At 43.2% G+C, this 144,179-nt stretch overlaps 3 protein-coding genes and 2 long non-coding RNA genes across 57 annotated transcripts in view; 3 read left to right on the top strand and 2 right to left on the bottom strand.

Annotated features, from left to right (window-relative positions):
* LOC310764218 overlaps positions 1-9,296 on the top strand; it is a 15,969-nt gene extending 6,673 nt beyond the window's left edge. Inside the window, exon 3 of the long non-coding RNA XR_014549078.1 lies at positions 9,228-9,296. This is a non-coding gene — a long non-coding RNA (uncharacterized lncRNA). The remainder of the gene's footprint in view (positions 1-9,227) is intronic.
* IGFN1 (immunoglobulin like and fibronectin type III domain containing 1) overlaps positions 1-44,089 on the bottom strand; it is a 46,406-nt gene extending 2,317 nt beyond the window's left edge. The window contains exons 1-28 of one of the 50 annotated variants that reach the window (XM_083617250.1): positions 43,755-44,089; positions 29,863-29,932; positions 29,050-29,172; positions 28,338-28,477; positions 27,211-27,310; positions 26,102-26,149; positions 25,913-25,958; positions 24,752-24,929; positions 24,030-24,146; positions 21,973-22,144; positions 19,786-20,058; positions 18,021-18,995; positions 17,904-17,975; positions 17,748-17,765; positions 16,551-16,961; positions 15,147-16,490; positions 14,528-14,652; positions 14,099-14,240; positions 12,837-13,133; positions 10,997-11,296; positions 10,617-10,790; positions 9,247-9,375; positions 8,145-8,447; positions 6,729-6,817; positions 5,532-5,727; positions 4,128-4,427; positions 2,349-2,675; positions 1-1,082 (exon numbers count right to left, since the gene is read on the bottom strand). The exon at positions 1-1,082 is cut by the window's left edge and continues 2,317 nt beyond it. In XM_083617250.1, the coding sequence (XP_083473376.1) occupies positions 1,069-1,082; positions 2,349-2,675; positions 4,128-4,427; positions 5,532-5,727; positions 6,729-6,817; positions 8,145-8,447; positions 9,247-9,375; positions 10,617-10,790; positions 10,997-11,296; positions 12,837-13,133; positions 14,099-14,240; positions 14,528-14,652; positions 15,147-16,490; positions 16,551-16,961; positions 17,748-17,765; positions 17,904-17,975; positions 18,021-18,995; positions 19,786-20,058; positions 21,973-22,144; positions 24,030-24,146; positions 24,752-24,929; positions 25,913-25,958; positions 26,102-26,149; positions 27,211-27,310; positions 28,338-28,477; positions 29,050-29,172; positions 29,863-29,881 (6,432 nt within the window). In that variant the 5' untranslated portion in view covers positions 29,882-29,932; positions 43,755-44,089 and the 3' untranslated portion in view covers positions 1-1,068. Of the gene's footprint in view, positions 1,083-2,348; positions 2,676-4,127; positions 4,428-5,531; positions 5,728-6,728; positions 6,818-8,144; positions 8,448-9,246; positions 9,376-10,616; positions 10,791-10,996; positions 11,297-12,836; positions 13,134-14,098; positions 14,241-14,527; positions 14,653-15,146; positions 16,491-16,550; positions 18,996-19,785; positions 20,059-21,972; positions 22,145-24,029; positions 24,147-24,751; positions 24,930-25,912; positions 25,959-26,101; positions 26,150-27,210; positions 27,311-28,337; positions 28,478-29,049; positions 29,173-29,862; positions 29,933-43,754 lie in introns of all 50 variants that reach the window. The other 49 variants (XM_083617253.1, XM_083617255.1, XM_083617236.1 and 46 more) reach the window with 49 other exon arrangements.
* A 6,158-nt stretch (positions 44,090-50,247) lies between these two features.
* On the bottom strand, positions 50,248-68,966 carry LOC310765279 (uncharacterized protein; the record flags this gene model as incomplete). Its single annotated transcript, XM_083620057.1, has 7 exons — positions 50,248-50,642; positions 51,297-51,381; positions 52,346-52,507; positions 54,756-54,815; positions 57,333-57,450; positions 63,061-63,106; positions 68,864-68,966. 7 exons carry the CDS (start codon positions 68,964-68,966, stop codon positions 50,386-50,388), a joined length of 831 nt encoding a protein of 276 aa, XP_083476183.1. The 3' UTR covers positions 50,248-50,385.
* Positions 68,967-83,406: 14,440 nt separating this feature from the next.
* Positions 83,407-93,693, top strand: TMEM9 (transmembrane protein 9). 4 transcript variants are annotated; one of them, XM_083617577.1, is made up of 7 exons: positions 83,652-83,764; positions 84,802-84,956; positions 87,172-87,274; positions 88,191-88,282; positions 89,382-89,490; positions 90,450-90,581; positions 91,296-93,693. In XM_083617577.1, the coding sequence occupies exons 3-7, from the start codon at positions 87,209-87,211 to the stop codon at positions 91,443-91,445; spliced, it is 549 nt and encodes a 182-aa protein (XP_083473703.1). In that variant the 5' UTR covers positions 83,652-83,764; positions 84,802-84,956; positions 87,172-87,208; the 3' UTR covers positions 91,446-93,693. The 4 variants fall into 4 exon arrangements, with proteins under 4 accessions (XP_083473702.1, XP_083473703.1, XP_083473705.1 ...); XM_083617579.1 differs by having other exon boundaries at positions 83,661-83,764; positions 84,807-84,956; XM_083617578.1 differs by having other exon boundaries at positions 83,695-83,768.
* Positions 93,694-106,646: 12,953 nt separating this feature from the next.
* Positions 106,647-137,918, top strand: LOC310764207. Its single transcript, XR_014549065.1, has 3 exons — positions 106,647-106,873; positions 127,738-127,911; positions 135,196-137,918. It is a non-coding gene; the product is annotated as an uncharacterized lncRNA (long non-coding RNA).
* The last annotated feature ends 6,261 nt before the right edge of the window (positions 137,919-144,179 follow it).

Raw genomic sequence — 144,179 nt, 5'->3', positions numbered from 1 at the left:
AACTGTTAACTGAATACTTTTTAAAAAATAATAATAGCAAGCTATTTTTCATAGCGTAAGTGAAAAACACAGAGGGCAGATATCTTTGGCAGAGGGCCTCATTTCATTGAGACATTTTGAAAAAGTATGAGGCTGAAACTCAGGGTTGAGCAAACACAAAAGTATAGTCTTGCTTTGATTCTTGTTGATGAGGCAATTGCTGTAGGCCCAGGAAAAAACCTTATCTTAAAACAAACTTTTCTGTTTCAAGGTTAAACTAATCTTGTTCAAGCATCCATCTTCAATCCTGTGAATACTGAACAGGTGGCATTGTCCCACTTCAATTCTTTGTTAAGCTTTCTAAAATTAGAGTTGGTTAAAACCCAAATGATGCTTGAAATTAGTAAGACATCTCATACATAAAATTTGGTGTTCTTGACAGAAGGATCCCAACTATTTATAAACTCTTTTACTCCCAATACATTCATAAAGCTCATGTTCTAATACAGCCACTGTGGGCACAGCCAAGCTATTTGAAATTCATTTGCCATGGAGCTGGTTCCAAGTATTTTCTCTCACAATATCCTTATCCTACAAATAAACAATCTCAGCTACAGCCCAGTGGATATGAATATAAAATCCATTATTACTTCAGGACTATCTTTCCTTGTCATGACTTTCAGAGGGGTAGCCATGTTAGCCAGATGCAGCAGAAACAAAACAGAAAGTCCTGTGGTACCTTAAAGACCAATAAATTCGTTGTGAGGATGATGACTGTGGTGGCTCACAACAACTTTACTTCCATTAAAGTTATCATATTTCCATTAAAGTCTCAGATAAGTATACTGGGATTCTGCTCTTTGAAGGACCATTGGACAGAATTGCATACATGTTTTCAAAGGGCTTTCCTGTTATGGAAAACTGTAAAGAAAAGAACAGTTGCTGTTTTGACCTCACTTGCCTCACCAGATAGAATCTTCAGGCTGCTTAACAGAACAGTAAATACGTATTTTTGAGTAACGGTGTCTGTCTTACAGGAAAACGTTGTCACACCACAGACTGTGCAAAGCTGGTTCCATGCAGACCATTCTAAAAAGCAGGTTCTTCCACAGGAAAAAAGAGGAGAGAGAAAGAGACATATCACTTGACATTTCTAGATTTTATATGATTAAAAGTGGAAAGTGCACAGAAAGGAAATGCATAGATTAGTTAAAGTCCACTGATTTATTTTTTAAAAAATAGGATGTAGCCTATAAATTGCCTTAACATAAGACATGTACACTGATCATCCTAGGAATTAGGACACATACACAAGCAAATATGTTTGGTATGTATGGGGTTGGGGAGGGGCACAAGTATACGAAGACTATTCCATGTATTATTGACTTGCAGGTGCAGGAGCTTTATCTTGTATTTTGCAGCTGTAAGCAACCAAAAGAACAGTCTGCATTATTGGGGGAAGTCAAAAGGAACTATGAAGGCACAGAATGAAGAAAGAAAACATTGCATTGAATCCAATGAAGTCACTTTCCTTTCCTGAATGCAACCTCACCTTAAATGCTTTGGAGAGTTGGGGTAGCCCCTGAGCAGATTTACGGGGTAATTGGGGCATATGGGGGTGTTGGGTTGGAATAACGACAGACGAGTAGCAAGTGTCATCCGGGAGGCATCCTTTCGAGCAAGTCTCGGGGAGTCCCTTTTATTGAATATTACAGCATTGCTACACATGTGCTTATTGCTGATTGCTCCCCCCTTCATGGGGGAGGAGAGGGAGGGGAAGTGCTGTTGCCTAGGTGGAGGTTGTTCTGCTCACACAATGGCTTCATTGGAATGGTGCCCATTGTGACCTTCATGTCTTGGTTTGAAAAATCTTCCAATTTCCTACTTATGTTCTAGTCTCAGCTGTCATCCCCTCCACGTCTTCTGCTATTATTGGGTGAAATCTAATTTCTGCAGGACTGTGGCACAATTCTCAGAAAGACTCATGATGAGGGAAGGTCACAGGCTCTCATCAAAGGACCTTTTGTCTCATGGGAAGTTTCACTGTGAGGCAATCAACCAAGCAGAGACAGAACAGCAATTGAACAAAACTAATTGCTGAAGCTGGATAGTTTCCTGTTGTTGGGTCAGGATTTGCCAGGGTGCTTTTAAACACCCTGTCCACACCTTAAAAAGTATTGCCACCATAGAATTAATAGCTGAAATCAGGGAAGGGCTCTAGTTTGGACCAATAATATACAGTACCAATATATAAGGTGGCAAAATGCCCTAAGGCCAGACATTAAATGCTTATTTGCTTCATGGAGGTATACCGAGTGACTGGGATATGGGCTAAGAATGCCACACCCCACCCACTCTTTAGTCTTTACCTTTTATGGTGACTTCAGCTTTGCTGACTGCTTGGCCTAGTTCATTGATGGCCACCACCTTGTACTGGCCTCCATCTGATGCTGTGACTCCTAGGATCACAAGAGAGCAGACCCCAAAGTCATTTTTGCTGAAGAAGGTAGGATCCTGAGAGATATTCTTGCCATCTTTATACCACATTACTTGAGGGACTGGATATCCAGTCACAGCACAACTCATGTGACAGTCAAATCCTAGAGTTACCACATGAGGTTTCAATGGGACAAGGAATCTTGGAGGCTGACTTTGGTTGATCCCCTTGTATTTTGGGCTTCTGACTGCAAATTTACCTGTAAGATGCACAAAATGTTGAGTTAAGGGAATGACCATCACACAGTATACTTAACATTCATGTCTCATATGAAACTGGCAATATTGGCTAAAAACGGTGAGGATGCAGTACCGTATTTTTCGCCCTATAGGACGCACTTTTTCCAAAAATGAAGGGGAAATGTGTGTGCGTCCTATGGGGCGAATGCAGGCTTTCGCTGAAGCCTGGAGAGCGAGAGGCGTCGGTGTGCACCGACCCCTCTCACTCTCCAGGCTTCAGGAAGCTATCCACAAGCCTCATGCGTCCGGCGGGAGGTCCCGCCGGGCACACAAGGCTTGCGGGCAGCAGCCTGAAGCACGGGGCGCGCTGCGTAGCACACCCCGTGCTTCGGGCAGATGTCCGCAAGCCTCGCGCACCCGGCAGGAGGTCCTGCCGGGCGCGCAAGGCTTGGGGCGGCAGCCTGCAGCCCGAAGCACGGGGCGAGCTGCGGAGCCCGCCCCATGCTTCGGGCAGATGTCCGCAAGCCTCGCGCGCCCTGCAGGAGGTCCCGCCAGGTGCGCAAGGCTTGGGGCGGCAGCCTGCAGCCAGAAGCACAAGGCAAGCTATGTCCACAAGCCTTGCGCGCCAGGCTCACAAGGCTTGCAGGCAGCAGCCTGTTCTGGGGGTTGGGGTCGGGGGAAGCTCGGGCTTCCCCCGCGCCAGCCCCGCGCCTGGGGGGGAAATAATTTTTTTTCTTTATTCCCCCCCCCAAAAAAAATACTAGGTGCGTCCTATGGGGCGAAAAATACGGTAGTTTCTTTGGCAAAGTTCTGAGGTTCTACCAATAAAAAGTCAACAAGTTTGTTGAAACTTTCTGCATGGTATGCAGAACACAATGACCAGAAACCCTCCCAAATGACCTCAGACACATGGAGATGCCATTATTTGACCATGCCGACAGTTCAGGTCTGCACCTTTCCATTTGGCTTTAGTGTATACTGAGACAGGTCATTGTCCATCTAGTTCCATATTGTCTCCATTGCCATGCAGTAGCTCTCTAGGGCAGGAATAGCCAACTTGGTGCCCTCCAGGTATTGTGATCTACAACTGCCATTATTCCTGGCCAGTGGACATGCTGGATGGGGCTGATGGGACTGAGAGTCTGAAACATCTGGAGTGAAAAATGCTGGCTAATGGGTTCTAGAGTTTCAGGCAAGAGTCTTTACCAGCCCTAATATGTCAGAGATTGAAGCTGAGAGCTTCTGCCTTCAACGCAGGGCTTTTTTTTTCATTGGGAACTCACTGGAACCAATTTCTGGCACCTCTCAGGTGAGTGCCATTGCCATTATAAGAGAACAAGGTGAGTTCTGGCACCTCTTTTTCTAGAAAAAGCTTCAAATGCTTCAAAGCATCATTTTATTTATTTATATGATACAGTGAATACACAGAGAGTGAACCAACAAGTACTGGTTTGCTTTCAAAGCCTGTTTACCCTTTTCCCTGTGAATGATCCAGGGTTGCACTGTTTCAGAGGGCTCGCTGATTCCCATGCAATTCTTTGCCTGAACTCTGAAGTAGTATTCCCGGCCTGGGACAAAATTTGAGACAGTGCACTTGTTGGTGTAAATCAGATCAGACACCAGTTGCCAAGATCCTTTGTAGGAGTCGCGTCTCATGACCATATAATTCAGGGTGCCCTCTCTCTTCTCTGTTGGTGAGGGCTCCCAAATCAGAGTCACCGTGTCAGGGACCTTCTCAATTAGCTGTATAGGACCAGGAGATTCTGGGACATCTGCAAAGTGAAAATAAATAAAATCAGAAGGCAGAGCCAGAATTTTAAGATGGTGCGGTATAATAAGGTACAAGAGTATTGAAAAGAGGAAATTATGTCCATAGAATTTAGTCACTCATGCTGATGGCTGTCCCTGATACAGTTAAGTGAAGAAAATTGTGTATTGTGAACCTCATTTTAAGGCTTGATATCTGCTGCAATTATACTGCTGAAATGAATAAAGTGGACTGAGGTGGGTAACCAAGAGATCATTTTTGTATTGATGGACTGTAAAGTCAATTCAGTTCTGGTGCTCAAAACAAATTCCTGAGCTTAAAATTATTTCCTTAAAGTATTGCATGTCTTTTACACCAGGCTCTAGTTTGGATTCTAGTAAAAAAAACCAAACCCAAAGGAGATCCCACAAGCCTGAAGTCTGTCCAGATCTACCCTAGTTTTTTCCAGGCCAGTTTGCCTATGTAGTCTAGCTGACAAACTACTTTCAGATGACCTAAACTATTGGCTACAACCAGCTACTGTCATCTTGTTGTTGTTGTTAGTTAGTTAGTTAGTTAGTTAGTTAGTTAGTTAATGGTCAGCCTTGTTAAAAGTGAGGCATATAATTACCTCAAAGTTTTCACAATGCTATTGTTAGTCTTAATATGCTGCCCACCTTGAGCTGCAGAGTTAAGGAGGGCTCAGCATTTCATTTAAAAGGAATAAAAGCCAGGCAACACTAGCTTGGAGCTTGCTTGTGGAAGGAAGCCAGCTTTCACCCTCTTTGTCTCCCAGACAGAAATGCCCGTTGACAGTTGGTACAGCCATTTTTGTAAACTGTAAATGGAGGGGCTGACAGACTGTGATGCTTACAGCTGGTGTCTTATTCCATTGCTGACAGTTGCCCATAAAGGACTCCTATGACATGTGATCCATGGTCCTTTTTTGGCATTGCTAAATATGCTAACTTGTGACCTTTCAATGCCCCCATGGGCTGTATCTCCCCTCATGGACAATAGATACCTGTCTAGCTGAAGGATTATAGAGAGTATGGTATTGAACAAATTTTCCAAAAAAGGGAATTCGAATGCAGATTGCGCATTTGGAAACGACTTGCATGGTCCTTACCTAGAACTTGGACTAGGAAGCTGAAAGTCTCTTTATTTCCACGCTCAGTTTGGAGGGTAATGCTATAATGGCCACTGTCAGAAAAGTCAGCTCCTGGGATGATGAGTTGGCTCAGGCCTTCTCTAGTAGCTATTGTGGCTTTTGCGGGCAGAGTAAGACCATCCTTTAGCCAAACCACTTCAAGAGGTGGGGAAGCCTGGTGAACAGAAAAGAGATAGTAAAACTTTTGTAACTGGGCTGTGGAAGAATTCAGTTTTTGCAAATTCTGGTATAAACTATCCAGACACAAACCTCCTGGACTAATGTGCAGGTCAGAACATAGTTGTTTTTCAGATTTTGTGCTAAACTGAATTTTGCAATGCACTTTTTGGCTCAAAAATGTATCAAAATCCATTTGAAATGGATATTTTGAAATAAAATACATCTAGAAATGTGTATTGTGTGAGAAAATGCATTCAAATATACAATTTTAAATATATATTTAAGATGTGAATTTTCATGTAGATTAAAAAAAAACAAATCAATGGGAGAATGGGAGGAAACAGATTTATGAACAAACACATGCAAACATGACATAGATGAGAATCAGCCTGAGCCATTATCCCTATTTTTCAGCTTCTGTTTTGACTTGAAATATTCATTTTGGGCTTATCAGAAGTACGTAAAGGGAAGAAGCGCTGGGGGGGGGGGGGAATGAAAGGTGCCAGAACTGCACTCCGGCTGAAAAACGTAGAAGCACTGAGTAACAAAATACTGTATACATAGGACAGCGATGGACAACTTCTGTATTTCCAGAGACTACTTTATTTGCCATACCGAGGGCTGCACAAACTCATCATTTCATAATGAAGCTACTGTCCATCCAGTAGTAAGAATCTCAAAGCGGTGGACAACACATAGACATAGAATATATTATACAGTGCTATATTACATATTTCTGGCACACAAAATCAAAAAGAAAGATGCAATATTAAACTGTATCTCTTGTTTCTTACAACTTGAACACTACCCCCTTGAATGAATTTGTAAGCTATATATTTATGAAAAGATGAATGTAAAGTCACACACACACACTGGTCCATGTTTGTTTAGCAAAATCTAGAATGCATCTCGTGCTCTTAGGTTTTTGACAAAAAAAAAGAAAGGCATGGGAATGGATTTTGTGAATGCTGCACTTCTCAGAAAGGCTATACTTACTTCAAAGGGAATGCGCACACGAATGGCATCTCCTGCTTTTACAATCATGAAGCTTTTGGTGGTGTCCTTTACCAAGAGTTTGGGAGGAACTAAAATGGGGGGGGAAAGACATAAGTTAAAGACTTCATCTTGGATTGTGAAATATGGCACTTTGCAAAAATATTGAATGGCTAGTAACACCATCCACTGCAAATACTTTCGAGAAGCCCTGCTCGACCTGAGAATTTTGTTTCTATGACAGCAGGATCAGCTTCTACAAGTGATTTAACAACTGATTCTTGAGTTACTTTTAAGGTATGATTTATTGTAGAAGAACTGCAACTAAATAGATGGCACTTTTGCGCCTGCCAATTATTGGAGGGTTGTGTCTTTTCGCCACAGTTTGATTCAGCCATCTGCAATGGACTCCTTAGGCATGAAGCTCAATCCAAGCTTTCTCAGGTAGTCTCCTTCAGTTTCTCTTTTCATGAAATGCAGGAAGAGCTGTAGTTCAGGAGCAGAGCTTCTGCTTTGTATGCAGAAGGTCCCAGGTTCAGTCCCCAGCATCTCCAGATAGTACTGGGAGAGAAACCCGTCCCAAACTGCCAGTCAGTGGATACAATACTGAGCTAGATAGATCCATGGTTTGAGACAGTATAAAGTAGCTTCCTATGTCCCTATGAATTGTCACTCCCCAGTCCTCACCACACCAGGTTGGATGCAATAACATCTTCTGGTACTCAGCTTTCTTTTTTCTTTGGGCTTCGTGTTCATTCTGATAATCTCAGCAGTTTCTCAGCATGTCCCCACCCCTATTACAGCTTTTGGTTTCTGTTTATAGTACAGTGGTACCTCGGTTTTCGAACATAATCCATTCTGGAAGACCATTCGACTCCCAAAACGTTTGAAAACCGAAGCATGCATTTCCATCTAGAAAACTCAATACGGAAGCCGTGTGGCACATTTGGCTTCCGATAATGGTTCAAAAACCAAAGCAGTTACTTCCAGGGTTTTGGCATTCAAAAGGCGAAATGTTCGACTTCCGAGACATTTGAAAACTGAGGTACCACTGTATACCCTCTCAAGTTGCTGCTAGGGTCATTTCCTCAAATACACACGCCCTGAGAGATTACAAACACAAGACAACCAGCAATCACAATAGTGAATAGCACAATTCAATTATGTTTTTCTCTCCCCTCACCCTTTCATTTTTGTTTGTTTCTGAATTCCATTCATCGCCTTTTATTGCTTCCCTGGCCATCCCTCTAGTATTTCACTATGCAACTCTTCCTATGCAAGATCTGCCATCTATTCCCTATGGTTCATTCTCTACTGCTTTTCCCTGTCCCTAGTCTTCTACTCCTTGGGGAAGTCCCACAGATTTTAGTCTCTGTATACCATCAATTACCAAAGCAAAAGCTGGACATTATGACTCACCTGTGGGAGGTACAGCTTGGACACAAGTGTCCAGTTCGACGGGCTCGCCAAAACCACCATCATTGACTGCTCTCACTCGTAGGAAGTACATCTCCCTGGCTTTTAGCCCTCTAACTGTGTATGTAGTCATTGGGATTGGGAGGGAATTGCACTGGGTCCACTTCAGAGTGTCAGTGTGCCGCACCTCTATAATGTAGCCTTTGGCATGACTTTCTTCCTCTGCTTCTGGCTTTGTCCATGACAAAGAGATGCTGCAGTAGTCAGTACTGATCACTTTAAGATCTCTCACTGCACCTGGTGGTTCTGGAAAGGGGATGATTCAAAATTCCAATCAGTTTATTTTGTCCTTGTTGTTCAGTTCTGCCTCCCTTGGTTTATCTTTGCTCCCTTACTTTTTGTAATGTGTTAGTGCAGAAGCATAATGTCATGACAAACCCCAGCCCTCTTTCTGGTAACTCTGGCAATCATTCCCTACCCTGTACCCAGTTCACTGGAAATTCTATACCATGCACTCTGTAACAGACAGTAGAATTTGTGTATCAAATATATATTTATATACCGGCATCAAGAGTGGCTTGTTCTCCCTGCAGCGGTACTGCTTGAGAGTACAGAGAAGGGGCAGGGTGGTGGCAAGATTGAAACAGGTGCACCAGCAGAAATGCTAGATCTTACCTGCATTGTTGCTGTCCTGGCCCCATCATAGGGAGCAACAGTGACATCACTGCCAGGCGACTACCTCACCCTGCTGGCCATGCCTGATTGGAACCCATACAGTTTTTATAAGATAACAAGTAGAAATGTCATTATTTGGCCTGCTGTGTCCACTCTCCATGCATTTACTCATGGCCATTTCCTAGCGATTGTGGAGCTAGTGATTACTGCTGTCATTTGGGCTTTTCTCAAGCAAAGGGGCACATTTTCCATTACTGAGAGGGGTAATTGAAACCCATATCCCAATTTAAACATGAATGATGGCACTCGGCAAATGATTTGTTGAGTGGATGAACACACTGAAACATTTTGTGCAACTTCTCTCTCTCCCCACCCTCCCCGCCTCTGGTTTTCCTGTGCCAGGCCCAGTAGGATAGACTGAATCACTTACTCATGGGATCCCGAGCAAAAGCAGCTTCCGACGGCGCACTAACGTCACCCGCCCCTGCAGCATTAATGGCAGCCACACGGAATTCATACAGCAGACCCTCCTTCAGGTCAGTCACTGTGTACTTCCTGTCTGCGGGATTTAATAACATAATGAGAAATAATTATCCTGCTTTGAGTTTTGTAGTCAACAGTTACAGGAGAAAAATGAAACTGAATGTTATACCTACTCAAAGTGGTCCCACTGAAATTAATGGCCATGACTAACTTCAAGCCATTAATTTCAGCGTGTGAGAAAAACAAAGTTGACTATATCCCAATGAGCGTTGTCATGCACTCTTTTTTTATTTTTTACAGAATGTAGTCCTCTATTAGAAAGAGGACTTCTGTTTAAAGGGCTGTCTGCTCTAAGTCCCACTTAAGATAAAGAAGAGAGGTCATAGAATTGGAAGGAACTACGAGGGTCATCTAGTCCAACCGCCTAGGGATCTTTTCCCCTATGTGGGGCTGGAACCCACAATCCTGAAATAAAGTCGCATTATGTACTGACTGAGCTGTCCTGCACTTAGGGGACAATGAAGCTGCCAACAACAGTCATCTATGGGGGGGGGTTTAACTGCGTGTTGAGAGGGTGGGATTGTTTTTGTTTGTTACTATGGTATGCATTCTTGTGTTTTTATATTGTAAACTGCCCTGTGATCCTCGGATGGAGACATAGAATTTTAAAAAAATAAATAATGATCCCAAATCCATTCAGGAAATCATATAGTGAGCATGGTGATGCCACAATATGGAGTCAGTCAATGTTGGCTCCGTGTTTGCATTACTGAGAGCAAGGATAATAACGAGACCTTAACCCATAGTACATTCTTCTAACTAATTTACCTAATTATTTCCCCTACTATAGAAAAAGAAAATAGGTATAGAGATTGATGAAAACATTTGTGGTTAAGTTCAGAAGGGAATTCTAATCAACAAAACTATCCGGTGAGCAAGGTTACTTAATTTAGTAACGTATTTTAGGCAGGAGGTTAAAAGCCTTCACAAGGCAGCGAAGAAAACATTTAAAATGCAAAACAGTTCATAAAATTAGAATAAAACCAAGCAGCTATTTGAGACACCATAAATTGTCAGCAGAAAAGGGCTTATTATAACCCTGCAAATATATTTTAAAATAGTTTCTACAGCATCATCCTAAAAGCATGAAGACCAGTGCCTTATTTTCCATAACACATATACTCATTTTTACTTATTCATCGCTTTTATAAGTCATCATTATACTTTACCAGATCTAAATTGGCAACCTAAGAATACATCTCAATATTCCAGTTCCTATTGTAATGCCCTTAGCCACTTTGCTCTATGACTGCTTACCTGTAATGGGCACATCAGTGACAGGTGTCCAGCTGTTGCTGCCCTTCTTGCACTTCTCAATACTGTAGCCCAAGATGCGGGAGTTGCCGGTCTTATGTGGTGCTGCCCATGAGAGTGTGACAGCACCCTTGCTGGTACTGACAATTTTGGGAGGAGCAGGAGGACCAGGAAATGCTGGGGGGACATGCAGTTGCTCATTATTTAAACATTTATACTGCCTGTTAAGACAAGAATAATTTCTATCATAATTTCTAATTCAGCTAACAAGTACCACTAGCAGATGTCCATGCAATTTAGTTACACATCATTGGGGATCTGATGGGATGTTGAATGTTGGCATGGCAAGCTGACAAACAGACATGCAGAAGGGTCCCTGTTACCTTTGGTAGCAGCCATCACTTCATCAGACTCCAGTGCCTCACTGGTACCTTCGGCATTCACCGCTCTCACTTTGAAGTAATAACTTTTGTCGTGTTCCACTTTGTTGGTGGTGAAGACAGTGCTGCTTCCATCGGTCTTCCCCAAGGTCACCCAGGTCTTTCTGCCAACCTGCTGCCTCTCGATAATATAATTCTGGATTGGTTTGCCACCATCGTCTTTGGGGGGCTTCCACTGGATAGTTATACTGTTTGTGGAGCAGTCCACAACTTCAACGGGTCCCATTGGTGGTTGAGGCTTATCTGCATGGAGGAGCAAAACAGAGCTTATGGAAAAAGGTCTTTTGTGTCTGCTTGGTATTGGAATGGTTGCCATATCTTTTGAGTTAAGCGGACAAGATCAATGCAAGGATTCACGTTTTGTGGATAGAAGTTTTAGGTTGAAGACAAGAGAGCTCACAATGACTTCTAGTTCTTGTGATGGCTATACAGTGGTACCTCGGGTTAAGTACTTAATTCATTCCGGAGGTCCGTACTTAACCTGAAACTGTTCTTAACCTGATCCACCACTTTAGCTAATGGGGCCTCCCGCTGCTGCCGTGCCGCAGGAGCATGATTTCTGTTCTCATTGTGAAGCAAAGTTCTTAACCTGAAGCACTATTTCTGGGTTAGCGGAGTCTGTAACCTGAAGCGAGGTACCACTGTATCTTACTTCCGGGATGATAGGTAGCATGCTTCTGAATACCAGTTCCTGGGGAACAAAAGTAGGAGAGGGTTATTGCCCTCATGTCCTGCTTGTGAGCTTCCCAGAGGCACCTGACACTAGTTGGCCACTGTGGGAAGTGGGGTAACAAATCTGATCCAGCAAGGCACTTCTTATGCAGTGCTGGAAAAATGATCAGTCAGCACTTTTTCTTATACTATTTATCAGTAGCATACTAATGTTAATATATCGTTCTTGTCCCTGTCCACACACCACTGCTGCTACTGCTTCGGGTTTCACATGGGAAATGGAGTGCTCTGCAGCCAAGGTGCTTGAATGGGAGGATGCTGGGCTGCTTCCATCTCAACGATCCTGCAGTAGGCACTGTGATTTCCAACAGGAGGAGGCAGCAGTAATGATCAAGCAAGAGAGCAAGCAGGGAGGGGCAAAAATGTTCTATTTTCTGATATGCTAGAGACAGGCATTATAATCAAAAAGCACTTTCTGTGCTATGAACAACCTCTCTCTCTCTCTCTCTCTCTCTCTCTCTCTCTCTCTCTCTCTCTCTGTGTGTGTGTGTGTGTCTGCCTGTCTGTCTGTCTTCAACCTTAATCCAAATTGGTGCATGCCCTGCGCTGCAACTACCTGCTTATAGACACAATGTACCAATAAATAGGGATGTGGGTGGCGCTGTGGTCTAAACCACAGAGCCTAGGGCTTGCCGATCAGAAGGTCAGCGGTTCGAATCCCCGGAACGGGGTGAGCTCCCGTTGCTCGGTCCCAGGTCCTGCCCACCTAGCAGTTCAAAAGCACGTCAAGTGCAAGTAGATAAATAGGTACTGGGAAGGTAAATGGCGTTTCCGTGCACTGCTCTGGTTCGCCAGAAGTGGCTTAGTCATGCTAGCCACATGACCCGGAAGCTGTACGCTGGCTCCCTCAGCCAGTAAAGCGAGATGAGCGCCGCAACTCCAGAGTCGTCCACAAATGGACCTAATGGTCAGGGGTCCCTTTACATTTACCTTTACCAATAAATATGCTCTCTATGCTTCAGCTTCCAAATGTGTGACACCACATGCAGGCCTTAAAGGCCCCCATAAAGTTGTCTTATGCCTTATCGCTAAAATACTTGGGGTCTCTCACCTATAACTACCAGCTTGAGAGTAGCTTCAGTGCTTCCACTCTCATTCTTCAGTTTCACTTTATAATCACCACAGTCCTTCCGATTAGCACTGGATATGGAGAGCCGGGTGAAGTTGTCTGAATAGTCAGTGCTGATCCTGGCATCATCCAGAAGTTCCCCTTCATCCTTTAGCCAAGTTGATCTGACTGGCTTCCGGCCTTCAAATGGGATCTTCACTATGGCATTCTTTCCTGCCTTTACTACTATAGGTTCCTTCTTCAGTTTTTCCAGAAGAGCAGAATCAACATTTGGAGGGTCTGCACATAGAAATAAGAGGTACATGAATTAGCCCTAATATATGGATGCTCTACGCTTATTATTCTTTTAAATAACCCATGAGCCCACAGGAAATAGTGACGCCTAATATTTTGCCAATGGTTGCCAGAACCTCAGAATTCACAGAATTCTTAAACTCTTTCAAAGTGCACCTCACTGAAAACCCACTGACAACGAAAGTCCTTTGTCACTAATCCCAGTATTTGATGTTGTTTACTGCTGATAGTGTGCTTAGTACAAGTGATGCAGTCTTCACTCAGAGGACATACAAACAAACTGTAATAGATCCCAGGGATGGGGAACAGGGTCAGAAGCTAAGTGGTAGCTAAGGTAGCAGGAAGCACTGCAACTGTAATGTAGGGAGTAAAGAAACAGAGGAATAGCAAGCAACGAGCCTAGTATGATTATTATTTTTAAGTGTTTAAAATGTAAATTCTCGGAAGGTATCTAAGTGAGTCAAGATTACAGAGCTGCTGCAAGCGCTGTACAACAATGTGGAAGAAGGTACAGAGGTCAATGAGGGAAAGAGAAATAAAAAAGGAAGGGAAAGTAAACATTTGGACAGCAGGTGGCATGGGAAGAGGTGCCATAGAAATGATGGCAAAGTCATGGGAGAAAACTTTAAGGGCAAGAACTAGATGTGATAGAGAGCCACTGTAGGGAAGTAAGGAGGAACGGTAATTCATAATCAAAGCAACTGGGGAGGAAGATCAGTTTGGCAGAGGCATTCTGAAATGACCAAGGTTCTCATGATGAAATGTCTCCCAGGTGATCCCTACTCTCTGCTTTTGAGAGAATGAGATCTGGTTTATGTGGATTATTAATTCAGTGACTTCATCATGCTTTCCAGCACTATGTGTCCCACAAAATCATATAATACTAAGAGCATAATTCAACCAGTAGCAATTTTAGCACCATTTTCTCTACTAGGCTGGACTAGACTTGCCTTCAACAAAAATAGATGCCTCTGTTCGGACTCCTCCAGCTTCGAATTTGTATTTTCCAGCATGGCTATCTTGTACTTCATCTATTAATAGCTTGTGGACTGGGCCCTCCTTCTCAATGGAGATTCCATCCTGGCCTGTTATCTTGCGGGGAGGTAGACAGAAGGTAAAGAAATATTCTCTCTCGGAAATCACATGGAACATTGCAGCAAACAGATAGAGAGTGTCATAAAGTCAGCTATTTTCTCTAAACTGGTTTTAGACATGTCCCATCTTAGGTTGATAACAACAAGAGGCAAAGTTAGGCATTGTGTTCCTCCTGTTTGTTGTCTGCATTATGGAAGCTTTATTTCAAGATAAAACATTAAAGTGAAAAAGATGAGTATAAGACTAAAAAGACAATCTTGAGATGTTTACTGCTTTCAAGTTACCTTGAACCCATCTTTAAACCAAGTTCCCTCAAGCTGGTCATTGTTGAGGCTGCAAGTTAACACAGCTGGTTTTCCTTTTGGTGCATGGAGGTCAAATAAACCTTGGTTGAAACGAGGATGTGATTCTGTGCAAACAAAAGAGATAGAAGGGACTATTTTTAGAAAACATCTTTGAAAACATGAGAGATGTTATAAATTCAAATAAATGAAACAGGGACACAATAAATTACAGTAAGCCCGCAACTTACATGAGGGTTCGGTTACCAGGAACTGAACGCAAATGCAAAAACACGTAAATTCTCAGATGACCTGCCCCTCACTCTCAGACCACCTTTGCTTGCTCTCTGTGCCCTATCTCATTATCTGGTTCTCTGACTCCAACTCTCTAAATACACTCAAACACTCTCCCAGGGTGAGTACAAAGGCTGATGGGATTGCCAACTATTGTTTCCTGCTCCCCTGCTTTTTTCTGACATTTTTTAAAAAGCGTATTTGAATTGCCCCCCAATTTTTTCCAATTTACATATATATTTTTGATCACCTGCATACGGTTGTGGTCACGTAAAAAAAAAAGTGAGCATAAGTTGTGGGCTTACTGTGTTCATAAATATATAAATACCTCTCACATCCTCTTCAAGAAGACTTCCTCCTCTCCCTTTCCTGTCCCTGGTTCTTGAAATATCAGATGAAGTAAGTTGACTGGCATCTAAGTCAGACAGCTGTCTTCTTCTGTCACCAGCATGGGTTCCAGCGTCAGAAAGGCCAGAAGACTGTCCATAGCCTAGGAACTCTTCACCAGGAATGCCTGACATGTTCTCATACAGGGATCCATCAACACCTCTAACTCCTGGACCAACACCAAATCCACCTAGCCTCCCATCTCTACCATCCAACCATCCTTCACCACTAAGACCACCAGCACCAGTTCCACTAACCCTGCCATCCTTACCTATACCCCCTTCACCATAACCCTCACCTGATACACCATACTTGTTGCCAGCTCCTCCAGTTCGATCCATCATGCTCCCCATGCCTCCTAATCCAGTGCCAGCACCACCAGCCTCAGTTCCATGTAAAGTACCTGCCTGACCATAAAGGTCACCGGTGCTCCCTACACCTCTTAACCCAACACCACCAACCCCAGGAAGCACACCATCCTTACCATGATGACCTCTCATACCTTCTGCACCAGAAACACCAGTACTGTCAAGCAGACTGTCTGTGCCACCAGCACCACCAAGTCCACCAATGCCTGGTCGACTTGGCATTCCATCCTTACCATAGAGCCCACCAATGCCGCCAGCACCACCAGGTCCGCCAGCACCAGCTCCACCTAACATACCATCCTTGCCATAAAGTCCACCTACTCCACCAGCACCACCAACTCCACCAGCACCACCAGCACCACCAGGTCCGCCAGCACCAGCTCCAGCTCCAGCTCCAGCTAACATACCATCCTTACCATAAAGTCCACCTACTCCCCCAGCACTGCCAGCTCCCCCAGCACCAGCTCCACTTAGCACCCCATCCTTGCCGTAGAGTCCACCTACTCCACCAGCACCACCAGCTCCACCTAACACACCATCCTGACCATAAAGTCCACCTACTCCACCAGCACCGCCAGTTCCCCCAGCACCGGCTCCACCTAGCATCCCATCCTTGCCATAGAGTCCACCTACTCCACCAGCACCGCCAGCTCCACCAGCACCACCAGGTCCGCCAGCAGCAGTTCCAGATAACATACCATCCTTGCCATAAAGTCCACCTACTCCCCCAGCACCACCAGGTCCACCAGCACCAGCTCCACCTAAAACACCATCCTTATCATAAAGTGCACCTACTCCACCAGTACCACCAGGTCCGCCAGCACCAGCACCAGCACCAGCTCCACCTAACACACCATCCTGACCATATAGTCCCCCTACTCCACCAGTACCACCAGGTCCGCCAGCACCAGCACCAGCTCCACCGAAAACACCATCCTTACCATAAAGTCCCCCTACTCCACCAGCACCAGCTCCACCTAACACACCATCCTTACCATAAAGTCCCCCTACTCCACCAGCACCGCCAGCTCCACCAGCACCAGCTCCACCTAATACACCATCCTTGCCATAAAGTCCCCCTACTCCACCAGCACTGCCAGGTCCACCAGCACCACCTAACATACCATCCTGGCCATAAAGTCCCCCAAATCCACCAGGACCACCAGCTCCACCAGCCCCAGCTCCACCTAGCATCCCATCCTTGCCATGAAGTCCACCAGTACCACCAGGTCCGCCAATACCGGCTCCACCTAGCATCCCATCCTTGCCATAAAGTCCCCCTACTCCACCAGCACCACCAGGTCCACCAGCACCAGCTCCATCTAGCATTCCATCCTTGCCATAAAGTCCACCTACTCCACCAGTACCACCAGGTCCACCAGCACCAGCTCCACCTAGCATTCCATCCTTCCCATAAAGTCCCCCTACTCCACCAGCACCACCAGGTCCGCCAGCACCAGCTCCACCTAGCATTCCATCCTTCCCATAAAGTCCTCCTACTCCACCAGCACCACCAGGTCCACCAGCACCAGGTCCAGCTAACATACCATCCTGGCCATAAAGTCCACCTACTCCACCAGCACCACCTACTCCACCTACTCCACCAATCCCACCAGGTCCGCCAGCTCCAGCTCCACCTAGCATCCCATCCTTGCCGTAGAGTCCACCTACTCCACCAGCACCACCAGGTCCGTCAGGTCCAGTTCTGCCTAGCATACCATCCTTACCATAAGGTCCTCCTACACCACCAGCACCACCCATTCCACCAGCACCACCACTGCCTAAGAAACCATCCTTCCCATACAGTCCACCTACTCCACCAGCACCACCAAGTTGACCAGCTCCAATTGGCAGACCGTCTTTGCCACAAAGTCCACCTACTCCACCAGCACCATCAAGTCCACCAGCTCCACCTAGAAAACCATCTTTGCCGTAAAGTCCACCCACTCCACCAGCACCCTCAGTGCCAGCTCCACCTAACATACCATCCTTACCATAAGTTCCCCCTACTCCACCAGCACCACCAGGTCCACCAGCACCAGCTCCACCTAGCATCCCATCCTTCCCATAAAGTCCTCCTACTCCACCAGCACCGGCGGCTCCACCAGCACCAGCTCCACCTAACATACCATCCTTGCCATAAAGTCCCCCAAATCCACCAGCACCACCAGCACCACCAGCACCAGCTCCACCTAGCATCCCATCCTTACCATAAAGGCCACCTACTCCACCAGCACTGCCAGGTCCACCAGCACCACCTAACATACCATCCTGGCCATAAAGTCCCCCAAATCCACCAGGACCACCAGCTCCACCAGCCCCACCTCCACCTAGCATCCCATCCTTGCCATAAAGTCCCCCTACTCCACCAGCACCACCAGCTCCACCAGCACCAGCACCACCTAACATACCATCCTTACCATAAAGTCCACCTATACCAGCACCACCAGCTCCCCCAGCTCCAGCTCCACCTAGCATCCCATCCTTGCCATAGAGTCCACCTACTCCACCAGCACCAGCTCCACCTAGCATCCCATCCTTGCCGTAGAGTCCACCTGCTCCACCAGCACCACCACCTCCACCTAATACACCATCCTTCCCATAAAGTCCACCTACTCCCCCAGCACCGCCAGCTCCCCCAGCACCAGCTCCACCTAGCATCCCATCCTTGCCGTAGAGTCCACCTACTCCACCAGCACCACCACCTCCCCCTAGCATCCCATCCTTGCCATAAAGTCCCCCTACTCCACCAGCACCACCACCTCCACCAAGCATGCCATCCTTACCATAAAGTCCACCTACTCCCCCAGCACCGCCAGCTCCCCCAGCACCAGCTCCACCCAGCATCCCATCCTTGCCGTAGAGTCCACCTACTCCACCAGCACCAGCTACACCTACCATACCATCCTTGCCATAGAGTCCACCTACTCCACCAGCACCACCAAACCCAGCTCCTGGCCCACTTGCTCCATTAAGTGTGGAACCACCTGAAGTTTGCAGTCCACCTGCACCTCCAGATCCAGTTCCTGTGCCACCTAACATAGCATCTTTACCATGCAGTGAACCCATGCCACCCAAACCACCCATTCCTCCACCAACACCATTTCCAGTATGTCCCATATGTTCACTACTACCACCAGCAAATCTAGAGAACTCATGCCCTTCTCCCATGTCTGTCCCCACCCCAGCAAACTGTCCCATCTTCCCATCTCTGTTGGCTCCTCCTCTTCCCAAAGACCCATCTTTTCCTAAGGAACCATAAGATTCTCCTTCGCCAGCTTGGCCATTCTTATACTGGCCATCCTGCTCATCACGGCCTTGTCCTTGACGAAGTTTCTTTGCGCGGTCTTCATCTAGCTGTTTCTTCCGCCATCCAGTTATATCATCACTATCTCCTTCAGTCTGTTTTCTCTTTCCTTTAGCTGCATTGTAAACATATTGCTAGTCAGCTTAAACTAGTTCACAGCCATGTACAAGAAATAAATGAGAAAACAAGGGGGAAACTAATGTAGTGCACAATAATTTTGTTTTAATCAGAACCATATTAAGGAAATAGATATGATGCCACCGATGGTGTGTGTGCCATTTTATTCTCCATCATGATCAATATTATACATGAATTTTGTTAGTTAGTTTGTTTTAAGTGAAGGAAATCGCCTCTTATTTCCAAATAGTTACTGGCATTAACAAAAACAACCAAAATGGCATCATAGGCCACAAATCAAAGTCATGCCCACTAGATTGACTCATATCTTTAACAATGGTATGGACAAGTGAATAAAGGTTAGGGACTATCAATGAATATTGGCTATGGCAACTAAAATGGGTCCTTTATATCTCTTTCTGCTAGTGTTGGAGACAGTGCGCTGGTATAGATGAACTGTTGGCGTTTTTACAATTTAACAAAGTTTTCTACAGAACTCCTTTCCTTTAAAACAATGACATTTCTAATACATGTTAAACATGCTAGACAGGAAAGCACAAGCACAATTAAAGGATTGCTATTTAAAGTTACTGGTGTAAGAAATAATGACAATAGGCCCTAAGGTTTCTTCCAATATCTATCCCATTTAGATCAGCCTGCACTCCATAGTTGGGCGCTTAACAATCAGTCCTTGGATGTAGAACCCTGAAGTGCTGCTGTGAGGGAATGGGGTACCCCACTTCACAATAGATTATAGTGTGAGAAATCGAGATTAGATCACCACTCACATTCAACCTCAAGCCAGGCACTTGAAGAGCGGTCTCCAATATCAATGGTGTAAGTCCCCTTGTCAGAGGCCTGGGTGTTTTTGATGATTAGGCGATGAGTTAGGCCATCTTCTGAGACCGAAATTTCATACTTGTCATTGGACTCTAGAATACGGTCTCTGTGCAGCCACGTAGCGTTGGAGCAGGGTTCGTAGAGAGTGCACTGAAAGACAGCATTTCCTTGCTCGTGGCATCTCACCTCACCAAGAGGATAGCGAAAACTTACTGGGATGGCTGCAATACCAAATTGATGTTAAACAGACATGCAACAGATTCTGACCACAGGGCAGCTTTGGAAGAGCAGTGAGATGGATGGAACGTGGGGAAACCCAGTTCCATTCAGCAGCGAGTGAGGGCTTAGTATCTGCCTTCCAAAATTACCCAAACAAATGCTAAAACCTGAACTTCCAGCCCTGATTTGGCAACCCTGATAGCCTGATAAGGACTGCATGTGAAAACCTCCGAGAAATTTATCTGCCCTTATTTATGCAGCAATTTTTAACCCTCAGAGTATACATTAAAGCTTGTGAGATGCTCTAATGTCAGCTGGGGCTCCATATCTAGACTGTAGCTAGGTGCTATCATGTTTTTGCTTTTTGGTAAAATGAGGTCTTAAAACCTCATGTTTGATAAAATATGCACAATTGTGCAATTATAAATCAGCCCCTTCTGCCTTCTAATCAAGTTCTCAGCCTACACAGCATCTTTCTATTAAAGCTGAGCTCAGTCACAAAAGTGAGAGCTGCTTCACATCTTATGAGACATTTGATCCAACATGGGTATAAATCCCTGGCGTGTGTGTTTATGTACTATGTACATCAAAAAGACACAACTGATACATGTTATAGCCTTAAAAAGACTAACGCGTCAAGAAGCCCTGAGGCCTTAGTTTGAACATTTGTTTTATTGTTAATTTTTGTTGTTAATTTTTGACACCAGTCAGGTGGCAATCCTATGCATTCTGCAACCCTGAGGCTAAACACAAGACTTGCTTCTGAGAGACCATGCATAGGATTGAGCTGTAACTTTGAGATTTAATTACAGCTGAGACTAGGGGTGTGCAAGAATCCCCCTGGTAGTTATTTCATTTTTGTTATTAAGCCCTCACTCATTTAGTGATTCATTAATTAATAACCACATTCATTTTCATTATTATTTAATTCATTGTCATTATTCTCATTTGTTCTTGGCTTCCCCCTGCCTTCTATGGGACATCCAGTGGCACTTCTTCTCCTTGTTACTCTGTGTTTTCCAGTTGGTATGAAAATATCAAGCATTTCATTCCCTTTCTAAGGAATCAGACCTTAGACTCAGACCTGCTAAATTTCAGACAGACAGGGAAAAGGGCCCCTGTTTCATGATCAGACTATGTATCAACTAATCTCTCTCTGTCAAACTACAATGGTACCTTGGTTCTTGAACTTAATCCATTCTGGGAGTCCGTTCAACTCACAAAACTGTTTGAAAACTAAGGTGCGGCTTCCAATTGGCTGCAGGAGCTTCTTGCACTTAATCGGAAGCCACATCAGACATTCAGCTTCTGAAAAACGTTTGCAAACCAGAACACTTACTTCTGGGTTTGCGGTGTTTGGGAGCTGATTTGTTCGACAACTAAGCCATTCAGGAACCAAGGTACCACTGTACAAATCATTAACTCATCCACACTCTTGCTTCTCCCATGCCCGGAAAGCATGGGTCTGGGTGGTTTTCTGCTTCTCCTGCACTTTCTAAGCATAGATCTGAGTGGTTTTGTCCTTTTCCATTCTTTAGTGATAAATCGGAGAAAACATGATTGGCATTTGCTCCAATTTAGCAGTGAAGACTTTGCATTTTTCCAGGGGAAAACAAGTCTGGATGAGCCCTTTGGAAATGCGGAAGTTAGGAAAACTACCACACCTCAACCAGTAATCTTCATCTGATCTATACCTGCTGTTAGTAGGAGATGAATGGTTCCAAACAAGTCATAAATGAGCAATGAACGAATATATGACATTTGGAATTCATCCAGAACTCTGGCATTTGTTTCTTTACTAGTAATATCAAATGAAATGAGTGGCCCCCATTCATTTCAATTTTTTCCATATGCTATGAAACAAATGCACACCCCCTCTAGGTTCTGTGCACAACCCCATGGTCACGAAGCCTTACATTCTGCTTCCAGCTCAGTTGAGAAAACATCTACATCTTCTACTTTGATCTGGTACACGCCAGCATCTTCTGGCTGCAGATCGTTGATGATAAAATTGTACTTTTTGCCAACCTGTCGCAGGCAGTGCTTTGTGTTTTCACTGTCAAATCCAAAATTGATCATCTGGCCATCCTGAAGGGAGGAAGGAAAGAGAATAAATTCACAGGAAGGTCAGAATCATCTTGCAAACAATGTAAACCAAAGTCCAAGCAAAATGATCCTTGCAAATGTCCATTTGCAACAAATTGACAGGTGACAAAGATTTGAAGCCACTATAATTGGGAATCATTGGTGGCCCCACCAAAAAAACAAGCTAACTAGGGATTTAAAATGAACACGGATATGTAAATATTCGTAAATATTGAGTTTTGAGAATTTGGGCTGTCAGCATCAGGAATAGGTATTCATAAGAACATAAGAAGAGCCTGTTGGATCAGGCCCCATGGCCCATCTAGTGCAGCATCTTGTCCTCAAAGTGGCCAACCAGTTGCCTGTGGGAAAGCAGCAAGCAGGACCCACCCAAGCACTGTTAGTTTCTGTTTTGCCACTGAGCAGCTGCTTGGAGTCACAGGACTCTGTTTACATTCCAGAGATCTTCCAGTCTCACGGGAAACGAGACGGGATGTGACGTTAGTGGTTTCCTGTTTCCTTTGTTCCTTTGTTCCCTTGTTCCTTTGTCCAGTTGCTCTCTGCTTCCATAGAGAGAGGATGTCTTTTCTGTCTGCATAGCTTAGAAATAAACTCTTTATAATGTAGCCCAAACCTCTCGTCTCTTTCCTGTGCTGGAAACTCTGCTGAAGAATGTGCCTTGGAGCCTCATCAAAGGCTCAGGTCATTAAACACGTCGGGAGGTGATTCCGAAGACTCGGAGGAAGAAAATGAGCTTTATCAGCTTGGCCGAGCGGAGATCCCGACAAGCACAACATCACTTTCTTCTGCTGTTTCCAGCAACTGCTATTATTGCCTCTGACCATGGAGGTAGAGCAAACCCATTGATAGATCCACCATAAATTTATCTAATCCTCTTTTTTTTTGTTAAATCGTTTTTATTAATTTTCCAATAAAAAACATCCAATTAACATATCAAGTAATAATCCAATAAAAATAAAAAACTAAAATAAAAAAGACCAAATTATCATCCAAATTATAATTATTAATTTTTCAGGGTTTCCCATAGTCTGGACCTTGAAGCGTATCTCCAAATCTCAATCCTTCCTCTCCTCTTTGTTTCCATATTTTCCACATCTCGATTTTAACGCTATAATAAGCAGCCAGGCACAACAAGCACTTTCTTCTGCTGTTTCCAGCAACTGCTATTATTGCCTCTGACCATGGAGGTAGAGCAAACCCATTGATAGATCCTCCATCAGTTTATCTAATCCTCTTTTAAAACCACCCCAGTTGGGAGCCATCACTGAGAGTCTCATTGTTTAACTATTTGTACCCCATCCTTCTGACTGGGTTGCCCTGGCCACTCTGGGTGGCTATGTGCTACATGAAAAAGTACTTTCTTTTATCTGTCCTAAATCTTCCAACATTCAAGTTCACTGGATATCCAATGAGGACTAGTATTATGAGAGGGGGAGAAAAACTTTTCGCTATCCAGTTTCAACATAACATGCGTAACTTCTGTCATGTCACCTCTTACCTTTGCTCTAAACTAAAAGGCCCAAACACTACCTCTCACCATAGGAGAGTTGTTCCATCCCCTGTTCCTTTTGACTGCCCCTTTCTGAACCTTTTCCAACTCTACAGTATCCTTTTGGAAAATTATTGTGTCATTGTTACTCCTCCTGAAGAGAAAGATGTAGATGCTGTGCTTTCACTTTAACACATTCCCTTCTGAATTTTGTTTATACTGTAGGACTATATATATATATACTGTATAGTATACCATGGAGTCAAGCAGTGCTGCTATACATTTCTCAGTTTCTCTCCTGAGCTACTTAGCTCCAGTTCAGCCCAGATGTCTGATATGGTACAACTCTGTGACTTGACTTGACTTAACCTTCCTTACCTTGTATAGGTAAATTCTACTTTCCGGATTTTTCAGTTCCATCTCTAGATCAAATGAAGCATTTCCTTGCACCTCATTGACTCTGACATGCCTCAGGTTTCTGAGGTTGAGTAGATACTGTAAAGAGCAAAGAGGAGATGAAAGCACAGGGATATAATAGTGGATTTCAAGGACTATTAACACAGCTTAAATGGGGTACCACCTGTTCTGAAGACAACCAAGTCAATTATTTCAGCAGCAGCAAGCAAGATTACCATTTCAATGCTTTTTAGATAAATCTAGGTGTTCTCCTTTCTAAGGAGAATGTGCTGTGGAAAACAAGCCCAAGCCTTGTGGCAAGTTCACTATAATACTCAGAGCCTTGGCAATAAAGTTTTAAATTTCACCTGGAGATCTGTGACTGGGTCATTTAATCCGCATGGGACCTTCAGAAAAACTTACTCAATTCTGAATTTGTGACACAGGTAACGTCATAATTCAGCGGTAAAGCATCTACTTTGCAGGCAGAATTTCCTAACAACAGTCCTCAGGCATCTCTAGATAGGACTGTGAGAGATCCCTGCCTTCAATCTTGAGGAGCTGCTGGCAGCCAGTGTAGAAAATACTGAGCCTGGTGAACCAATGAACTGACTCAGTATAAGACAATTTCTTCTTCTTTCTATGAAATGCAACAAGATGAGGATTTGCCTCCCTAGATTCTGGTGTTAAAGAAATAGCCTTACCTGTGCCTGCTTGTCCTCTCTCTCCTTCTTCATCTCCTGAAGCCTCCTCAGCATCCCACGGAAGTCAACAATGCCATACTTCAGGCAGATCCTTTCATAATCTTTCTTATCTGCATTCAGCAGTAACTGCCAGATCTGTTCCATATCAATTTCCTTCTTTGGAGCACTTGAAGGTGTTCTGAGAGAGTTAAGTACCAGGAAGAAAAACCCTGATTATATGTGAATAGCAGGAGACATCTTTCTCAATATGTATATGTGGTGGGGTGTTTTTCCAAACCGTCTTCAGAATATGAGGCAAATCCACTAGGAACATACTAGTAGGACTCCATTTGTTTTCTTTAATGACACTATATACAGCCTCCTCTGTTTATGATGGGGATGTTTGCAGCTAATGGCAGAATTGCACTCAGCGGGTGGCATTATTAAGTACAATACATTATTTCTACAAGCTAAAGTAACTCTGCATTGGAACATCTTACCTGGGGAGATGTTGGGCCTCCTACCATTTGGAATCATGTAACAGTAATTTATCAAGAAGATGATTTAAGCCTATCTGTACACACAGTATTTATTATTCACTTATTACATTTATAGTTCCCTTTTCTTCCATGGAGCTCACAGTTTACCCCTTCCTCATTTTATCCTCACACAACCCTGTGAGGTAGGTTAAGATGAGAGACTGCCACTGGCCCAAGGTCACCCGATGAGCTCCATGGCTGAGTGGAGATTCAAACTCTGGTCTCCTAGTTCCTAGTGCAGCACACTAACCAATGCACCCCACTGGCTCTCCCCTTAATATTAATTTTACGATCTTAAACAAATGGTAAAACCAGAAGACCACATTGATGTCCTACCCTCCCACCCCCAAATTTACTTAAGCAAAAAGGTTATAACTTCAGGAGAAAGAGATAAAAAAACTGCAAAGCAAGACCAATTGTATAAGGAATCATACACTACTGACAGCAACATCTATTGGGGACTGATCCCTATTACTGTCAGAAGCAAGATATCTGCTTATTATATACTGATGTTCATGAACATTTTCTGCAGAATATCTGTTTATATAACACCCTCTGCAAGTGGGACTGTCAGCCATTTTTTGGAAGACAGGGACCCCCTTCCCCCTACTTTATAAAACAACCTGTTCTTGAAAACACTCACCGTTTCTTTAATGTTTTTCTGAAGTCCTGCAGCTCCTTCTTCAGGTCTGTAAGATTTTTTAAAGAAGAATTGGCATGCAATGAAAATGGGGCTTCCTTAACCCAGAGCTTAATAAGAGCGTTGATGTGGTCAATGTATTATCAAGTGGCAAAGTCTTGGCTTGTGAGCCTCCAGACCGATGCAGCTTACCTGTCTGTGGTGCAGAAGAAGTCTGCTTCGCTTTCTTCTTGAAGCCGACTGATCAGTTACGGCAAGAGAAGACGGTGAGGAGGGAGAGAAATCAAGAGGGAAGGAGAATTCCTTAATTAGCCATGTAGTTGCAGGAATGCCTCCTCTAAGCATTGACAGTTGTTACAATTTAGATGTTAAGCACACTCAAGCCTCACAGAATTCTTAGGGCTTAAGTGTACAGTTCATACTTATACCGACTTCAGTGAGACAAGCATGGTTCTCTTTGTATTTGTCGAACTGGGAAATGCATCATCTATGTTTCTCATTTAAATATTCTATTAAAACATGACATTCAAATGCCTGATGGCAATTACAGCAATAGAGAAAGCCCTTTGTTGGCCTGTAGATTTTAATGGGTATCTTTCATGAATAAGAATACCTATAGTTGCATTATACATATCATACTGGATATTTTTTTTCTTTCTGAATGGCAGCAGTTCTCCAGGGTCTCAGGTCACTCACATCATTTGCTTCCTGATCCTTTAAACTAGAGATGCCAGAGGCTGAACTGGGAAACTTCTCCATGCAAAGTTATGTGCTCTACCACTAAGTTATTCTCCCTCCCATACTTACTATTTGCATTAATAACGCCATCCTATGCATACCACTGAGCTTAGGGCTTGCCGATCAGAAGGTCGGCAGTTCGAATCCCTGTGACGGGGTGAGCTCCTGTTGCTTGGTCCCTGCTCCTTCATCCTAGCAGTCTGAAAGTATGTCAAGTGCATACTTCCCGGTGGGAAGGTAAATGGTGTTTCCGTGTGCTGCTCTGGTTTGCCAGAAGCGGCTTAGTCATGCTGGCCACATGATCCGGAAGCTGTACGCCAGCTCCCTCGGCCAGTAAAGTGAGATGAGTGCCGCAACCCCAGAGTTGTCCGCGACTGGACCTAATGGTTAGGGGTCCCTTTACCTTTTTATGCATACATACTCAGAAGTAAGTCTCATTGTACTCAGCGGTGCTTTCACCCCTGGTAAGCATGTTTAGGATTGCAACTTAAGTAATAGTTGGTCCTCAGTGCCAAAGCCTTATTGTTTAGGCTGACAGCAACATGCTACCTTGACTAACCTACCCTGTATGATCTTGAGACCAGCAGTGCAGGTGGCTTCCCCATACTCATTCACAGCGGTGCAACGGTACAAGTCAGCATCATCCGCAGTGATTTTGTTTACCTTTAAAGAGAAAAGAGAAATGGAAATCAGTGCAGAAAATTGATTATTGTTGTATTCGCTCAGGTCCTGCTTGCCGGTTTCCCACAGGTGTCTGGTTGGCCACTATGAGAACAGGATGCTGGATGAGGTGGGCTATTGGTCTGATCCAGCAGGCTCTTCTTCTTCTTCTAAGATGCTCCATTTTTTAGGGAGAAGATTCACCAGTCCTTGACATTTTACTGCGTTAAAGATTAAACAGTATATTCACAGGAAGCTGTGTATATACCATACATTAAAGCACACAACTCCCCCCCCAAAAAAGCATCCTGGGAACTTCAGTTTACCCATCGCAGAGCTAAAATTCCCAGCATGCTTAACAAACTGCAGTTCCCAGAATTCTTTGAGGGAAGCACATTTAAATCATAGAATCATAGAGTTGGAATGGGGCCAAAGGGTCATCTAGTCCAACCCCCTGCAATGCAGGAATCTCAACTAAAGCATCCATGAGAGATGGCCATCCAACCTCTGCTTAAAAACCTCCAAAAAAGGAGAGTTCACCACCTCTCGTGGGAGTACATTCTGCTGTCAAACAGCTCTTACTGTCAGAAAGTTCTTCCTGATGTTTAGTTGGAATCTCCTTTCTTGCAACTCAAAGCCATTGTTTTGAGTCCTAGCCTCCAGAACAGGAGAAAACAAGCTTGCTCCCTCTTTCATGTGACAGCCTTTAAGTTATTTGAAGATGGCTATCATATCTCCTCTCAGTCTCCTCTTATCCAGCCTAAACACACCCAACTTCCTCAACCGTTCCTCATAAGGCTTGGTTTCCAGACTCTTGTGGTTCTTGGTCATCCTTCTCTGCACACGTTCCAGCTTGTCAACATCCTTCTTAAATTGTGGTGCCCAGAATTAGACACAGTATTCCAGGCGGGGTCTCACCAAGTCAGAATAGAGTGGGACTATTACTTCCCTTGACCTGGACACTATACTTCTGTTGATGCAGTCTAAATGTATAGTGTGTACATAACCATAGATAGTAGTTAATCCTCACCTGCAGGATAAACTCATTTGTGGCTGGACTGAATGATATCTGGTATTTCTGAGGATCATCCACTGCCTCATTATTGCGTTTCCAGAACACTTCTGGTTTTGGTTCACCCTTGACCACAGCTCTGAAAATGGCATTTTTACCTTGGAGGAAAACAGAAGGGAAATGTTTCAGTAGGAAGCAGAAATCCACAATAAAAACGGATGATGTAAAGGAATTCCCCTTTGAAATATTTGCCATGTGTTTTCTAGTTCCCTCCTAATAAGAAATAAAGTGTTCCAGCAGATGCCTTAGAAAGGCCAAAAATAGTTGGTTATTAAGCTGAAGCTCCAATACTTTGGCCACCTCATGAGAAGAGAAGACTCCCTGGGAAAGACCCTGATGTTGGGAAAGATTAAGGGCACAAGGAGAAGGGGAACGACAGAAGACGAGATGGTTGGACAGTGTTCTCAAAGCTACTAACATGAATTTGACCAAACTGTGGGAGGCAGTGGAAGACAGAAGTGCCTGGCGTGCTCTGGTCCAAGGGGTCACAAAGAGTCAGACATGACTAAATGACTAAACAACAACAAACTGTTTAGTTTGCTTGCATTGTACTTTCATTTGCATTTGTTCACATAAAAATCCCAGGAATTTAAAGGAAGAGACTATCTCCACACAGCCCCCCCCCCAATATACAACAGGGCTAATTCTCAGTTCTTAGGCGATGCCTCACCTTCCTGTAATGTTAAGGTAATTGGCTTCCGCTCAAAGTCAGGTGTGCTGCACCCTTTCGGAATGTCCTCCACAAACTGTGTGATAGTCACTCCAGGGACGGCCGATCTCTTCAGAGTTTTAACTGCAAAGTAATAAATATTGACCGGAGGTGGGGCAAGAGGACATTTATTAACTGAAACTTCTCTAATAGCTCAAATCCCATTATGCTAATTACTACAAGGCAGCAAGCTTGAAAGATAATTAGACTGTAAATGTCCCCGCACCAAAAAATGTGGTGTTTTGTTCTGACCCCTTTTTGAGAAAACATTTACTGAGCACCTGAGAGAAATAAAAATCTAGCCAACTTTAGGTGTTTCCAGATGCCTGCTTATTATGAGGCTGCTCCTCTTCCATGCAAGATGTTGCTGTTGATTGTTGCTGCACTGTTTACACAATATTGTTGGCTTCAACATGCCAACCCATCATCTCCTCACCCTTTAATCCAGATTTATTCTTTTGAGGAGAAATCCATTAAGAAAAAGAAAAAAATGCTGCCTGTGACCCATTTGCAAATTAAGCCCCATTCTGGAAACACACTTTGTATCTTCCATTCCAAGGCCGAGAAGAGATCCCCTAGAAGTAATTTTGGGTATCGTAAATTACAAACATTACTCCCATTCTAGAACATAGCTGTCAACTTCTCCCTTTTCTTATGAGGAATCCTATTTGGAATAAGGGAATTTCCCTTTAAAAAAGGGAAACGTTGACAGCTGTGTTCTAGAATGTCTGTGTAGTTGAGGCTCTGGTCTGCCATGTTGCTTGCCTCTCTCACCTCCCCTCCGGCCTGCCATTCCTCTTCTGGCAGCAACTGGAGCTCAGCAGGAAAACCTGATGAATTCCTCCTGCAGATAAATGGCAATCACCTATTAGTATACATGGCTGGGGGACACACTAGCAATAACAATAACAGCAATAATTTTATTATTTATATGATGTTGTTCTTGAAGTGTGTGCACCCAGGAAGGCTGCAGAATGCAGACCATTCGTATAATAAAAGGGTACTTGTGATAACATGGGTCTAGGGCCTCAAAACCTCTGCACCCCACGCATGAGAATTTCACACGCACACAAATTCTCCTCTGTGTTAGTTTTTAGATCCAATTTTGTTTCTCCTTAGATGGAGAATGATTGCTGGGGCTATAGGAGCCACAGGAGAAATCAGTACTGTGCTATTTGAGACAAGAAGGCTGGTCTCAGAGAAACTCATATAGCTCCCAAATGGACAAATGAGGATCATTTTACTCCTTTGGATGAAGTACAATAAAATAAACCAGGAACAAAGAAATAGGCTCTTTGAATGTTTGGCTTTGGCTGTCTTGGCCTGCCTGCTCTTGGCTGCCTGCTGTTCCAGGCAGAATTATAACTGAAGAAATGCCTATCGCTGCTTGGAAATAAAAGCACTAGGTGGTGCTAGAGAGATCGTTCAGAATCAGAAAATGACGGAAAGTTGTTTGTTGTGCCAACACCATCTCAAAATGAGGGTGCATGGCAGATGTTTGCGTACCCTTCCGATGTTGTTCACATAGTCTGCCTTACAAATTAAGGATTACAGAAATAGATTTACAAATTTCTACCTGAGAAAAAAGAGAGGCAGATGCTGACATTTCAGAGGAAACCATCAAAATATTTATATTTCACCAATCTGCTGACATTCCAAAGTCATCATGCCACTTTTTCAAAAAGTTTTTAGAAAGTAATGTGCTCAATCAGAAATCGAGGGACTTCTAAGCAATAACTTGCATACCCTATGAAAGAGAGCATCTTGCTGACTTTCTATGGAAAAGTGTACCCCAAATGCCACTTATGGTGGGACCTTTCAGGTAGTAGTAGTAGTAGTAGTAGTAGTAGTAGTAGTAGTAATTTATTATTTATACCCCTCCCATCTGACTGGGTTTCCCCAGCCACTCTGGGCGGCTTCCAAGAAAATATTAAAATACAATAGTCCGTAAAACATTAAAAGTTTCCCTAAAAAGGGCTGCCTTCAGATGCCTTCTAAAAGTCTGGTAATTGTTTTTCTCTTTGACATCTGGTGGGAGGGCGTTCCACAGGGCGGGTGCCACTACTGAGAAGGCCCTCTGCCTGGTTCCCTGTAACTTGGCTTCTCGCAGCGAGGGAACCACCAGAAGGCCCTTGGCACTGGACCTCAGTGTCTGGGTGGAACAATGGGGGTGGAGACGCTCCTTCAGGTATACTGGGCCGAGGCTGTTTAGGGCTTTAAAGGTCAGCACCAACACTTTGAATTGTGCCCGGAAACATACTGGGAGCCAATGTAGGTTTTTCGAGACTGGTGTTATGTGGTTTTGGCGGCCGCTCCCAGTCATCAGTCTAGCTGCCGCATTCTGGATTAGTTGTAGTTTCTGGGTCACCTTCAAAGAGCGCATTGCAGTAGTCCAAACAAGAGATAACTAGAGCATGCCCCACTCTGGCGAGACAGTCCGTGGGCAGATAGAGTCTCAGCCTGCGTACCAGATGGAGCCCTAGACACAGAATTGACCTGCACCTCCATGGACAGCTGTGAGTCCAAAATGACTCCTAGGCTGCGCACCTGGTCCTTCAGGGGCACACTTACCCCATTCAGTCACCAGTATGACTGCTTCTTAATTGCTAAAATCACTAGCAGCAAGCAGCAAGTATAGCCTCTCTCTTAACAGTGTATCTGACTGAATTCCTCTTCATCCCAGGTGGCCCAGCCCTTATTGGACATTGAAGCCATAGGGTGTACACTCAGACTCTCTAAGCCAAAATCCACTATACCTCCACAGGGTTCTTTACATGCCATCTGTCATTGGATGGGCATCTTGCTAGTTTGAAATAACTGCTTTGGTCACACCATATACCTCTCTGTGAATGGGTTTCAGAGAACAGATCTTGCAAAAAACAACAACCTTGACTCTCTAATATCATGTCAATTGTAAATGTGGGACTCAGCTACATTGTCAAAAAAAAAAGCTGTTTATATGCATTGTTTATGCATTAGAACACTGTGATACCAGATGGCACTGTGGAGTTCCGTTTTTTGCCAACCAGATTTCTCATACAAAGTTCACAACACATTTAACTGAAATGTTTCTTTGATATGTCTAGATCGAGCCCAGATTTAATTCCCACTGAATTCAATGATAATGGAGTTAAGGGGGAAGAAATCAAATGCAAGTAACTTGTTAGAAAGACACATTGCTGGAAATGCTTTATGTACCCCAACTGACCGGCAACATAAAATCAGCAATTTGAGGCAAGGGGAAAAAGCCAGAATAAAATCAGAAATAATGACGGGACCAAAAGAATTTGGAGGATTTGCAGTTCCAGATTTAAGAAGATACTTTGAAGCTGCATGCTGGAGCTGGTTGAAAGAGTGGGTGCTATTAAAAAATACTGAAATCTTGGAACTAGAGGGATAAAATTTATGGTTGGCATGGCTATTTAATCTACGGGAAAGCACAAATGCATAAAGGATTCACGAAACATTTAGTGAGAAAGGCCCTATTCGAGGTATGGGAGAGAATGAAAGAGAGAATTATAGAAAGAACCCCATGGTGGATCTCTCCAATAGAGGCAACCTCAATATTAAAAAATAATACAAAAAATGCTTGGCCAACTTATAAAGATCTGGTAGAAGGAATGAATGAAAATACCAAATTAAAAGAATATGAAGAACTTAAAAAAGGAATAAATTGGCTGGAATATTTTCAATTTAATGCTACATATGAGAAAGATATAAAGACCAGAGGATTTGGGAATAAAATATCAAAATTAGAAAAAGAGGTTTTACAGAATAACCAAAAAATACTCACCAAAATATATAGATTATTAGACAACATTCATCTAGATCAAGAAAACAAAGGAAAGAATATGCAAAAGTGGGAACGAGATTTAGGCTATACAATTGAATATAAATATTGGGGGGGGGGATTGGACAAAAAATATAAATTTCATGGCCTGCTACTCATTAAGAGAGACCTATATGAAGATGCATCACAGGTGGTACTGGGCACCAGACGGATTGGCAAAAATGAATAAATCAAGTAGCAATAAGTGCTGGAGATGTAATAGAATGATTGGTACCCTATATCATATGTGGTGGACATGCCCAGAGATTTAAAAATTCTGGGACGTCATTCTTCTTCTTCTTCTTCTTCTTCTTCTTCTTCTTCTTCTTCTTCTTCTTCTTCTTCTTCTTCTTCCTTCCCCCTTTTATATTCCTCTCTCTTCCCTTTTTCTCTCTTATCTTTATTCTTTCTTCTTCTTTTCTTTCTTTTCTGGCTTTTATTGTGGAAAATATGTATATAAGTTTGTCTGCAGTGTTATGTATTCTTTTATTTTATTTTATTATTTCTTTGTAACAAATAAATAAATTAATAAAATGATTTTTAAAAAATACTTGAAATGAAGCCCAGTTTTGTTTTTAGTCAGAAGAACCAATGCCCCATTTGTGCTACAAACACCCATGGCTTCCCCAAAGAATCCTGGAAAGTAAAGCTTATTATAAGGGTATTTTGAGAGTTGTTAGGAGACCACATTCCCCCTGCAGAGCTAGGGTTCCCCGAGTTCACTGGGAAGAGGGATTGACTGTGAAACCACTCTGGAAATTACTGCTCTGTAAGGGGAATAGAGCTCTCCTAACAACTCTGAGGATGCTTAACAAATTAGAGTTCCCAGGATTCTTTGGGGAAGCTATGATACTGCTTTAAATGTATGATGTGAATGGGCCCTATGTCTCCTGCAGACGTGCTGGTCTGCAGCACCCAACATCCCTGACCATAGGAGCCCAATGAAGAAGAAGAAGAAGAAGAAGAAGAAGAAGAAGAAGAAGAAGAGTTTGGATTTGATATCCCGCCTTTCACACCCTTTAAGGAGTCTCAAAGCGGCTAACATTCTCCTTTCCCTTCCTCCCCCACAACAAACACTCTGTGAGGTGAGTGGGGCTGAGAGACTTCAAAGAAGTGTGACTGGCCCAAGGTCACCCAGCAGCTGCATGTGGAGGAGTGGAGACGCGAACCCGGATCCCCAGATTACGAGACGCTCTTAACCACTACACCACACTGGAGTGCCACTATCTCCCCATTCCTGAAGTACTTTCTATGATTTCCATTTTGTCTAACACCCAGGAATATGTTCACAGGGTTACACATGCATTTTAGACCCATATGACTATGCCTATTGAATAATATGATAAACAAAGATAGCTGCCTGTATACTTCTATAGTCCCATCTAAACTGGTCAGTGCCAACACCTGCCAAGATAACACGAACCAATTGGCCAAACAGAGCAGATGATATTCCTGCTATGTCCTATTCCTTGTCCTTATCTGTCCTTATCTGTCCTTATCTCTCTATTAGCTGGTAGAATGACTTACTGAAAGATAGAATCCTGGACTTGATGATGACTATTTCAACAAGTCTGTCACAAGGTATTGTCCAGAGAGTTAAATCGACCCTCCAATCTCAGAGGTTGTAGGAGCTAACAGTAGAGGAGTGGGGTGCCTTTCACAACCTTCATGGTCTCGGTAACAACATGGAAAATTCACCAAATACATAAACGCTCAAGGTTGTTGCAAAAAATAAAAAATAAAAAATGTGAATAAAATTACAAAGTTAAATCATTTGGTGTGTGTGTGCCAACAGGAAATAACAACCAGTAATTTTTTAAGGAAATGGGAATTACTCATTAGAGAGTGGAAATAATTTGTGAATTAGTAACAAATAGTAGGTAAAAACTCCCCCTCCCCCTGCATTATGAAACTCACCATCATTTTGCTTTTCAGGGGTGTGTGTAGTTGTGAATAGTTATTATTATTATTATTATTATTATTATTATTATTATTATTATTAAATTTAATCTAGAATCTACTGCTTTTAAGTGAGCCATTTGGGTTAAATTCTATTTGTGGAAGGACTTTTCATACAGTGGACACCTCTGCTTAATGGATGAGGAGCAGAGATTATTTTTGTATAGGTGAAATTAAGATTCCACCCCCCTTCCTACTATGTATCACTTTGCACTTGTTTACACTAAATTGCATTTGGCATTTTACCACCCATTCACTCAGTTTGGATAGGTCCTTTTAGAGCTCTTCGCAATCTCTTTTCGTTAGTATAATCAGCAAAATTGGTCACCTCACTGCTCACTCTTAACTCTAGAGCATTACTTTTCAAGTTTAACTTTTCAAGTTAAAAAAGCACAGTTCCCAATACCAATCTTTGGGGGGTTCTGCTTTCTACATCCCTCCATTTGGAGAACCGTCAATTTCTTCCTATTCTTTGTTTCCTGCTACTCAAACAAATCCTGGCTCACAAGAGGACTTTGTTGTACCCTCACCTGCCCAAGCCCACCACTTAGGAGCAAGAAGATACTTTAATTAAAATCACAAATCCCCTTTTGCTTGTTAAAGGTTCTCTTTCTCTCTCACACCCAGTTTCCATTTGCCATATAGGAAATACAGCTCTGGGATTCCAATACCTCCTAAACACTGATATTTTGCTGTCACCATATGAACACGAATATCTACAGCTTTCTCGCAGCCTGGATAGCTTAGCCAAATATGAGGCTTGGTTTGAAAGAGCAAATCTTTATTACTATAGTAAAAGCTGACTATAACTAGCTCATGTATTATTTGTTCTTAATAACAGTGTTTGGATACTTTGTATTTTATAACATGTGTTATAAAATAGTCACATACAAAATGTTACATTAATGCAAAGTTACTAATATATATATAAATCAATATCAATTCATTTTCCTTCTGACAAACCCTCCCTCTCAGCCTCTGGGTTCTAACTCTCATCCACAAAAGTCTCACAACGAGAAGAGAAACAGCAGTCATCACCCTAGTCTCTCACTCTAGACTTGTTCTTTATCCTTCGCCCAGAGAGGATTTACTATTCGGCAACCCTTAAAACAGGGGTCTGCAAACTTTTTCAGCAGGGGGCCAGTCCACTGTCCTTCAGACCTTGTGGGGGGGCACAAATGCCCCACAAATAACCCGGAGATGCATTTTAAATAAAAGCACACATTTTACGAATGTAAAAACACCAGGCAGGCCCCACAGATAACCCAGAGATGCATTTTAAATAAAAGGACACATTCTACTCATGTAAAAACATGCTGATTCCCGGTCTGTCCACGAGCCAGATTTAGAAGGCGATTGGGCCGCATCCGGCCCCTGGGCCTTAGTTTGCCTACCCATGCCTTAAAACTTGTCATTTCCATGATCTGCTTGCATGAATGTGAGCTCTGCATGCAGATTTGAGCTGATCCTCACACAGATTCATAGCCATAATAGTATTAGAAAATATTGTGCCTCACAACTGTCACTAAGAACTATGAAGTGATGAGCATTAGTAACCCAGGCTCACATGCAACACAGATCTGAGTTTTCATTGTTATCAGAAGAATCCTGAGTCCAGCTTTTCTGCTTCCTTTGGTTTACTGATTATCTGTGGTGACCTGAATCCACGAATAGATGCTGAATGGTCTAGCGAAGGACCACATAACTACATTCGGTTCGGTTTGCTTTTCTCTTAAGTGTGAGCTGACCTAACTGTACTTCCCGAAACAATATGCAAACCAAAATGAGGCTATTCTTTGAAATTTGCACTTCTCCAAATTTTGTGATGCAGTTCTTCAACGAAATAATGGGGGGGGGGGGTGTATATTAGGGGAAAGTGTGAATAAAAATAGTAGAAATCAGTAAACATGCAAAAATGTTTTCTATTATGGAAATTTGCTTTGCAAAAATGCTGTACAGTATCAGGCAAAATTGTATACAAAAATAGGTATATTAGGAGAAATGTGCAGCGGCAAGACTCAGTCTAAAATCACATAAAAACAAACAGAGCAGGGTAATCAAAGCAGGTAATCTTTGGTTCCTGACTCAAGGAAAAGCCTAATAGACAGAAGACCTGATATCAAGAAGGCTAATTACTGTCTATCATCACATCATAGCATCTCAGCCTCATACTTTTCGTTCTTACATTTGCCTGATTTGTATACATATTTGAGAATGCAGAGATGGAATAATTGTCTGGGACTATTAGCTCACCATACCTTCCAATTTCCACTACCAAATAGCTTTAATATGTTAAACAACAAAATGTGTGTTTGGGATGTGCATGTGTGGTGATAAAATCCAGATATAATGTTCTTTTTCTATGCATCAGCCAGTCAGCCTTCCTCTATGTCCAAAAACAATGAAGATTCTTATGGTGCCTTAAATACTAACAAATTTATTGTGGCATAAACATTTGTAGAAGACCAGAGTCCGGTTACACCCCCTTGTTTATAAAAAGAGGTAGGGGGTACGGAGTACAGGAATTAACAAGAAGCCTATTGGAATAGTTGTCAAAGGGGAAATCTCTCAGTTTCCTGATCTTTCAGGACCAGACTGTTTAAATCAATAGTCAGTCCACCTGAATTAATGGAGCTCAGCTGGTCCATGTGAAAAGCTAGACTAGACATCCTTACTAATGCTCTACCATAAATTCTTGAGTATTGTGTTCCAGATGCTAATCCTATGGCCATTTAGTATATACTGTATTCAACAAATAAATATAAATTTAATAAATCAGATAACCCTTTGGGGGGAAAACAATGAAATATACTCTTCTGGCAATTCCCTTGGCCGTAGGAACATAGGCAGCCTAACGACAATGTTGTTTGGATCTTTCTTTACAAGCAGAATATTATACTGCCTCTCAGTGACATACAAATATCCTACTGAAACCACGACTGGTTTACACAAGCGGCACAACTTGTGCACTCCTAAGCAAGAGCCAAGTTATGTCTGATGCAGGAAATCTGACCACACTTCTCCCAGTGATTTCATTTTTACTTTAAGCAGCTATGGAGGAGAGGGCAGAGGGCTCCGATTTTTATCAGAGTAGTGGCGCTAGAGGAGGATGGGTTAATTCTGTCACGGTTTCCCTGATTTAAGTCACACATGTGACATTAAACACTGTTAAACAGTCGTGAAACCCTTGACAGAAGTTCCTGGAAAACAATTATTATTATCCCCAGCAAGCAGCATTGCTGCACTTAGTTCATGATGCCATAACATGTCACGCATGATGTGACAAGTCCCTTATCGTGTCTTTTTAAATTTCCCATTCCCATAGTGTAACTACGGGGTTTTTTATTATTATTCTTGCTTACTTTTCCTGTATTTTTGCCTCTGTAGAAGCCACACACACTCAGCCACTGACAACGATGGGGTACATCACTCCTAGAGTTATTTGTTTGCTTTGTTTGTTTTTAAGGACCTTTATGTGCCATTTGATCCTTAGCTGAGTGGTGTACGTAAAATTGAGCCATACAGAAAATACAATAATAAAAAGTTGCAATAAAACGAATTTTTCAAAAAAACAAAACAAAACCCTTCCCACTCTAACAATACTATCATTGGGCAGCAAGGCTTAGCCCTGCCCATTTTCACGAAGTTGGGAGGGGGATATTGTTGCCCATGGCATTGGTAGCGTTACTGTCGTGAAAGTCGCAACCAGTTGGGAACGCTTAAATTTTTCTTTTCTTTTTACAGTGATTCACATTAGGCACCAGAAAACAGGTCCATCCCATTTCAGCCCTGAGACACAAAATGGAACTAGCATCTCCTACAAATGGTCTGATAAATTAAAACCATCTGTGAGGAAGCCAAACTCTCTGAGAGACTGACCTTCTTCCATTTCACTGCTTGTCTGTCTTGCTCCTCCCAACCAAGTGCCATTAACTCGTGCGCCACTGAAACCCGAAAAGCAATGGAATATCTGGATGGTGTTGTACACATTTAGCAGCGGTCATGGATTTCAGCGCGTTTCTTTCATGTGACCAAACGTACTCTGCCAGAGTCAGTGTAAAAGGATCGGGGGAAACAACTGCCACAAAGAGCGGTCCTATCGTCCTCCATCATCTCAGGATTAAATTTAACTGCGCTCTTGGTGAGGAGGTAAGCTTCTCCGCATCCTCCATTTTCTCTGACTCACAGACTTTGAGAGTAATAAACACAGTCCTTCATTGTGTGCTCAAAACATCTCTGTGGCAAGAAATGGGTAGGAATCTTCCCAGGTTGTTCAAGTACCGCTGGCCTGAAGCAACTCAGGCTACTGTTATTTCTTATACACCCCCTAAATTGCTGCGGTTTGTAGAAGAGTTTCTCCTACATGTTCCAAAGGCCTCAGAAGCCCTCTCCACTATACCACAGAGAAGGCTTTTAGTGTGGCTTCCCCTGTTCTGTGGAATAGCATTCCTGCCAAGATGCAACAGGCAACAACTATCTGCAACTTATGGAAACATCTGGAGTTATTTTTGTTCCAATAGGCTTTCCTAGCTGGATAAATATGTATTTACATTAAGTGTCTACTGCATTAGGGTTTTAGTCTTTTTTTAAAAAAGGTACTTGCTGTTTTTGTATTTTTAATGTTTTTTAATTATCTTACATGTAAATTGTCTTGAGATGGTTGTTTAGAAACTGATTATTATATTATATTATATTATATTAATGATACATCTCCAAGGGTCTTTATCCCCTCTTAGTCTGAAGAATATAAATTCAGGGTCAAAGTCTAAACTTTTTTCAGTCAACTGGCTCATAGGCACGTGCTTTGGCAAAAGTGTCAGATATGACCAAACTCCATGCCCGATAGAGCTCTAGTGGGAAATGACAGCTTGGAACATTTCAGCATAAACTATTCAGAACGCAAAAAGGATCGCTAAAAACATTCACGAGGCCATCAATGGGACTTAAAAGGGTTTTGAAACCATAACCAGCTTTACAAAGTCTTCCGGCGAATTCTATACATTACATTTTTACTGCAGCAATACACACATCATTTGAATGAGCACAGGATTTATATTAGACATTTTTAGGGGCAGGTGGGCATTTTCCTGAGAGTATATTTCCACTTAAAATTGATTCCCATGGCCACCCTCTGTTTCTCTTTGGGGGGTGGGAGTGGCAGCTCACTATGACTTGCAATCATTAGTGGTGTGAACAGATGCAGTTATGTCTGGGAGCCAGCAAGACCCTCAGAGTTCTATATATATTGACTTGGTGGATGAACTCAAAATTCTGCATGTATGTGCCATTGGCTTGGATGTAATTACCTTTGTCGCAACAGTTTCTGAACTGTGAGTTTTTCTGAGAATCAACCCTAAGGGATTGAGAAATATAAATGCTTCAATTTTAGTGAAGGTCTTTGGCTGTACGGTTTGATGACTATTACTCAAGTTACTTTTAAAACACAGAAGTGTTGTCTCATGCATTGTTCCTTAAGATTCATGGTTTTCTGTGCATGGCACTGAGTGGATTTCAGATAGACCAAGGTTGCAGAACTTGTGGACCTCCAAAAGTTGCTGGATTCCCATCAATTCCTGTGAGGATGATCAGTGGTCAGAGTTGCAACAAAACAATAACTGAAGGCCTATAGATTAATTATTATTCCCCACCTCTGAGACAGAAAACACCTAAAATAGATCTGTAGGTTGCATGTCTTCCTATGAAACAGATTTATGTGATAGCCTACCAGCATCGTACCAGTTCATGTACTTTAAGAGATGTCACTGAAAAATGCACGTTTGTCTTTTACAAGTAGCATGAGTAGTGATTATCCAAGAAGGATTGTTACATCCTGCCCTTTGAGTCACACTATGGCCACCATATGATTACAGACATCCTGTAACACATTCCAATGCACACTTACTTGAAAGCGAGCCCCATTTTCTTCAGCATGCCCTATTCCCAAGCATGCATGCATAGGGCTATAGCCATAGTCAATTAATTACAGTGGTACCTCAGGTTAAGTACTTAATTCGTTCCAGAGGTCCGTTCTTAACCTGAAACTGTTCTTAACCCGAAGCACCACTTTAGCTAATGGGGCCTCCCGCTGCTGCCGTGCCGCCGGAGCACGATTTCTGTTCTCATCCTGAAGCAAAGTTCTTAACCTGAGGTAATATTTCTGGGTTAGCCGAGTCTGTAACCTGAAGCGTCTGTAACCTGAAGCGTATGTAACCCGAGGTACTACTGTATACTAGTTTTTAATTGAGCAATTACATCTGATTCCTTACACCTACATAGGTGTAACATATAATGGATCAAAAGTTTTTAGTTTATTAATATGAGCAATGAATTAACACGATGCTACAGTGCTTTTAGTTCTGGAGTCGGCGAGAAGGACGTAGCTCAGTGGTAGAGCTTCTGCTTTGCATGAAGAAGGTCCCAGGTTCAGTGCTGGGTTTCTCAAGGAAAGCCTGGGAAGGGCCCCTGCCTGAAACCCAGGAGAATCCCAGCCACTCAGTGTAAACAGCTCTGAGCCAAATAGACCAACGGTCTGACTCAGTGTTAGGCAGCTTCCTATGTTCCCATGCTCCCTTTAATTTTTATACGGGGAGCTGTTTATATGAGGACAGCTAGCTTTTCTTCTGACAGGGCATGTTTTCAGTTTTCTTATGGGAATCATTCGGTTAAGAAAACCGTATGGTGCAGCCCTGTTGCACAGGTTTTACCACTGCCGAAATGTACATCATGTTAATCAACTCCTGGCAGCAACAGAAAGCACTGACCTAATTTGTGGCCACATTTTGACTGAAGTAAGAATACTTGGTAGGCTTCCCCACCCCCAGCCACTTCCAGTTTGGTGGTAAAGGAAGCTACCAATTAAAGTATAACTCTCTAAAGCATAAGCTTTTGAGATGAAATGTCCCCATAGGTCTGACCCCAAACCCATTGACCAAAATGAGCTGTGAATAACAAACCGGCATTCATTCTGTACATTGTTTGCACAAAGAGAACGAGTTCACAGGTGGACGTCTGTCAAATGTAATAGCTTTAAATTAGGCCTTCATATTTAGATGGTCCACGTTGGGTCTTCTAAATAACACTTGGAATGCACTTGACACTGACTGTTCGCAGGCTTTCAGAAGCGCTTCTAAAAAAACAGGTGGCCAACTTGCAGCTACTATGTCAGACATGAGCTGCATATTTGAAGAGTTCTAAAACTGTAGCATGCCTCTTGCACACCGAGACCTTTCCTCCAGCAAGCAATGGCTGTCATTCTGATGTCTTTGCACACTTAAGTGGTATATGAGTGTGCCTGTGTGCCGGTCAGCGGGAGGTAAGGATTAAAATCTAACCTCACAAATGTAGAATGCGTCAACATGCAGCCTCCAAGCTATAAATTAGACCCTTCCTTCCCCCTGACGTACAGAATCTTTGCTATTCCCTCACTTAAAACTGATTTAAATGACTGTCCAGTGCTGTTTGTCAACTTGACGTCTGATTTAGATGAGGCATTGCTTGCTTTTAAATCTGACACTCACACTTCTTTCCTGACCATCCTGCTCTTATAGCTTCCAGTCTCTCGGCACTCCTGTTCTGGAGAAAACAACAGAGGTAGAAGTGCTGTTTGGTCCTGCTACCTAGGCAGGAAGTCAGAAGGCCTGATAGACGCATCATCCTATCTTCCTTTGCTAGAATGTGTCAAAATGCTTTTCTGTGCCTGAATATTAACAGGCGCAGAAAGTATGCTCTGCGCTACAGCTCCATATAGCCTTATATGGCTGGCGCGTCTCATCAGATGGTTTCTCGCTCCGGCTAAAATTAACAGCGGGTGTTCCAAAAGTTTCATGTGTGGTGCCGTCTGGCACATAAGGGGTTAATCAAATAATCAAATTGTTTAAAAAATGTAATTATAGCAGAAAATATTCGGGTTTGAAGATTAATATTTTTCATATTCCCTGGAATCTGAGGATAGTGGTGGTCTTATCAATACTACTGAGAAAGTTGTAAGCGTACTCCGTTTTTATGTGTTTCAGTTCAATGGAATTTAAAGGCACATAATTGCATGCAAGCTTATTGCCATGTTCGCAGTATGGTTCATTTATTTTATTTTTTTGGAGGAGAGAAATCTCCAGTTTACAGCTTCTTGTCCTTAACTTGTTAGCCTTCTACACTTGAAATAATGGGTAGAAGTCAACTAAATGTTACTCAGAGTATCCCTGTTGGAATTAATAGACCTAAGTTACTCATGTTCATTAATTTCAATGGGTCTACTCTGAGTAGGCCGAGTGTTGAATTCCACCCATATTTCAGAATTCTATATAAATAGAGAATATCTCCTAAAATTTATCTTGCGTTTTGGGTTAATATTGGGTATGCTACGATGTCTGACCAAATGTTATTTTCAATTTAATTCAAGTAGCTGCATCGGCCAGTTTTATAGCCTCAGCTATGAAGAGCCAATATTTGATAAGGACAATTGCATATCAGAAGAATACAGCCGATTAGAATCCACGTCCTGGTTTGTACTTTCTCAGAGAAACTCCTCTTTAATCAGCAGTCCTGAGAGGGGAAGGAGGGAACCCTAGGTGAACCCATAGAGCTGCCCTAAATGCTTCTAATACATTAAAAATTATACCAAGAAACCAGCCAGAAGGGAGCTCCCTCATCCCTCTCTGCACACCTCTGTTACCCCATAACACTTCATAACCATGTGGTGGTTTCAGTAGCTTTAAAGAGGCTATTTTGGAACTCATGCATTTCCCCTTTCTAGTCCTTCGAGAAGTATCACACTGGCTGCTTACCCAGCTGTCAAATGAAGAGTATCGGCTAAAGGACGCCTCTGTCATGCAAGTACAATCTAACACGAGATGCTCCTGAGCTTCAGGAATTTGTGACTCACCTGTCCGTGAGGATACTCCCTGCCTTCTCTGCCCTTGTCACGGCTTCCTCTTTGCTGCTTCCCACAAGGGTCTACGTTGTAGTCAATACTCCTGCAACTGAACAGCTAACTTAGAATTAGGTCATCGAGAGCCCTCTGCTCCTCTCCCTCAGTCCGTCTCGCTTTCCCCCTCTCGCTCTCTTAATCTCTCTCTTGCCCTCTCCCTTTCATAAGGTGAAAGCTTGTCAGAGAGCTGTTAGCCTGTAATAAATCCAAATGATTTTTTTTATTGGAAACTTATGACATCTGCCTTGTAGCCACTATACCATTCCAGTACATGCCAGAGACGGCGCTGCACAAATTTGAGATTAACTCTAATTCTTTGGCATTTCATAAATCAATTCTGAAGTGTTAATTTTCTGCGGATCTGATTTCCTCTTCAAACTGAAACCTTCAAAGCTCCCCCCTTCTGGTAAAACCTTTAAATATTTCCATGAGGGGCACAACTATGTTTGTATACAGCGGCGAGACTTCCACATTTTCAGAAGTGGTGAGCACTCACAATTTTTTCTGAACCAATAGCTAAGCACTTTCCGATTTTTTTCTTTTTTAAAACCTTAATTGTTCTAACTAATCTTCGAAGATTAGTTAGAACAATTAATGTTCTTATTACATACATTAGAGGGGGCACTTTTAAAAGCCAATTGTTGAAATCCAGTGTTAGTTGACCCACTGAAATCAAGAGAAAAGCAGCTTCTTGTGATTTGTATAATTCTATGCTTTGCCTCGATCCTTCTATGCCAGTGTGGTGTAGTGGTTAGAGTCTCAGAATAGGACCTGGGAGACCAGGATTCATATCCCCACTCAGACATGAAGTTCACTGGGTGACCTTGGGCCAGTCACTGCCTCTCAGCCTAACCCACCTCACAGGGTTGTTGTGAGGGTTGAATGAGGATGGGGAGAGCCATACATGCCATCTTAAGTTCCTGGAAGGATAAGGTGGAATATAAATACAAAAAACAATAACATAGAACTCTCTTATGGCTTTCCCGGTCACTTGAATAAAGTGACTGGATTTGCATATGCAATAGGCAACACTCGTCCTTCCACTGACATGAATGGAGCAGCCTGTATTTGCAGTAGATCTCTCTGTATGTGCATCTCAACACTGAAGTGCCAAAGTTTATTTTTAGTCTTTCAGATATCATCTGCCCTGGATCTTTAGGATAAGGATGTGATATAAACGGAAAATAAAACGTGTTTGCTCCAAGATGTTCTCTATAAATGTTATAGTGAGTGTACACAAAACAACAACAAGAAACCCCCTGCTGACTGCCAACATTAACACACAAATGTTGACAATCCCAAAAAAGTTTCGCGAACACCTTAAAATAGATTATCTGTCTCCCTGCTTTCCAAAACATAAACAAGTAAGTGCAGGTAATCACATGCAGGTGACTGTCGGCATTATTCACCACATCTCTGAGTTTTCAGACGTTCATAAAACTTTGCTGAGATTGTTATATGTGAAACGCTGTTACAAAATTTCAAACATCCCTTGTAACAAATCACTAGGGAAAGGACAATACACAGCAAAGCATACATGTACTAAATACTGGTTCATAGCAGCCAGGTTGTTATAGAATACACATACAACTTTTATGAACATTTAGCGAACTACCATAGAAATTCTCTTATCGAAACATCTGCCTCAAAGGTATAGCAATTACTCCCCATTACCCCATATAAACACTACTTAACTGCTTTTCTTTCATTAAGCATTAGCAATGGTGTAAATGAAGGCAAATCAAATTGCCTACTCCACTACCCCAACTCCAGGCTATTTTAGGGTTGCCATATTTCAAAAAGTGAAAATCTGGACACAAAAGTTGTTGAGCTATTTTTAAGGCAATTCGCCAAAAAAGCAACACTTCCAACATGGGTTTCCCAGATATTTTTTACTGATTTTTGGAAATTCTGCTCAGATGCTATTTCTGATGGACAAATCCCAGATATGTCCAGGGAATCCCAGATATTGGCAGCCCTTGGCTGGTTCCATAGCCTTTCTTCGGGGCCACAATCAGCACCTGGCAACCCTGCAGCAGCTGGGGCCCAAGTGCCTTGGCAGGAGCCATCAATACTGAGGCATACTCTGCCCACTACTCCCACATTAGCACTGCCAAACAAAACTTCACCAATCTCCCCCTCTCCTCTAGGGGCTTACCTAGTGGTGGGTTTCCCGTGAGACTAAAACACCCCGTGAGCTGCACTTGGCTGTTTCCCAAATAGCAATGCCACAAATTAGTCAGTGTATCTGCTGCTTGGCTCTCACCACTGGGCAAGGAGTGGGGAAGACCCACTCATCCTTGGTTTGGGTCCTGTCTTTCTTCTCTTTGAAATGCGTCGCTAGCAGTAATGGTTGAAGAGGACACCAAAACCCTTAATTGTGTGAAGTTGAAAGTCTGCTATTTAGATGGGCAATTTGGTCCTTTGGCTTAGAACACCAAATTTCTCCATGTGGCACAATTGACATCGGTGTGCCCATAGCCTCTACCATGTTAGACGCATACCAAGCAAGTGGAGCCTGATGGCATCTTATCATGTTTCTATATCATAAATCTACAAACCTCTCCAAAAATCAGAATGTTCAAAGCACACAAGTGTGAATGATCTAACTGTTGACTAAAAATGGAACAGTTGTTCATTTAGGGCTCCACTGGAGGGGCTACACCAGTGTGGTGTAGTGGTTAAGAGCTGTAGACTCGTAATCTGGTGAACCGGATTTGCTTCCCTGCTCCTCCACATGCAGCTGCTGGGTGACCTTGGGCTAGTCACACTTCTTTGAAGTCTCTCAGCCTCACTCACCTCACAGAGTGTTTGTTGTGGGGGAGAAAGGGAAAGGAGAATGTTAGCCGCTTTGAGACTCCTTCGGGTAGTGATAAAGCGGGATATCAAATCCAAACTCTTCTTCTTCTTCTACACTGCTTCTGCACAGCAGTTTAACACCACATCTTCAATCTAACCAACACAAGCCTTATTGCCCAACTAACTTGAAATTGCCCCTCTCTGGGTTGTGCATCTTAATGGGCTGATGACTCCACAGTAACTGTCCTATAGTGCACGTGGTGCTTGACATCACACGTGTTTTGAAGGACTAATTGTACACGGCTATTTCTGTTTGTTCTGGATTTGGGGAAACAGTGGCACTACCGGTTCCAAAAGGAAACATGACAACATCTGGAAATAGTAACATGCTTCATAAAAGCAATTTGAAACCATATCCTTTACTTTTCCTGTGCCGTTTTGCCTTATTGGTATAGTACAAAGCAAATTTGTCTCAATCCAGAGTTGGCATCTCTCAGAATGGCAACAGAGCGTTTCTTTGCACAGAAATTAATTTTGCCAGAAATGTTTCCAAAGAGAATGTTATTGACCGGAAAGTAGGTGTTCACCATCGAATACCATTACCCACAAGAAAGAACTTGTGTGATCTTTAAATGCAAAACCTGCTAGCACTTAAGTTTAATTTTGTCACCTTCTGTGATCAGCTATAAATAGTAGAGCCAGAGCTGTCTGAGATAACTCTTGCTTGCACCAGCATCCTCTTGGCTGCTGACCTGGCCAAGACACTCGCAATTCTCACACAACCAAATCCAGATCTTGTGCAAGCTCTCCTAGGATGTGTCTAGGCCAACAGCATTTCACACAATCTGGTGTGTGAAATTGCATGATGGGGGCAATGCAGGTCTCACCACATGGTCAGGTCTTCCCCCATTTAGCACTCCCCATTTAGAGATACAAACCTATTCTATAGAGTTGTTTTCTACTGTCCCTCCCCTTAGCCTTGCCTTCTTCTTTCTTTCTTAGAATCTTTTTCTATGTTTATATTTCAAAAGTGAATTCAGTATTTATTCAGGCGTGGGGGGAATTATGTGCTAGCCTGCAATATCTAGGAAAAGGAACCACACAGAGATTTGATTCTGGGTTAGGGCGGGTCAACACTGAAATCAAATGTCAACAGGGTGCTGCAATAAGAGTACACGGAAAAGCAACTTGGCAGGTCAGTCACTCAATCCCTCCTTCCTCATCCACTTCTCGGAGATTCTGTTCTGAGGCCTGTAGTTCCTTCAGCTGATCTGTCCTGACTGTCTCAGCTTCTCTGCATTCTACTGCCAGTGGGACTGCGGCAGAAGCAGCACTATGTAGAAATGGCATTTTGCCTGCGGTACAGAGCAGTATAAATCCCTGCTAAACTGTAGCACTTCCCCAAAGTGTGTGTGTAAATATATAGATATAGATATATAGATATATAGACATAGATATAAGATTTATATACTGCCCTTCATTAAATATCTCAGGGCTGTTCACCAGCCCATACTTTCTGGTTGCAAACCCAAGTCCCACCTTTCAGACTGAAAATATGCCCAGCTTCACTTCCAACTTATTATTCTATTTGTCTGTTAAAATATTGATGTCCCACATTTTTTAACCAAAAGGTTTACAGTATTTTTTATTTTATTTTTAAAGCAGAACCCTATATACATTGATTAATGCAGTCCTGAAAGTTACAATCCACCATCTTGATTCAAAAGACTGTCCAGGTTTACCCAAACGTACATGAAAATCTGCTGCTTGATCTCAGGCACCATCGTGATTTGGGGGGGGGGAGGTTAAAAATCAATATAATTTTGATGCAGTCTGCTGTCTTGAATAATTTTTATTCACACATAGATGAAAAAACTGCTTCTTGATCTCAGGAACCAGGGAGAATGAGGTAGGTGAGGACTCTGAGCCCAGGGTGGAACCTTGTGGGCTGTTATTTCATCAACCCATACCAGTCCAACCCCTAGCCGCAACACTGCCTCCTGTGTACCCGGAATCTCGTTCCATTCAGCTCCCATTCAGCCTCCTCCTCTAAAGGAAACATCAGCTATCAAGGCCAATTCCAAGCTGGTCCTCTCTCCTCCTCTGCCATCTAGGACATGGGAGACACCACTGCTGGCATGAACAGACAACACAGACACACAAGAAGGAGTTCCTGTTTGCTTCCTCAGACCAAATATGCACCCCGCTGGCTGTGCTAAAGCCATACTGCTCCATTCTGTTATAATAATAATAATTTATTTTTTATACCCCGCCCATCCGGCTGGGTTTCCCCAGCCACTCTGGGTGGCTTCCAACCAACTATTAAAAATAATACAGCATCAGACATTAAAAACTTCCCTAATAATAATAATTTATATAACAGGGTTCCAGGAGCATATGAACTGTTAGATCAATGTCTCAGCTTGTGTAGCGATGCCTTGCCCCTGTTGTGCCTTTGACTCTTGCTTTGCTTATGTACTGTGCTGATTAGAGCATTAATGTTTTTGGTAGAAACTGTAATCTGAGTTCAGGCTCCTCACGCAGTGTGAAACAGGGCAACAACTGAGCTAAGGTCCTTCCAGTACTAAATGGAGAGGCTGTATGGTGTAGTGGAAACAATAGTGTTGGACACGGACCAGAGAAACTTGTGCTTGAATCCTTGCATGGCCAGGAACCTCACTGGGTGATCCTGGCCAAGACAAAGACATTCTTCCTTTCCTTCTCAGCCTAAACTACTTCACACGATTCTCATGAGGTGAAAACAGAATAATTGCCGTGAATGCTATCTTGCATCCTTGAAGGAAGGGTGGAATATAAATGTGACTACTAATTATTATTGTTGTGACTAAACACCATCATTATCTTAATCTGATTTCAATGTTAATATGCTTTTTATTCCTATTTTGGCTATCTGGAACTGTTATTATGCTGCCAATTTTTATCTTTATTATAGTACATTATATATATAAATTGGCTTATTATTTTGATGAACTCCCTGGCATCAATCTGGAGAGTAGAAAGGAGAGTTCATTTGGATATGGGATAACAAATCAACAAGGGATCTCCATCTCTAAGGCTGCATTCACAGGCCAGTTCATTCTGTTTTCCTGACGTTCCCCTGTTACTTTCCACATTATACCTGAGCTTTCACATTATGTAAAAGCCACTTCCAGAAAACCAGGAAAATCTAGAGCAAGTTCAGCACTTGTTTCTGTGATATTTGCTATTTTAAAAAATCTGCTTGCTGTCCTGGAAATCCAGAAAATTGTGGGAGTTTTGTGTAGGGCTGTGCATTGGATCCTTTCGGAAAGTCACTTGTGGAGCATCACACCCCCCAGGATTGCCCCTCCCCTCAACAGCTGTTGAGGGGAGGCAGCAACCCCAATTTCTAACATCCCTTTCACACTGTAGTACCTTCTGCTGTGAATAAGAGTGAGTGCAACCCGGCAATATATAGGTACTGAAGTGTGAAAGGAATGTCAGAAATGGCTAAAACTAACACAGTGAATACAATTTCTGAGTGTAACCTAAGTCCACCGAGGCTTGTGTAGTCACATAGTTGTAAACTATTTTGAACACTGAGGTCACCGAGGCAGAAAACAATATTTTGCCATAGTAGAAGATGGTGCCATCATTCAATGCTAATACATTATCAGTGGACCACAGATTTAATTTAAGGTATCTGGCATCGACGATGACAAGTACAACAAATAGATTCTGAAGTCCAATGGTAGCACCTCAGTTAAATTCTTCTTCCACCTCATTTAAGGCTCATGCAGAGATGTCTTCATGATTTTGCGAAGGAAAATGTTGTGCCTTCGCCTTGCTTCAGCTCCCCAGTCAAACAAGCCCTTTCAGCCGCTTCGCTGTCCAGTTTGCAGATCAGAACTGGAATGGTTCCGTGACTTTGGGAAACGATATTTACAGCAGTTTGCAGCTTCAAGGACACACCTCCAGTAGTATCATGTGGCAGCACAGAGCTGAGCACAGGTGGCTCCATATTTCCATCAGGGCTGACGACAATGGAATCCACAAGCCTAGCGCCTGTTCCAAAATAAACACATGGTTCAGAATTGCTACCAGAAGGATATATGTCTCAAAACACAACATGAAAAAGTCAACCCCAAAGCATAAAGACACTGCAACATGGAAACAGTTAGTTTAATCCATGTGTCATTTCCCTGTGCCAAAGGAGGAAGCCTGGATGACATAATGGTTAGGAAGATCACACAGAAATTTGGAGGTCCAAACTGCGCCCCCCCAGCTTTCTTTAATGACTCTGCACATCACTTAAGGTACCATCTTGTTACTCTATAAGGGCATGATTGTACTCTCTCAAGTCACACATCTGTCTAAAGACATGTGCAAATATGGTGCCTATTATATATGTTTCCTGGATTCTGCTTTAATATTCCCACTGCCCTTTCAAAACACCACAGAAAATACCCTCTTTCTCACAACCCTTCTAGATGCCTATGCTCGGAAAGAGCATGTCAAATCTGCTGAAAGATATATGTAGAACATAAATACGTCAAGACAAGACTTCATGAATAATTATGGTTATGCTTATTACAAATTGCATAGTTCAGTCACTAGTTCTTCATGCTGGTCTGGATACTGGCTAGATTTGCCCCTCATGCCAATACTTCACACCTGTGCAAAATAAATTGTCCTATTTTATACATGTGTATTCTGTACCTGGGGTATCAGGTGGAGAGCTGTAAATTCCACTGACATCTGTGAGAAACACAACTCGCCTAGGAGAGAATTTCTTAGCGAGAACCTGCAAGAGGAAAAATTGAACAGGACCATGTAAATCTGCCTTATGTTGAGTCAGGTCTATCTAGCTGAGTTGGATTCTGCTCTCACTGGGCAGCATCTCTCAGTAACTCAAAAAGTAGCCTTTCTCAGTCCTCAGATTACATAAAGGAAACCAGGGACCTTCTGTATTCAAAGCATGTGATCTACCATGGAACTATGCTTCTGTTCTAATTGTGCACCTTAAAATCTGAGGGCCACCTCTTATATTAACCTTGTATCTGAAAATGCAGAAAACGTATTATGAGAATTTGTTTACTTCAGAGGAAGAGAGAGAATAATAAGAGCAAAACCTCCCTGCAGCTTAGGCAATAATTTCTTTAAAACTATTTGCTGATGTTCATACAAAATATTTGTGCACAGTTACAAAAGTGACATGGAAAATTATATACAACTTGTAGAATGTAAATGATCAGTTTAGGGGTGCTTGTTAATGAAAACAAGAAAGAGACTTATAGCACATTAAAGACTAACCAATGTATTGTGGCATAGGTTTTGGAGGACCACAGTTTGCTGCATTTAGTGCAGTGGACCATAGTCCACAGAAGCTTATGCCATAATAAATTTATATGTAATTTTGCATACTATGCACATTTTTATTCCCCCAAGGCAATGCATTTGTATGTTATTTTCACAAATATGGGCTTTTGGGCATATGTTGCCTTAGCAATGCATTTTTGTACACATTCCTTGGCTGGAGAACTGCATTGCAAAATTCAGAGAAGCACAAATTTCAGAGGATGGCTGTGTTTCGGTTTGCATATGGTTTTGGAAAGTGATAGGTTCACCATTAGAAGCACACTGAATCAAATGTCTTCCCCATCCCTAGCTGCCAGCTGAAGGACCTGACAAAGATGGGAATGACCTATTAAGGATAAACACAGTGCTATTTACATATTGGTATGCATGAAATTGAACTCATCTCTCACCTCAATGATTTTATCTCCAGATAAGATGCAGCAGTGCTGCTCCGAGTCCAGAGCACAATCACCATGTAAAACGGGGACATAGCCAGAGTCTAAAACATCCTTCACTGTATCGAAACCAGCCTGGATGACATTCTTGCACGATGTTTTCCAGGTTCCAAAAGGCTGTGGGAGAAAGACAACAAAGGCAAACAATGCTGCTTGTCTCTGTCATTCAAGACAGTCATTTCCCCAAAAGCTGTTTCCTATGATCCAGCACTTCAGGTGCCAATCAATATATAATACAATGATTAAATTAACTGCATCTAACAATAAGATTTCCATCAAACTGTTACAAATGTAATGGAAAAGTCATCTTGCAATGCCAATACTGCTGACTACTTATGAATCAAGGAATATGAAAACTTGCTAATTAAGGCTACACGTTAATGCACTTTGGGGTGGTACGCAATGGCTTGTGTAACAGATATTGGCTTATGCCACAGAAATTCTGGTTTCTCTTTTCTCCCCCTGCCCCCAAGTCCTCGAAATTTGTTCCCCAGGTTCTTCAACTTTCCAGAGAATTTGGAATGGAGGCATTAACTGGCTGCAGGCATTAACTGACAGCAGCTCATGGTACGTTACATCTTACCCTTTGCTTTTGGGGCTGCTTTGATTCCTGTGTGTTTCCATAACAGGGCATGAAAAGGATTTTTTTTATATAAATTCCCTTACTTTCTAACACTGAATGGTGCTATAATGATCTCTGGCAGGCAAGCAGTCTGATAAGCAATAAAAACTCTCTGCCAGTTTTATGCAAGTTTATTTACAAGAAAAAACACATCCAGAGCAAAGCCTCCCGTGTGCTCTCATTAATAGTAGTTGCTCAGTCTGACTCATTGTCCCTCCCACAATAGGAAGAATGCCAAAATCCCGCCTTTTCTCTCCTTTCCTTACGTTGTTCTCTGAGCTTCTCCAGCCTCCTAGTACAGGGACTGAACAACTGACCCACCTCCTCCCCACTCCCAGAAGACACAGCCTCAGACTCTGGCTTATCTCCTAGTTGCCTGGCAATGCTCGGGCCAACTTCCAACTCTTCCTCTCCTTGGGATCTAACAGCTTCTTCCCTGGGGAATGAGGGGGGCTGGGCTGTCCTCTCTAAACTCTGACAAACAGCTCTCCTCTGCAGAGTCGACCCCTTGCTTGCTTAGCTCAATTATTGAGGCTGACCAGAGCTGTGCTATGGGGGGCCATGTTCCTGACTGGTAGCACTTGTTTATTAAATTGCAAATTGTCTTAACACATGGATATCTCAAAAGACAAGTATATAGAGATATCAGTAAGATACAAATATATTTAAATTTAATTAATTAATTAATTAATGAGTTAAAAATGATTACATTCAATTAAGTTCTTTAATAGGTTCAACATGCATTGTGAAAAACAGTTGATGTACAGCAGACCTGTACATGACCATAAACACTCCTCAGTCTAGGACAACTTCCCAATTCCTCCCATCCACTCAAATGTCCTTGCCATTCTTTTCTTCTACTCAACCTCAACCTCATTTTATGAGGTCCCTGGAACTGGAGCTGTCATCTCATTGGAGTTTAATCCCTTTTTGATCGTTTCCTTTCTCTTTCTCTTTCTCTCTCTCTCTCTCTTTTTTCACTTTTAGAAATATTCCCTCCCAATTTCTAAGTAACAGTATTTTATTGGATAAAAATGATTTTAGTTTTGTTACATTTTTCTTGACTGTATGGCTTGGGGAAGCTGGGCTGTATCCAATGAATTTGTTCCGTCTGCACAAGGGTTTCCACTTGCACAACACAACTTTCCCCTCTCTCCTCTCCCCTTGTGCACCCCCACCAAATCTGCTCCAGAGGTTTGGGGAATCCTCTAGAAAAGAGTTAGGGAGTACCAGGGGAGGAGGTGAGGCAGGAAGTTCCATTGCACAAGTGGAAATACACTGACAGAACGAGTTAGTTGGATAGCATCCAATATGTTCTTTGCCCTGTTGTTCAAGAACAAATTGGTAGACTTCTGTCGTGTGTGTGTGTGTGTAGCACAAGAAAGTCAAAAAGGAATTGCTTCCGCTTGTTTTTCAGAATAGTAGCTGTATTTGTCTATTGTACTAAATATATCTGCATACTTACTCAAGAGAAACCTCACCAAACCCAGAAGTGTAGGCATGCATAGGGTTGGGAATTCTAATAGGAGGTAGCTATCGTTAAAACTGAAGCAGGGCAGTGTTTATTCCAGATTAATTAATTAATTTCAAACACTTTTATCTCTGGCTCCAAAAGGGGATGCACATCTCAACAGGTTAGACTGGGAGAATTCACCTCTGGACCATTTTATTATTATTTTTTGCCCACTCTTGCCCTAGAAAAACAGAATAACCTAAGAAAGGAGAAACAACAGGTGCCCTTACCGAAATGCCCACAGCTGGAATTCCATGGCTTACCAGTTCTTCCGTCACCAGATGGTTTAACTGTGAGAAGCAAAAGAGTGGCTTTGAAACCCCAAAAGCTTTCCTATCTCAGTTTCCTGTACTCAGTTTACAAAATGAGTTCTGTAACAGTGTTCTTGGATAACAAAGGCTGGGCCGGCTAAGGAGGTGGTGGCAGCGGTGGGAAGCAGGAAAGCAAAAAGTATGTTTCTTAGGTCTTGCTTCAGATCCTTCACACAGAACAGCATATCACCTTACCTGGTATGCAGTGCTGTTCTTAAACTGTTCTCACACCTGGACATGCAGGAGATTGTTCTAATAGCCAATAACAGGGATATCCAATAACTGCGGATATCCTGGTTTTAATTTAGCATTTTCTTTTCTTTGAGCACAAAGGATGTTTTTTGGCACCAATGACATCACATACTTTTTCTAAGTGTGCCAAAAGGCAAAAACACTACAGTAATTAGGCACACATTCACAATGCACTGGGGAGAGGGGGTTGCCTCTAGATTTCTGAGCTGGAGGGGCACACCACAGCATTGATCTGATTCTATGCCAGGTCTATGGGATCCCCTGCCCCTGTCCAGAAGTGGCACCAACAACCACAGTTAGTGCCAGAATGACCCATGTTTCAGGACCTATGTTTGGATGCTCTCGTTTCCAGCACAATTAGAATTGCCTTTTGTTGCATTACATATCAAAGAAACCACAGAATGCCTACAGGCAAGTTTCAAGGAAGCAGGGAGCTTGTTCTCTAGCCTTTGTCTGAAAGTAAATAGACTTCAAGATGGCTTAGCGATCTCTGATAACCTGCACACATGCTAAGCCAATTTGGGTCTTGGATGGATGAGGTTTCAGCCCTGCTCTTTAATGCCAGCTTGAATGTAATGTAACCATTTATGGCACGGGAGGAGCCATGCCAGGTACAGGCATTAGATTCCCCTGGAATGTTTGTCTGAGGCTGGACAGTGAGCAATTGCTCCAGGCTGCAGACACCTTGGACTCCAGTCAAAGTAGCATCACTGCTATGATATGATGCAATGGTTCCGAATGGAGTTATCATTCAGCACCACCCTTGACATCTTTTCCTGCTTGTTGGAGCTGGAAATGTGTTTGTTTTTGCAGTCCAAAAAAGGACAATGCTGAAACTCTGCACAGAACCAGGATTTCTGGAATATGCTAAATTTCAGTGGTCCTTCTCTATTATTTAGGGTAAAGGACAAAGTACTTGGCAAGCAGGGAAGGGGAATTCTACCCATTTTAGTTTCTTTCCATTTCTCGGTTTTCCAGTCTTAAATTCAGTTCCCCACATTTTCACTTCAATTTGTGATTATTATTATTTTTAAGTCTTCATGAAAACTCATTAGCATTGTGGTATAAATTTCTCACAATGTACACATTTTTGTATGCAGTTTTGCCCCAAACACATATTTTTGCAGAGCAATTTCCGCTAATATAATGCATTTTTGTATGCCATTTTCACTAATACATGCATTTTTATGCACATTGTACCCTAACGGATGCAATTTTGTAAGCATCTTTTCATTGCAGAATTGTACTGCAAAAACTGGAGAAGTGCAAATTTTGAAGGATGGCTGTGTTTTTATTTGCATATTGATCTGGAAAATGTGAATTGGTTAGGTTCACCGTTAAATGTAAACTGAATCCCCATCATCATTTGTATGTATTATTAAAGTGATCTTTGTTAGTCCTGTACAGTGAGTTGTACAGCACTACTATTTGTTTATTGAACGTTAATCTCCTTTAACTGCACAAACCTGAAGTGCCAAGATGTGTGTAAATCCCACCTGAAAAATACAGGAGGCACCCTCAGAGAAGTGGCTTGGTATTGCTATTACTCTCCACGCATTTGAAAGGCAGAAACATACTGGAAGGGATGGACTTGCACCACAAAGGCATAATAGGGTAGGAATTACTTCTGAATAAGAGGCTGGCTTGAATTTGCAATCCACAGGTCATAGAGCTGAGCTCAAATTAGCCCAAGAAGGGAACAACAGATCAACTTTGCTGTAAAGTCATAGACTCCCCATTAGCACAGAGCTTCAGATTCAGATTTCTCTCTCTTAGTTTAAGTACATGTTGATCCAGAGAGCACTGGGCTATTAATGGAACAGTGGGAGAACAGGTAGATTTCACCCTCTGTTGTTCCTTGTAAGAGATTAGTAGAAAAGTTTGGGAGAAGAGAGCAAGAGCTGTTTATCTCTATAAACCACCATGAATGAGAAGATCTGTTCTGCATTAAAGAAACTAGCTATCAGCCATGTGCACGATACTCTGGTTTCTCTTCAGATCGCACTCAGCTATGTGCACCGAATGATGAAACATACTCCTAGCAGCACATTTGACAGTAACTGATTTCATTTGCTTTGTGAAATCTTATCTTGTTTTACAACTTGACTACCACACGATCTCTCGTCTCGTCCATTTGCCTCAGGGCCCCAGCAGGAGCTGCAGCATAGCACAGGGGTGGACAGGCGATCTGAGAACATTTACAAGGCTGCTGAATGAAGCTGTCGGATACCGGTTGCAGATTACCTTGGTGACAGAAAGCCTGGTCAGACACAGCCCACATCTCAAATTGTCATCATCAGCTGATCTTGCTGATGTCCCCGAGGCAATGCCGTGTTCCTTTGCTTGGAAATGGCCAAAGGAGCTGGAATAAAAAAGAAAAAGTTGGAGAACGATGTTGTCTCTTTTCATCTATGAGGCTACTGGAAGGCTAAATGTATAGTCTGCTCCTCTAAGGCACTCAGAGAATAAGGAAAGGTCTTGCCCCATGAGGGAAGAAACTGAATTAATGAAAGGCATGCTCACACTCGTTGTTTATGACAAGTCTCTGCTGATCTGAGGCATCTGCAATCCCTTTCTCATCCGCTTTTGTCAGAAACTATGAAATGTAGCTGAAGTGTGTGACCTATCTATGTGTAGGATTAAATGTCTTGAAAGGTAGGTAAAGGTAAAGGACCCCTGGATAGTTAAGTCCAGTCAAATGTGACTATGGGGTTGTGGCGCTCATCTTGCTTTCAGGCTGAGGGAGCCGGTGTTTGTCTGCAAACAGCTTTCGGAACACCGTGATGGAAACCAGAGCACACGGAAACACTGTTTACCTTCCAGTTGCAGCGGTACCTATTTATCTACTTGCACTGGCATGCTTTCGAACTGCTAGGTTGGCAGAAGCTGGGACAGAACAATGGGAGCTCACCCCGTGGCAGGGATTCGAACTGCCAACCTTATGATCAGCAAGCCCTAGGGGCTCAGTGGTTTAGACCACAGTGCCACCCACATCCCACTTAAATGTCTTGAACGCCACAGCAAACCCTCAAAAGATATCTAAAATGGGTATGTGAAAGCTTAATCATGTATACCAGGCAGCATCTGAGCCACAGGCAAAACCAGTATTTTGTAATCTCATGTCTAACGGCTGTATGAATTGGCTCTTAATCTTTTGCACTTGGCATAGTTTACTATTATTTGTCCCAACAGGCATTGTCATAACTATGTAAGCAGTCATCACAGCACAACAATACAAATTCCAGAGAGAGAGAAAGGCGGCCATGACTAGGGATGGGTGAGAAATACGATTTAGTTCACATTTAAAGGGCATGAGAGCTCTCGCTGCTGCCATGCTACCCTGCTCAACAGCTGTTGGGCGGGAAGCTGAATGTACTGCAGCGGGCTCCCCACTTGCACACATTTTACTTAAGTGCATGGGGGCCTGGAACATATTTTTTGCTCTATAAAACACACTTTTTCCCTCCTAAAAAGTCAGGGAAAATGTGTGTGCGTCTTATGGAGTGAATGCAGGCTGCGCGGCTATCCCAGAAGCCAGAACAGTGAGAGGGATCGCTGCGCAGCGCTCCTTCTTGCTGTTCTAGCTTCTGGCTTAGCCCCTCTGTCCCTTCCCCCACCTCCCGGAAAAGCCCCCAAGAGCCGTGCTCCTTTTAAAGAGCCGCGCAGAGCGTGTGTGCAGCTCTTGGGGGCTTTACCCCAGGAGGGAAAAGGGCAGCCCGTCAGTGACGGGCTGCTCTTCTCCCTCCTTGGGGAAAAGCCTGCAAGCGCCGCACACACGCTCCACGCAGCTCGTGAAAGGGAGCGCTGAGCAGAGCCTGGGATGCATACAGGCTCTGTTCAGCGCTCCCTTCAAAGAATATTTTTTTGTTGCATTCCCCCTCTAAAAATTAGGTGCGTCTTATGGTCAGGTGCATCTTATGGACCAAAAAATACGGTAAGTGGGGAGTCACCTGTATAGCTAAACAGGTACTCTGAACTGACCACTGGAAGACAACCAGTGGTCTAAGAATCCTGAGCTGACATATCATTTCAGACTGCTGGTGAATTCAACCTTTTAAATATAAAAGCCTCCCCACAACGAATAAACTAGCAGAGCAAGAAGTAAAATGGGCTAGTATCTCCCTGTTGTATTTTATTTGTAAGGATTTTAAAACAACAACAACATGGGAAAACATTATAAAAATTGTGACTCCTCTTGCAACCTAGAATAGTTCAGTCCAGTCTGCCACCTTTTAATTACTGGACCACTTTCATTCTTCTCTATATGTAGATCAAGTATGAGCTGAAGTCCTTAGAAAACTACGTTCAGGCAACACAGTATTACATTCTATTTCATATTTATTCTCTGCTCCCCCCCCCAAGTAATAAATAAACAAATGATTTCTTAACTGCTCCGGTTGTCAAAAATAAAAAAATGCAGTATTCCTTACACAACATGTTATATATGGCTGTTTATAGCTGGGAGGGAGAAAGAAAGACCACAACGTAACAGGAAATGATTGTCTACTGGAGAGCCAGTGTGGTGTAGTGGTTAAGAGCGGTAGTCTCATAATCTGGGGAACCGGGTTCACGTCTCCGCTCCTCCACATGCAGCTGCTGGGTGACCTTGGGCTAGTCACACTTCTTTGAAGTCTCTCAGCCCCACTCACCTCACAGAGTGTTTGTTGTGGGGGAGGAAGGGAAAGGAGAATGTTAGCTGCTTTGAGACTCCTTAAAGGGAGTGAAAGGCAGGATATCAAATCCAAACTCTTCTTCTACTGGGATTCTTCCAGGAAGCATTTTATTCTAATCTAGCCCAAACCTGACTGCAGAATCCGCTCCCATGTGTGAATGTAAAGAAACACTTTCCCTACTACTGTGGTCTAAGAAATCTTAGACTGATAGGAAGAGAAGCTGCTTCACCTTTTGGAGCTTGCCAGGAGACAGCGATTAAGAGTAAAGGCTATCTGGTATGTACATGTAGCTTGGCCTTTTGCCAGTGGAAGCAATTGACTCAGGCCTGTCCAATTTAATAATAATAAAATAAAGAAAACCAATCTTAAACACAACCTGGATGAACTAATTTGCAACCTACTCTGTTGCCCTGAACAACATCCTGACCGTGAGATTAATCCCTACGGACACAGAAAAAGACAGAAAAATAAGTAGTGTGCAGGGATCTGACAGCAATATAGATATGAAGCAGAGTAGAAATTAGGATGGGGCAGGTACTAGAAAAGTAATTATTTGTTTGGCAGGGTACAAAGTACAGATGGCTTCAATAAATGTGTGGAGGCTGTGATGTATGCTTAAGATGTTGAAGTTGATTAATAGGCCAGGCGGTATAAATCAACCCATGAGAAAGACAAAAGAGGAGAATAATGTTGGTCTCCTTTTTGTTGTCCATTTTTGACTGGTGCAAATCCACGCCTTTGAAGCGAAGATAATGGGCAGCAAACAGTTTTCCGCCTTGGGCATTAATGAAGCCCAGCAGGCTCCTGTCAATCTCTTTTATTGGCAGATCAGGTGTCCCCAGATGGTCCAAAGGACCGTCTGTGACATGTTTATCTTCATGACAGTGAATGGATAATCTCCCATTCCTTAGGCCAAGTCATGTGCTTTTTAGATTCATTCAGCATAATTTTTCCCAGGCATATCTCATTTTACACTCTGCATCCTTGAACTTCCATCTTTCCATCTAGCAACTGTTTTCTACTTTGAGGGGAACATGCCCAATTTGCAGCCCAGTCGCCTATTCCCGATGGGACCAGGAAAGGAAAAGGTGCAAGAATTGCAGAAGGAGGCACGGCTGATGACACATTTATGTTCAAGCGAGGCCTATCCTGTATCCAGAGAGTCCATGGAAATCTTGGACAGCGCCCTTCAGTCCCTGAGGGGTCTCAAAAAAAAAAAAGGTTCAGCTCGCTCTTCATGAAATTAATCCCCTGCCACATTAAAAAGGTGCTTCATTTGGATGATGTCATTAGCCACAGGAAGAGATAAAAATTGACAAGAGGCAGCAATTCTCATTCCCCCACTCCCAGTTTTAAACTCAGTCCTCCACATTTCCATATCAGTGTGCACTTTTTAAAAAGTCCTCATGAGAAAGCAGCATTTTAGTGTGGATTTCTTCTAACAGACACTTTTGGGTATGTAGTTTTGCTTAATGCACACAATTTTGCAAAGCAATTTTGCAAAATATAAAGCATATTGTATGTTACTCTCATTAATATATGCACTTATATGCACAGTTTGGTGAATGCATTTTTGTACACTTGGCTAGGGAACTGCATTGCAAAATTCGGAGAAGTGCAAATTTAAAAAAAATGAGTGTATTTCAATTTGCACATTGTTTCAGAAAGTGGGAATTAGATAAGTTCACCTTTAAGTGCAATCAAATTTTGTCTCCATCCCTACCAACTTAGCTCCTCACCCTCAACAGGATTTTGTGCTTATGCTTTTGAAACTGAGGCAACACTAAGGGAAGCCTAAATCATGGGCATACCTAAAATAGCCAGATGTATCCCCAGGGCTTTTTTCCTTAGCTGTTTATGGTTTTCTTTTAAAACCATAAATTTTGCACTGGTTTTTAAGGTGTTCTTAAGGTAGAACAAACCTAGACAAACCTAGACAGCATCTTAAAAAGCAGAGACATCACCTTGCCGACAAAGGTCCGTATAGTTAAAGCTATGGTTTTCCCAGTAGTGATGTATGGAAGTGAGAGCTGAACCATAAAGAAGGCTGATCGCCAGAGAATTGATGCTTTTGAATTATGGTGCTGCAAGAAGATCAAACCTCTCCACTCTTAAGGAAATCAGTCCTGAGTGCTCACTGGAAGGACAGGTCCTGAGGCTAAGGCTCCAATACTTTGGCCACCTCATGAGAAGAGAAGACTCCCTGGAAAAGAACCTGATGGGAAAGATAGAGGGCACAAGGAGAAGGGGACGACAGACGACGAGATGGTTGGATAGTGTTCTCGAAGCTACCAGCATGAGTTTGACCAAACTGCGGGAGGCAGTGGAAGACAGGAGTGCCTGGCGTGCTCTGGTCCATGGGGTCACGAAGAGTCGGACACGACTAAACGACTAAACAACAACAACAAAGGTAGAACATAGCAAGAAGAGACTGCAATTGTAATAGATCAGGCTTTCCTACACAGCTTTCAGGTCACTCCTAGGGATGCTGTGATGGCCACTGAGGGTATAGGGCGGTATACAAATTTAATAAATAATGATAATAATAATAATAGCAAGTAGGCTGTCCTAGCCCTTTCCCTTCTGTCACACAACTCCTACATACAGCTAACGAAGCAGACTCCAGCTCTGCAGAGCTGCCAACAAGGCCATAGTTTTTTAATGCAAGATTAGACAATTGTAGATTCCAAACCACACTACGGCAGAAAGGGGACAAAATAAGGTCCTGCCTGTTTTTGCTTTTTTTGTGTGTGTTTTTTTAAAAACCCCTCTGTAAAACAGATTCTCAAATTTGGTTTAGACTTGATGATAACATGGAGCCACATCAACTTAAGAGACAGAAGTCCCATAGTGTAAAGGCTGCAAAGGGAAAAGTGAGCTCAGAATAGGGGAGGCGCTGAAGCAATTCGTCAGCAGAATGCTCAATTCCTAACCCCTGCTGGTATAGATAATCCACACAGCACTTGGCATTCCTGAGGGAGCAATCCCACAGAAGCTGCCCTTTCACACTGCCAGCAGTAGTATTTGTTTACCGTCAACATCCATACCCTTTCCATGGTGCCAGCTCTAGTAAAAATTCTTTCACTTCAGGCTTTGGGTATATGAACAATTTTTATTGGGAAACATATCGTGACCTGTGAGATCAGGCCCACGACCCACCGTACATAAACAGAAGTGGAGAAGCCAAGGGTGCGTGTGTTTGACATTGCCAACATCGGAGGTGCTAGTTTCTGTGCAATGGCACTTTTGAAGGGTGAATTGGGTGAACAGTGTAAATTACCCCAATGAATGTTTCTCACCTCTTTACATAGTTATTTATAAAAGAGTCTTCAGGCCCTGTAGCTTCTGGTTAATAACTGCTTGGTACATAGTCTTGGGAGGCTTCCTTTCCTAGAAAGGAAACGTCAGGAATAATAATATATCTGGAATTTGTCATTCAGACTCAGACATGTTCTCTCATTCTTCAGAGAGAAGGTAACAAAATGGGTTACAGGATGTCACTGACAGACCTCCAAACAACACTGAGGAAAAATGATAAGGGTACATCTCCAAACTGAACTCCTGCTTCTATTATTTCTATAAGAGTAACTGGGATTTTACTATTTCTATAGCAGTACATTGTCAAGCATCACTGAGCTATTTCTCAAAATGTCTTGTTGTCTGATATATGGGATAAAAATGAAGAATTTTACCAGCACCTTTTGTATTTTCCTCTCCCCTTCACAGTATTACCATAGAAATCTGCAAACCTAAATTACATGAGTGATTAGAGACAGCGTATTTTTTCCCCAGGCGGTTGAACTGATGTAATAGCATCATTATTGGGTACACTAGTCCTCTTCAGGCATTCACTATCTGGGTTGAGTAAATACATGAAGCACATGCTATCTCCACCCCCACTGCCATTCCAGTTACTTTCCATGAGTGTGAAGGCAACTATCTGAAGCACGTCTCAGAGCCCTGATTTTCCAGAGTTCAAAATGTACAAGGAGCCTCCACAGGTACAGGACTCCCCTCATTGCAATCTGCCAGACTCCAACTTGTGTAGGGCAACCAGAATAGTGACAAGGCATGGAGCTAGTAGCATGTTTGTCCCCACAGTCCTCTGTTTTACAATCATGCATCAGAACAGCATAAAAGGTCTGAATTCTGGTGCTCAGGTGATGTGAGTGCATATACTGAAAATATTATAACATAGATAAATATTTAGATGAACCATATCTGGAGTCAAACCACTTATGTAAAACACAATTTACATAATCTCTAAGCATTGGCCATGTTGGCAACATCTGGAGGGCCACAAGTTTATTGCTTTTATTAATTAAATGTACACCCCCTCCCTTCCTCTCAAAGAAGCCCAGGATATAAAATAACAAGTGATAAAATGATAAAAGCGTATTAAAAACCATTCCAGTGCAGATACAGACTGAGAAAGATCTCATCTTAAAAGGCTTATTGAAACAGGAAGGACTTCAGTAGCCACCGTAAAGACAACAGAGACAACACATCTGCTCCCTGCTGCACAGGATCATTGATCCTTAAGCACTAATATTGAAGTTGCGTTCCTATGTTTGCCGGAACATGCAAATGCAGTACTTGTGGTTGGGAGCAGGAGTGTGCACACAAATTCCACCCCCACCATGCCTATGCACATCACCCTGTGCGCTTAGTCCCCAATCTTCTCTACATTGAGTTGGAAAGGTCTGCAGGGGATTTCTACTCATGTTTGCGTGAACACAAGTAGAACCTACTGCATGATGAGGGATCCGGATAAGCTCAAGCCACGTGAGTAGAAGCCCCCTTGCAAATCTTCCCTGTACAGTGTGGGGAAGGGAAGGTACTGTGGGTGAGTGTGTAATCTGCACCGAGACACGGAGGGGAGCTCTGGATACAGAGTTCATGTGTTGAACCAAACACTTGAATTCACCTGAAGCTGGAAAAGATCCAGAATTTGGTGGCTTCAGCAAGGAGAAAAATAGTGCCACCACTCCAGAGCTCCACATCCCCTTTACCGCATGCAATAATTCATGTGCACACTGCCCTACACATAGAGTTTATTCAATTATGAACGCAAGACTCCCATTCCACAGAAAACATAGAGTTCTATGCAAGTAGGGAAGTTATATCTGGAATGCCTGCAGTTTCACTGGATTGCTGGTAAGGAAATTTTTGACCAATCTAAGATAAGGACTAGAGCAGGGGTCAACAACCTTTTTCAGCTGTGGGCTGGTCCACCGTCCCTCAGACCATGTGGTGGGCTGGACTATATTTTGAAAATAATAATAATGATGATGATGATGATGATGATGATGATGATGAACAAATTCCTATGCCCCAAAGATGCATTTTAAATAAAAGCACACATTCTACTCATGTAAAAATACCAGGCAGCCCCCACAAATAACCCAGAGATGCATTTTAAATAAAAGGACACATTCTACTCATGTAAAAACATGCTGATTCCCGGACTGTCTGCGGGCCAGATTGAGAAGGCGATTGGGCCGCATCCGGCCCATGGGCGTTAGGTTGCCTACCCCTGGACTAGAGAGTCTCAACTCTTGTGGCTGATGTCCTACTGTTTTTGTTTACTTGACTGGGGGGGGGGGGACCCTGTGCAGATTCTATTGACTGTAACAAACCAACATTCAGCTTAATAGTTTCTTTCCGAATAAACAGTCACAGAAGAGCTGATTGCTTCATCCTGCAAGGACATCTCCAATTCAGCTGCTAATCTCCAGACCCCTCTATCCAACCAATTGCAGCCAATCCAAGAGTACATCTGTGCCAACTCTTTCCCTTGAGAAGGCTTCCACAAAGAGGCCTTCAGATAGCTCCAGACAACTGATTCTCACGTTGCCAGGGATTTTCTTTTCAGGATTAAAAAACAGCAATGCAATCAATTACTAAGACAACGTAGCTATTCAAATGCAGATAATCTTTTCCCTTCCTGGGACCACACAGACTGTGCCATCTCAAGGTTCAGCTGTGGCAGTGATTTATGCTGCAGGACAGTGAATGTCCCCCATAAAAAAGTCCCACACTGACAGTGTCGGGGGAAACTTCAAGTGTTCCTGCACTGACCACTCTTTTCAGCCTCGGTCATTAAGGGAGGATTCCATTTCCACTGCGGCCTTAAAGTTTTCCCAAATCACAGGAAGGGAAGGAGAGAGAAAAACAGATGGCAAAAACCAGAGATGATGAGCCTTCAGGTGGTTAATTTTCATTATGTCTGGCAATACTGATGCCGCATCATTATGAAGTTATGGGGAGAGATCACATCCCAGTGGCTGAGCTCATGCTTCAGGAAGTCCCAGGCTGGTTCCACCCCTGGCATCTACATTTAAAAGGATCTCAGGTAGCAGGTAATGGGAACCATCTGATCCCAAGACCCCTGAGAGCTTATGAGAACCAGAACAGAGTCAGTACTGGGCTAGATGGAGAAATAATCTGGCCAGGTATAAGACAGAGTCCTATGCTCCTAATGGTGGTTGTACAAAATATTGTGCTTAGTACACACATTAGCATTACTGTACATATTCACCTTTAGCTTTTGTTGCCTCCTGATTTCCTCACATCAGCAACACAATTATCTGTGAACCAATCCCAAGCAAGTCGCTTTTTAGTTTCTTGTGTGCAATCCCATGAAGTTCTGAAAGTCCCAATTCAGAAACCTTCTTTGCAGTATACTCTGGTGCATAGGCCTTTAGGGAGCCTTTGTCCTTTCTGTATTTTCATTTCATAGAAATACAAGGAAAGCCATAACAGCTTGAGTAGCTACTAGAACCATTCAAAGTGACCAAGAGGCTTTTCCTGTGGGCCACTCAGCAATGGGAAGCTGTGATTCTCCCGTTTCTTCCATATATTCCTCCCCTCATGCTCCACTAATCATCTGAGACCTTGCTTCAGATTCCTTGGCTATCTGAGGCATCAATGTGAAGGACATTTCCAGGAGAGATGCCCATCCTGTGGAATGTCCTCCTGACTGAGATTCACCAAGCCACAATATGTTATGGTTTTAGGTGTTGTTGTTTAGGCCAAGACCCTTTTGCCTTCTCACTGTCAATGCTGTTTTCATTTCTGTTTCTCTACTTTGGTTTTATGAACTGCTGTTTCTGTTGATTCTGAGGTGTATGCGTGTTGTGTGTGTTTTAATGAGTGGGCTTTTTCAATGGTTATTGTTTTTTGTGGATTTGAACTTTGGTTGTTTCGGTCTTTGGCAATGCCTGTTTTATTGCTGTAAGCAATGTTGAGTTTCTTGGGGGGGGGGGAGAAGGAAGGATATAACTTTTTTTTAAAAATGACAGTAGGAGCTGTTTGACAGTGGAACAAACTCCCTTGGGTGGCTGTGGACTCTCACTCATTGGAGCTTTTTAAGCAGAGGTTGGCTGGTCATCTGTCATGGATGCTTTAGCTGGGATTCCTGCATTGCTGGGGGTAGGAATAGATGACTCTTGGGGTCCCTCCGCACTCTACAATTCTAAGATTCTATGCTATAAAGCCTATGCTGGATGGAATGGATGCTCCTGTTTGCCTTCTGCCTTGCCCACCATTTCTGCGTTTGAATGCCTTTTCCACATTCTTCCCTGCTAATCTCAGCAATGATTTGTGAGAGCTTCAGCAAGCAGGAGTCATGCAAACCAGCCTGGCATGTGGTAAGGAGAGGAGGTTCACGGCAGACGTTGGTTCTTGGAGGAGGGGCTACAAGCATGCACCTGTTGCGAGTGAGCGGCCAAGGCTTATGTCAGAGTGCCACAAATATTCTCCCTTCACGAGGGGCCTGACCTTTTCAAGCATGTTTTATGACAGCGTGCAACCATTAAGTGCTACTTGATCCTCTGCTAATGCAGCAATTACAAAAGGACCATGGGGGCTTGCTTGACTGCTTGTCAATGGGATAAACACCTTTGCTAGGGGAGGAGGTTGCTGAAAAGGTGCACGTTCCCCATTCTCCCCAACCACACCCCTGCCCTGATTGGTCTTCCACACAATCAGACAATCTGAATTTTAACGGTAGCACTAGCCACAATGACCCTTTGCCAGAAGTGGGATTTCCCATTTCCCCACCCCCCTTGGTGGGGGTGCAGGGGGCAAGGACAGCCACACTGTTATTTCCAACTTCTTTTTTTCTCCTAAGGATTTCCACCCCATCAAGTAAATGTTCCTTGGTTTACAGTAAAAAAATCAAGTGCCGTATTTTTTGCTCTATAAGACTCACTTTTTCCCTCCTAAAAAGTAAGGGGAAATGTGTGTGCGTCTTATGGAGCGAATGCAGGCTGCACAGCTATCCCAGAAGCCAGAACAGCAAGAGGGATTGCTGCTTTCACTGCGTAGCGATCCCTTTTGCTGTTCTGGCTTCTGAGATTCAGAATATTTTTTTTCTTGTTTTCCTCCTCCAAAAACTAGGTGCGTCTTGTGGTCTGGTGCGTCTTATAGAGCGAAAAATACGGTAAGTAAAAATTCAATTAAAAGTTCTTAGGAAGACTGAGCAGTAATTGAGAGCAGGAGACTGCCTTGATGATTTGGGAGCATTGATAATTATTATTTGCAGCAGTAGTAATACCTAGCACATAGTTCAGTTGGTTAGAATGTGGTGCTGATAATGCCAAGGTTGCAGGTTCGCTTCCTGTAAGGGACAGCTGCATATTCCTGCATTGCAGGGGGTTGGACTAGATGATCCTGAGGGTTTCTTCAATCTCTACAGTTCTTCAGTTCTATATGGAGTGCTTTGGAATGTTCAAAGGACTTCACAGGATTATCTTGCAATCCTTCCAACAACCCTGTAAGATCCAGGGGATCTGAGAGAGCAGAGTGGAGGAGCCACTAGCCTTTGAGCCCAACACTTTGCCTGCCCTCCTCAGAACCTCATCCTGAGGCCAGCTCAAACCAGATCATACCAGGTTGATGAGAACGTGGTCCTGATCTACCACTCTTTAGTGACAAAGAAACAATGCATGTGGCAAACTCATCATTCCATATTGAATAGCATCTGAGATGAAGGCCATTCTGAAAGGGAAAGACGCATGTCGGGCAGGGCCTTGTCAGACAGCAGTGAAGTTAGTGGAGTCCTTTATGGGTCCAGCACCATTGTAGGAGCACTTTCACCTGCTGCATAACCGTTTGTCATGTAGAAGCTTGCCTGGAACAAGTAGGTTGTCAACAGCCTGGAGGAATAACTGAGAGCATCCTGGTCCCTGTGGATGGTCATGGGGGAGGTTTCCCACTTGGTCTACACAGAATGTGTGAGGGTGGGGGTCCCTAGTCTGTGGAACAGCAGCCTGTGGAGAGCAAAGCAGCCTGAAAGCATGGTAGAGAGCAAGAAAGAAGGGTGAGTGGTGCCACTTGAGTGACAGCTAGTGCTTGTGCCTCAGCCTCCCCACCCCTGGGGGCAGGGAAGGGAAAGACTGAAGTGGCTGTGACTACAGTTATACCTAACATTTCCCCATTGAGGGTTACTGTATAACCCTATGTGTGTGGAAACAACATGTGTTGTTGTGTAAATTGCCATTGTTTGTGTTTGGAACGGTCTGGAATAGAAATCAATCTAGTCAATATGGAAAGTATCCATCCAGTGAATATGACTGGTATTTGGTCCAAACTTTCTGATTTAATTAAACAACTGATACGTTATTAATGACCTGTTTTGCCGTTTCCTTTACGTTGAAACGAATAGTGTGGAAATTACGTCATTAATTATGTTAAATCCGTAAATTACATAAATAATTTTGTAATTTGCGTTAAACAGAAGAAAAGATGAATACGGTATCATTTAGAGGAAACTGAACTGCAGAGGAACAGAATCAGTGCTGATTGTGAGGAAGACTGGTCAGAACAGAAACTGCTGCAAACTTACCTTCTTGTGGGGATGAGGGTCTTGCCTGTGTAGGGAACATTTCTTCCCACTATTGAGGGGGAAGAGTGTTCCAGAATACAGTTCTGGGGAGACACAGCATTCACATACAGTGGTATCCTGGGTTAAGAACTTAATTCGTTCTGGAGGTCTGTTCTTAACCTGAAGCACCACTTTTAGCTAATGGGGCCTCCCACTGCCGCCGCACCGCTGCTGCGTGATTTCTGTTCTCATCCTCAAGTAAAGTTCTTAACCCGAGGTACTATTTCTGGGTTAGCGGAGTCTGTAACCTGAAGCGTCTGTAACCTGAGGTACCACTGTACAGAAAAAGTAGTGATGGTGGTGAATACTTTGCAGCATGGTAATCCTCTTCCCTTGCTGAGTTGCGGTGGGCTGCTCTGTTCTGGCGTACCCAGCTGTTGGAGTGGGGTGAATGGCGATGGCAGAGTTTCAGGGTGAGGGACCTATTACAGTTCTAGGAAGAGAATATGCTGAAGTTGCTAGGAGTGTGTTGGGGACAGGCTGTTTGTGCTAAGTGCTTCCTTTTTTGCAAGCTAGCTTTCTTCCTCATTTACCTCACCAAAGTTCCCCCTGTGAGCCTCAATATCAGGCCAGAGAAATATATTCCTATTCCATGTACCATATAATTTGGGTTGTGACTTTCCTCTGTGGGATTATATAGACTAGTTGTGGTATGCTGTGATTGGCTGTTGGGTTACACCACATTCTATGCTTTGTTGTGGTGATGTCAGCAGACTGCTCATCAGTATCAAGGTGGCTATTTAAAATCTCCATCCCCTAGGATAGGAACTCTTTGCACCAGGTCCAGGGCTGGTGGAAAGTTGACTCCTCAACAGGAGCATGGTCTTGAGTAAAGACATGAAGGCGGGGGGTGGAGGGGAAACCAAGAAAAATTTCACCCGTTTTTTCTCTTTTTGCCCTATTTTCCAGAAACATTTTTTTTTAAGTGTTGTTGGGAAAAATAACACAGCACCTCCATTTTTCCATTTCACCCCTGGATATAGGGCATTGTGGGTGGTTCCCCATCACAGGGTGCTGAGCCAAGGGGGCACAATATTGAGAAGATCGATAATTATGAAGATCTATTTGGGGACGTCAAATTTTGTCCTCATACAGGGCACCATATTATGAAAGATTACCAAAGCCCACCCCTGCTTCATATCTGCAGTGGAAGTGTGCTCTGTCCCCTCCTCATTCCTGGTTCAATCCTGTTCCAGCCTAATATGTTTTTTGAGTTCTGTCAACATAGTAAGGCTTCTGCCAAACCCTACAGCTGCTTAGCCAGTATAACTTGAATACAAGATTGTTCTGTTAGTTAGTTAAAATGAATGCTGTATGGGGATGGGGATTCAATACTTCCCATTCCAGAACTGCCAACAAGGTCAGGATACTTAAAAGACACACCTGCCTCCACATCAGCCTGCCTGTGCACCAAAATTGTTATCCAAGACCTCCAAGGGCCCTCCATCTTCATCAGGAGACTTGCAACATGCCTGGGTTGTGAGCTTGCAATCCCAAACAGATGCCTACAACTCTTGTGCAACTCCATCACAATCACAAAAGCAAGGGGTAATCTTCAGGGTGAAAGACATTTTCCCAAGGTACAAAGTCTCACTGTTAGAAATTTGTTTTAAAGACCCACCCCCCCGATGATCCTAATGAAGGAAGATTGTAATGAGCAACTTATAAAAGCCTAGCATTTTCATGGGAGAGACCAGGTTGACAACTGGTATGAAAGTTGTTTGGTGAACGAAGGAACAAGTGTGTGCCCAAGGCACATTCCCAGCCAGGAAAAGTTGGCATTTAACATAAAGCAGTTACAGATAGGAAGGAAAAAAATTTTTTTGTTTGAACATAAAGCAGGACAGGTAATTAAACATTTTCAAAGTGGGACAAAAATGACCGGCAGAGGCCTTTAGAAAATGAGGCCAAACGCAAGGTAGATGCCAAAAAGGGAGAGAGAGAGGAATGTATAAGCAACGGTGGAAAGGTCTGGGTGGCGGCAAGGGGGATGAAGCAGCGATTTCACATCCATGGCTTGGGGATCATTTTGAAAAGGGTGGAGATGTTTGTTTGAAAACTATTTTTAATGTAGCATAGAGATGGGATGAGATCGCCACAATCCCCCCAAAGACTGGCAGGGCGGCTGTTGCGTTCTCTCCTGAAAGGTTAGCATAGGAAAGGCACAAAGAGCTGAAACCAAGAGGAGGGGATATTTGTAGCCAGCTCCATAGGCTTGTGCAACCATATACAGGCATGTCCAGTGACAACATTGCGACCCTGACACCAAGTCGGCAATAAGCAGCATCCTATATATCATCTCTCGGAGTGCATTCCGTCTAGCTATTCCTAAGCACAACATTCCACTACTAGGTCATTCTGTCCAGTTTGCAATATAGGGGGGTGGGGTGAGGCAGGAAGGCTGACTTCCATGATGCTACTCAGCAGATCAGCACCAGAATTTATTTGGGATTAAGTTCATATCCAGGAGCCAGGTTTGGGTCAACTGACTAGTCTAACTGGTAGATCAATTGAACAAATGTTATTTGCTATTGTCAACTATTCCATGAAGTCAGCAACCTTAGTCAAGTGGTTAGTCTATTTTTATTGCACCGTGGAGTCAGTGACTGCACGATGGCTATCAATGACAGGGCTGAGGGTCCCTTGCTCCTGAGCCCTGCAGGAGTGAGAACTTCATATATCATACTAGTTTAGGAGCCCCATAATGCTCTCCAGGGAGCATCTGTCGTCAAGTCACATGCCCTAGCATCTCCTTCTGGAGATGCTACTCCACACTGGAGAGCCAGTGTGGTGTAGTGGTTAAGAGCGGTAGTCTTGTAATCTGGGGAACCGGGTTCGCGTCTCCGCTCCTCCACATGCAGCTGCTGGGTGACCTTGGGCCAGTCACACTTCTTTGAAGTCTCTTAGCCCCACTCACCTCACAGAGTGTTTGTTGTGGGGGAGGAAGGGAAAGGAGAATGTTAGCCGCTTTGAGACTCCTGAAGGGGAGTGAAAGGTGGGATATCAAATCCAAACTCTTCTTCTTCTTCTGATCAGAGGATCAAGCCAACATTATGTTTGGTTTAGGGGTGGCTCCCAATTGGGATTTCTCTCTCTCTCTCTTATTGTTTTCTTGCAAACATCAGTCTCTCTCCTCAAGCTTCTCCATATCACTATGTACTACTAACATCACCGGGTGGCAAAACACTTTGGCAGGGTGGGAAGAATCAAAGCACAGGGCATAATCCAGATGGCATCCCCACCAGCAACAAGATACATTAGCAACCAGAGCAGAGAGGACAAACGTGAGACAAGGACAGAGACCGAAGTGTTTCCAGACTCGCAAACCCTCTCTGGCATTGCCCGCTGGCATGGAAGTGAAGAGACTTGCCACAGAAAGATGCTTCTCAGCTGGGGCACCATACTGAGAAGCTTTTCAGAAAGGCGACTCTATTAGACCCAGTGGAGAGACTCTGAAGGATTTACTAAATAACAGGCTCATATTTCTTATGGAGCAGGAAAATGAATGGCAATTGGCATCTGCCTCAGTGTGAAAAGGGCCTCCAAAGCTGTTATTCCCAAACAAAAACATGGCACCCCAGATGTTCCAACTGGCCGAGGAAAGGTTATGGCGCACAATGAGATTGTGCCAGTGGCTTCAATTTCTGACAACTCATTGCTTATTTAAAATACTGTCTCAGCTAGTGTACAAATGTTGTTTGCCTCACATTTGTAGATAAAGTCTTTCATTGCTGAAGTCATGACCATGGTTTGGAGGCTCAGAAACAATCCATGGGCTTCAGCCCTGCTCACATAGAGTGGCCACCTTCTGAAGGTTCCATGCCAGAGGTGGACAGAACGGATGTAAATGTTACCTTTGTACAGTAAGTCCACACACAATCTTCTCTATCCTCCACCCAGGCAAGCAAGTCAGAATCCAAGGATTTCAGCCCGGCAAATGCACTCAAGGAGGGTATGGAGCAGCCTGGGAAGGGTCTCAAAGGCAAGACGGTAAGGCTCAGAGGGATGCATTTGGTCCCCAGGCTTGCGGTCGCTGCTCCTGATCTACATGATTATGCCGCACACATGAAGAGGGCTCTCCCCTTTCCAAAATGAGGATGGTGGGAGCCTGAAGGTGCTTTTGTTGATACAAGAAAGAAACCGAAACCATATCTCTAGGAATAAATCTAGCTTTGCAATACCTCAAACCAGTTTGCTATGATGAGACTGTGCTGAAAATCTGTCTTCGGAACAATATGCACCTGATGTATCTCCTGAATGCTGCAACTGGTAGAGCCACTCATGCTCCTAAGCAAGGTGCATTATATGGTGCTATAGGAAAGCCTGAGAGCTGTGGTTCCTCCAATCCTCTGGGCCAGCAGCCTTTACTTGACTTTCCTAACTGTTTGGGGTTAGCTGACTCGCACTGGAAAACTCTTGCTTTCATTCTGAATACTATATCCCATGGATACTGCAAAGATGGTAGCACCTTGATATTACATCTTAATATATTACCTCTTAATTTTATCTCACATACGCTAACGCTGTGAACCTTGCTAAATAACTATCAGGAAGGAAAAAGAATTAGCACCCTCCAAGTATTCCTAGACTGCTCTCATATCTCCCTGTCTCATCACTTAAGCAAGCTACAAATATTTAGCTCTTTTAACCTTTCATCATGGATAAAGCCCTCTCTGGGTACTGCCTGGTTGTCTGGGTAAAACAACAATCAACTAAAGAAATTTCTGACAGATACATGACTCCCTGTCTAAGATGAAAAAAACCTCAACCATCAGGTTCTCAGAAGCTCATTTTTTTGTTATTAAGTTCTGACTGAAGCTTGAAAATTCACAACGTGGCAGCTTTTATAGATGCACTTTGTACAAAAAATATTTTAAAGGATTGTGGATTTTGGATTGCCAAGTCAATGAAATTTGTCATGGTAATTTATATTAATGCAGATTAATGTTAACCTTTACTGACACGCATCAATTTTAACATTTAATTTTTACCTTAAAATGGTCTTTAAATAAAATTTCTTAGTTGATATTATTTGAATGGCGAGTTTTAACAATTTGATCAAATTTGAAATTTGATCTATTTTACCAGATATCTGTGATTTGTTTAATATAATTATTTTGCTTTTTTATGTTGTTATGGCCTATGGTCACATAATAAAATTCCATTCCTCCCCCTCAACCTAGCAAAAAAGTAAGAGCATCAGTTTACACATTTGTTAAGTGCAAATCATGCCTCTGATTTCCTGAAATAAGTTATCATTCGAAGTGGAACATATGTATCTCACTGGCAGGAAGGTCACAGGTCTTAGTATGCGTGAGATTTATGAGACCTACTTCAAATGTTACGTTAATTGCAAGGAATCAGAAGCACGAGGTACACTGGCCTCTTTGAGCTGCACAAATAAAAGACTGTACAGTGGTACCTTGGGTTAAGTACTTAATTTGTTCTGGAGGTCTGTTCTTAACCTGAAACTGTTCTTAACCTGAAGCACCACTTTAGCTAATGGGGCCTCCTGCTGCCGTCGCGCTGCTGGAGCCTGATTTCTGTTCTTATCCTGAAGCAAGGTTCTTAACCTGAAGCACTATTTCTGGGTTAGCGGAGTCTGTAACCTGAAGCGTATGTAACCTGAAGTGTATGTAACCTGAGGTACCACTGTAATATGTGTTTACTCAGAAAGAAGATCTACTGCATTCAGTGGTGCTTTCTTCCAGGTAAACCCACGTAGGATTACAACCTTGGAATTATCACTTTAAAATTTTCTCTTGTCTCTAGAAGCTGCTATGCTCTTCTCCCACATTTCTGGTCACATAATTTTGACAAACGTAGGAACACTTGACAAGAACCTGAATGCGTGTCAGTTTATAGCATATATAGTATATATGAAACATCATATCCATGTTTTGCAAGTTTAGTCATCAACCTAATCTACAAATTGGTTAAGCATCAGTGCACGAAGGACAGCTTCAGATGTCATGACTTTTCCTTGTGCGCATGAACATGCGTTGAGTGTAGAACATGAGCGGCCAACGCACAGGTGTCTATTTCCCTCTGTGCACATGCGCAGGAGAGCCATTGGTGGCATCTTCCCCACACATTAATTGCACATTATGATCTGCATTTGGTTCTCTTGCTTTTCCAGAGAGTGAGTTTCATGCTGGCAGCTCCTAATGTTCAGTATGACCTTCTCGTTTTGCCATAAAATCAGAAACATTCAAACTAGTTGAGACCGTAAATTTGGGGGACAGGGGGGCGGAACCTGTTTGTACTTTGCAACAGGAAGCATCCTTGCCTATCTAATTCATAATACGATTCAGGAAAGCAACCTTAAGACCGTTTTCCATTGCTAACAGTCCCCACACCCCCAAAACTAACATGAAATATAACACAGACATTTATTTTTTTAATGTTTGTAAGTTGCTTTCAGTTCGCCTTTCTGGAAAAAAGCCATAAATATAATAGAATAGGTGGCGCTGTGGGTTAAACCACAGAGCCTTGGGCTTGCTGATCAGAAGGTTGGCGGTTTGAATCCCCACGATGGGGTGAGCTCCCGTTGCTCAGTCCCTGCTCCTACCAACCTAGCAGTTCAAAAGCACGTCAAAGTGCAAGTAGTAGATTTCATCCCTCCCATATCCAAGAATATGCTGATGTTCTCTGCTGATTCTCCAGAGAGGAGGGGGCGGTTTCTGCTCTCTACTTATTCCGCTCCAGCCTCACATCAAGGAGAGAGAGACTGAGTGTTAGAGAGAGATCATGTGTATAGATAAGGTTGCTGCTAAGAGCAGCTGCAGACACTCAGTGCAGTTCAGCATTTTCATTTAGACCTCATTTAGCTCTGTATATAGTTGTGTACTATAGTTGTAGATAGAATAAAGAAGATATTCTACAGAGCTGCTCTCTGAGTCGTTTATGCTCTGCTATACTCTGCTATACTCTGCTGTGCGACAACTGTCTTCTTGTTGGAGTGAATCCGGTGCTCACAACTCTAAGCTGTGAGTCCACAGCACTTTGACCTGTTCCTGTGCAGGAGGTGGTCTCTGGAAGTGCTACCCAGCTCGCCTAGCCCAGTCGGGGCTGAAGTGGATGAGTCCAGTCCGTGACACTGGCTCAAGGGCGATGCTGACACAAAGTGCAAGTAGATAAATAGGTACCGCTCCAGCGGGAAGGTAAACGGTTCGCCAGAAGCAGCTTAGTCATGCTGGCCACATGACCCGGAAGCTGTACGCCGGCTCCCTCGGCCAATAAAGTGAGATGAGCGTCGCAACCCCAGAGTTGGTCACGACTGGACCTAATGGTCAGGGGTCCCTTTACCTTTATAATAATAGAACCTGTGGCCTTCCAGATGTTTTTTTGGATTGCAAGTCCCATCAGCCCCAGCTATTACGACCAATGGACAGGGATGATGGGGTTGTAGTCCAGCAACATCTGACAGTGGCCACAGGTTCCCTATCACAGGTTTGCACAATGTGTCTTATGATGGGAGGGGTGTTTCCAGCTGCCCCCACAGCTGCAGGAGAGCGACCATGAGCAACATCATGGCACGGGTGTTTTTAGGACTAAGGTGAAATGCAAGCATTCTTGTGTTCTTCTCCCCCCCCCCCTCCACAGGAGTAACTTATTCCAAACAATTTGGCAACTGGCAGCCTCTCCCTTGGGAAACTGTCTGCTTAAATAGGAAAATAAATGAAATTATTCACATTCTCACACCATCTCTAATCTTGGGAGTTTACAGCGGCTCAAGGGATTTTAATTTTTTTTTTTACAAAAACTGCTGAAGCCTCCTGTTAAAATGCTGCCAATATTTACTTCCCATAATGCATGGCGGGAGCTTGCATAATTTGCTTCCCTTCTCAACTGAAAAGAGGCAGCTGTTTCGCAGTGTGTGACAGCTCTGCCTAAATGGGTCCCATAACCCACCGAAGAACAAGTGGGGATTTCAGAGGTGCCAAATGCAACTGGCCGAGTTGGAATTCAGCCAGATCGCATGAGCTAGCTAATTCCCCCTTCTCCTTCTGATAACCACAAGAACTCGAAGATGGGGAGCATGTCTAGAAGGCGGTGCTGACAGCAAAGAAGTGTTCCAGGAATACCATGCCTAAGGGCCACTCGAGACAATCAACGAATGAAACAACCACATTTTGCTCACAGCTCAATTTCTTCTTCGTAAGCTTTAGCTTGGTCAGAGGTAATGGATCTCCTGTCCAATCCCTTTTTATACAACACTGTCAGCCAGAAAGAGGGTGTGTGTGTGAGTGAGAAACAAAGACAAAGAGAGTGGGGAACTTTCTTTCAGCCAGAAGTTCACATTCCCCCTTCTGAGAGCCACATGTTACTGCTGGGCAGAGAATAAGTAAAAATGGATAGAGTGTAATTAATGCAATTTTTAGCTTTGTGCAATAGGCTAGTTTCTACACCAAAAGCAAGTAATGTGGGCCAGCAGCCCAAGTTTTTTTTTAAAAAAAAATCCAAGAAAGTGAAAAATAGAGGCTGTTCCTCACATCACCATCTTGGCTTTCAGTCTCCCACCAACTTACTTTCTAGGCAAACTCTCACACTGCTCTCTATTCTCCAGCGACATGACATCCTACTCAGCTGTTCCTTTCCCCCTACAAGTGGCAGCCATTAACTGGAGTGAGAGCAAGGAATAACACTGCACACGTTTCTCTTATTGGATGGAGCCAGGGAGGTGTGGGTTGGCAGTAGTCACGTGTCTCCTGTAACGGCTAGTTAGGCCCAGAGGTGGTGAAGTGGACGCGAGAGAAGAATCAATCCCTAGAAGGAGTTGCAGGCAGACAAGAAGGTCTTCACCTTGCCTCTGATCTTTCTCCCCAGCCCTGAGAACATTACTCATCTGTGCCATCTTTGCACCTCCCCTCTGCTCCAAAAGGCTTTAAAGAACTGGCAAGCGCTGCAGCTGCAATTCTTGAGAGTCAATGCCGAGTTCCAGTGCTTAAGATTTATTTGGTCATGGCAATTAAGTTAATGGCTGTTCGCAGCCTAGTGCTGCTCCTGTGGGAGCTGTCTCCCGACACAGGGCCCTTCACATCGCCTGTCTGTCTGCATGTAACTAAAGGCCAGTCACGGATACCATAGCTGCCCTCTATGCTGCATACTGGGAAAGCCACTTTCCCCCTCCCACTTCATGAGCAAACCACCTGCTCCTGACCTTGATTAATGGCAATTAAGCGTTAAGAGTTTCCAGGCAGCCTCTGACGGAATAATGGGCTTTGAATATCTCCAGGGCCTTGTGCCACTGGAACACAAAATGCCTTAACAAGCAGCTATTAAGTAAGTAAGTCTCTTGGTAGCCTTAAAAACAATGTTCAGCTGGAGGCAATTCTATGGAAAAATTCCAGTGAGTTGACCACGGCTCTACAATGGGTGTGAGATTTTTTTGGGGACACGGGTGGCGCTGTGGTGTAAACCACTGAGCCTTGGGCTTGCCGGTCAGAAGCTCGGTGGTTCGAATCCCCGCAGCTCCCGTTGTTCAGTCCCAGCTCCTGCCAACCTAGCAGTTTGAAAGCACGTCAAAGTGCAAGTAGATAAATAGGTACCGCTCTGGCGGGAAGGTAAACAGCGTTTCTGTGTGCTGCTCTGGCTTCGCCAGAAGAGGCTTAGTCATGTTGGCCACATGACCTGGAAAAACTGTCTGTGGACAAACGTCAGCTCCCTCGGCCAGTAAAGCGAGATGAGCGCCGCAACCCCAGAGTTTCACTTGGCTGTAAAGATGGTTGGTCTCAAACTTTAGAGCAAACAGACTTTCATCTTTGCTCAGGACTTTGCTCAGGAGTGGGGAACCTTTGGCCCTCTAGATGTTGCTGAACTATAGCTCCCATCAGTCCCAGCAAGCATGGCCAAAGGCCAGGCAAGATGGGAGTTGTAGTTCAGTAACTCCTTCCCACACCTGACTTAGATGTTGATCTGATACACCCATTCCAGAAGGTATCTTGGTCCCATGTTGTTTTTAGCACCCAGAGTTGGGCTGGTGATGCACCCAACAAGATTACCTATGGACCACTGATGGGCCCCGGCACACTACTTGAAAAGTACTGTATTCTTTTAATGACTAAGCGAGAGAGGGAAAAGATCCTTCAGTAACTTGCGTGATGCAAAAAAATGAATTCAGCTGCTCCTACACATAATCTCTGTTCAATCCTGAAGACGACATTGAAGGGAAATGTTAAAATCAAGGCACAGTGCTTCCCTAGCAGTAAGTGGAGGAAATAACCTAGAGCAGAATCCCAACTGTTGGAGTACGGCACAATCCCCCCCTTCTTCACAAAAATTGGGGAGGGGGCTATTCCTGGCAATTGCTAGATCCTATATTTCCAGTCCCACAATCATCATGTTTTCAAAGGCATTTTAACATTGCATACCAATGCAAAGCCAGCCACTGACAGCAGGCTGTATCCTTGAAATAAGACCAGTCAGCCATTGTTCTCCTTCACTAGCCTTACTGAGCATTGCCAGTAACTCCACTTAAATCCAGCCGTTACCTTGGTGTAAGCCTATTACTGGAAGATGGCAGGAAGAAGAGAGCATCCTTCCTAGTGCTGTAATGAATAAGGTAAGCTTGCTGTCTATCCCAGCCTTCAACAACCTGGTGCCCCCAAAATATTTTGTACTAAAGCTCCTGTCATCGTAGATGCTGTGCTGTTTGGGGCTGATGGGAGTTGGAGTCTGAGGTGTCTGGAGTCAAAAACGTCTCTACCAGGTTGGTGAATGCTGATCTAGCCTGAGTGGTTTCTTGCCAACAGATCACACCATACTGCTGGCAGAGATACGCTGGATAGTCAAAATAGGCAAAGCCTCACTTGTGGCAGATGCACACTATGCCCGCTTGAGTCGCAGTTAGAGAGCCCTCTTTGGCTCTCAAAACCTTCGAAAGGTTTTACAGGGTGGGTGGTAATTGAAAGATCTTCACACCTGTTCATGAGACATGTTCAAAGATTTGGGCTAAGCCCTTGAGCATCAAAGCACATTTCTCTCAAGCACTGCATGTTACAGATCCTCTAGCTGGCTCCAATAATGCCACAGATGCTTCTATTCCTATGCAGATCCACCCTCTGCATACTAACCCTCAGAGTAATCCAATCGCACCAGACAATGCCCCGCTGGTCCCCATACCAACAGCATGCCAGTCATTGCAGGCCTTGGAGTCTGGCTAGGCTCTTTCCAGAGCTAATCCACACTTATCAGCAGCAAATGAGAAATGGCAAGCTGAGGACGAAAAGCTGGAGAGAGGGTGTAAAAATAAGATTGGCATGGAAGACTCGCTGGGAAAGAGAGTTTAGTCAGCTTCAGCACGTCCTGTGTTACCAAACATTTGAGACGGCGCCAAGGGAAGAAAAGCCAAATGTCACTGTTCTGGGATGTAAACATGAAAATCAGCTAATTGACAACTTGATGCCCTTTAATGCTGGGACAAGGCATCTATGGCTTTCCATCATCTCTGATCACTGACCATTCTGGCTGGGACTGATGGGAGGAGGAGACCAACAAAATCCAGAGAGCTACAAGTTCCTGCTTTAACAGGCTGCTACCCCAACCTGTAAAACTAAGGTGGCTAAGCTATGGCCCTCTAGATGTTATTGGACTCCAACTCCCATCATCCACAGTCATCCTGGGTCAGTCAAACAGCACCTGGGGAGCCACAGATTAGCCACTCCTTTATAGTATTAGTGCCAGTCCTACTAGCAATCTGTGTGCATGTTTACTAAACGAGAATCACGTGAGGTGAATAAAGCAGGCAATTCTGAGCTCATCCACCATTGCTGTCTACCTACTCCTGACGCTGCAGACACTATGAATTGATATAAGCGAAAGACTGGCACAGCGATGGAGTCACAGGCAGGTGGGGACATATGGGTTGGGTGCTTCTCCATCCCCAATCACACCTATCATCTAATGCAACATTTTAAAGATAAAACTAGGTCCAATTTTGTAAATGTAATTACAAAACATTATTTATTTTGCACATTTATATATACCTCTTCACCCCAGACTGTTACAGCAACAATTATGAAGAGCACATTGATGGCTTGTTGCTCCCATTCCCACTAAGTTTACTGAAATGTGCGAACTGCTTAATTTTAGGGAAGGAGCGAAGTGGGACCCAACTGCACATTCACAGTAGACCATTAACCATGGTTTACTGTGATATGCAAACACTGCCCTTGGATCTTGGCTTTCTGCAGAAAATACCTGATATATTAGGATTTTGAATTAAAACTTTATTAATGCTACTGCATTAATATCCGGAAAGAGAGCAAACACAGCCTATTGAAGCCAATCCTACACAACAACACTTTCATCAAGTTTAATTTCCCTCCCTGAGCTCAGATACTGCCATTCCAACTTAACAGATCCACCTTGGTCTTGACCTTTCAACATTTCATGTATATGCCACAGATTCTTACCCCACAACTGAAGTTGTAATATTCAGACCTCTTTCTCTCTTGTTTGGAATCAATGGAATGAACTGAACAAATAAGATCAATATATTTTGCAAATGAGAACTACTGCCACCTGCTGGAAATTTAAAATGCACACTTATAGATACTTTTTTCAAGTAAACCTGAGTAGGTAGAGAGCAAGATCACCACAGAGAACGCTTTAAAACAGAAATTTCCACACACAGACTTCCTCTAGTCAAGAAAAGGCTACAAATCCCCTGAACACAAGACAAAATACAAAGGGTGAGTCAGCTGGCAAATCTTTCCTGCATCCCTGGCTAGACATAACAGGCAGATTAAAAGAAAAAGAGATGGAGCAAGTCAGGAGCATTTATGTTTTCAGTTCCATGAGTTGACAACTCCAAGGAGCAAAACATTTCTAAGAGAGGAATGGAGAATGTACAGGACTTGTTCCATGGGCTCCTGCTCAGAACTCGCTGTTCACACTTATAGGGCCACAGATTTAGAGAATTCTTTAGCCCTATAAGAATACCATTGTGATAATCCCAGTGGGCTCAAAGCCTAGAAATTACGGGTTGTGCTGCTGCCACCAGAGTTATTATTTTCATGTTCCATGCAAGACAGAGTGCAGTAAGTGACTGTTTATATTTTAAAAATCTCATAGAACTGTTTTTCTTTTATTGTAGGATCTCTAGGGTCATCTATTCTATACAGCAATGTACAGCATAACAGATCTGTCAGGTTCTCCGAACTTCACCCTACATTATGCAATACACACTAGAAGAAATTTCCAATGGTATGAAACACAAGAAGCAAGCAACATATGACATGCTTCAGTGTAACTCGAAATGACTGGAGCACCCATGGGCAACCCATGGTTTAATCCTAGCATCAATAAATACAATAGCAAGCAGGACTGGTCTTGTCAGTAGGCAAAGTGAGATGACGGGTGTTCTCTCCTGTTTCCACTGCTTGAAAATCTGCCATTCATCAACTGTAAATAAAACAGTGGGCAATGGAGAGAGAGGCGGGGCAATTGTTGACAGCGGAAGGGGGAAATGCGGAAATAGTTATTTATCTTATTGAAATCAAGTTCCTTTGCAATTTGTGATCGGTTGCGTCCTCTCTAGGAATGAAGACCGTATTAGATGTGAAGCTTCCTAGGAAATCCCATTGATAATCGTGCACAGATTTGCTTGCTTTCGGGTCAGCACTACAGCGCTGCGTTTCCCTGGTGGCGGCGCGCGTTTGGAGGGGAGGGTCTCCTTGCCACGCAACCGTGGGAGAAGCCCTGCCCAGTCCCCCCGCCCCCCGCGCCAGATCTGCGCTGCTATGTTCCTACCCTGCGCCGTGCACGATTATGCACCGCCTCTGTCCCGCCTCGCGGAGCTTGTGCACAAGAGCAGCCGCCCCGCGCAAGGACTCCGCTCTCAGGGTCTCTAGCTGGCTTTTGTGCGTCAGTGCGCTGCCTCCTAGCTTCAGGACACAGTCCACCGCAGCCATTGCGCCGGCACAACCTCATGCCCACCAGCAGGGCGCACTTCCCACCCCTGGAGCCCGCCTTCCTCGGCTACGCCACTTCCTATCTATTTCATTAACACTTTGCTCCTCGAGCAAGCTGAGCTCCCTGGCCAGCTGCAGAACTCGCGGAGCCAAGTGCCGCTGCTTACTCAGAAGGAAGACCTACCAGTCCACGGAAGGGTGCGTACGTTTGCGCCCCCTGGTGTGGTGCGTTGCCTTCAATGCGCCGCTTTGACATGTGCCGCTCCCATCATCCCGGATCACTGGCTATGCTGGCCGGTGCTGATGGGAGCGTTGGTATCCAACAACATCTGGGGGACCACAGGTTCCCTGTCGCGTTCGACTAGACTAGAACCATAGAATTGTAGACTTGGAAGGGAGCACGAGTGTCATCTAGTCGATCTCCATGTAATGCAGAAATCTTTTGCCCAGCGTGAGGCTCGAACCTACAACGCTGAAATTAAAGAGTCTCGTGCGCTCTTACCAAACTGAGCTAACCACAGGTCTAAGAGGCTGCTTCAAAAGGAGGAGGAACGGAGCTTGATAAAAGAAGAGCAAAGTTTCGATTCCCGTGGGGCGAAAGGAACCCAGCACTTTTAAAAATTACCATCGCATTAGACTTTTCTGCAGTGGGTTGTAAATAGACGGTTTTTCTACTCTCCCTATATCCTCGGTTAGACGGCGATTCCTTCATACCGTTAAAAGCAGAGGAGGTGGTGATTCCCGTTACACAAGTGCAGTGAGCTCTGTACATGTTCAAAGGCACTGTTTCCTTAGGCTGCGGAAAATTATGGAACTGAATTATGGAACTGTGTTTGCGTAGGCTACTTAATCTCTTTGTGCTGTGACTCTCTTTCCTTCTTCTGCCCTCCTGTTTTCCCCTTCAGTCGAAACCTAGACTATAAATTGCCGGGACCTGGGGCTTTTTTGGGGTGGGTGCTAAAACTACTCTGTCAATTGCCATGCATATTGATACTGTGTCGTTGTTGTTAACAGCAACTGAGGCGGAGTAGACTGACATGGTTTTCCAAAACTGCAGGGTCAATCTGCAATCTGCAAAGTTGAAACAGAAGCCAGCCTGACCACCTTTTCCTGTCTTTCGAATTCGTAGGCAAATGCGTACAAACGTGCAGTCGCCTTGCGTGTAGGTTAGCTGTCGAATCTTTTAATCCACAAGAGCGCCTCTTTTCTTCTTTACTTTTTCTTGTGAATCCAAGGGTAGGAAATTATAAACGATCCCTCAACGCGTCCTCTGGGACAAGGCTTTTGGTTGGTTGCGAGCAGTGTCTGTTTTGATGATGTCAGCAGGGGAAAAAAATACCGGTGGAGATTAGCGTGGATTCTTCTGCTTCTAGGAGCTGCTGCAGCTTCGGTGGGTATTATATTGCATAGCGAATAATTCCTCGCCCCAGTTATGGGGGGCAAGCGGGATGGGGGGAGAGCTTCGTGGCTTCGTTTGCATCCTCCAGTCGCTAAATTTGGGGGCCGCCAAATTTCTGCAAACTGGTCGGTTTTCTCTATGCTGAGAGTGAATGTGCGGACATGCTCAATGAAGGGGTTTTAATTGCCGGAGAGAATATTATCTGCACGCAGGATGCTGCCGATTGATCGCTTTTCATTGCATTCCTTCGGGAGGGCATATGGAAATGTATCCCTGCTTAGTCATACGTTTCCTTTTGTTTGACCTCCGCACCAGAGGTATACGATGTCTGAAGGTGCAGGTTCTATTCAGCTGTCATCTGCATCAGCCCTTGACGGCACAATCCTCTGTGAAGCTTCTCTCTCTTTTTTTAAGCCACCTGAGTCAGTGGTAGCGATCATCACATACTGTACTGATGAATTTTCCATGGGAATTACAAGCAGGGTCCAATTCAGGAGCATGAGACTCTCAATCTGAGGGTCATGGGTTCGAACCCCATTTGGCAAACGATTCCCTGCATTGCAGAGGTTGGACTAAATTATCCTCATGGTCCCTTCCGACGCTACAATTCTGTGATTCTATGTTTCAGTGTGATATGAGTGAACCTTGGCCTTACACAGACCTTTCCCTAAACCAGTTTAAATAGTGGGAAATCTGGTTTGTAACAAACCCATTTGCCACGGAATATACTAAACCAGCAACCTGTCATTTACATTTGTCCTGCAAACTGGGTTCCTAGAAGCCCAGGACTCATCTCAACCATGGTTTGGCATTACAGGTAAAGAACTGCCCCAGATGACTCATTTGTATACTATTATGAGTGGCATAGGGATGCGGGTGGCGCTGTGGGTAAAACCTCAGCGCCTAGGACTTGCCGATCGCATGGTCGGCGGTTTGAATCCCCGCGGTGGGGTGCGCTCCCGTCGTTCGGTCCCAGCGCCTGTCAACCTTGCAGTTCGAAAGCACCTCCGGGTGCAAGTAGATAAATAGGGACCGCTTACCAGCGGGAAGGTAAACGGCGTTCCGTGTGCGGTTCTGGCTCGCCAGATGCAGCTTGTCACGTTGGCCACGTGACCCGGAAGTGTCTGCGGACAGCGCTGGCTCCCGGCCTATAGAGTGAGATGAGCGCACAACCCTAGAGTCTGGCAAGACTGGCCCGAACGGGCAGGGGTACCTTTACCTTTACCTATGAGTGGCATAATAATTCCTCACTTTCTACTTTCATAGTTTCATATACAGTAAGCCTGCAGGTTATGCAATTTTCTTTTTTTTTACAAAATCATGCACATTCAGCTTTACATGCATGGCAAAACCAAACCAAAACATAATTTAAAAGAAGTGCAAAGGTTCTGGAAAAAAGGCTTTGGCAATCCCACCCGCCATTGAATACAATATGTTTTGACTATATGCGATTTTGGTTTTAGGCCTGATCTCCAGAACGTAACCCCCACTTAAGTTGTGGGCTTGCTGTACTTCAAAAAAATTACTTAAGATTATTTTTTGCTAAACAAATAAGCTCCATATACTTTAATCCATGCTTTACCAACCTTGTGCCGTCCAAATGTTTTGAACTACGACTCCCATTGCACAATAAATACAAGGAAAACAATATAAATCAGCAAAACAATATGAATGAGCAAAGTCACAAAATGGATGTGTGTTTGTGAATTGCATTCGTGCTTTCACTGGAGATGCTCCCAGGCTGTCCACCTGTCATTTTGATGTCAGGTTAACTGACATTTCCCTCCCCTGCCTGTAGCTGCCCCATTCTCTCACCTGGGAGCAAACCCAAGTTGACTTTCCTATTGCTGCATTTTATGCTACTTTGTGTTTATAGGCCTGGTTCCAACATCTGCACCTAGCCTGAGGTGGCTGGAGCCAAAATATAAGGAGGAGGCATCTCTGTGGTCCATGGTACACTGACAATTAAGCAGAAAAGCAGGGACAAAGGAAGAGGCCTTGTACTGAATCAAACCACTGGTCCATCTTGCCCAGTACTGTCTACACTGACAGGCAGTGTCTCTCTAGGGTTCGAGGAAGAGGACTCTCCCATCTCTGACATTCTACCTTCTGGCACTCTGTGTCAGTGAGACACAGCCTCTTCTAGGAGTTACATGTGGAACTTCAGAAAGAGTTTGCTGACTGAACTTCTTCTTTTTTGTTTCAGGTTCCTGCAATGCTTATGTGGCATTTCTGAGGAAATCATGAAATTCGTGTTACTTGCAGCTGTTGTTTGGTGTATTGTAATACCACCATCAGAGACCAGCAAGGTAAAGGGGGTGGCAGTGGTGAAAGCACTCAATGCAAGTGAGAAATGAAAGAGACATTGCATAGGGAAGTAATTGCACAGCATTCCAGGCTAAGTTGAGAGTCCCATTGGCTTTGGTAGTAGAGACTTTGCATGTGCATCTCTTACACTGAGTTCATCCTCCCAAAAATGTTGTCTTACCTATTTTGTATGTGCAAGGTTAGGTTAACTTGATTGCTGATAATATTATATGTGAGGCTGAGGTTCAGGACATTTATATTTGGGAGTAAATAAAGCTCAACACTGAGCTCAACGGTACTTTTGAACAAACATCCATATAACCATGCAGTAATACTTGGATTTTTGTTGGCTGCTGTCTAGTTGTATTTTGGTTAACTTAGTTAACTAAGAACCGCTTTCTATCAGAATTTTTGACACATGGATTGCAAACCACTTCCATCCGGCTATTAGGATTTTTTTACAAAAAGATAATTTGCATTAATTATGATTATTATTGGATTTGAATACTGCTTATATTCCATAATGGCTTCTAAGTGGTTTATAAGCATAAAATCAATTATAAAATTCATACATAATTAAAATGCACAATAAAACTATTCCATCAAAATATTAAAAACACTCATATTAAAAATATACAATAAAACAAACCCACTGAATGGTATGAGAATTAAACAGTGAACTATAAAAAAGCAATTAAAACAATTGGATTAAGAAGTTCAAATTCAGAGGAATGAAACAGGCATGTCTTCAAGATCCGGCAGGATATCAATGCGAATGGATATTGCAGTTACTAGATAGGAGAGAAAGCTCACTAGTGAAATCAAGTGTTGACCCTGCTGCAAATCTCATTCTCTGGTGGGGCGGGATGTTTTGCCAAATAGTCTTTATTGCATTCCTATCTTACTTTGCTTCTTTAGAGCTTTGAGGACATCCGCTGCAAGTGTGTCTGCCCCCCATATAGGAATATCAGTGGACAGATTTACAAGAAGAATGTGTCACAGAAGGACTGGTGAGTCAATCTTCAACTGAAGTTTTACATCCTCTAATGGCATAGCAAATGACCTTTGCAAAAACTGTACAACATAGTTCCCCAGGGGACTGTTCCAGAAGACTCTCTGGCTCAAAACCAGCTACTGCAAATAGTCAGGTTTTGTAAATAGCTGCTTCTTACTGAGAATTAGGGCCTCCCAAAGTGCTACAATTCCCCATTCATATTTTGAAGTCATAAGGTAGGGAAACAATGAAGAAATGGTTGTTATCTTACATCTGCAACCATTTTCCAATCCCTTCCTGATGTTGCTGGGAAGGTTTGTTGGAAGCAGTGAGCTCAAGTTCAGAATGTCCTGTGCCACCTCAGAAAACACTCCCTTGGTTCCCCACTGCCGTGAACAGGGATCCCCAATGGCCACCTGCAGCACTGTCCAAGTCCAGCTGAACTCCCATCGCCTTATCCCATAGGCACCCACTTTGATCTACAGCACTAGTATCACATGACGTTTGCTGTGCATTTGTGAGAAATCAGTCTTTTACTGTGGCAATCAGTCTATTCTCTGGAACTCCCCACCTATTCATACTAGGACAGTGCCTTCATAGTATCCCCCCCCCCAATGCCTGCAAAAACTTTTGTTGTTGTTGTTTTGGCAAACCTACCATACATGCAATTTTATTATGTATATTTGTTTTTAAAACTGATCATTTTACAGTATTTTGCTCATTGTATTAGGTTGCATCCAACCAAGTTGTATTCCGAGTAGATCCACTGGAATTACCTAAATTACTCCGGTCCATGCATTTCAGTGGATCTGTTTTCTGCATGACTAGCATGGGATGCAACCCATTAACATTTAACTTCCATTTAAAGTCTGTCGATTTTATCAGTATTTTCTAAGGAATATGTTACGTTACTTTGTGCTTTAGAGTTGGTTGGCCTTTCATTCGGCGACATATATAACACTTGCTAAATAAAATATATAATAGACTAACCCTGATAATCGGCTGGGGCTGATGGGAACAGAAGAGTCACAGGTGACAGCCATTCCTGCTGCGTTCTGTGACAGAGGAGAGCTTTGATTCCCGCTGTTGATGCTCATCTCTTGCTATCATTGCAGCAACTGCCTGCATGTGGTGGAGCCGATGCCTGTGCCGGGGAACGATGTCGAGGCATATTGCCTGCTGTGTGAGTGCAAGTATGAAGAGCGAAGCACTACCACCATCAAGGTACAAGACAAGATGAGCCTTTGCACTGCCTCTCCTTCTCACTGTATAGAACAGAATTGTGGCCATTGGTAATTTTGGATGAGTAGGGTTGAGGGTCAACCCATGAAGGACATAGCACTAATGGTTGTCCCAACCATTTCTGAATTTCTAGTCCACTGGTTCTCATGTGGCTTTTCCAAACATAAGAGGAGCCCGGCTGAATGAGGCCAAAGGCCCCTTTTCCCCCCAGCACTTGGATCAGGCAGCAGCCCACCAGATGCCTATGGGAAGCCTGTAAGCAGGACCTGAGTGCAACTCCCCATCTGTGATTCCCAGCAATTGGTATTTCGAGTTACACAGCCTCTGACAATGGAAGTAGAACATAACCATCATGGCTGAATTGCTAGCCTTATCCTCCACAAATATATCTTATCCTCTTCTGAAGCCGTCCAAGTTGGTGGCCATCACTGGCTCTGGTGGCAGCAAATTCCATAGTTTAACTGCAAGGTGTGAATCAATACTTTGCCCCAAATCTTCCAACATCACTGGATGTCCCTGAGTTCTTGTATTATGAGAGAGAGAGAAAGCTCTATCCACTTTCTCCACAACTTGAATGATTTATAGCTGGAGGTACATGCATGGGTTTATAGCAGGAGTAGTGTGTCCTGCACAAGTCCATGGAGCAAGCTTGTGCCTCAGTGGCCACATCAAAAGTCCCTGGTTCTCTGGAAATTGTAGCTTAGATGAACCCTGTTCACATTAAGGGGGTTGCAGCGAAATGAGCTGGGGTTTTTTCCACTAGTTAGGAGTTGGCTTCTGGATGGTTTAATTCCTGCTAACTTGAAGGTTAACTTGGAACTGTCACATCATGCTTCCTAAATCATTCTGAAGAGACCTATGTTGCAATAGAGGCTGTGTGACTTGCAGAACCTGATGGCTTAAGAATTGCTTCATCCAGTTTCCTTGCTGACCTTTGGCAGGTCATCATCATCATTTACCTCTCAGTGATTGGAGCCCTTCTGCTCTACATGGTCTTTCTGATGGTGGTCGACCCCCTCATCCGCAAGCCGGATGCCTACACCCAGCCCCTGCACAATGAAGAGGAAAGCGAGGTGAGCATGATGCCTTCCTCTTGATAATGAGCAGACTGGGGCGAAAGTAGACTGCATGAGGCGTGAGTCCTAACCTCAGCATCTGCTAACTTAATCAGCATTCTAAAGGGGCAACAGAATAGAGGGGAATATTCCATCACGTTTATGACTCACCCGCCAAAGGACAGACAATATTCTATCCAGTCCTTTGAAAACCCCAAAGATAAAAGTGCTTTGCTCCCTGACACTCAGATGCCTTCTCCACCTTACTGTGGCTTGCAATCCTTTCTCAGACATTGGCCAGACCTTTTTAACTTCCATGATGTGCCAGATAACTGTTTCTCATGATGAATGCTGAAACTGCAGGCACACGGTCCGTACAATCCCAACTGTGCAAAACTGGAAAAGTTTCATTGAAATTTTATCTTTCTGGCCGCAGAGATCCTCCAGGTGGTTTTTCTCCATGAAGGCTTGCCAAAAGGTGTCAACACTTAAAAGAAATCCAATCAGACTTCCCCAATTCTGGGCCTCCAGATGTTATTGGACTGCAAGCCCTATTGGCCCCAGCTAGCACAGTCAGCGATGATGGGAGCTGTAGTCCAACAACATCTGGGGACTGGAAGTTGGGGGAGCCTGTTTCAGGTTTCCTTTGATGTGTCACTGTTGAGCATTCTACTTCTGAAATGCATTGCCCCTTTGTAGATCCTTGAGGCGTTTATTCTTTCGGTGTTGCAGGATGCCCATTCACTGGCAGCAATACGCCCTTCGGCCGCCACCCGGGCAAACACAGTGTTGGAGAGAGTGGAGGGAGCCCAGCAACGGTGGAAGCGTCAGGTGCAGGAGCAGCGGAAGACGGTGTTTGACCGACACAAGATGCTCAGCTAGATCTCATGGAAGGTTTGCAGTCTGGGAGAGAGCAGCAGCTGCTGGTTAGCTGGGCAGGTAATTTCGGTTAGCCAGTGCAAACCCCAAGACCTGTAGCTTAAAACTTCTTGCACTTGCCCTTTCTAGTTTGTTTTGCTTGTTTTCCCCCCCTTAGAAAGCAAGCTCAGTTGAAAGAAGCCACTGGTTGTGCATCCCAATCTTATTCTAGCCCATAAGGTGGAAGCCCTTTGTCTTCCCCATCATCTGAAACAGGTGTGAACTTATGACCCCCAAGATGCTGCTTGGCTCCGTCTCCCATCATCCTTGGGCATTGGCCATGTTGGTTGGAGCTGATGGGAGTTGGAGTCCAGTGATATCTGGACAGCCACAGACAGGTTCTCCACCCTTGGTCTCAAACTATATTTCACTCACCAAGCAGTGAGTGTTGCCCCTTAATTTAAATGCGAGCTGTGGGAAGTCCAAAAAACAACCACCTTTAGCTTCTTTGTATCTTTCCAGAAGCTAAAAATAGCAGCAAATTGTGCTGTGTCTTGTAATCTGCCAGGCGAACGCCTAGTTTAACTGTGAAGAACGGGGCAATATTTTGTTGCTGAACTTTCATTATTGCAAAAGAAGAAGGAGAAGAAGCTGACAGTGAAGTATTCTAATCTTTCAAAGAGAAGGTTCTGGCTCTGATCATTAAAAGATATAATAAATGAAATGCATTTAGATATTACATCATGAACTCTCAGAAGCACTTCCTTTGGAGACTTTAAGACTGCTTAACTTTGCACCAAACAAGTAATAAAAGTTTTGTTATGTCAACAGTAACAAACTTTGTTTAAAGTAGGGTTTGTTACAATAAACCATTGTTAAAGATGACCCAAGTTCCTGGTCTGGAAGTCAAAAGAAACTGTGGTTAATCTAAGCCAGGAAGGAGATGTTTGTAATCTCTTCATTTGATCCAGAGGTACAAGATGCAGATAACTTGCAACTTACGTGCATTTAACTTGTGCACGTTCAGCTTTATGCACTTGGCAAATTTTGAATTTAAAAAATAAAAAGGGGGCACACATTTGGGGGGCGGGGGGGGGGGGGCGGGGAGACTGTGTCAATGCCACCTGCCATTGCAGCCAATGTGTTTTGACTATACACAATTTTGGCTTTATGTGCTATTCCCAAAACTCCTGCGTAAGTTGAGAGTTGTCTGTATTGCTTGTTGGAGTAGGTCTAAGATTTTAAACTGGGTTCCATGGAAGCATGAGTGGGGAGAATAAATACTTGCTCACACATTTCTAGTTGCAAGCACAGAGTTTTCCACACGTTAATGAGCTTGATTTGATGTATACCCTCCAAGAATTGTGCATCTGCATACAAAATGGACCCTGCTTTTATTTATCTGTTTATTTATTTTATACTGTGATGAAAAAGTTCAGGTAGTTCAAAAATATAACAATCTTCATAATAAAACAATACCTTTGCATTTGCTTTCATGTGTGTCTTGCGCAAGGAGAATTGTCATTCGGCTTGTGGGAATTTGTTTCAGTACATAGAAACTGGACTCTCGATCCCAGTGCGAAATGTTGCTTATAAAAATATTGGGTGTAGTCAGTCAAGTTTTACTCTGAGTACACCCACTGAAATTAATAGGCCTGCCTTAGTCATGTCCATTAATTTCATTGGGTCTACTCTAAGTAAGATTTAGTTGAATACTACGCTTTGGATTTCAATTTGGCTTTACAAGGTGCCAATTCAAATATGGGCAGTTGTTCATAGTGACGTTCCAGTACTCAGTACTCAGTTTTGTTTTACTTGGTCCACAGTTGACAGCCTAGCTATGTGCAATATGGCTGCTGCATATGTAATATCACATATACCAGCCTTCCCCAAATTGGTGGTCTCCCATTGTTTTGGACTTCAGTTCACATGAGCTGGTAGTACAAGCGTCTGGAGGCTGGAGGAGATTGAGATACGCTTCCGTTTTCATGGTACCCACAGCAGGTTGTCCTGTCAGCATGGTACCACTGGTGAAGGGGGCGTAGTTTAAACCTAGTGCATTCCTGTAATGTCATGTAGTAATAATGGTTTCTCCAATGAAAAAGTCAACAGCAAAAGGTGTTTAAGGATGACCTTTTTCCTGCTGCATGAAAGAGATGTTTATGTATTAAGTGACCTGTTCTGTTCATTCCCCTTAAGGAATCTCTGGCAGATTGGGAAATCCTTGTTACTATGCAGCATCTATTCATTAAACAAAGAAACTGGTGTGTAACCCATGTCTTTTGTGATCCATGTACCCATTGCACTTCTGCTAAGCAATAGGATCTGCCTATAGTCTATCCTCTTGTATTTTCTCAATGATGGCTTCTGTATGGTACCTTTCTGCAGCTATACTGCACTGATCTGACTCAAGTGCTCCCTCGTGTGGATTCTGTTCAGATCTCTTGAAATCTTGAAGGCCTTTTGTCATTTTAGGCCAGCCCATTTTCTCAGACAAATATTTAACAAATCAAAGTGATATTTAGAGAGCACCCCTTATTTTTTGTACCTGAAAATGCAACACTTTCCCAATAGAAAATGTGGCAGTGCAAGGCAAAGTTATTTTAGCTGCTGATTCTGTGAGTCCTCTGAGTAATTAAACTGAGAAACAATGCATTCAAAGAATATATGAGCTTTGATCCTACGCATGGCTACATCAAAGAAGATCCCTCAGACTTCCATTGCACTTACTCACAAGATTTCAGAACATTGTGGCTGCCAAATCTGACCCATTTTAACAGACATTCTAAGACTGTACTCTCCAAGCCTCCAAGGTGGACGCAAGGCTTCAGGAAGGGGCCAATTCATTTTGAGCCACTCCTGAGACACCTTGTTTCACCTTGGACATAGCCCAAATCACTTCAGTTCTGGATCTGGACTTCATCCAAAGCAAAATCACACACCTAGTTTCAATCGTCAGATTCATTTAGCTTCTATTCGAACCATGGCGGCACCAGTATTTTGGAACGCTGTTCCTATTGAAACCAGACAGGCACCTTCAATTCTGATGTTTCATCTGCTGAAAACATTTTTGTTTTACCAAGCCTTTTTATAGCATTCATTGCTGTTAATTTGGGCTTACGTTTTAGGTTTTTATTGCCTTTTTGCTGTGCACTGCTACAATATTTTTCTTGTGAGTTGGTGGTTTGTAAATACCCAGATAAATAAACCTCCTCCCTCTGTTTCACAATAAGCCTTTATTGTCCTAATGGGTGGTAAAGATGTTAATCAGACATCTTGAGATGCAGAAGGGATAAAGGGGAATGGAAATTGCAAGAGAGTAGGGAGATCCTAACAGGCTCACCTCTCCTTCGGAAAAGTTTCCAGATGTTGCTCCTCAAGCGTGTCTTGGCATGTGCTCCTAAAGTTTCTCTTTGAGGCATAGCTGGATTCTGTCCTAATGTTTCACACAGCCCTAGTAATTCAGTCCTTAAGCTCCTAAAAAAGTTATGTAGAAAGACCTTTTTGCACACACCCGAAAATTACCACAGATGTTTATAAGACAAGCTTGGCATTGTTTTGTTTAAAATGATTTTTTAAAAGCTTGAGAAATAAAATTCCCATGTGGATGCCAGATATCTATTGCATTTCGATTAGATAATGGCCACATCAATTTTAAGATGCTTTCATTGTGAGGTCTTAGGCACACACATAAACACACACAGAGAGATGGAATGGTTCTCTGCAGTGGTAAATTTCAACCATCTGCCACCACACTGGGAGAGTGACAATCTTGTGAGAAGGACGCATACACTGTAACTAAATGGTACAGGGCAACAGGCAGTAGTGAATGTCATGGTGGCACTTACTTGGTCTCCCAACAGCTGAGTCACCGCTGCTTTCCAAGAAGGAGGGAGAGGGCCAAAGTGGCAGAGAGCTTAGCATGGTGCAAACACACCACCAGGAATACCATATTGGCTCTGTCGCTGTGTTTGCACTGTGCTGGCCTCCCCACCACCTTGCCTCTCTCCTTCCCAGTAAGCAGCAGTGACTCAGCTGTCAGGAGGTCAGGTGAACACTGCCGCCCCACCGCACCATCTGCTATTGACTATAGGGAGCATCTGCCAGGCACCTGGGTGTAACTGTGAACAAAGGTGTCCTGAGGCTCCCTCTGGAGAGAGAGGCCATGCTGAAATTCTTATCATTCTTCAAGAAGTGGGGAGAGATTTTGCCAGCAGAAGATCCCAGCTTTGATCCCCAGCATCTCCAGGCAGGACTGAGAGAGATTCCTGCCTGAAACCCTGGACAGCCACTGCCAGGCTTTGTTGGCAGCACTGAGCTGCATGGACCAATGACTTGAATTGATATAAGGCAGCTTCCTATGGTTGGGAAAATGGGGGAGGGGGTGGGAGTGTGGGTAGCCATTTTTGAAAAAATATTTTTTATTTTGTTGGTCTATATTTGGCATTGTTTTGTTTTATCTTAATAATACTTTCATAGTCCACCCTTCAGGGGTAAAAGCATCACTCAGGGCAGCTTACTACATTCAAAAATCGAATAAAAAACAAACACACTAGTAATATATACAACAACCAACCATGGAGACGGGAACAGCAGTTAAGTCCAAGCATGAAAGCATTTATCCACCACATATAACAGAAACCTGTCAGAATAAGTCTGTTACCTTTTCAGCCTCTGATACCTCCTCCTCCCAGTCTTCTCCCTCTTCTCCCACTGACCACTTATTGTAATCCCACCACCAGTCCCCTGGCTCTGAGGCATCTTCCTTTGGGAGTTCCCCAGCTGGTTCTCCCCACCGTTCCTCTGCGTCCTACCATTCCATGACAGAAGGGCTTTATAGGTCATAGCCATCCCTTTGAATTGTGCCTAGAAACAGACTGGTAGGTACTGGAGCTGTCCCTTCCCATGTGACTTGATTTGTGTGAGTTTGTGTCATGCATGCATCCTGTCTTATGGGCATTGCTACTGATGGGATCCTGAACCTGAGGCTCCAATGCTTTGGCCACCTCATGAGAAGAGAAGACTCCCTGGAAAAGACCCTGATGTTGGGAAAGATGGAGGGCACAAGGAGAAGGGGATAACAGAGGACGAGATGGTTGGACAGTGTTCTGGAAGCTACCAACATGAGTTTGACCAAACTGCGGGAGGCAGTGGAAGACGGCCTGGAAAACGACTAAACAACAACTGATGGGGAAGGAGACAAGGAGTTCAACAGAAGGTGGAGCCAGAGTCAATGGCTGGCAGAGTCAACTACTTCTAGTTTTGTTTCCAACCTCCTCCCTGCTGGGTCCTACAAGGCACAACGCTGAGACTAAGAGGAGGAAGCTGACAGGCAATGCCACTCTCTGTAAGACAGGCCTGTGGTAGCACACTGAGGGCAGACTAAGGATGGTTGGGCAGTGCCCCATTTGCCCATATGGACCAGCCTCCACCGCTTATTCCTTGGCCAAACGGGAAGCATATAACTAAATATGTAGGAGGTTTGGAAAGGCCACCATCTAGGATCCTACTTCCCACATTCCTCTCACTTCCTGATGTTTCTGGCTCATTTCCTAGTGTTTGGGGAAACTTTCTAGAATTCGCCAGGGAGGAAAAAGAAAGAATGCCCAGATTGACACCTTCACATTTTGCTAGCAACTATTGAAAGGTGTGGGCAGATGCTAACTGTCCAAAACTGCTTCAGGGCACAAGATATTTTGAATCCATCCAATTTCGTTTTATGCAAAGGAAACCATGCATTTATTATTGCAGCTGTCAAAGGATCCTGCCAAGATCCAGTGGAGGCGGGGGGGGGGGCGGTGTCTCAGAGTTCAAGATTATTTCCTACAATGTTGCTTATGATTTATTATGTTTTTTTCTCTCTACATCTAAAATAAACCCATTAAATACTTCAATGCACATAAACTAAAATAAATTTTAAGTGATAAACTGGGAACAGAGTTCAGTGTTGAAACGGTGATATATATAGATGAGGGGAAGAAATCAACTAGGTTACAATCATACGCAGACTCTGTCTGAGGGTAAGCGCAGCCAAACACAGTGGGACTTCTGAACAGACGTGCATGGTACTGCACTGCGAGTTCTGCTTTCTCTTGTATATTTCCCCCCTGTTAAATGTCAAGATATCCAACTTGGGAAGTCAATCTCAGGGCCTCAGCAAGGGCATAGTCTTATTGCACAGAATGAGACAATGTTAAGAGGTCTGTACGCATCCATCTACCGTTTTAACTACTGGTTTGCTCATTGTGCTGTTTTGTCTTCTTGGGATCGACTCCATACCAGGATGCACATTATAAATTACGAGACAAGATTACCATCGGGATCTGCTGGGGGGACAAGGTTCTTCCATCAGGAAAGAGATCCTCTCCTAGAGGTGGGATCATTTGGTTCCCATCTTTCTCCTAAAAGCTTTCAAACATCACCAACATCGTCATTATTATTATTAATGTATATTAGCAGATTCCCATAAGATACATAGGCCAGATGCTTTTTTAAGGGTAGCTTCTTGAAAAATATTGTTTCTGCAGTTGGTTCCGATCCCAACCGCTCAAGAAAATATATTATGACCACCATTATATTTTAAAAGTACTATGGTAGCCAGAATATATTTTCTAAAAATACTGGCTCAAGAATGCCCTAGAGTAGCATGTTCCTGAATCTTTCAAAAATGGAAAATTTCATATAAGCCAGTAGCAATTAAATAGGAACAATAGAGATGTTGTCCCTTACAAGTAAACATGTTTATGTGCACAAAGTGGAAGTCAGTGGCTGAAGTCCAGACCACAGTTATGCATGAGGCCCAAATGAAATCCGTGTGAATCCAAGGTGGTGCAATTATGGGATGGACTACAGACACTGACCTTTACATTTAAAGCATTAGATCTATTTAGGTCTTTTTTCCCAGCTGGAACTCACTGGAACTCAGTTCTGACACCTCACAGGTGGGAGCCATTGTAATTATAAGAGAGGCTTCCTCAACCTCAGCCCTCCAGATGTTTTTGGCCTACAACTCCTATGTTCCCTAGCTAGCAGGACCAGTGGTCAGGGATAATGGGAATTGTAGTCTCAAAACATCTGGAGGGCCGAGTTTGAGGAAGCCTGCTATAAGAGAACAAGGGAGGCATTTATGATGAGTTCCAGCACCTCTTTTTCTGGAAAAATAGCACTGGCTCTATTTTGTATAACTTTATTGATTACTTATATGTTAAGGCTGGTTTTCTGTCTTACGAAACAGCATGGGTGTGTTACTATTTAAAGAAGACCAGCACACAATTATGACACCTGTAGCTTTGAGCTTTACCAAAGAAGCAAGTTTCTTCTTGGGGGTCGTCTTATTAGGCAACTGGAAATCTGGAGGGAAAACACTCCTTAAAACAACAATATCAATAACAACAAAATCCCAACAAGCCATTCATAAAGCAATCCGCAAAATTTTGTAGAGTGTCTTAACAAACATGGAAAGCTCATCTTTTATTCCCCCAAAGACTTTACCCATCCTAATAATAAACTATTTAAATAAGGGTGGATTCCTGTGTCAGTTACTGAAGCACCCCCTGAAAGAATAATGGGAACTGTAATTTGTTACATGTACTGGGAAATGTATGGAAGTGAGAGCTGGACCATAAAGAAGGCTGATCGCCGAAGAATTGATGCTTTTGAATTATGGTGCTGGAGGAGACTCTTGAGAGTCCCATGGACTGCAAGAAGATCAAACGTATCCATTCTTCAGGAAATCAGCCCTGAGTGCTCACTGGAAGGACAGATCCTGAAGCTGAGACTCCAGTACTTTGGCCACCTCATGAGAAGAGAAGATTCCCTGGAAAAGACCCTGATGTTGGGAAAGATGGAGGGCACAAGGAGAAGGGGACAGCAGAGGACGAGATGGTTGGATAGTGTTCTCGAAGCTACAAACATGAGTCTGACCAAACTGCAGGAGGAAGTGGAAGACAGGAGTGCCTGGCGTGCTCTGGTCCATGGGGTCACGAAGAGTCGGACACGACTAAACGACTAAACAACAACAACTGGGAAATGTAGCTCTGGTGGGGAAACTACAATTCCCAGGGTATTGTTGGGCTCCAACTCTCATTAGCCCTAGCCATCATGGTCTATGGTCAGTGACGATGAGACTGGTAGCCTAACAACAACTAGTTCCCCATCTCTGCCTCAAAACCTGCTTTTTATCGCTGTCCCATCAAGCTTCATTCTCATGTCATTTGCTACTAAAAAAGTTGCAACAGATGCAGTGCCCTTTGCTTTGATTTAGGTACCACTAATTGTATATAACATGGCAATCAGGCTGACATTGATGCCAAAATCCAGCATTGCCTGAGCTCTGCGAGTGCAGCTTTCTCCCATTTGAAGTGTAGAGTGTATGAGGACCGGGACATTCTCAGGGAAACAAAAATGCTTATTTACAAAGCTATTGTACTACCAACCTTTCTGTATGCTTGTGAAACATGAGCCACTTATAAATGCCATCTTCAACTCCTCAAAAAATTCCATCAATGGTGTCGCCAGAAAATTTTACACATCACTTGGGAAGACAGGCAAACTAATGCCAGTGTACTGGAAGAAGCAAAGGTCTCCAGTGTCAAAGCAATGATTCTTCAACATTGACTTCGTTGGACTGGTCATGTTGCTCGGATGCCTGATTATCACCTTCCTAAGCAAATACTCTATTCCGAACTTAAAAATGCAAAGCATAATGCTGGTGGTCAACAAAAGAGGTTTAAAGACCCTCTCAGGGCAAATCTAAAAAAATGTAGTATAAACACCAACAACTGGGAAACACGGGCCTGCAAGCACTCCAATTGGAGAACAGCCTTTACCAAAGGTGTCGTAGACTTTGAAGACGCTCAAACTCAGGATGAAAGGGAGAAATGTGCTAAGAGGAAGGCACGCTTGGCAAACCCTCACCTTGATCAGCTCCTGCCCAGAAACCATATCCCCACTGTGGAAGGACATGTGGATTCAGAATTGGCCTCCACAGTCACTTATGGGCTCATGGAAGACAATCTTACTCAGCTACAAGTGATTATCAAAAAAGAACATGGCATTGTCAAGATGAGAACATCAATAACCCAATAGATTGGCATTGATCAGACTAGTAGATCTAGCACAGACTAATCTATTGATCAGACTAGTAGATCTTGATCAGACTATCTCATATGCATTAGCTCAGATGGTAGAGCATGAGTCTCTTAATCTAAGGGTTGTGGGGTTTGAGCCCCACCTTGGGCCAACAATTCCTGCATTGCAGAGGGTTGGGCTAGATTACCCATGTCGTCCCTTCCAACTCTACAATTCTATTATCTTTGTACTCCTCCTATTTTCCACTAGCCAATGTCATTAAGACACATGAAAATGCAATAGCTCTTCAAATAGTAAACACAGGCATAATGTAAACATAGTGAACAGACAAACAGCTTTTCAAAATATATTGTCGATTTTGACCTAAAATTTCATTAATGGATTCAGCTAATATATAACAACTTTTGGCCATTGTTCACCCCAGTGAGGAAGCTGGCAAGACTTTACATTCAATTAAATATGTAGTAATCCACCCACTTCCCACAGGCTCTCACTGAATGCACTCAATTACATCCTCAAATGCCTTAGATTCCATGTAGGTCAAGTAAATTTATTTGGCATATCCAGGATAATGCAGTCCAAAGAACATAGAGGAGGTCCATAATCAGGTCTCTATAGGGCAAGAGCAAATTGCCAGCACATTATTAAATTTGCTCTCCTAAATGGAAATACTTACTTTACAGCTACTGTTCATTATTGCTTTGAGTTTCTTCATGGAAGGTCCTAAAAAGTGCCAGCTTCCTCCAAAAACAAAAAGATCACATTTCACCTAAAGATTTAAAGGCAAATGCATATTTCTGCAAGTCAATAAGCACGTCTGGAAATGTGAAAAAATGCCATTTGTAAGTGATGATGATGTGTACAACAAGCCATCTCAGTGAGAACATGTTCAGGAGAAAAAACTTTGCAGATAAGTATTATCTGGAGACAACTCTTTCTATACATCAAGAAATGCTGGGGATGTTTATTTGGCTGCATCATCTTGCTGACTATCTTGGATCACTGTTACTCCCAGATCACTGTGCATCTCAGTGGAATTTTGAATTTCATCCTCCTTGGTGAACTTAGCTATTGCCAATATGATCATTAGGGTGGAATCAGATGACAATTTATTGCAACATGGCTGCTTAAAACTAAAACTCAGATTAAATAACTTGCTTTGTTTGTATTCCATCTGTAAAAAAAAGGGTCACCTGCTCATGATGTCATTGTCATGTCCTGTGTTTGACAGCTGCACAGCCTCGTCTCCCTGCCAAATTTGGCCTCCGAGGCCAGTCCTGATAAGGATCTGACTGGTGGAATGGAAAAGCCTTCCCCATCCCTGATTTACTGCTTCTGCCAATTTCCTTCCCATTTACACAGTTCTTCCCATTTCTCTATGCAGTTTCCAAAGCATCTTCAAAGGCAGTACTCTAACCTAGATATAGCCAGAGCATAGGCTATAGGAGTTAAGCTACTCCTTTCCATGCAGAGGCGAATCTCCATGTCACCAAGGCAATTTGTGTATCAAGCAAAAGTAATGACTCCAAAGGTATCCCAAAGCCACCCACCAGCTCCAGAATGCTCTCAGCATGCTCTTGACTCACAGCATCTATGTGCCATCTCCCGACATCCATGTGCACCCATAAGTATGTCATAGTGTAACTAGCAGAAGAATACTCACTGTGTGCTGAGTCAGATCCTTTGTCCTGATGTCAGGGTAAATGCAGCCTACTTGGATGGGGAGGGGGCAGGGGTAGGTGGGAGCGAGGTGGGGTTTCATGAGTGCATTGGCAAGAGCACTGGATTTTGCAGCCCCACCCTTACCACCCCAGCCCCACTGAAGTGAGCTCCAGCAACTCTGCATCTCTATCCTACTCCACGGGCTGCACCACAAAGAATACAAATGACTGCTAAAGGGCTCCCTCCACCTTCCAGTAGCAATTTGTTTAGCTGCATTGAATATGCCTCTTTTGAAGTATATCAATATCCAGCACAGTCGTGCTTAAAATGTTTGTGTCTGGTTTATCTCAAAGCATGGAAAAGCCGTCATCTGTGGGCTTGGCACGAACCTGACATTACTGCATTTCTGCAACTTCATCTCCAGAACTTAAAAGGATCCTTCCATGTCTGGCAATGCTTTCCTTTCCTCACATCCAGGTCTTACAGACAGGTCGATCTCCACATGATGACTGATTGAGTGATGGCCTGATTCACTGTTATTCTAGGACCAAAAAGTCTAATATGAGTCAAGAACCCTGGCTTTTTACTGGCAGGTGTTACATGGCTCTTTGTCAGCTTCTGTCAAGCTCGCTTTGAACAAGCAAAACATGAGCAACAACCACCCAGAGGCTAAGGTCAGCCACAGAATTATTATCCTTGATCAATGTAACTGGCCATGTGAACATGCTCCTCATCCTCCCAGGGAAAGGAAGATCTCCTAGGGTGGAAGGCTAGGGAAAGAATGGGAAGCTCCCAGGTGAGAGCTGGGAGGGTCCACCCCCTTTTGTGTCAGACAAGGGTTAAGATTTACCTTTGAGAGAGGGATTTGTATTTTTATCCCCTCCTCCTCTTTTCCTTTTCCTTTTTCCCCCTTTTACTTAGATTAGTTTGTTTTTTTATTATCTCGTATGAGGAAAACTTTCAATAAAAAAATGCTAAAATAAAATAAACTAGTTCCCTTGGGATCCCTTCCAAGTCTACAATTGAGGAATTCTAAGTTCCTCATTCTCTCCACAAGGAACGCATGCAAAGGTCAAGGTAGACGTAAAGGACCTCTTGACAGTTAAGTCCAGTCAAAGCTGACTATGAGGTTGTGGCGTTCATCTCGCTTTCAGGCTGAGGGAGCTAATGTTTGTCCATTGACACCTTCCAGGTCATGTGGCCAGCATCACTAAGCTGCTTCTGGCACAACAGATCACTGTGACGGAAACCAGAGCGCATGGAAACACCGTTTACCTTCCTGCCGCAGCAGTACCTATTTATCTACTTGCACTGGCATGCTTTCAAACTGCTAGGTTGGCAGGAGCTGGGACAGAGCAACAGGAGCCCACCCTGTCGTGGGGATTCAAACTGCTGACCTTCGGATCAGCAAGCCCCAGAGGCTCAGTGGTTTAGACTACAGCGCCACCCACGTCCCACTAACAGTGCTCCATAAAGGTAGGTATCCTTCAGTGGCCTTACTTCTGAAGAGATGGAATGCAAAAGCACTAAGGGACATGATGATTCCTGAAAAAATTAAAGAGGGCATTGGAATGCATATCATAGGATTAACCCACTTACAACATCCTTAATTTGTTATTAATTTGAAACATTGGGGTGTGTGCTAAGAATGTGCATGGGAAGATCTACTTCTACAAGTCGTAACACACAAATTTATGCACTGGTGATTAAAACTGTACATGAACCCAAGCAAAGCCCTGGCTTGCTAAAGTAACTTGAACAACAACAAAAATATAGGGAAATTTCTGCTCTCTATTTTTTTATCTTCCACTTTGCTAACAACACAAAAAGGACATTGTGATAGACGTGAAAGTAAAAGCCAAATTATGACTGGCTAATGTGTCTAATGAAAGACAAAGAATAAAGACAGAACCAGTAATTTTCTAAAGGACCCCCTCCCCTCACCGCAAATACAATTACTTCATTTTTATCAAGCCCTGACATCAATTCCTAATAGCAAGACTTGACAAGTATTTTTTTGAAATATTTTTTCTTTTTTTGCCTGTTAGGGCTGTTAGGGGGCTATTTCATGGATGTTGATAAAGCTCGCAGTGTTAGGAGATTAATGCTCACTGTTCGATCCGTGCACTGCAATTTAATTTGAAGAAATTAGTTCCAACAATTAGAAGACAATGAGTAGAATGATATCATTCAGTGGTTGCTATCTGGATGGCAAGCCAGAGCAGAATAAAATCAGTCTGGAAAGGCTCCTGTTGCAGCCTTGATGATAGCTGTTTGTTGCAAAGCACGGGCAGTTTCACACATTGCCCAGTAAGAAAGCTAAGCTTGCCACCAACTGTACCCTCAAAAAAGAAGTGTGGCCAATCTTGGCTCTCTGATTAGTATCTGTATATGATGTACAGTGGTACCTCGGGTTACATACGCTTCAGGTTACATGCACTTCAGTTTACAGACTCCACTAACCCAGAAATAGTACCTCAGGTTAAGAACTTTGCTTCAGGATGAGAACAGAAATCGTGCTCCGGCGGCGTGGCAGCAGCAGGAGGCCCCATTAGCTAAAGTGGTAGCTCAGGTTAAGAACAGTTTCAGGTTAAGAACATACGTCCGGAACAAAATAAGTACTTAACCCGAGGTACCACTGTACATATTTTCAAACACCTGTTTGTAATGTAGTTAAGAAACGCTTAAAAACTTAATGTAATCACCTGAGCAATGTAATGTATGAAGATTCCGTCAAGAATTCTCATGGCCCAGAAGGGCCAGTCAGAAGGTTTCAGGTCCCTAGGAGTGCAGCCTGGCATCTGGATTTCCCAAAATCAAGAAGTCCAGGGCTTCTTTCTGATTGCGAACTGAATTCCATAGAGAAAATAATTTCTGAATAGGGCTAAAATGAGAGAAAAAACCCCAGGGCCAAGTTATCTTAAGGATCACCTCTGCCTTTATGAAGATGCCAGAATAATGAAAACAGAATCTATAGTTTAATACCGATTCCAATCTAGCTATGAGATTCATGTGCTTAAAAAGGCATCCTTTTCATATTCCATGCACTGCCATCCTCAAATTCGTAGGACAGCAGCTGCAACAACAAAATGTCCACTGTCCAGCACAGAGAAGTTGCAGAACTGGATTCAGGACCAATTTTTAATGCCACCTGCTGGTTTATAACTAACAATGCAGAATCTATTCAATGTGTTGTAATCTGATGGAGGAATGTGCTACATAGGCAAGTATTTCATTAGGGCCTGAAAGTACTCCCCCCCCCCCCACTACCCTTTTGCTTCCACTACCAAAATATTCAGCAGTGCTTTCAGAGACACAGCAACACTACCGTGGCAGAGGTGAGGAACCTCCAGGCTGTGAGCCTAAGCAGGCCTTACCATTTTGGCCAAGCCACGAGCACCTGATGTCATGTGCTGAGCAGATAAGGACACAGCTGAGTCCAAAGGAGGTGTGCAGGAACCATCAATCAGCATCCGCAAAGCCCAGTGTACCTGGCTGCACAAGCTCCAGAAATCAGCTGATCTGGCTGGGTTTTGAGATGCCCCATGCATAGCATTCCAGAAAATCCAGAGTGCTTGCAGAGTGCTATACAAGGTTTGATTTCAAACAATGCAGGCAAAATCAGGTCACCTGACATAATGATGACATCAGGTTAAACGTGCCCCCATGGAAACTGGGGGAGATAACAACCTGGCCCAGTCTCTCAACGCTGTAAAGCATAACTACCTGCAGATTAACCATGATTGTAAAATATATGCAGTATAGTACATGCAATCAACTGTTAGTATTAATTTCGCTATACTAATTTGGAGTCTACCATTTAATTGAATATTCTTATCCCCCCACCCTGCAGTTTTGTTCCATATTTCTTGCTTAGATTATATACTACTTTGGACAGCAGGTTTTTTCTGGAGAGGGAAAGAGATGGCAGGAAAGAGCAGAAGTTGTTCTGCTTATACAAAGACATTGTTGGGTACAATCCTCTGTAACTCTTAGGTGCTATAGAAACAGATGCACCTCTCATTCAACAGCCTTTTATAGAGTTTTTCAACAATTTTTTAAAAGAACACCTTTAAAGATGTTCAGTCTATTCCTTCTGTCCCTTCCTTTAATAAAAATTCTTTTTTAAACCAGTCCAGGTTTCTGCCAAATGACACAACTGGAAGATGTGTTAAGACATGAACTATTCAAAACAGCTACACATTCTTTCTTGGCTTTTGTTTTGCATTAAGAGATGGGAGGAATACAGGAACCCCTGAAAGAGTAAAATTAGGATTTAAAACTTGGCCATGGCATATTTATCTGTAATAGTAAAAAGACAAACAAAAAAATGCACCATTCTATAAAAAGAGAAATTAAATAAATTAAAGCAGCTGGAGAAGAAAGGGGAAGAGGGTGGAGAAAGAACTGAGAATGGAGGGATGCCTTTCCCTTGGGACTCCCTAGGAAACTCACCAAACCTGCTGTACCTGGAAGTGCATGCAGAGAATGCAGCTGACTGCTTAATGGGACACAGCTGGAGGCAGCCTGAGGAAGCTCCATCCACCTTAGTGCCTGCCCATAAAAAGCAAGCCTAAAGTGGGAGACCAGAATGATGTCACCATCAACCCTTCTCTTTGTGAGGCTTTTGCAGGTGTGCTGGGAGTTTGTTTCAACCCTTGATGAGAGCCAGGAGGCTGAGAGGGAGGGTGTGTCCAAAGGTGAGATCATTTATGTTAGTTTATATTCATTAGTAATTTTGTGTTAATGTGCTATTTTCATATGTTAACTGCATATTTTTAAATTTGTTGTTTAAGTTGTGTGCTGTTGCTTTAATTTTCTATAGATGTGTGTACACACAAACACACACACACACACACACACACACACACACAATATGTATAGTAAAGGTGACCCCTGGCCATTAGGTCCAGTCATGTCCGACTCTGGAGTTGTGGCGCTCATCTCGCTTTATTGGCCGAGGGAGCCGGCGTACAGCTTCTGGGTCATGTGGCCAGCATGACTAAGCCGCTTCTGGTGAATCAGAGCAGCGCACGGAAACGCCGTTTACCTTCCCGCCGGAGCGGTACCTATTTATCTACTTGCACTTTGACATGCTTTCAAACTGCTAGGTCGGCAGGAGCTGGGACCGAGCAACGGGAGCTCACCCCATCGCGGGGATTCGAACGGCTGACCTTCTGATTGGCAAGTCCTAGGCTCTGTGGTTTAACTGACAGCGCCACCCGCGTCCCCTAATATGTATAGAAATAGTGTAAATAAATAAGTCAAACAGTTCAAAACCATCCCACACAAACTGAGTCCAGTTGTGGTGATAAACAGAATCTGCATGTCACTTGCTGGAGGATTTCAGTATCCATGTGCAGACCACCTTAAGTGGACCTGCTTGGACCTCATGGCTGCCATGAAAGCCGTAGAACTTCCAGAAGATTTCCAGAAGATTTGTAGTCACTGAAACAGGCCGGCCTGAGTGATGAAGAGCTTGTTGTGGGGTGTGGCTTGGGGAGAAGTGGAATAGAACCCTTGGTCACCTGCTGTGGTGAATTCACAAAGCATTTTGAAGGGGAATTTGCTCTTAAGGTGATTGATTTATTGCTCAGATAAATCCTGGTGTCCAGCCCGCTTCGGCTGCGCAGCCAGGCCTCCGGACTTCAAAGGCCACATTCCGATGCTCTGAGCAAACGCAGAGTTAAGCAGCAGCGGTTAGAGAAAGCTGTAAGCTTCAGTGCTTTCTTCAGTGTGCTTAAATAAAGTCCACTCAGGATCTTAGCAGCTAAAAGCAGTTTTATTTACAGCAGACTATCCATTGTCGAACAGCATCGTGAAACACGTCCACTCTCCTCAAAAGCGAAAGTAGAGAGAAACAAAGGGATTAAGACTCTCGGATATGACGCAGAATCTCCCCCCTCCCAACAGTAGGCAGGGCGTACACTCTGAGCTGTTTAACCCTGTAAGCTCAGGTTCTCCTCACACCCCCTCTCGCCCTGCGCTACTGTGGGGAAAGTAAGTACAGAACTTACCCCCAACTCCAAACCACCACAAAACTCCCCATGACGCTGGAAGCTTAAAGGTTTGGTAAATCCATCGGCCAAGTTACTGTGACTGGCACAATACTTCAGCCGAATCAAACCTGACTGAACACTCTGACACACATTTTGGAAACGTATGTCCAGATGCTTGGTTCTGGCCTTAAATTGCGCAGATTCAGCCAACTTCAAACAAGGTTTATTGTCTTCCCAAACCGTGATGGGCAAGCTACAATCCCCATAGATCTCTTGCACCAAGCATCTATAGAACTCTAGTTCCCAGCACAAATCAGACAGTGCACTGAATTCAGCCTCAGTAGAAGACAGCGCAATGAGACTTTGCTTCCGGGACTTCCACTCAATTAGTGACTTCCCAAACTTTACCACCAACCCAGACACAGACTTGCAGTCCTGCAAATTCGCCCAGTCACTGTCCGCATAGCATGTGAGCTTCGCCTTACCTTCAGCTGGCAGCTTAAGACAGAAGTCTTTGGTATGCTGCAGGTAGCGCAGTACCCGCTTGATACCGTGCCAAGCACTCACACTGGGCTTTGACGCTTCCCTACTTAGCAGGTTGGTAGCAAAGGCAATGTCTGGTCTGCTCCATTGGGACAGATACAACAGACTACCTAGAGCTGACTGAAAGACCTCAGCATTCTCAAACGCAGCACCTTCTGCTTGCTGGCTATCTTTCACATAGCTCATTTCCATGGGTGTCCGAACTCCTGCACAATCGGACATTCTGAACTTCTCAAGCAACTGCTCAATCTTGCCTTTCTGACTGAGCAAGAAGCTACCATCCTCAGTTCTCGCTATCTGGACGCCTAGGTAGATCTTTACTGCACCCAGGTTCTTGAGCTGAAACCGTTTTCCAAGCTCTTTGGCAAACTTCTGCACCTGTTTGTCTGCCTTTCCAACATGGATGATGTCATCAACATAAAACAACACCAGTTCCTGTGAGTCTCCTGATCCTCTAAGGAACAGGCAACTGTCAGCAAGACTCTTCCTGAAACCTAGCTTCTCCAAAGCTTCATTCAGGCTCAAGTTCCAATTCCTGGCCAACTGCTTCAGGCCGTAAATTGACTTGTGAAGTTTCCGCACAGTACCTTGCTCATTGCCCTCAAACCCTGGAGGAGGAAGCATGTACAAATCCTCCTGGAGGTCTGAGTTCAAGTAGGCAACATCCACATCAAAGTGATGCACCAGCAACCCTCTTTGTGCAGCCACGGCCAAGACCAAGCATAGAGATTCACTCCTAGAGGTGGGAGCATAAACTTCCGTATAATGCAACCCCCTGCGCTGCGTGAATCCTCTCGCCACTAATCTGGCCTTATACTGCAGTTCTCCTGTCGCTGTGGACTTAAGACGGTAAACCTAGCGGCAACCTACGGCCTGTTTGCCCACCGGCAACTTCGTGACTCCTAGCGACTCCATTGAGTTCATTTCCTTCTGCATCGCCTCATGCCATTTTCTGGCTTCTTCCTGAGGCAGTTTCTGAACATCCTCAAAACTCTCAGGTTCACACTGTGCCATTCCTACCCACACGCTAGTGACGGCAAACCTTTCAGGAGGTTTCCCCTTGGTCGTCCGAGCTGAACGGTGCAGCACTACTTCAGGAACCCCCTCTGACCCACTAGGGCCAGCCAGAACGTCCTTGGCATCAGAGAACTCCCCCTCTGACTTACTGCGCCTTCTGGACTTCTCAGCTGAACCTGTGGGGGAAGATGGAGCACTGCATTGCTCAATCTTCACAGCCTTGGGAGAAGTTCTCCCCTCTGCCTGCACTGGGTCTGGACTCTGAGCCTCAGTAGCAGGTTCAACCTCTTCCTCTTCTTCATCAGCAGAGTCAAGCAGACTCTCTGACAGGATGTCAGGGTTCCCATGTATCCTTGCCCAGCCACTCTGCTCACAGAATTCAGCACTGTTGCTGAGCAGAATCCTGGACTGATTCCCTGACGGATAAGCAAACCTCCACCCCTTGGTCCCTGGCTCATACCCACAGAAAATCATCTTTTGGGATTTGGGTTCACCTTTCTTGCATTTGGCCTTTGGTATGAGGACCCAAGCCTCACAGCCAAAAACTCGGAAGTAGTGCACTTTCGGCTTCTTTCCGTGCAGCAAGAAGTAGGGTGTGTCTCCTACCACTGAATTGAACGACCTGTTCAGAATAAAGTTGGCCGTTCGCCAAGCCTCCCCCCAAAAGCGCTGTGGGAGCCCGGCATCAAACAAAAGCACTGCGGACATCTCCCCTAGGGTCCTGTTCCATCTTTCCGCAATCCCATTCTGTTGGGGACTGTGTGGAGAGGTCAATCTGTGTTGAATCCCCTTCTTGCGGAAGAAACTTTGCAGTGCAGACCCGGTGAACTCCCCACTGTGATCGCTCTGAAAGTTTTGCACCCGTGTGGAAAACTGCAGTTCCACAGCCGCAATCCAGTCTTTGATTAGCGGCGCAGCCTCATTTTTGTGTTGGATCGTGAAGATCCAGGAGTTATGTGTATGGTCATCAATCAGAACCAGCGCAAATTTGGCTCCTCCCATACTGGTCACAGACATCGGACCAGACAAATCTGCATGAATTAACTGAAAAGCCCTAGTGGTCACCCTCTCAGACCTTGGGTATGTGCACGTTTTCACCTTTGCGGACTTGCATGCTCTGCAATCTAGAAACTTAGCACATGATTTCATTTTGCACCCTTGCGTACACTCTGGGATCCTTTTCACTGACCCCCAGGACACGTGGGCCATGCGTCTGTGCCAGAGGTGAGCACACGCATCGTGAACTGGAACGTTGGCACACTGTGCTTGAGCCTCCTCCGTGTCACCTGGACCTGCAAAAGAAGCATTCAATACAAACAATCTGTCTTTACATTCAACACTAACTAGGTGCTGTCCATTCTTAGAAATAGAATACTTATTGTCCTCAAAACACACTCTGTAGTTCTCAGCAAGAAGTGCACTGACGGACAGCAACGCACAGGACAGTCCTGGAACAACAAAAGCCTGGATTGAATCCTGTAAGAAAGAACAAAACAGTGAACCAGTCTGCGTGAGTGGGTGTCGAGTCCCATCTGCTAAACAGACAGTCTTCCCAGAAGTTACAGAGGTGCAGTTCTCCAGGAATCCTGCAGATGGCACCAGGTGATGGGAAGCACCTGAGTCTATGACAAAAGTCAGCACAGCGCCCTGTTGACAACTCTTGACTGCAGCCATAGATGCTGCCAAATGTTTACGTTCAGTGTCTCTGCCAGCTGCCTTCGGCTTGCCTTTCCCACGCTTTGAAGAAGAGCCCTTTATCTGGTTGCTACGGGAGACGGCCTTCGGCTGTTCCTGTGCCTCCACTGGACATTCTCTCACAAGATGGGAGGGGGAGCCACAGCGATAACAGCGGCGACGCGTAGCAACAGCTCTCACAGCTCCCTCTTCAGCCATTTCTGCGTTCCCAACACCCTCACCTTTGGGTGCACAGCCTGGGCCTGCACGCTCCCCAGCACTCTGGTTGCGGGCCTCCACATCACACGGCCCCTCGGAGACAAAGCAGCTACTCCCAGCTGTAACTTCAGGAACATGGCCAGCAGCCCCCACTGGGCTCTCGGCTTCCTCCCTGCTCTCGGCTTTCTCCCGGCCCTGGGCTCCTGCTAAGCTTTCACACAGACTCCTCAGCACCTGCCAGGCGGCCTGAGCCGACTCAACGCCCTCCAGGTGGGGCAACAGCAAAGCGTCCACGCTTGCTTTCAACATGCAGAGCTCTCTTTGCATTCTTTGCTCTCTATCTTCCAGCAAAGCAGCCTCCAAGTCTGCTGCGTCATCTTCAGCAGCAACTGGCGTGGGTGGGGGCGGCTCCTTCTGGACTATACTCCAGAGCCCTGTGGCCAAAAACCACCCCCTGACTCTTCTAACCCAGATATCCCAGGACTGGGTCGTGAGCTTTTCAAATGGGACATCATAAAAGTCCTGGAGCTCAGCCATCTCCTCCCCCAGTGCTCCCATTGGGGCTTTGAAGTACTCACGCATACCAGCCGGCTTCAAAGGAGAGGCCTCCAGTGGCTCTTTGCAGCACACAGCATTTCAGACAGTTTCCCTGCTTTCTCCCAGGCAGAGCCTCAAAGCAGGACTTTCTTTTCTGGCAGCAAAAACAGCAGCTTCTCACAGCCTTTACACACAGCACTTCAAAGCTTTCTCTAATTGCCGTAACTGTCGTCCCATAACCTCTTAAGGTGATTGATTTATTGCTCAGATAAATCCTGGTGTCCAGCCCGCTTCGGCTGCGCAGCCAGGCCTCCGGACTTCAAAGGCCACATTCCGATGCTCTGAGCAAACGCAGAGTTAAGCAGCAGCGGTTAGAGAAAGCTGTAAGCTTCAGTGCTTTCTTCAGTGTGCTTAAATAAAGTCCACTCAGGATCTTAGCAGCTAAAAGCAGTTTTATTTACAGCAGACTATCCATTGTCGAACAGCATCGTGAAACAAGTCCACTCTCCTCAAAAGCGAAAGTAGAGAGAAACAAAGGGATTAAGACTCTCGGATATGACGCAGAATCTCCCCCCTCCCAACAGTAGGCAGGGCGTACACTCTGAGCTGTTTAACCCTGTAAGCTCAGGTTCTCCTCACATTTGCAGGTATCGGCTCTGAGTCTGATGCCACAATTGAGGCCCCTAGAGCACCACCTAGTTAGATTTTGTGGGATTATTTTCAGTTGTCATTATCTGAGGAAGTGGACAAGAAGATGCTTGAATCAATCTATCTAACCACATGTAGCCTTTACTCTTGATTAGGCCTATCCAGGGGGTGCTGAATACCCTGTTTTGTTGGAAGAGAACCTTCCTAGATCTGGAAGAATATTAGAGCCACCACACAGTTACTAATATCTTCTTGGGCAAGCTTTGTGCATACTTAGAGGAAACAGATTATCTAGAGTGATTCTGAACTCTGGGTTTAGGCCAGGGTTTGGGACTGAAGCAGTTTTGGGTACCTTAATGGTTGGTTGACCTGTTCCATGAGACAGATTAGGATGGTAATGAAAATGTGTGAATCTGCTAGTTCTGCTGGATCTCTCAGTGGGTGTTTTTTAAAAAAAAATACCATTGACCATGGTAGCTTACTGGACCAGCTCTGCAGAATGGAAGTTGGAGGCATGGTTTGCAGTGGTTCTGCTGTTGTAGGTTCTCTGGGTATAGGTTAACAATCATTCTCTGAACTGCATGAAATTCAGGAGATGCATTTCTGTATGCACATTCCAACGTGAAAGTGTAATGGCTTAGTTGCCTTGGCCTTTTTGGCTTTGGCCCCAGCCTGGTGGAATGCTCTATCACAGGAGACCAGGGTCCTGCGGGACTTGACATCCTTCTGCAGGGCCTGTAAGATGGAGCTGTTCTGCCTGGCCTTTGGTCCAGGCCCAGTTTGACCACCCCCCCATGGGATCCTGTAAGTTAACTCTTTGCCCTTTTATCGGCTCATGTGGGACCAACATGGATAGCTGGCCCTGATGAATACTTGAGGTTCCCAACCCCTATGGTTGTAATTCGTGGTTAGTCATTTAATTTTATCCTGATTCTATTTTTTAAGCTGTATTTTAATTAATTGTTTCATTGTTTTAATGTATTTGATATTTGATGTTAGCTGCCCTGAGCCCAGTCTTGGGCGGATATAAATAAAAATTTACTTACATTGTCACATCCTCCCACTGTGAGCAGATTTATACTTTTTTCAAAGTAGTGCAGCCAGGAGTGAAAAAGAGGAGGTAATTAAGCAGGAGATGAAAGCATTCATTAAGCAGTGCCCTTCATTTCAATTTAGTGCTAATTTTTCCAAAGGGGTTTTCCTTTCAGCCTTGCAGTGCCTCCCTTCTTTTCCCCAGATGTAAGGTGCTGGTGTGTTGCTTATTTTATCAAGGCATGGGTGACTTCAAGTCTAGCCCTGCCTTAGCAGATCCACGAACAAGGATGCTAATGCACTTCTGGCTCAAAGTAAATGAGACATTATCTAAGTGCTAAGGAAATAAAATGTGAATTAAAAAACGGGGATTATTTGTTTTATCTGTGTCTGTCAAGGGGGCCAAATCTACAAAGGCAGTGAAATAATTCCGTCCTTGCCTTTGCTCCCCCTCCCCTTCAATATGACATCAGCAACATAGGAAAATGTCCCCATCTGTTATAGTAAAAGCAGATATATCAGTTCTGTTTTGTCTCTCAGAAGCTGTCAAGACTGCACACCATCGTCTTAAAAATATGGTTCACTCTAAAAACTTGTAATTTTTTTTTTCTATTTTCTCCATCGGTGAATAAAAGTCTGAAAATGCACTGTCAGAGCATTTCTGATAACTTTTAAAATGGATGTTTAGAATAGCACACATCAAATATATTTCTCTGCATCGTATGCATGCCCCAAATAGGAAGTGAAAGCTTATGTCTACCATCCTGTTCTGTGCTCTCTTAGTGAGCCACTAAGGTTGTTCACTGAACAAGGCTGAGCTGAATGAAAATATACTTTGAAAAGCATGATCAAAATCCCATAAATTGAAGTAAGAACATTTATCCCCACAGGGAATATTCTACACGATGCATGACCTACGAGTAGAAAAAACTAGGCCATGCAGTTATGTAGTTATCATTCTTTTATCTGTGACCTAATATGGTAAAATGGAGCTGTATATGTACCAGCTTGGCAAAGCGTTGCAGCCAAATTTCTTCAGATTTTATTGGAAGCAACATACTATTAACAGTTGGTTAGTCTGCAAAGTTTCATATAAGAGGCATAGAATAAGTAAGAATTAAAGGGAATACTTGGCAATCATATTAACATATCTATAGCTAAGACACTAAACACTGTAAATCCTTTCTGAAATGAGAAAGAAAGCAAAAAGGCTGAGCCTTGTAGAATTGATTAAACACTCAACTGGTTAACAACAGAGGAGATTACGAAAAAATCTCAATATGCAGCCAGTCCAAAAAGCCTTTTATTGTTAATTTCAGGCCTCTTAGCTGTCGTCTTTCAGCACAAGGAGCAGGAAACGGTTACATTTGTAACAGATAGCAGGCATGTACAATCAGACTAACTCCCATTTTTGGAGAAGACACTTCTCGGTTACACAGGCCAAGCAAAGCACATTTTATACCTCAAATGTGGTTAGCCAGTGAGAGGACACAGTGCAAATGTGTATCCAAAACTCATCGCCACTCACATCTCCCTGCCAAAAGGGCAGACACAGATGGTATATGTGCGCCCTTAGCTGTCAATATGGCAATATGTCATATATGTTATATATTTCTAGATCCCCATAGCACTAGAAGTTTTACTAAAGGGTTGTAGTGGGTATATGGGAAAACACATATGCCAGAGACATGTATGTACCAATGCTTGAAGCCTCTGAGCTGAGCTGAGATGGGAGAGCTAGAGTGCTTGATTTTAAATGCAAAAATATGACAGAAACCTCTGTAAGAAGGACATAGGGAACAGTGTTCTAGGGCCAGCATTGTGGGTATATAAAAATGGGGAAGATTCCTCCACACAATCGCTGGCCATAATCACACCTTACATTTAAAGCATTATGATACTACTTTTAACCGTCATGGTTTCCTCAAAAAATTCTGGGAGCTGTAGTTTAAGTGTGCAGTTTGGGGGTGGCCGTCGAGACCACATAACACCAGTCCTGAAAGACATTGGCTCCCAGTACGTTTCCAAGCACAATTCATAGTATTGGTGCTGACCTTTAAAGCCCTAAACCCAGTACAGTGGTACCTCGGGTTAAGTACTTAATTCGTTCTGGAGGTCCATTCTTAACCTGAAACTGTTCTTAACCTGAAGCACCACTTTAGCTAATGGGGCCTCCTGCTGCCGCTGCGCCACCACTGCACGATTTCTGTTCTTATCCTGAAGCAAAGTTCTTAACCCGAGGTAATATTTCTGGGTTATCAGAGTCTGTAACCTGAAGCGTATGTAACCCGAGGTACCACTGTATACCTGAAGGAGCGTCTTCACCCCCATCGTTCAGCCTGGACACTGAGGTCCAGCTCCAAGGGCCTTCTGGCAGTTCCCTCACTGCGAGAAGTGAAGTTACAGGGAACCAGGCAGAGGGCCTTCTCGGTAGTGGCACCCGCCCTATGGAACGCCCTCCCATCAGATGTCAAGGAAATAAACAACTGACTTTTAGAAGGCATCTGAAGGCAGCCCTGTTTAGGGAAGTTTTTAATATTTGATGTTTGTTGGAAGCTGCCCTGAGTGGCTGGGGAAACCCAGCCAGATGTGTGGGGTATAAATAATATAATGATGATGATGATGATGTTGAGGGTTAGGAGTCCTTCTTTTTCCTCAGAGTTACAATTCTCAGAGTGGTTTAATAGTCAATCCATCTTCCCAGATGCCAGAGATCTTCTGGATGCAAAGACAGATGTGCTACTAACTGATGTTTGCCCACTCAACTCATCACATTGAAATTGTTGGGTAAGAACAGGAGATGTCCCCTGTGTATTATGTCCAAAGTGTCTTCTATACAATTACTTTCACGCACTAGAGATGACAATAACAAGTAACTTTGATGTGAACATTTATGCCTTTCATAAGAGAGATCACTGAATGAAATGGGATTGTTGCTCTGGTTTTGTTTTAAAAGATAGAATAACTGGGTGTTTGCAAAACTCTTGTTTAGTTGGTCCTCTTAAAAACCACTGTCTAACATAGCCGCTATTATGCGGTTCTGCACTTTGAATGACGATATGGTGCACAAATGAATCCCAGATGGTAGAAGCTTTCATCACCTATTTATCATCCTATTGGGTCCCTTCTTTCTGAATCATTGACTCTGCAATCCTGTCAGCAGTAGGAGAATTACTGTTTGTCCATCCCATTACTCTGCCTATAATTCTAGCAGACTGGATGTGGCAAATGCGAATGCCACGGTGACCTCACTTTAAAGTTGCGAGAACATCTAAAATTTAAGACTGGAAAATATGTGAGATTAGATTAAAGGGGGGCATGTGGAGGCATTAGATAAGGATAGCATCTCATCAAGGGGTACTAGGGCAAAGGAGGGAAGGATTAAGGAGGTGGAGGAGAGGTGTGGAAATAGGGTGGATAAGTAAGATAAAAAGATAGAAAATAAGGTAGAAGGGCTGATCTTTGAGACAAATTACACATTTTTCTTAGATCAGCAGTTTCACATTTGCCTTCTTTGATAACTTTTAATGTTGTCGATGCCATCTAGATGTGCAATTTGTCTCTTTTTAATTTGTCAATTTCTAGAAAAGTTTGAAAACAAGACTTTTAAAAGCTTAAGTGTAGGAATTTAGATGCTCCTCTATACAAAAATGGTGGTGATACAAGCACATTTAGTCACAGGGTACAGCTGGTTTCTCAGTAGATAAGATGAAATAGCAGGAAAGACTTTGGGTTTAAATTTCAAGCTTCAGTAGATCCGGGTTGCATGCCACTTTACATCTAGAAAAGAGCAAAAAGGAACTGTTTGAAAATTCTAGGGTTATACCAGGCAGATAGACGTATTCAAGACAAATGTCTTGGGCAAACAATATCCCACTTCCACTAAAAAGTTGTTTGGGCTGAGCTATCACAGTCCAAACAATGCGTACATTGAAGTGAAAGTGAGAGAGAGGTTTCCATTCATGAAGGAAGGAGGCAGGAAGCTTTCATGACCTTTAACAAGCATGCAGCTCCCATTTAATAGCTGGTGGAAGAATTTGTTTGAGATCAGCCCCCAAACAGAAATGCCTTCACAGCGTTTCCCCACAAATCAGCTGGTGCTCTTTGCATGGCTATAGGTGTCAGTCCTGCTGGAGTCCACAACTCTTTGAGAGTCGTTTTGAAACAAACAGCCACTCACCACTGATAATCAGACCAAGATGCTTCAAATAACATCCATTTAGGAGTTATTAATTGTTAACACGTACATCAAAATATGCAGCGTTGCATAAATTCAGCCAGTTCTCCAGATTTCCAGGGATATTCCACCACCAAAAGATGAGAAAACCAACTTTCGTTAGAGGATATTTCTGATACACCCCAAATTCAGAATACAATACTGTATAGCTTGCTATTTATATTTAAAAAAAACAGCCATAAGAATGCTAGGTAATATGAAGTACAAATTCTAGTTAGAATTGCACATTTGTTTTTCACATAAAACTTGTCTATGAATAATTAGAGACTGTAGAGTTGGCAGCTTAGAGTTGGGATGATAAACTTTTTAAAAATGGTACAAAATAGCTACAGTACAAGGAGAAGGGAGGATGAGATGGCTGGACAGTGTTCTCGAAGCTACTAACATGAGTTTGACCAAACTGTGGGAGGCAGTGGAAGACAGGAGTGCCTGGCGTGCTTTGGTCCATGGGGTCATGAAGAGTTGGACATGACTAAACAACTAAACAACAATAGCTACAGTACTGCCAGTTCCATGGGGGATGCTCAGACAAGATGCTCTCAATGTGTCCCCCCCCTTTCCTGAGTGTGTCTATCTTACCCTCCTTGCTTGTGTTATCAGTGCCCATTTGATTCTCTATCTTTCTAAGCCCAGTCCACACCACTTCCCAGAAGGATTGGACAAGGTGTGTGGAGACAACTGCACATCTTCATTCTTTTCACTGCTCACTCACTTACAGAAGCAGGTGAAAAGCAGGCAGCAACAGCAGGAAGGAGAAAGTGCAAGGCCAGCAGATTGGAAGGCTCTCTGGATGTTGTTGGGCAACACCGACTCCCATCAGGATGGCCAATGGTCAAGGATGATGAGATCTGTAGTTCAAAAAATATGGAGGGCCCAGTGTTGACTACCTCTGTCCTAAGTACTGCTGCTCCCTACTGGGCTATGTGTCACAGCAAATGCCCCCCAATGTTGATGCCTGGTGTCTGCTCTGGATCATAGTTTTTTTCTTTAAAAAGACACTGACAAGGGACAATCAGGATACTTGGGAAGTTTAAGGACATATTCTTCTTCATTTTTATTTAAAAAAACAAAACCATGCTATATTTTTTATCTCTGTGGGTGCATAAACAAATACCAAAATGCGTGACTCCAAGTAGAGAGTTGGAACAATTTGCTTCCTGTCTTTATTAAGTTAAGAGACAAAGTATTTGAAGAATGATGAGCTACATAAGATGAATTGATAAGAATGTTGTCATGAGAGCTACTACCAGCGGCATGTGTGTACTTTCCAAATGGAATTCCAAACAGGGGAATAAGAGCTCAAATGAAAAAGAGCATTTAAACCCATTTCTGGGAAACGGCTACAGAATGGAATGTTGGTGTAAACTGTAAACCTTTGGGCTTGAAAGGAATTATTTTTCTACCAAAGCCTCATTTAGTGGGCATCTCTTGCGGGAAACGGCCATATCATTCCCCATCTGCTCCTTGTGCCAAATTGTCCCAAGCCATGTACCAGTTAAGCTCCTGGATCCCTCTCATAGAAATTGACCCACCACTGGAGAGCATCTGGTCCCCATTTGTAGAGGTATTGCTTCAGATCCAGGCAGCAACTTAAGTTACAAGATGAAAAACATTTCACTTTTAATTTAAATAGTTGAGGAGTAGTTTACTCTGGATTTTTCAAACTCAAGGTTGGAATCAGTTTGATTTAGAAATGAGTTCAGATTCGAACTTTCATTTACAAATACGTCTTGATTCTCACTTTAGGACTGAACAGTGACACACCTTGCAACTTCAACGTGAAACAATTGGATTTAAGATAGTTAAGCTGATCTGAGGTCAATTGTATGTTTTAAGCTTAGTCCTGAGTACAGGGATTTAACTGGCTTTAAAGCCCCAAGAACGTTCTAAGCACTTTGCTGCCTCAGATGGATTGGTGATGGGCAATATGCCTAAGGTCTGTGATCAACAGAGAGCCAGAATCAAAAGAAACCAATTGGTTATTTACATGAATTTTGTGTTAAAAAACAATTTAGGTGTATGGTGTCTGCCTCTGAGCATGGGATTCCAGTAGGTGCAGTCATGGCTAATAGAGAATGTTAGCTCAATCCTTCATTATTTGTCTATCACTGCAATCCAAACCTCTGTTTCACCTTACTAGGGTCTCCCCTCCAACCTTCCCAAAATAGATCAGCTGGAGGCTGCCTGTTGTGCAACATCAGCATCTCTCCTCTGGCATGGAACCACAGTTGGATTCTTGGCAGCAGTAGCCCGCGAAAAGCTGCAAAATGGGGTGTTCCAGGGATGGAGAGGGTATGAGCTAGCTCAGGACCCACTGGATCACTTGATGGCATTGGCTGTCATCCAGACTAGTGCAACACAAAGCAGAGTTTGGCCTCCACCTTGTCTTCCACCTCAGATGGTGTAAGCAACAGGGTGTTGGATGCAGCAATGCCTAGACCACTCTATCATTATGAATCAAGCTAAACTAGTGGTCATCATCATACACTTGATTCCTAGCCTTGTGTTAAAATGTTGCTGTTTTTGTAGATCTGTTTTGCTGCAAATAGTGCTAAACTTCACAGAATTAGCCATATTACAATGAGGGAATTGGAATTAAATGTTTTGTCAGAAGGTTTAGATCCACCATCAATGACATATTTTAAATCAAAAGGAGGAGACACATGAGAACCAGGGATTTTTGAGTGGGAAGATACATTCCTGATGTTTCAGGAACATTTTGAGAAGCTTAGAAAAGGCAAATCTTAAACAAATGGTAATAAAATTATTATTATTATTATTATTATTATTATTATTATTATTATTATTATTTGCATTGTGAGGGTTACATCAAGTACCACGAGCTTTGATGGCTGAGTTGCAGAAAACAAAACAGGAAATTGCTCTAATGGAGAAAGAAAAGAGGCTTGATTAGAGTAAGAAAAACACCTGCTCCGTACAATGGAAAAAGGCTACAATATAGAATCAACAATTTGCCTGCCAAACTACACTTCTTACTCAGAGAGACCTTGAAAAAGGAGAGAGAAGGTCTTTACTCCAATATAGTTCTGCTATTTTTATATGTTGTTGTTGTTTAGTCGTTTAGTCGTGTCCAACTCTTCGTGACCCCATGGACCAGAGCACGCCAGGCACTCCTGTCTTCCACTGCCTCCCGCAGTTTGGTCAGACTCATGTTTGTAGCTTCGAGAACACTGTCCAACCATCTCGTCCTCTGTCGTCCCCTTCTCCTTGTGCCCTCAATCTTTCCCAACATCAGGGTCTTTTCCAGGGAGTCTTCTCTTCTCATGAGGTGGCCAAAGTATTGGAGCCTCAGCTTCAGGATCTGTCCTTCCAGTGAGCACTCAGGGCTAATTTCCTTAAGAATGGATGCGTTTGATCTTCTTGCAGTCCATGGGACTCTGAAGAGTCTCCTCCAGCACCATAATTCAAAAGCATCAATTCTTCGGCGATCAGCCTTCTTTACGGTCCAGCTCTCACTTCCATACATCACCACTGGGAAAACCATGGCTTTAACTATGCGGACCTTTGTTGGCAAGGTGACGTCTCTGCTTTTTAAGATGCTGTCTAGGTTTGCCATCGCCTTTCTCCCAAGGAGCAGGCGTCTTTTAATTTCGTGACTGCTGTCACCATCTGCAGTGATCATGGAGCCCAAGAAAGTAAAATCTCTCACTGCCTCCATTTCTTCCCCTTCTATTTGCCAGGAGGTGATAGGACCAGTGGCCATGATCTTCGTTTTTTTGATGTTGAGCTTCAGACCATATTTTGTGCTCTCCTCTTTCACCCTCATTAAAAGGTTCTTTAATTCCTCTTCACTTTCTGCCATCAATGTTGTGTCATCTGCATATCTGAGGTTGTTGATATTTCTTCCGGCAATCTTAATTCCGGCTTGGGATTCATCCAGCCCAGCTGGATTATATGCATGATGAATTCTGCATATAAGTTAAATAAGCAGGGAGACAATATACAGCCTTGCCGTACTCCTTTCTCAATTTTGAACCAATCAGTTGATCCATATCCAGTTCTAACTGTAGCTTCTTGTCCCACATAGAGATTTCTCAGGAGACAGATGAGGTGATCAGGCACTCCCATTTCTTTAAGAACTTGCCATAGTTTGCTGTGGTCGACACAGTCAAAGGCTTTTGCATAGTCAATGAAGCAAAAGTAGATGTCTTTCTGGAACTCTCTAGCTCTCTAGCTTTTATATACCACCTTTGATTTTCTCTTTTTCTAAAAAGTTCTAGGACAAAGTGTCTGTGGCATGAAAATGGTCAGAGAATGACTGAAAAGAATAAATGGGTGAACTGAGTGTGACTGTGTATGTTTATAAGAGGCTGTATACTGAGGTGGAAAGTGCCACGCTATTGAATATATATATATATATATATATTTTGGGGGGAGGGGACATAGTCATGAGTCAATATGTAGAAATTCAGTGAAAAGTAATTGAAAAGCTATGCATAGGGTCCTGTGTATCAGAAAGAGTTTATCTAGCAATGACTTATTATTGGATTATCAGGGTAGGTATAAAAGAAATTAAGAAAAGTGATTTTATTTGGTGTCCAATAAACAGAGCAGGCTAGGCAATATAAAAATAGACACAGAAGAGAAAAGGATGATGGGAAAATCAATCCCAGCCCCCAGCCCCCCAAAAAACAAAGACACCTGGAAACAAAAGGATGAGAGACAACAGCCATACAGAAAGTTTGCAAGAAGCAAAATTAAATTTAAATCATTGATCCAAGCAGAAGATATTTACCGAATAAAAATGCTTGGTTAAGGTGGTCTGTCACACAGAGACTGCTGAGAGTTTTGCTGCAAGAGGAGGCAATTTATCAGTGTTGAAACACTTCTGCCAAATGCTGGTTGCACAATATAGGCAGAATCTCATGAAAACTCAGGAGGCTGCCATATACTGGGTCAGACTAATAGTCCATCTGCTTCAGTGTTGTTTACACTGACTGGCAGTGATTCTTCAAGGTTTCAGGCTGGCCAGGTTTCCCAGCCTTACCTGAAGATGGTGAGGGTTGAACTTGGAACCTTTTGCTTATGCTCTACAATTCAGCTTGGCTGCTCCTCCGCCCCTCAACTCCCTCCTCCAATATCCTGTTTTACATTTCAAGCTAGAGGAGAACTTTGGAGAGGAGATACAGCTTGATTCATAATGTAGCTGAACATTATGGACCTTAAAAAAAAATCTGCCTTCTGAACAATTACAAATGTGGTTATTTCAAATCCCAAATTCTTGACACCTGCCAAGTTTGGAAAAGAGGGTGGATATATTTGAGAGATATTGAAGGAGCAAGTTTCATTTAATGTGACCCATTGTCCTTTGGCACCATGGAAATTCTCAAAAAGTTCTGTGTGTACAACTAATTTGAGGCATGATGGATTCAGTCCAATGAAGAACATATTTATAATAAGGCACACTTAAAATATTGCAAAAACAGACACTCATATCTTGGCTTGGATAGAGTTTGGGAGTATGCATGAAACTTATGTCCAAAATATTTGGCCTTGTTAATTTCAGGGTGGGGAAAACCTGGCTGACTCCAAGGTTAATCTGACATTTTAGATTTTAGTAAATCACTTCATTCAAAATTTTAGCAATCAGCAGATTTTTATAAGACTGAGATAATGTCCCATAGATGCATGCATTCTGAGTTTGAATATTAGACAAGACTCATTTTTGCTATGAAACGGAACGTTCTAACTTTCAGAGACTTACTCTTAATGAGGATCATATTTAATTAATGGCAACTATATTGTGTGGTATAGGTATTTTTATTTGTTATTAAATTTGTATATTTGGTATTTGTCCAGTTATTTAGATTAAGCCAGCTTGCTGTTCAGAGCAAATTGTTTCAGATAGGCCAGGTGAAACTACTTTTTGTCTAGCTGGTTGCTTGCCAATAGTCAAGTTGGGTATCTTCTTCCAAATGAGAAGCAGCAGGATCTGTAACAGTGGGATCTGATACCAGAGATCTTCAGGGCAGTGGAAAATAAAAGAGTTGGCAGTTTCTGAATTTCGAAACAGACAGTACTGTGAATCTAGCTAACAGGAAGCAGCTTGTAGAACTACAGGAGTAGTTGCTTTGGGCAACTTATTCAGGATCAGTACTTTTGCAGCCTGTTTTGAGGAGTCTGCTTGCTTCCAATAGACTCTCCTATCCAATTTGTAAATAAGCAAATTCTCCCTACCCCCTCTCCCCCTCTCCCTCTATCCCTCCTCTCCCTCAAAAATGCTAAACTTTATAGCAGCTTCCCTGAAATTCTCTCAAATCTGGGGGGTGGGGTGGTAATCAAAAGACCTGATGCAGTAGCCAATGAAGTGGTTGTTAGATGAGACCCCAGAGGACTCAAAAAGGTTCACCTTTGAGTTCACCTTTTTGGGGGGGAAGCAATCAATAATTATAATAATTTTGAGTAATAGTTTGTAGATTAAAATTTGGCTCCTGATTAATAGGTTGACAATGAGGAAACTCTATGGAAGGAATTCAGTGTAGCAATGAGGATATTGCTCCATCTGAGCAAACATTTTTGCTTGCCTGGGAGAACAATCTTCCCTCTCTTCCTCCTATATAATTCTCTGGGAGTTATCCTACCCACTCCCAGGGCCATGGGGGAGGAGAGGGGGAACCCACTCCACCCCACTGCACTAACAGAAGCCGTCATGTGGGCTTCCACTAAGTGGAGTCTGTTAGCAGAATCTTGTACAGCGATTCTGATAATGTGAATGTATTTCAAGTTAACGAACCGACTAATCCATCAGGCAGCAGCCACAGAGTCAATTAACAGCGCAATACATGCCTACTTAGAAGTAAATCCCATTGTGTCTCAGTAGGATTACTTCTGAGTAATTGGTATACCATTGCACTAACCACTTATTTTCTCCATTGAAATGCCTCTTGCTGCACTGAAGAGTTAGGTCCAAACATGCTTGAGCAAAGCCGATGTAATTTATGTGGAGGTTAATGCTCTTATAAAGGCATTTTGTGTGCCCCCAAGGCAATTAAATACTGTGAAAGTCAAAGAAATAAAAACTTTTGGTGCTATTTCCCAATAGCTGCCATAGGAAATTTATGAGGTGAGAATTTCATGTTTAGGCACAATGCCGTGTTTATTGTTAGCTGCCTGGAAATTAGTAGAAAGTGATTGCGGGGGGGGGGGACGACCCACTTTCTTTTCTTATTTTAATGAACTCTTTATTTGTTTGGGGATGTTTTGGGTTTCTTTGAAAGAGTTTGATACTGTTTTGCTTTTGCTTTTAGTAGTTATTACCAGACATCAGCAACACAGCTCAGCTTGATAAATGACAATAATGAACAAAAGTGCCATTATTACCTTTGGGATAGTTGGGTTTATTTTACTTTCAAGATTTAAATACTGTTTCTGTAGACAAAAACAACACAACCACAGTGACCTGTAATATAATAACATTAAATGTATAAAACCTCTGTGTTAGTGCAATATGTCCAGAAAAGGTCAGAAATAAGCACAGCATGCATTGTTCTTCGTTTAAACAAATGGACTTACCATTTAATAGGTCACTCCACAATAATGTAATATGATATAAATAATAGAAAGCATTTCCTTCTCCTATCTAGGTAATAAAGCATACAGTTTTCATTTGGTTCCTGATCACAGAGCCAAGGGTGATTCAAACAATTGATTTAAAACTCGCAAGACTCACTCCCTATAAAAACCAAAATTAGTTACCGTGCCCTGCAACTGAAAACTAATTTTAAAGCACTATGTAACCTAAAGCAGTCTAAACATGACCAAATAACATTTTACCACTGAAATTTGACTCTTTTGAGTTTTGATAGGGGACAGATCCTTTGATAGAAACTGTAATAGGGAACAGTAACTTGGTATTATTGCTCTGCAATGGACTCTAATCCACAAAAGCTGATGCCATCCTAAATGTTAGCCATTAAGTTGCAACAAAACTCTTTGGGTTCTTTCCCCAGTACAGTGGTTTCTCGGGTTACATATGCTTCAGGTTACAGACTCCGCTAACCCAGAAATAGTACCTCTGGTTAAGAACTTTGCTTCAGGATGAGAACAGAAATCGTGCTCCTGCAGTGCGGCGGCAGCGGAAGGCCCCATTAGCTAAAGTGGTTCTTTAGGTTAAGAACAGTTTCAGGTTAAGAACGGATCTCCAGAACGAATTAAGTTCTTAACCCAAGGTAACATGCTGCATTGGCCACATTCACACGTAACCCTAAAACCATATCTTAGAACTATTTTAGTGACCTTGAATGAACCTGCGCAAAGTGTTGGGCTTCTGTGGCCCCCTACTTCTTTCCTGCTAGGTGTGTTCTCCTCCTCCTATCCACCCAGGAGCAGGACTTCAGCAGAGTTTTATTGCATCCCAGTTTAGTGTTACATTTGAACAAGGGATCTTGGTTTAAAAAAACATTCTGGTAAGTTTCATATCAAGCCAGCTTCAAACTATGGCTAGAAAGAGAGCCATCTTTCCCATTGGTCTTAGTGGTTTGTTGCGCCAGGGTGCTGGCCTCTCGGGCACCCTAGCGAGTGGGGGAGCTGCACGATTTTGCCAGCAGCCTCCCCTTTCCCTGCATGCCCACCAGCTGCGCCCCGCCAACTATATGGCTGGCGGGCATGCAGCTTCCTTCCCAAGTCTCTGCAGGAGGAGAGTGATCCCCAGAGATTTGCATCTGCTAAAGACGGCCCTGCTCCCGGTCGTTGTTCTCCTCCTGCTTCCTAGCGAAAAACCGGCACACAGCCTTCCCGGGTGCCCCGACTCCAGAGAGCATGTCCACCAGCATGTTTTCCTGCTTGATCACTGCCACCGCGTCGGGGGTCAGGGTGGGGAGGGAGGCAGAGGACATTTTCCACCGCCCCCTCCCTTGTTTTGGAGTTGCCGGGGGGGAGGGGCGCTGGAGGGATCTTTGCACCACGGCGCTGGATATGCTTAAGACGGCCCTGGCTATAGCTTGTTAAACTAACCAGAGTTTGATCTGGGGTTCAAACATAACTGCTAGGCCAATGTTTAATATGAGTGAAATTAAATACTTCTGAACTCCTCACTGCTTCACTCAGACTCATTCAAGTCCCTGCAGTGCTAAACTATGACTTAGTGTTATGTATCTGTCAGGGAACTGACATCTGAGCCAGGAGTGGAGGCAAGGCTCCCAAGCGATGCCGGAGAAGGGCCCAGCAGGGAGAGAGGGGACTCATCGGCTGGGGAAGGAAATCAGCGTGACACCAGGGAGAAAGGGGGGCAGAGGGGGGCTTCGGAGAGGTGGCTCCAGGACTCTTCGCCGGAGACCAGCGGAGAGAGCACGGGTCCTCCGCTGCCCACACCCACCCTGCGCAGAAGACTTCTGTGCAGGGAGGCTAGGCGGAGACTTGGCGTCAAAGAACTTTTATGCTGGAAGAAGTTCAGGAAACGCCCACTGACGGATTCTGCTAGCGACTGAGACAGCCACGGAGTGAAGGCTGTCCAGCCAGGGAAAGGTTTAACCAGGCAACCTTGCCAAGAGTGGCGGCAATTTACGCACAAGCAACCCCATACATTCATTACAGTATCTATCTATCAACAGGCAACCAGCTAGGTAACTGCTATGGTGCTAACTTGTTCTTAGGAATAGTTGTACATCCACATTGGTCGGGTCTTTTTTCTTTCTTTCAGGAACAATTTGATAGAAATGGGCTGTAAGATGGATGTCTCTCAAGATATTCTTTTCAGTACCTTACGCTTCAAAATCCTTGACGCAGTGTTATGTGAACACCTTGGACCTAGAGCTGCTTGCTTTGATGATACAATGTCAAAACAACAGCATACCTTTGGCCAAGTTGTAGAAAGGTAATTTATTGGGGTTCATGCCTCTAAAAGAAAATATCATTTAGGCAATGGGGCACATACAGACAAACACATATGCACATAACCTATATATCTCTGAAGATTCAACAATTAAGTCAAAACATCATGAAAACATTGAAAATTCAGTTTCTAATTTTATTTAATAATGTTGCTTTTAAAAGAAATAGATAAAAAATAACGAGTGGGTTCCAACTTAGAATCTAATATTAAAAATAATAAAATTAGCAATATGCAAAACATGCACATTGATGCAGCTGCCAAAGTGTAATAGAAAAAGTAGTAATAAATTACTCTTAACACCTAAATAGCACATTTTGAGAGTTCAAAATGCATCATGTACATTATCTTAGTAAGTCTTACAATTGGCCTGTAAGGCACTTAGGTCAATGAAATCAACTCTATAGAAAAAATAATAGTGGTTTGCTTAACCTAACCTAATACGATGATGGTTACAGTAAAATGTTGTCCTTGGAATTTCCACCTCTAACTTATCCTATGCAAAAAAAAAGTATTTATTTAAATCATTCATTGTTATTGTTTACTAAATTTCTATGCCACCCTTCAACCAAGGATCACAGGGTGGTTTATAATAGAAAAACACAAACTCATATAACATGTATCAATTAAATCACAATTTTTTAAAAGAGCCTCCTTTTCCTGTTCTCAGAACCTTTTAATCAAAGAGCAGCTTTGAATAACTCCAGCTTCCACTCCATACATTTGTATTTCAGAAGAATGCTAGTGATGTAGACTAACAAAAATTTAAATGTCTAGATAGAACCATTAGAACCATTCAAAAATGCTGAATGCAAACCAGAACTTTCTCTGTGGCAATGATTTCACAGGATTCTCTCAGGCCATTTTAAATTAAAACAAAGAGCTTTTAAAATACATTTTTGCACTTTGTAAATCTATTAATAGATGGTTCCTATTGCTGCCAGATGGCAGGGTGTTACTATTGCAGTATGTCATGATCAGGCAGGATAGCTGTTGATGGGAGACAACAACCAGGGCTTTAGCAGAGGCATCTCAAAGTGTACATTTCACAGTGATAATATATAACATGGTCCTTCTCTTCCTGACGTTGCAGGAAGGGGGGGGGGTACCAAAGGCCAGCAGGAGGTGTCACAGGATTTGAAGCTGGCTTTCACATCCAAGTTTAGCATTCAAGTCATCATTGGCTCTCATACCTTAGGCAAGAGATCAGTAGTGCCTGTGAAAAGAGAAAAGGGAAATTATATTTTCCACCCAAGCCTCCAGGCAGACATAGCAGGAAGTCTGCCATTCACACTGCCCACTCAACATGAGTCCTCCCCTTCTTTGATGCCAAGGCTGGAGCTATTTAAGGGAGCCCTGGCAAAGTGTTCTTGATTGACTCTACCTCCCTGACAAAGCCCCTTCCAGTCTTGGGCCCTCCTCTAGTGGAATTACCGTTGTGTTGCCATCTTGGGTGGGCACCTGTGACCCACCTGCAATTTTTATGTCCCCACAATTTATTGACAGTGACATTCAGGGGCACTGTGGAATAGTCAAAATGGTGGCCTCCTGCTCTCCCACTGCTGCTGCTTTATAATCTGAGCCAAGGAATGTTGGAGCAGAGTTGGAATGGGGCAGTGTTGGAGAAAAGCAAATACATGTCCTTCACCCGAACTTCTAGTTAAATGACACAAGGACACAGTTTGTCTAGCAATCTAGCCAGCCCTTGCTTGTAGTCTTTGCTACAATCCCCTAAACTGGAGCTTGCCAATGTCTTAAGCATTTCTGCATAGATTATAATACCTGCAGCATTTACAACTCCTGTGATACCGCTCAGGAAGCAAGTATAACTTTGGGTGTGTAGGGAAAGGGCCTAATTAAATGGACTTCCATTGTCAAGTGAAAAACACAGATGCAAGAAACTGATTCCCCAAGTTTGCTGCTTTTTTCTTTTTTTAGAAAAGAGGATTGGTCTAGTGCAGTAAAAAGACTTTGGTATTTGTGTGCTTCAGTTTTGGAGTTGGCTTCAATGCAGCCTCATAAAAAAGAATATCACATTGCCATGCAGATGTGTTAACTTTTTAACAATAGTCAGGGTAAACTGATATCTGGGCAGAAGATGTACAACTCTGACATTCCTTGCAAAATCAAGCTTTCTTTGAAATCCATGAAGTTTAACACACATCCATTGAAATAACAAGCCCCAAACTATATTTAGACGTTACATTCCAAAAATTCCTATATGACAGGTAATATTGCCCCCCTCAAGCAAGTGCTTCTGTCTTGTAACTGACAGCACAGGTTGGAACATTTGTGTCAAACTTCTAGGGTTGAAATCCTGGGCGTAATTGCAAAATATACCATTGAACTCAGTGGAACTTACTTCTAAGAAACTGTGCACAGGAATGGGCAATACGTCAAGAAACTTGCTGTGGACAGAAGATAAGAGCTAAACTAGACATGATGTTAAGTGTTTGTGTGTGTGTATAACAGCCAAGGGGATACCTCAGCAATCTCAGGGTCATGGGGGAGGTGGGTGAGAAGAGAATTAAAACTGTGTCTCAGCCACAGTCCCAAAAATTGTCTCCCTGAAGCCGCTTTTGGTCTCCATGGAAACCAGCCAAATATTATTTATTTAAAATATGTGTCCCACATTTTGATCATAGCTAACATAATCATATTTAAATCATGCTTCACAATCTGGCTTTCTAAGTGCATGTAGGACCAAGAAGCCAGTAAAATCTAGGCTGGAGGAGGTATCTGTTAGGTGGATTTGTAGCTGGTTGGCTGACTGAACCCAAATAACGGATAATGGATCCTCATCATCTCGGGGGGGGGGGGGTGACAAGTGAGGCGCTGCAGGGTTCTGTCCTGTTCAATGTCTTTATAAACAATTTGGATGAAGGAATTGAGGGGATGCTCATCAAATTTGCAGCAAATGACACCAAACTGAGAAGGGTAGGCGATGCCACAGAAGACAGAAATAGTATTGAAGAGAACTTTAACGGATTGGAGAACTGGGCCAGAACCAAACAAAATAAATTTGAATAGGGACAAATGTAAGGTTTTACACTTAGGCAGGAAGAACCAGCTGCACGTATATAAGATGAGACACCTGTATTGCCAGCAGTACATGGGGAAAGAATCTAGGGCTCTTGGTGGACCAAAAGCTTAACATGAATCAACAGTGTGATGTAGCACCAAAAAAAGCTAATGTTAATCTAGGCCGCATCAAAAGAAGTATAGTGTCCCAATAAAGGAAAGTAATAGTACCACTCTATTATGCCTTGGTCAGACCACACCAGGAGTAGTGTGTCAAGTTCTGGGCACCACAATTTAAGAAGAATGTTGACAAGCTGGAACATGTGCAGAGGAAGGCAACCAAGACAATCAAGAGTCTGGAAACCAAGCCTAAGGAGGAACAGTGGAGGGAGTTGGGTATGTTTAGCCTGGAAAAGAGGAGGTTGAAAGGAGATTTGATAGCCATGTTCAAGTATCTCAAGGGCTGTCAGATGGAAGATGGAGCAAGCTTGTTTTTTCTTGCTCCAGAGGGTAGTATCCGAACCAATCAAGTTACAAGAAAGGAGATTCCAACTAAACATCAGGAAGAACTTTCTGATGGTAGGAACTGTTCGACATTGGAATGGACTCTCTCAGGAGGTTGTGGACTCTGCTTCTATGAAAGTTTTTAAGCAGAGGTTGGATGGCTATCTGTCATGGGTGCTTTAGCTGAGATTCCTGCATTAGACTAGACAGCCTTTGGGGTCTTTTCCAACTCCACAATTCTATGATTCAAAACTGGCAGTGGGATAGCACAATGCAGTGGAAGCTTGCTTTGGAGGCATAGTGCAGGCCACGCAATAAGCACATAGGTCTGTTTTCCAACACTTCACTTTTATTATTGGCCACTTAACACAGGCTGCCTGGGCAGCTGCCTCACTCTGCCTATCGATTTATCATGCAGGCATGATAAATCCATCTTCACAGGAAAATAGGACCGGAGCTGCCTGTCAAAGACATATTCAAACTTGTTAAGGGCAAATGCGTTTTGTACAATTCTGAGAGCATCTCCTACACTTCAGCCCCCTTCTATTGCTAAGCAAACTACAGGTGTACACTGAGAGCGCAGGTGAAAGGAAGTTGTTGATACACCTCTTTTGTAGTGAGGCTTTTGTTTATACAGCAAGAATGGATATCAATAGATGAATAGATATGAACCAGAAGGGCTGAGGGACTAAAGCAAACAGCCTGAATAAAAATGGACTTGCATTGGGAGTCTTCTTTCTATTTGCTTCAAGTGCTATTATTTCAGTAATGTGCATTTCCAGAGCCCATAAATAGGATAACATAATATTAACGTGGGGGGGGGGGGGCTTATCCACACTTCCGCTTGTCTCCCCACGCACCCCTGGGAAAACCTGAGGTTTAGAGCTGCATTGGAACAAACAGATTGCAGTTTGCTCGGATTCAGTGGTAAACAGTGGTTTTTCCTGGGAAAAGCAGTGGGGTGAATGAAAAACCACTCAGACCCATGCTTTCTAGGCACGGGACATGCAAAGTGGGGATGAGCTCTCTCCCTCCCTTGCTCTCTCTCCTTCCTCCTCATAAATTGAGTATCTGCAGATGTTATAAAATTGCTAAATCCTCCCTTGCCTCTAGATGGTGCTGTGCAGCCAGAAATTTAGAGGGGAAAAAATTGCAAATAGTTCCTGACATCTTTTTCAAAAGTTTACATGGGTCTGTGATTTTAGCATCCTGTTTCAGGCAGTATATTTAACCCACGTTGTTTCTCACCGTTATCTGCTTAGTCTGTGGCGTATATGCTTCCTATGAACTGTGCAAAGGACATAAAGATTTCTTTGCCAGTGTACATAAACATACATAAATATAAGCATTGTCGTATCTGAGGCTGTTCTCAAGCATCATGTTTAAACTGAACTGTCTCCAAGTTGTTCGTATATTCTTTGAGCCTGTTGGTAATATGAGAAGCTTCCCTCTATAATATGCAATGAGGGGTGATGTGACCAAGAAGCTCCCACCAGGGTGACCTCTGGAAAGGGCTCCTGTCACTAACCTCTCTCTGACTCCTACAGTCCTACAGACTGTCTTGCCTCTCACTTGGACTACTGCAATCTGTTCTACGCAGGGCTACCTTTGAAGGTGACCTGGAAACTACAAGTAATCCAGAATGTGGTGGCTAGACTGGTGACTAGAAGTGGCTGCTGAGACCATATAGCACCAGTCCTGAAAGACCTACATTGGCTCCCAGTACATTTCTGAGCACAAATCAAAGTGTTCTTTTAAAGCTCTAAACGGCCTTGGCCTGTATACCTGCAGGAGTGTCTCCACCCCCATCATTCAGCCCAGACAGCCCAGGTAATATTTCTGGGTTAGCAGAGTCTGTAACCTGAAGCGTATGTAACCTGAAGCGTATGTAACCTGAGGTACCACTGTATACCTGAAGGAGCATCTCCACTCCCATCGTTCAGCCTGGACACTGAGGTCCAGCGCTGAGGGCCTTCTGGTGGTTCCCTCACTGCAAGAAGTGAGGTTACAGGGAACCGGGCAGAGGGCCTTCTCGGTTGTGTCGTCCACCCTGTGGAATGCCCTCCCATCAGATGTCAAAGAAATAAACAACTATCTGACGTTTAGAAGACATCTGAAGGCAGCCCTTTTTAGGGAAGTTTTTAACGTGTGATGTTTTATCGTGTTTTTAATATTCCATTGGGAGCTGCCTAGAGTGGCTGGGGAAACCCAACCGGATGGGTGGGGTACAAATAATATATTATTATTATTATTATTACACACAACAAGAACCTAAGAAGAGCTTGCTGGATCAGGCCAAGGGCCCATTTAGTCCACCATCTTGTTTTCACAGTGGTCAGTCAGGTTCCTGTGGGAGACCTGCAAGCAAGACCCAAGCACAAGAATCTGCTCTCCTGTGGTTTCCAGCAACTGGTATTCAGAAACCTACAGCAGGCATTGGCAAACGACCCTTCAGATGTTTTGAGACTACAATTCCCATCATCCCTGACCACTGGTCCTGTTAGCTAAAGATGATGGGAGTTGTAGTCCCAAAACATCTGGAGGGCCAAGTTTGCCTATGCCTGACCTACAGCCTCCAACTATGAGGAAAGAGCATAGCCATCGTGGCTAGTAGCCCTTATGCTCCAGGAATTTGTCCAATTTAGACAATCATCTTTTAAACCCATCCAAGTTGGGGGCCATCGCTGTCTCCTGTTGGAACAAGTTCCATAGCTTAACTACAATCATTTTAAAGTTGAAATCAAGCAAAGTGCCTGCTCTTATGGAAGCCTGGGAATAGAAAATGCCAGGAAAGGATAGCCAAACCCTATGTGGACTATAATCCCTGTGGGCAGAATGTGGTAAATCCCCATCACCCCCCCCAAATGTATTTTCTGTGACTTCAAACTTTAGCAATCCTGCACAGCAAACAAAGTTTTTCGAGTTACAGATAGGTAGCCGTGTTGGTCTGCCATAGTCAAAACAAAAAAAATTTTTTTCTTCCAGTAGCACCTTAAAGACCAACTAAGTTAGTTCTTGGTATGAGCTTTCGTGTGCATGCACACTTCTTCAGATACACAAAAAGTTTTTCGAGTATAGTAAATAAATAACACATCAGAGAGTGCTCACCATCTTTCTCACAGACAGGATAAAAATAATTAGAGGGAATAACCTTTGGGACCTCTGGAAGCTTTTTAAATTAATGTTGAGTGCAAGCAAATATTCCAAAACAGGCTGATGAAGGCTTTCCATTTAACTGAGGTTACATTTTTTTTTAAGCATTTGGGTTTGGAAACTTGTCCAGTCTTCAGTCATGTTTGCAATCAATTGAATGCAACCCAGTTGGTTACTCTTTTAAATTCAGGCATTTGTGTTTTATGGAGCTGCTTTTGTTTCCCCTTTTGCAGACTTTGCCATAAGATGGTCTCCCACCTCCATTAGCAATTAAATGAGTGTATTTTATATATAAAAACATGAGTACATAGTCTGTCTCTGATTAGAATGTTTTGTGCAAAACCTTTGAAGAGAACCTCAATGCTTTCCGCTCTAAAAGAGATGCAAAAAAACCAGATTTTGTGACACAATCCAATTGGGAGTTTGTCAAACTGTGTGTGTGTGTGTGTGTGTGTGTGTGTGTGTGTGTGTGTGTGTTTCTATATATGTTTCAAGATATGTAGGCAATTCAAGGGATTGTGGCAATTTGCTACTCATTGAGTTCCTCAGTTTCTCTTAATCTCCGTTTCTTATTATTTTCTTCATCTACAGATCTTGGTGGAAAGAAGCCAATGAAAAGGTGCCAAATTATCAATTGCCAAATTACAAATCTCCAAGTTCCAGAGACACATGTACAGTACGCACTGATCTAACACTTCACACCCCCAAAAAGAAAAAGTCAAAATGAGTTACTTTCTTGTGTGGTTACATTGTCACAGCAAGCCATCATTGTGGTCTACCACAAAAATGGAAAAATTGTTTACAGACTGCGCTGGATTTGATCCATCTAACAAATTAAACTTAAAGGCTATCTGTCCACAAATAAAGAGATGGCTTTAATACCAAATAATTTGTGTGTTTACAAGTGACTAACCCTTCAGTGCCATTGGCCCAATCCTGTGGAACACCCTGTCAACAGAGATTCAGCAGACGTCTTCTGTGCCAACTTGATTTTTTAAAAATATATATATTAATAAGCAAAATAAACCAAAGATAAAGAGCATAAAAATACAGGTTGAAAGCATTCAGTGGACATTATCACTGAATCTGTTCCAAAACATTACCAAAAACCCCCACCCATTTCCCCCATAAACCTATTGTGCTGGGTTATATGTATTATTTTATAATACATTAGTTTAATCATAATTACTATGGAATAAATTTCTCAGTCCATTTAGATATAGTAGGAGCTATGCTTTCATCCCAGTTTTTAGCTATTATAATCTTAGCAGCAGCTATAACACTTGATCGTTTTCCAGAATAACATCCTCTAGATAACCAAGCAGAAATATTTTAGGTTCCAAGGGTATTTGATATCCTAACATAGCATAGATATTATCCTGAATGGATATCCAGAATATGTCTATTTGAGGACAATGCCAGAAGATATGTATGCAATCTGTTTTATTTAATCCACATCTCCAACATTTAGCCAATCCTAACTTATTCATGAAATTCAATTTATAAGGTCTTAAATACCATTCAAAGTAGTTTTTTTAGGTCTGCAGAAATTATATTAGAATAGAAGTTGTCCCAAATCCAGTTCCATTGTTTCCTAGTTATTCTTTGAATTCAAATCTCACACCCATTTTCTCATATCTGTATCCTGGGTCAGATCCAAGTTTAACCTTCTGTGCCAACTTCTGAAAACTTTTTTATTATGCCAGGCCTATGCAGGAAACTAAGAGTGCATTACTCACAATGGTCTATTGCTGTTTGTTTTTAATTCTTTTGCTTTTAACTTGTTTTACTTTCTTATGCTTTTTTGTATGACTTTATGTTCTTATATTGTGGTAAAGCACTGTGATATAGTTCTACGATACAGCAGTAGATAAATATTTAATAAATAAATAAGAATGAAAGCAATAAGTATACCTATAGAAACAAAATCACCTAGAAGAAGACATGTAAATGTGACCCAAGCACTGAGGACTAATTTAGGCATGTCTCTCTTCTCTTCTCTTTTCTCCTCTTCTTTTGTTCTTTTTCTTGCAAATTTTACATTTTGAAAGATATTTAACGGGGAAGGAAGCAAAATAGGTTTACCAACTTGCAAATAAGTGTTTTTTCTCCCAAATTATTTGAAGTAGCATTACCAGCATTTTTGACTGCAATTGTAGCTGCGTATTTAGCAGAAGCTTGGTTACAAGTGCAGGCATTAAAAAATAATGTTTATCGCATGCTGTGAAAAGCTTCGCCTACAGATGTCTGCAGATCAAGCTACTGTTAAGAGCATAAGAGCAGGCCTGGCCTTTTAATTTTGGGTTAGTTGGCAACACATTGTACTTGCCTTTTCATTTCCTACATGTGCTCTCTCTTAGCTCGATATGTTCCTAACTGTCTGCTGTATCCTTTCCAAAGTATTTCTTCACTAGACTTCTTTCCTTTCCTTTTTTCAATTATGTCAAGTAATAAAACGAAATGTGTTTACTCTGTAATTAAGAACTTGGAGCGAGGAAGAGTTTAATCTGGCAGTAGGGAAACCTAGCTAAAGGGTAAAAACACAGAAAATGCTTTTTAAAAAATTTAACAGTTCTTTTAATGCAGCCCACAAATAAATTCTTCAGATGAGGTTACCGGTTCCAACTTTCTAATGAAGAAATCATGGTGGGTGGGTGTTTTCCCTCCGCAAATGATTATCCTCCTGTCAAATGTCACTGGTATATGAACCACAGCTTGGATCCCATTAGTGGTTCACTATGGAATGGGCTGCCTAGCCTGATCCTTAAAGGTCAAGGCTAGACCACAAACTTGTGTCAGTTTCTTATAACATTTGCTGTTTCTTCTCCCAAGAAAACCTTGGGAATTTTAGTAGGGTGAGGTGGTGAGAACTCCTGACTTTCATATAGTGCTACTGGTAATGAAGGTCTGGGAATGGGAGGAAAAACCTCATGGAATGACTCTGGTAGGGAGCCAGATGCTTAGTGAAGACTTTTTGTTTATTTTAGATTTTTTTTTCTTCAGATTCTTATGGTTAATGCTATTTGAATTTGCCTTTATTTTCTTTATTCGTTGTTGCTGGGTTATTATTATTTTTTTGCTTCTGATCACCCTACCTTTGCTTCTCACCTCTGCAGCAGGAAAAGGAACTGTATTTCAACAGGTACTGAATTACTAGTGCAATTGCTTTTATTATTTATTAAATTTCTATACCACCACTCAGGGCTGGTTTCCTTAAGAATGGACACGTTTGATCTTCTTGCAGTCCATGGGATCTCAAGAGTCTCCTCCAACACCATAATTCAAAAGCATCAATTCTTCGGCGATCAGCCTTCTTTATGGTCCAGCTCTCACTTCCATACATCACTACTGGGAAAACCATAGCTTTTACTCTACGGACCTTTGTTGGCAAGGTGATGTCTCTATTTTTTAAGACGCTGTCTAGGTTTGTCATTGCTTTTCTCCCAAGAAGCAGGCGTCTTTTAATTTCGTGGCGATCTGCAGTGATCATGGAGCCCAAGAAAGTAAAATCTCTCACTGCCTCCATTTCTTCCCCTTCTATTTGCCAGGAGGTGATGGGACCAGTGGCCATGATCTTCGTTTTTTTGATGTTGAGCTTCAAACCATATTTTGTGCTCTCCTTTTTCACCCTCATTAAAAGGTTCTTTAATTCCTCCTCACTTTCTGCCATCAAGGTTGTGTCATCTGCATATCTGAGGTTGTTGATATTTCTTCTGGCAATCTTAATTCCGGCTAGGGATTCATCCAGCCCAGCCTTTTGCATGATGAATTCTGCATAAAAGGCCATAGATTGTTTAATTAGCTAAAGGTCTGGGAGAAGAGGAGTGCTTTTTCCCAGCCTCTAAATAAACGTAATGAAGGTGCCAGGTGAGTCTCCCCATCAATGCGAGTGCAATGTGAAAATGGAGGCTTGGAGATCCCCACCAGAGAACACCAACCTCCCCATCTTTCTCTGGAAAAAGAGAATGCCTATTAAACTAGTGATGATCGCTTAGAAATATGCTCAAAGAGTTCTGCTAGAAAAGGAGCCATCAAAATGGAAGGGGCTGGTTCCAGCAGAATATTTTGTAGGCAAAAATTGAAATGAATAAACACACCAAAAGATACAGGCATTGTACATCTCATGAGCATCAGACACTTTTCTTATTTGCAGAGCCAACATTTACCATCCCATACTAGCAAACTGATGCGAGCCAGTTTTGGTAAGGCCTTCCAGTTACCGTACTTTCCCCACCCACTCCTGCAGCATAGTTGTGGATCAGAAAGTTTTGTATGTGATAACTGTTTTAAGAATTGAAATGGCGAAGGCACATTTTTTCATATGTGGTTGGATTGTAAAATAATCAAAAGTTTTGGGGAAATGATTTACAATGAAATGAAAAGAATGTTTAAGATAAAGGTAAAGGTAAAGGGACCCCTGACCATTAGGTCCAGTCATGGCTGACTCTGGGGTTGCGGCGCTCATCTCGCTTTATTGGCCGAGGGAGCCAGCGTACAGCTTCCAGGTCATGTGGCCAGCATGACAAAGCCGCTTCTGGCGAACCAGAGCAGCGCACGGGAACACCGTTTACCTTCCCACCTATTTATCTACTTGCACTTTGACGTGCTTTTGAACTGCTAGGTTGGCAGGAGCAGGGACTGAGCAACGGGAACTCACCCCGTTGCAGGGATTTGAACCGCCGACCTTCTGATCGGCAAGTCCTAGGCTCTGTGGTTTAACCCACAGCGCCACCCGCATCCCTTTTATGTTTAAGATAGCCTTTGTTAAAAGACCAGAAGCCTTTTTGCTAGGCATTACAGGTCAAGACTTGCCAAAAGAGCAGAAGAACCTGTTTATGTATGCTACAACAGTGGCTAGGATATTACTAGCCCCAAAATGGAAAGACAGCTGGATACCAACTAAAGAAGAATGGCAAGAAAAACTGATGGAATATGCTAAAATGGTGAAGCTAACTGGAAAACATAGAGACAAGGACAATGGAGACTTTAAAAAAGACTGGGAACCATTCATGTTGTATTTACAAAAATATTGTAAAGAAATGGACTCACTAGCAGGGTTTGAGTAAACACTTACAACCAACAAAATAAACATAGAAATTAAGATGTAAGAATGGGAAAATAACAAAGTGTAAGAGGTAGTTTGGAAAGAAAATATGGTATAAAAAATATAACAATATTTAATTTAAAGAATGCAATATTAAGGTATAACTAAATAAGCAGGAAAAGTAAATATATAAAGAACCAGAAGGGGAAATTGAGGGAAGTCGGGGGGATTTGGGGAATTGCATTTTTTTCCCTTTTTGAGATAATATTATTGTGATGAATATAAAATTGTAAAATTTAATAATATTTTTTTTAAAAAAAATTGAGATGGCAATCCTATATTCACCTACTTGGGTGTGAGCTCCATTGAATTCAATGGGACTTACTGTACTTCTGAATAGACATGAATGCATTACGCTCTTTTCTTTGTGTGACATGAATGCATTCATAATTGTTCAGAAGAATTAAACAACAATGGTAGTATAAACAGAAGTTTATTTTGCCACAACAGAAATGCATGCATCTATATTTGATTTCCCAATGCAGCATAAGCAACAAACTGGTGAGGGAGGTGAGAATGGAATGAGAGGTGAGAATGGAATGAGAAACTGGAGCAGTTAATTTGCTGTTGAACCAAAAACACAAATGTAAGAGCACAAAAGTCCAAAGGATTCATATATTTTACTATTGCTCTGCTACAGACATTTCAGCTTTTATATGCACCAGGCTTTCCCTGTACATAAGACAGCATCAACAACCAATCTGGTGATTCAATTTGACATGAAAGAAAGGCAAAACGTGAATACAAAGAACTGGCGCTTGTTACAACACTAAGGATCAACCCACAGCAATTTTTCTCCCCAACACATTCCACTCATGCTTAATTAAGTAAAGTTTGAACCTTTGACACATCTGGGACTGACTCCCATGCTCTGTTGCTACATAATAATCCTCAATTCAAAGAATTTGAACAAACATTGCATCTCTCAATTTGCTGTGCAATCCTGCAAAAGTCCATGAACTGTTTAACCCAATAGAATTTTTTAAAAAATGTTTCTGACAAGTGAAGATGCCAGTTTCCTACAATGAATGACTACATAAGGAACCAGTGTTTACATTTCTTTTTTTAAAAATCCCCCTTTAAAAAAATTAATGGTATTGTTTTTGCAGTTTTGGGTTTGCCACCCTGGGCTCCTTTGAGTGGAACGACAGGATAATTTAAGGTAATCACCATCATCAACAACAACATCACCATCTGAGCTTTTAGCAACATCTCTAGCAACATCTCTGCAATTAAAACAGAAGCTGCTTAGCCTACCTTTTTCTTGCTATCAGAAGACCAAAATTCTTGCCTTTGGGGGGAAACCAAAGCTCAGAAAGTGGAAACTTCAAGGCCAAAATTTAGATCAAGTCTCGAACTATAAATACTTAGGAATGGCAGTCCAGGCATCAGAATCCAACAAAATTAATATTAACTCAAATGGGTGTGCCGGAGAAAGATTTGCAAATGATATCCTTAAATTTTTTAGAACTCAAGGGGGTTTTTATGTCCCTGTGGCACTAAAATTATTTAAAGCTAAAACGTTGGCAGAGCTCCTTTACGGATCCTTTCTGGGCCCGCTTCATTCCCCTTGAAAGAGTGCAATCCAAACTCCTCAGAGACCTTCTACAAGTTCCTAGATGTGTTTCAAATGCATGGGTCAAACTAGAAACAGGAATGATGAAAGTTGAAGCTCATATTAGTCTAACATCAATATATAAGTGGCTAACTCTGAAACTGCTCCCCCGAGGAATAGCCCCATTGATTCTGAGTGACCAGTTTCAGTCTGGCTGGCAGACAGCAGTCTTAAACACTCTTCAGAAACTGGGCCTTGCTCCCCAAACCCTTCATAACTATGGGCCTGGGCCAAGCTAGATCCGTGGTTAGGCAAAGAATCATGGACACAGAGAGACAACAGGACTGTACAAGGGTCCCCGATTATAAAATCATAGAAAACAGGAGATACGTAGCCGCTCCAGCAACATATCTCTATTTCCTCACATCCAGAAACGCAAGAAGGGCTTTCACTCTTGCTAGAAGCTTGGCCTTGTCCTCACAGGTTCTGGAAGGCTCCTTTAGAAGAGTCCCATACGCACAGAGACTTTGCGCCTGCCCATTAGGGGAAATAGGAAGCCCCGAAGATATATTTTTTAGATGTCCTTTTTATGTTGAGATTCATAGAGACACCATTGATCCTGTTCCCCACCTGTGAACCACATGTATGAAACACATGAATAGAGCTATTCAATTCATTCCATTAGATTGCCTTCAGGGGCAAGATACCTGAGCTATGAGAGAGCCACTGTTCCATAAGTAGCTCCTGCATGGCTGGGGTAATAGTCAAATCATCCAACCAAATGAGCAGTGGAATTCTGATCCTGTGCCAAAGGCCCATGGGATCTGCACCCTGCCCATGCGGTTCAACCTGAAGAATTTGGAGCAAATGATTCAGCAGAGGAAACACAGCCCAGAATAACTAAGGAGATAGTACAAGAATACTTGGCTAGTCTAGATGTATTCAAGTCTCCAGGGCCAGATGAACTGCATCCAAGAGTATTAAAAGAACTGGCAGATGTGATTTCAGAACCACTGGCAGTCATCTTTGAGAATTCCTGGAGAACAGGCGAAGTCCCGGCAGACTGGAGGAGGGCAAATGTTGTCCCTATTTTCAAAAAGGGGGAAAGAGAGGACCCAAATAATTACCGCCCAGTCAGTCTGACATCAATACCAGGGAAGATTCTGGAGCAGATCATTAAGCAAACAGTCTGTGAGCACCTAGAAAGGAATGCTGTGATCACCAATAGTCAGCATGGATTTCTGAAAAATAAGTCATGTCAGACTAACCTGATCTCGTTTTTTGATAGAATTACAAGCCTGGTAGATGAAGGGAACGCAGTGGATGTAGCCTACCTTGATTTCAGCAAGGCATTTGACAAGGTGCCTCATGATATTCTTGTAAAGAAGCTGGTAAAATGCGGTCTTGACTATGCTACCACTCAGTGGATTTGTAACTGGCTGAATGACCGAACCCAAAGGGTGCTCATCAATGGTTCCCCCTCATCCTGGAGAAGAGTGACTAGTGGGGTGCCACAGGGTTCTGTCTTGGGCCCGGTTTTATTCAACATCTTTATCAACGACTTGGATGATGGACTCAAGGGCATCCTGATCAAATTTGCAGATGACACCAAACTGGGATGGGTGGCTAACAGCCCAGAGGACAGGATCACACTTCAAAACGACCTTGACAGATTAGAGAACTGGGCCAAAACAAACAAGATGAATTTTAACAGGGAGAAATGTAAAGTATTGCACTTGGGCAAAAAAAATGAGAGGCACAAATACAAGATGGGTGACACCTGGCTTGAGAGCAGTACATGTGAAAAGGATCTAGGAGTCTTGGTGGACCACAAACTTGACATGAGCCAACAGTGTGACGCGGCAGCTAAAAAAGCCAATGCAATTCTGGGCTGCATCAATAGGAGTATAGCATCTAGATCAAGGGAAGTAATAGTGCCACTGTATTCTGCTCTGGTCAGACCCCACCTGGAGTACTGTGTCCAGTTCTGGGCACCACAGTTCAAGAAGGACACTGACAAACTGGAACGTGTCCAGAGGAGGGCAACCAGAATGGTCAAAGGCCTGGAAACGATGCCTTATGAGGAACGGCTAAGGGAGCTGGGCATGTTTAGCTTGGAGAAGAGGAGGTTAAGGGGTGATATGATAGCCATGTTCAAATATATAAAAGGATGTCACATAGAGGAGGGAGAAAGGTTGTTTTCTGCTGCTCCAGAGAAGCGGACACGGAGCAATGGATCCAAACTACAAGAAAGAAGATTCCACCTAAACATTAGGAAGAACTTCCTGACAGTAAGAGCTGTTCGACAGTGGAATTTGCTGCCAAGGAGTGTGGTGGAGTCTCCTTCTTTGGAGGTCTTTAAGCAGAGGCTTGACAACCATATGTCAGGAGTACTCTGATGGTGTTTCCTGCTTGGCAGGGGGTTGGACTCGATGGCCCTTGTGGTCTCTTCCAACTCTATGATTCTATGATTCTAAGTATACCAAAGGTACAATATTACAATAGCTGTTACACCATTGAGTGTGCTGAGTAAGAGTATTAGAAGACTACAGTGTTTCGTACCTGCATTTTCCTTAAAGGTCTGTAAAGCAGTTTGAAAGGACACATTTCCTATGTCACATGCCAGCTTCTTACCTGCAGTCAGCGGCTCACAAATTTCTAAATCAAGTATGGAAAACCTCACGCTTCCTAATATGTGACAGTGCCTGTATGTCACTGTATGTGACAGTGTCAGTATGTCACAGACAGGAAGTTGATATGCACCAAGCTACCATTATATACCTGAGTTGCTGCTGTATAATTAAAAACAACTGGCCATAATCAGGGTCCTATAACATTTTGCATGTGAAGTTTTAATTAGGCGACTTTTCTGCAAAAGCAATTGACTGCATTCCTCATTTCTCTACAAACTGATCA

This window comes from Podarcis filfolensis (genome assembly GCF_964270895.1).
Source record: "Podarcis filfolensis genome assembly, chromosome: 6".
In the NCBI taxonomy this organism is placed as follows: domain Eukaryota; kingdom Metazoa; phylum Chordata; class Lepidosauria; order Squamata; family Lacertidae; genus Podarcis; species Podarcis filfolensis.
The sequence above is the reverse complement of the archived record's forward strand: the minus strand, read 5'-3'. Positions and strand labels throughout refer to the sequence as shown.

Excerpts from the sequence above, each read along its gene's own strand:
- TMEM9 (XM_083617576.1), top strand. The coding sequence starts at position 83,424 with ATGCACCGCCTCTGTCCCGCCTCGCGGAGCTTGTGCACAAGAGCAGCC. Across the intron at positions 83,765-87,171 it reads ACCTACCAGTCCACGGAAGG|GTTCCTGCAATGCTTATGTG; the intron begins GTGCGTACGTTT and ends TTTTTGTTTCAG. Across the intron at positions 89,491-90,449 it reads GAAGCACTACCACCATCAAG|GTCATCATCATCATTTACCT; the intron begins GTACAAGACAAG and ends GACCTTTGGCAG.